This window comes from Pseudoliparis swirei, chromosome 12 (assembly GCF_029220125.1).
Source record: "Pseudoliparis swirei isolate HS2019 ecotype Mariana Trench chromosome 12, NWPU_hadal_v1, whole genome shotgun sequence".
Taxonomy (NCBI): Eukaryota; Metazoa; Chordata; class Actinopteri; order Perciformes; family Liparidae; genus Pseudoliparis; species Pseudoliparis swirei.
In genome coordinates, this window is record NC_079399.1 from 16,897,093 (window position 1) to 17,041,271 (window position 144,179).

General features: G+C 43.5%; 3 protein-coding genes, 1 long non-coding RNA gene and 1 other non-coding gene across 19 annotated transcripts; 3 read left to right on the forward strand and 2 right to left on the reverse strand.

Annotated features, from left to right (window-relative positions):
* Positions 1 to 504: 504 nt before the first annotated feature.
* On the forward strand, positions 505 to 83,661 carry afdna (afadin, adherens junction formation factor a). 15 transcript variants are annotated; one of them, XM_056428769.1, is made up of 40 exons: positions 506 to 766; positions 25,771 to 25,966; positions 26,092 to 26,204; positions 26,700 to 26,857; positions 27,089 to 27,249; positions 29,454 to 29,611; positions 30,841 to 30,925; positions 31,216 to 31,362; positions 33,339 to 33,383; positions 34,909 to 35,003; positions 35,298 to 35,345; positions 35,666 to 35,916; positions 38,757 to 38,826; positions 39,230 to 39,300; positions 39,402 to 39,469; positions 40,672 to 40,877; positions 43,247 to 43,267; positions 46,108 to 46,253; positions 46,969 to 47,063; positions 48,257 to 48,522; positions 49,431 to 49,574; positions 49,935 to 50,133; positions 50,849 to 50,955; positions 54,116 to 54,196; positions 62,849 to 62,914; positions 63,002 to 63,075; positions 63,551 to 63,669; positions 64,895 to 65,095; positions 65,997 to 66,088; positions 66,261 to 66,458; positions 66,859 to 67,009; positions 67,937 to 68,351; positions 68,592 to 68,842; positions 68,946 to 69,160; positions 69,258 to 69,437; positions 71,183 to 71,224; positions 72,800 to 72,925; positions 77,141 to 77,690; positions 81,741 to 81,825; positions 82,508 to 83,661. In XM_056428769.1, the coding sequence occupies exons 1-40, from the start codon at positions 665 to 667 to the stop codon at positions 82,659 to 82,661; spliced, it is 5,952 nt and encodes a 1,983-aa protein (XP_056284744.1). In that variant the 5' UTR covers positions 506 to 664; the 3' UTR covers positions 82,662 to 83,661. The 15 variants fall into 15 exon arrangements, with proteins under 15 accessions (XP_056284757.1, XP_056284744.1, XP_056284745.1 ...); XM_056428770.1 differs by having other exon boundaries at positions 71,186 to 71,224; XM_056428773.1 differs by having other exon boundaries at positions 27,098 to 27,249.
* A 7,437-nt stretch (positions 83,662 to 91,098) lies between these two features.
* trnal-cag (transfer RNA leucine (anticodon CAG)) lies at positions 91,099 to 91,181 on the forward strand. Its single transcript has one exon. It is a non-coding gene; the product is annotated as a tRNA-Leu (tRNA).
* A 2,499-nt stretch (positions 91,182 to 93,680) lies between these two features.
* On the reverse strand, positions 93,681 to 102,352 carry tdrd15 (tudor domain containing 15). Its single transcript, XM_056428932.1, is given in 2 exon segments — positions 93,681 to 99,309; positions 102,270 to 102,352. Coding segments are annotated over 2 exon segments (5,712 nt in total).
* A 3,200-nt stretch (positions 102,353 to 105,552) lies between these two features.
* rfx6 (regulatory factor X, 6) lies at positions 105,553 to 118,271 on the forward strand. Its single transcript, XM_056428786.1, has 20 exons — positions 105,553 to 105,709; positions 108,042 to 108,201; positions 109,238 to 109,361; positions 109,660 to 109,721; positions 109,852 to 109,929; positions 110,122 to 110,149; positions 110,971 to 111,078; positions 111,397 to 111,474; positions 111,586 to 111,699; positions 112,166 to 112,215; positions 112,610 to 112,769; positions 112,866 to 113,010; positions 113,148 to 113,257; positions 113,348 to 113,465; positions 114,203 to 114,325; positions 114,515 to 114,721; positions 114,954 to 115,260; positions 115,906 to 116,255; positions 117,694 to 117,894; positions 118,030 to 118,271. The coding sequence occupies exons 1-20, from the start codon at positions 105,553 to 105,555 to the stop codon at positions 118,212 to 118,214; spliced, it is 2,865 nt and encodes a 954-aa protein (XP_056284761.1). The 3' UTR covers positions 118,215 to 118,271.
* A 21,788-nt stretch (positions 118,272 to 140,059) lies between these two features.
* On the reverse strand, positions 140,060 to 143,310 carry LOC130203083 (uncharacterized). The gene is made up of 3 exons (XR_008833430.1): positions 143,193 to 143,310; positions 140,658 to 140,933; positions 140,060 to 140,359 (listed from the first exon to the last, which is right to left on the reverse strand). It is a non-coding gene; the product is annotated as an uncharacterized LOC130203083 (long non-coding RNA).
* Positions 143,311 to 144,179: the final 869 nt, after the last annotated feature.

Consider the following 144,179-nt stretch of genomic DNA (forward strand, 5'->3'; position numbering starts at 1 on the left):
TGTAATAACTCTTTTCAGCTTTTAAAATCCTTTATATATGCTTTTATCTGAATACCTGCTCAAGCTTGCATTGACCTTAAATTAATTTGATTAAATGTGTGTGTGTGTATATATATATATATGAAACTATATCATATATATATGTAATATATTTTCATATTAATTGTATTTTTCATATGCAAACAAATACATGCATCTAATATTTTTTTCATGTTTATTGAGCATTAATGTGGTAAAATTAGAAAAATAATTGGGTAGAAGCTTAAATAAAAAACGAGGCTCTTAATTAACACATATTGACGTAATCCTTCTTACTACACTAAGAACTTATAATTAACCCTGTACACCAGAGCTGCTTTAGTAAACTAGCGTCACGAATCAGGTTTACTGGGCTTCAAACAGTTAACAGCTTTTGCGCGTGCACGACCATGCATTCAGGGTGTATCGGGAGCGCGCAGAGGCGCACCGGGAACACGAAGCAGAAACAGACCAGGCAGCAGGTCGGTCGAGCGGAGAGGCGGATCACAGAGCACCGGGGTTGGAACGGCAGACCTGAGCGTTTCGGTTTCCGTGGCGGCGATTGCTTCTCCTGTGGACTAACGTTACGGGAAGTTGTATTTAACGGCTCAGACGGACGCAGAGGATCAGGAAAAAGCTGTCCACCATGTCGGGGAGCCGGGAGGAGGAGAGGAGGAAACTGGCCGACATCATCAACCACTGGAACGCCAACCGGCTCGACCTGTTCGAGATCAGCCGGCCCACAGAGGTAGGAGACCACCCCTGAAGTGGCAAGAGATACCGCGGACCCACGGGCCCTCTCCTGGGCCAACGGGAGACCGTGAGGCGTCCACTTGGCTTGAACGTGTCGAGAGCCGAGCTGTTGCGGGCAGCGTGGTTCACTTGGTTGGCTCGGTGGTCAGTCCGCCCCCCCCCGTACGTGCACGGAGAGAATGAATGCCAAACTCCATTGAAAAATCTGATGATTTACTATATCGGCATATGTACAGCACACGGCCTTTGACATTAAATACACATGTGAGCGTGTATGTCGATGAAACGGACGCAGTGGATATGTGTCTCCAGATCAGCGCCATGTTTGAGGTATAATGTCCTTCGAGAAACATTTCACACCAAAGTAACGCGAGCTAGCGACGAGCTACCGCCCACAGCTGTGTTTAGCTCGTAACTTAGCCACGGCAGGCTAACGATATAGAGTAGGAATAATTCTCAAAGTTGACAGTTAAGAGAAGTAGTTCGTGCTTTGTGCCTAATAAATACACCGAATTTGAAGTGAATTCCAGCGTTTCATTGAATATTTCCCGGTTTATTTTCGGATATGTGTACGAGTGCGATAATGGTGCCAACACTGAATTGCCACTGATTTTGAACGCAGTCTGGTGTGTTGTTATCTCCGGTAGAGGGAACGGCACATATATGGGGGCTAGTTAGTTAGCACATTACCTGTAGAGCAAACGTGAACATGGCTGGTGTGTCAAACGGAGGAAACACAGCAATGTCATTTTGTACATAGTATGTAAACGACGACCCAACACTTGTGACGTCTCGAGCTGTGCCAGTGTGCACGGGTCGTGAACGCGGGGGCTCAGCAGCGGCAGTGCCCGCAATGGCTGACGAGCCCAGTTAACACGGCGAGGTTTGTTTGATACGCAGGGCAAAAAAATATATAGAAGCTTAAAGTATTAGCAACTCGCCTCGCGCGTAAATGGCTGCACCCGCGCTTCGCGAGCCCTACCAGCTACTACGACACGCCGCAACACACGCGAGACCATCATGTCATGTTGCTCTGCATTGTCCTCACACTAGCTAGCTCGGTGCGAGCTGCTCGCTTGACCAGCCATGATTCGACCCTGCAACATATCGAGGGGACGGTGCTATAATTAAAAGGCCAGTCTAGACTCGGGGTTGATGGTTGTTTACATGTTAACATGCCGGGATGAGAAACTCCTCCCTGCAGGATTCGGATACGGCGAGCAAAAACCAGAGACACGGCAAAAGGGGCTTGGTGATGATTCTAGTCTTTAAGGAGTTAGTCAATAACGATCCATCCTTGCTCTTCCACTGGTGCATCTCATGCCTCGGTAGTTTTGATGTATAGCTGTGACTCTGAATGCATCAGCTGCAGTGTTTCTTTTAGGCGGGCAGCCCCCACACACACATCTCCTTGGACAAGGGTGGGGGGGGGGGCACAAGGTCCCCTCTCCTCTTCTTGAGCCGATTAATTTATCAGGGTTGAAGCTGGCCAGCCGTTGGCCAGGGTTGTGTGACACACACTCGCACACAGTCTCCATTCTTGCAGTCCAGGCCAGAAGTATTCCAAGCTGTAATTCTCGCTCACTGCTCCGGGTTGAGTCCAGCAGAACATGATTACATGTAAGCAGATGCACGGCGTTCCACGCCACACCCTCACCCATATGTCAGCCGGGGGAGCCCCCCAAGCTGCACAAGTGTCCTTCACACCGTCTAGACCACTTCAGAGGGAAGCTGGGCACAAACAACGTCGCATTTGGAATACTATTTTTCGTCTTCTGTGACGCACACTGATTTTGGATGTAAACTACCGCACACACAATCAGCGGTATCTGAATAATTTGAAGAAGTTTTATTTTCTGTACTTCAGACCAAACTGCCTCGAAGAGCGGTGAGATCATCCGTGTGATTAGTTTAGCACCGGATGGGTGATTTAGTCTGGAGCAAAGGTTCGCAAACTTTTTAATCTGGCAACCCAAACTGAATGCGTCCTGCTGTGGGATTTATGGCGGGGCTCGTTATAACATCACGGGTACCCGTGTCACATGGGGACTCGCCATCGGCAGAGGCATGGGGCTTATTGTTGCAGAATGAAATCAACACTCGGAATTCAGATGCAATCGCACCAACCGTTTGTTGTACTGGATAAAAAAAGATTGTGGGATTGTTGACTTTTCTGCAGTTCTGTATTTTGGTTGTCCGGGTCCACACTGCTTCAAAATAGGTTTCTGTTGTGTGTGTGTGTGTGTTGATGTTTTTCAGAATACAAACACATTATTAATAGTTGTCCTCATATGCTTTACTGCTGATGCAGCCGCTGATTTAATGCCTTCATCCAGGTCACACCGTAGCTATTCACACTATTGTTGCATTGAATAACTGCTTCGTGTACAGTTAATGTCTCCATACAGTCGTTTTTTGAAGAGATGCACTGTCACAAAAAATATATATATATAATTCTGAGCACATCTGGAGCAGTCCTCCTCCAAAAACAAAAGGATTCATTGCATTATAGTGTTGATGTTTCATGTGCTTGGAAAGCTGTTCATACGGGAAAACATGATGTCAAGGTTGTCCCGGATATGAACTGATATTGCCGTATCGATAAGCACGTTTCTGACTTGATACATTTGAAACAAGGACTTGAAAGCCAAACCCCACTTGTTTGTTTTAATTTACACGCTCTAATGCACTGGCAGCTTGAGCCTAAAGGAGCATTAAACCAGAGTGTTTGGGGCACGTATCTTAAACGGTGAGACTTCATACTCAATCAAATTGTCCAGGACAAGCAGCCTTTGTATACAGAGAGTAGATCCTTCATATCACCATGAGTACGTTCAGCATTCACTCGCTGTGCACTCAGGCGATTATGTAAATTAAGCAATACAATTGGGCATTTTGACGTGGCTGTGACAGTGTATAAGCAGGTAGAACTACATAAGCCCGATTTCACATGTGACATTGTTATTATCGGGCAGATCCGGCATATAGTATTATTTATTTTCCTTGACCGGGGCAGTTAAATGATGCTGCCTGGAAATAGTCTTTCTTCACCACCAAATCAACTTCACTGGCCTCGCTAAACCTCTCTAGGCTGCTACACATTATATGATATTACACTTTTAGTTATTCGCTTTGCCCACGTCGACACTGGCTTGGTTTCTTTTAGCATGTAGATCACAGATCAAGAGGATCTTGGAACAGGCATTGGATCTAAATGTACTGCTTTTAAACATATTAGCCTTAAATAGACTTTAAAAGAACTTTTAAGTTGTAGGAGAGCTGGGCATCTTGGTGAACATTACAGGGTTATGTATGACAGGTATTTTATCAAGTCCGCTCAGTTGAACGGATCCAAACATTTAAAAGTACACGGTCCTGATATAACTTCTTCGCCGTATGTTGCTGATTGATGGATATCATAACCTTCGATATGCTAACATATGCTTGTTTCTCCCGCTTGTCGAAATGGTCTTAAAATGCGAGCCTCCTCCAGTCTTAATTGTCTTGAATTTGTCTCTGAAAGCTGCAGATGACAAGGCTCTCCCAGTGAAAGCAGGCGTTGACACACACCTCACGTGATTATTGAAGTGTAGCAGCTCGTATAACCTCCTTGTACACGACTGGGCTGCACAACAGGCTGACGGGCGTGGAGCACGATCGTATTTTAATCTCGAGGAAAGAGTTGATTACAAAATATATATATAACAAAATGATTCATTCCTATTTTTCGGAAAATGTGCTTTGAAAAGCAGTCTTAAGCAGCAGAACCTTGTACGGTAGAAAACGTGCTACAAATACAAAATGCGTGTCTTAGTATGGCTCAATATATGCCTCCGCTGTGTGTAAGGATGTCAATGTGTTGTTGTTCTGTGAAGCATCTGTGGCTCAAGGAGGAAAGACTGAGAAACGGGACTGTTCTTTTCATTTGCCTACAGGGCTATATCGACCATAGGGTCCATGTTTACGGGAATAGTTACCAGACATCTGGTCAATGCAGTTTAATTGAAAGACTTGCCCAGTAGTGGATCAATACTGTATTGGACCATATGTGTGCTATGGGTTCCCTGTGTGCTTAAGTTGTCATGACATGCTGAACCACGAACCAAAGACAGTTACTTCTGACACAAAATACACATTTGAGTAAATGTTTTTTTCCGATCGTGCCGACCGGCTGGGTTTGAGTTGAAAGGCCTTCACAAGCGGCTCGGCTCGCGGTCCACCTTCTTTCCTTTTGGGATGTGAATGCGGCGTGTCGGCAGACTGGCCGTGACATCAGCGGCCACTCCCTCCGTTTTCCCCTGTTGCACAGGAAGCAGGAAGCCGGTGGGAAGTGTGTGGTGCGTGGAGATAGAGGGTTTCCTGTGGTCTGGTTGGAATGACTGGGGTGTTCTCACAGGGATGCAGGATTTTATTTTATCAGCCATTTCCAGACTTCAGGAATAACTCTTCAGACGGCTATGTTTTAGTGCAGCAGCGGACCTTGTGTTTCTATATGTTTATTGACATTACTGATCTATATATGTTTTTTTTGTTGACATTATCCATAGACTATTATAGGTTATTTCATCGGTGCGAAAGTAACATTAAAATCAAAAATGTATATAAAGGCAACCTGTGCATTGACTTGCAACATTGCCCGCAAGTGGATAGATAGTTCAATATAAACAGTAATGGCAAAGTCTTGAAGGGGAGGGCTGCAACTAACGAGAGTATATTAATGACTAAAGTTTCCTTGAGCTCAAGATGGCATCTTGAAACGTCTCGTTTGGCCTCTCCGATAGAACAAAATGACAATATTCAGTTTGCTTTAATGTATGACAAGGAAAAAGCAGTGAATCCACACATTGGACAAGCTGGAACCATCAATTAACCATTGTTTGGAATCTTTGCCTGAAAAATGTCTTTGCACGGGACCCTCGTCCGAGACGCGACTCATTACTGGCCCCGCAATTTGATTACGGTTCCCCTCTCAACGATTAAAATTATCTTTTTGATGCATCTAAATGTATCACATGCTCAAATTTCCATTATACTGGACAATTAAGAAAATCTGAACTTTTTTCAAGAGCATAATACGGTCTATAATACAAGAGGCTGCATCTTTTTAATGGTAGTATCTGTGTGGCCCACCAAGTCCTTCTGCAAGTGCCCTGTAATCTGTAAAAAATGTAGGGTTACAATAAGGTTTCCACACGGCGGCTCTAAGACGAGGCACTTCCTCAATGCTTCTGCCATTTACGCTGCATGAATTAGTCTTGAAGCTCGTGGAGCTTTCCATCCTGATAGCTCTTCTACTCTTGGTTTGTATTATTGGGGAAAAACTCCACGTAGATAGTAGCTGCATGTTTGGCAGCATCATAGTGGAGGCTCGGTTAGATTTGCTGGCCTCAGCCACAACTACAATACCGTACACACACACACACACACACAAAAGCTGGCCGCTCAGTGCATTTATCTCTCTTTGCATTGTCCCTCTGTGTTCATCGGCCGTGCCCTCCCTCCCTTTTTCTGTCTCTCTCATCATGTCATGTAGTCGCTAGCTTACTGTCACCACGGTAACGCAGTGGCTGTGACGAGCTCACCAAAAGAGGTCTTTCTCTCGAACAACCAAACATATTCTGTAGTTGACATGCTTGGAAAAAATAAGTGTGTGTGAGTTTTAATTCTGTTTTAAAGTATTCCTGATACAGCCCAGAGACCCTCATCGGTTAGCGGCATGGTTGACTTGACCAGACCTGGAGTGAACGCGAAGTCATCTGCTCATAATTTGCTGCTGTTCGAGGCGCATGTGTGTGGATTGACGGTGTGTGTGTGTGTGTGTGTGTGAGCCATAAGCTAAACTATGCGTCTTCCTCAAAGGTGCTGCCGTTCCTAGATTCTATCTGGAGGATCCCACTAGAGTGAAGGCCCCATTCACACGTGCCCCGTGTCCCGATTTCAAAAACTTCTGTTTGTACATCACAAATTAAAAATGACAATCCCTCTTGGTTTTCCTGGGCTGTGTACAAATTAGATCTCGACGCTGATTGGTTTACAGAGTCACGCACATTTCTTCGTCGCGCCATTCACGCTGTTCGCACACCGAAAGCATTTCGCCATAAACACACGGCTACTGTGAGCGAGTCTATAGACCGACTGTTTGGACGACGAGCGAGGCAAGAGTTTAAATCGTTCACAGGCTCTCGCCCACGCCGCTCTCGCACCACGCAGATCATTCAGCTTGAACTGAGCAGGGTTCAGATAAACGCTGCAGCAGCCGCTCTGCGCAAGGGCTGATTTCCGTGTAATTTCGGCGGGTGGTTATTACCACTGAACGCTCACTGATGTAGTTCCACTCGGGAGCAGTAATGAGTATGTGTGCGACTTGGAGACGTCTCGCAAGAACAAATCACCTCCCGAGATGCAACAAGTGCAAATGGCGTCTGACATGACCCCATTAAAAAAAATAAAGTTTCCTGGTTTGCCGGCAGAGTTTGTTCACAGGCAAGACGACAGAGGCTGGTCTTGGCAGTGAAATCCTCACTGGACCCTCTGCAGTTTGCTGACCAGCCTCTTGTGGGAGTGGACGACGCCTTCATCTACCTGCTGCGGAGAGCTCAGTCGCACCTGGACGGAACCGGTGGCTCTGTGAGAATCACTTTCTTTGACTTCTCCAGTGCATTCACCACCATCCACCCACTGCTGCTGAGCGAGAGGCTGCGGGTGGTGGGTGTCACCGCGCCCACCGCCTCCTGGATCACCGACTCCCTCACAGGCAGACCACAGTGTGTTCGACTGGGCCGGGTGCTGTCGGCGACGGCGGTCAGTAGGGATGCACCGATCTGATCGGCGCCGATATTCCCATTATCGGTTTTGATCGGCGTTCTCAAAACGGCAGATCAGATGACGTAACATCTGCGAGAACTATCAGACGTTCCAATCGCCGCGCACCGCAACGGAGACGATGCGCCCGGCGAGGGCCGCAGAGTGAGAGGTCCACGAGGGGATCCTCACCACCGAGCGGCGTCCCCGTCCCCCGAGTTGAATCTCTGGGTCAACTCAGCCGACACTCACATGTCTGAGCCCCTATAGACTGATGTTCACGGGAAACGCATTCGATCAGGAGCGAGCGAGGGTTTTGATAAAGTTAGCGGAAGGATTTAAGTGACAACATCCGGTTTTGCAAAGTTAGCGGAAAGAACCACGTGAAACAACATCCGTTTTTCAAAATAAGATGTCGACAAATCAAACACGAACATATAAAAGTAAACAATGAACTGATTTAGTATCTTTATAGATCATTTCTGAGATTTAGCTTAAATTATGCTAACATTAAAACTATTTTACTGTACCAAGGAAGAGTTTATAAAAATAAGTCAGACTTTTGTATGTTAAAAAAAGTCCTGTATTTAGATTTCCCCAAGAGTTCCAGGAAATGAATGATGCAGATGTGTTCCATACATATCTGAAATCCCCTACAATAGCAATCAAACAATTTTAATGTATCAATTAGGACATTTTTCAAAGTAAAAGTCCTAAATGTTTAAAGAAATCAGTAATTTCTTTAATGTTTGAGTTGCTTTATAGATGTATTTCCTCAGAGTCCTAGGCAATAATGCTCCACAATAAATAGAATGCTTCAATCGACACCGTGATCGGTATTATCGGATCGGCAGATACTGATTTCAGTGATCGGTGATCGGCACCAAAAACCTGATCGGTGCATCTCTAGTGGTCAGTGATGTTGGAGCCTCACAGTATTGTATATTTGTAAAAAAAATATGTCGACAATAACGTCAAGAAATGTGCTCCTGGGGCTGAATAAAGTAAAATCTAGTCTAAAATGTGGTCTGAAAAGGTGAACAAACAACTCGCCGTGTGAAGCAAGGGCTGAAGGCTTAGTCGGATGTGAATGGAACGCAGCCTGCACCCTTATCAGCTCTCTGGATGAATGTAAACAGTGGCTGGTGTGAACGCTCGCCTGTTCCCTGCTTCATTTAACCTTCCCCTCTTGTGTTGTTTTTACGTGTATGGACAATCCTTCACTGTTGTATTGCTTTGCTTTTCAAATCCAATCCACCACGACCTCCTAGATCATGTTCTGAAAAACTCTTTTCATAGGACCGGTGTTGAATAATTGTTTACGTAAATGTATTAAATGATGATTGGTTAATATAACGTCTAATATCTCTGAAGCTAAGTTTAGTAAGATCTGCGGCACTCATTTTCTTATGCAGGACCAACTAACTTCTAGATGGGATCGATCCATATTAGCATACAGAATAACATTTTGACGTGAACTGGTCTTGGTGAGTTCTTGTGTAATGACCCGTATTTAGCCTTCATCTGACCCTGTCGACCCCCGGAGGCGGTGGCCCCGGTGTTCTCCTCATCGTGGCCGCGGGTCCAGCCTCCATAACACTCTGTGGACTTCAGATAACCCGAGCACTGCTTTCCGTCCGAGAGTCCACGTCCACAGGCGTCCGCCTCATCGGTCCGACCAGCCGCAGCTTCAAACGTCACATTCCACGGCCAACCGGGGTGTTGGTAGTGCGCCTGTGAGAGCCATCGCTCCGCAGCGCTTCATTACGAAGCCGGGCAAAAGATCACGACCGCAAGTCTTATGGCCTGTCCAGCTGAGTTATGGCCCGTCTCTAGCTATCTCGCAGACGCACGCATGCACGGATGGAGGGACTGTCCTAATTGGACGAGTAACCTTGCGGCTCACTGCCATCAGCCAACTGCTGCTCATTACCATCGCATTGAAAATGCGGAAGGTTATGTTTTGATCGCCGTGTATTTATTTATTTGTATGCGTGTTCCTCGCATAATTAAAAAAGTATTGAACCGAATCGCATGAAATTTGGTGGGATGATTGGTTATTTTCCGGGGACCATTTGATTAGATTTTGGGATCGGTCGGGTCAAAGGTCAAGGTCATGAAAAGGTCAACATCTTCTTTTTACCATTGCGCAATTTCTATCCAATTGGCATGCAACTAATGCCAAAATGTTCATAATTCAATGCCCAATCTTGTGATGTGCAAAGGTATGCGCTCTACCGAGTTCGGTTCTGCAGAGTTTCACGCAGTTTGGGTGTTTGACGGTTTAAGTTGGTTGCAGGTCCTATCCGCCGCTGTAGAGCACTTCATTCTGACAGCATGGATGTCTTTATTCATACATTTTGCTCACCGTATTAGCTGTAATTAATGCAGCCGGCCACGGCCTATTGGTTGCTGCCCGTTAAAAAAAGAAGGATGGGTGTCACACGGGACAGCTAGGATATTTATCACCGCTGTTTATTTTCAGCATTTTTAGGAAGTCCACTTCAGCCCCCCCCCATGGAGTGGATTAAGCAGCGTGAGGGTCTCTATCGAGACGTGTTCGTGAAAATGTAACTTATTCAAAATGAGGAGAGTAAGAAATGATAAGAGACATTTATTATACCGCAGCCTTTGGTAAAGTGTCTGCAGACGAAGCTCTGCAGTCTGTGCTTCCAGGTTTAAAGACTCCTTTTAGATTCAAAGCTGTAGGAGGCAAATGTTCAACTAATTACGGGTCGTTTTCATTTTCCAGCACTTGCCATCAAGCCCAACTTTAGCTACCTCATTTACTTTGTGTTTAGAGAAAACAACTATGTACGATTTAGACGGCAGACTCAAAGAAATGGCGCCGTCCTCGTGTTGTGCAGAGTTTCCCATGAGAAGTCATCCCACTGTACCTTCCGGTGTTTTTATTGACGCATCTGTTTTGGTTGCGAAATACAGCAGATTATCAATTCTTACTTTTAATGAACAGCTTTAAGCCTTAATTTATACCTGGCAAAGCTTGCAGAAACCCCCGCTCGACTTTGGAGGCCATTAATTTCCCCTGATGGACTGCCGAACTCTGATCAATACATGTGAAGCGCTCCTTGAAGAGGCTTAACCCTCCTATTACCTTTGGGGTCAATGTGACCCCATTCAATGTTTAACGTCTCGAAATAAATGATTGACATAATTTTGTAAAATTCATATTTCATGACTTTTCCTAATTTATTGGGGACAACTGGGAAAACATAACATTTACATGATATGTTTTCACTGTCCTGGACACAACTTGTACCCATCGGTGTTCTTTGGGGTCAATTTGACCCCAGGCTGTTTTTCACTGTGTAAAACATATAAGAACTTAAACGGGCACTCGGTAGAGCGCATACCTTCGCAAATCACAAGATTGGGCATTGAATTATGAACATGTTGGCATTAGTTGCATGCCAATTGGATAGAAATTGACCGCGCTATGGTAAAAAGAAGATTTTGACCGTTTCATGACCTTGACCTTTGACCAGATCGATCCCAAAATCTAATCAAATAGTCCCCGGTTAATAACCAATCATCCCACCAAATTTCATGCGATTCGGTTTAATACTTTTTGAGTTATGCGAGTAACACGCATAAAAATAAATATATAAATAAATGGCAATCAAAACATTTTCAATGCGAAGGTAAAAATCAACTTTTGTATTTATTTAAAGGGCTATTTAGGTAGTCAACAAACAAACATAAAGTACCTGACACTTAAACTTAGGAAACATCATTAATTCTAATCATTTTCTGAAGGTTTTAATTGCTGAGGTTAAATTGGCCCCAATGGTAGACGATGTTAGTCAATTTGAAGGTAACAGGAGACGTCAGCAGCCCAGGACGACACATCAGCGTGGCCTCTGGATGAGAGGCGGAGGAGCGGAGTGGGGATCCAGATGGGTGATATGTCATCGTTTCAGGGATCCTGCTGGTCCTGGAATTCCCGGAATGCAAACGGCGTTCTTTGAGCGGCGAATTCCAGACGAGGAAGGTCGGGTAACAGGATCGACTCTCTGTGGACGCTGGAGAATGTGAGGGGGGGGGGGGATTTTATTTTACACCGAAATGTACGGCGCGGCTCGTTTCAGACATTCATTGCGGCGGACGGCCAGCAGTTTGAGTCTCACTCCTTAATAAACCGGAGAAGAAGGATTAATGGGAAAAGTCACGGAATTTACTTTCGGACCACTGAGGGAGTTTCTCTCCATGGAAGCACCTGTGGGTCCTGATCTCGCCCTCGCTGCCCTCCGTGAAACACACATTCCTTCGCTGTGATTTGGCCTCTCTCTTATCTATCGTTTCTCTCTTTCCTCTTGTTCTAAAACAAGCAGTGTATTGTTTGTGCTCAGCAGAGCAGCCCGCCCTAAAAGCTGTGTGCGTGTGTGTGTGTGTGTCCCAGCCAGCCTGTCAGACCGTGTTAATCCCCTCAGAGGCCTGGCTCACCTCCTTTCGCCTTACCCCCTTTTTCTTCTTCTTCTCTCCTCCGGGTCTCCGTTTGGTCCGTGCTGCCCTCTCAGCTGATATGCTCCCCCTACCTGTCAGTCAGAGGCCGTCTGCCTCCTTGTGGGCCAATCACATGGGAGCAAACCTCCCCCCCCCCCCCGGTTGACCTCACAGGATCGGAGAGCAATCGGGGCCCAATCACCGAGTGTTTTGCAGCGCCGCTCGCTGCCAGCTCCCATGGTGCTTTGCAGCAGATCAATGTCTAAGTCGTCGGCCGGAAGGAGGGAAAACGAGGAGCGGCCCGGTGGCACGGCTGGGAGGAAAACCTTTTGTTTGCTGCACGTTGGCAGCAGGACTGCAACAAAAATATAGAAATCAGCTGGTAAATAGAAATGCAAATTAAAAACACTGTTCATTTCTGGGTTAAATTAAGTATTTTTTACAGTTAATCAATCGTAATTTTTTAATTAAAAGATGTCAAGTGGTTAATCTTCTCAGTTTTGATGATTTGCTGCATTTCTTATGTATCTCATATGTGACCGTAAACTCGACTCGTGTCGGTTTTGGGGCAGAATGTGTTTTCAGCTGGTTCTGCTGTCCCCGAGTGACCACAGATAAATAACACCTAACGCTTCGTCAACTTGGAAAGCCCGTGTTAACTATCGTGGCATTTGTCCAAGCGAGCACTTACGGTCCAGGGTCTTATCAGATAATGGTGTGTTTCCATTTTTCATCGCATCCCCAATCTGAACATAAATCCTTCTGGTTTAAATGACAGCCCGGCTCGTATTCAGTCGAGCCGAGCGGGACAAATGCACGATGACTCGGCAAGTGTTGTCGATAGAATGTAACTTTTATTGACTGTTTGGCAGCCGACGAGGACGGCAAGGGATGAGCGGCCGGCCGAGACGGGCGGCCTGAAGTAACATACCGACTGCGTCCCTGATGTGTGGCTCTAATTCCACTCCTCATCTGCTGGTTGTTAGAAGCCCCCCCCGCCCCCCCTCATGGTGCTGCACCCTGTCCTCGCCCTGTCTCGGCACAGACCCGCCCGCCCACCCACCCGCCTGCCTGATGGAGAATTTGAACAGAAAAATACAATAATACCGCGTGGGTGACCTCAGTGTGCCGGGGACTTCCCTCCACGCTGCTCCACCCGCTCATATATTTGTTGTTCTTGGCCATCCACCCACTTTCTCAAACACACAGCAGTGCAGTAGGGCGGTGGGGATGCGTTCCTACGGCTGAAGCGGGCCCAGAGTGCGTGCGTGCGTGGGTTCTTGGATCTGTGTGTGTACCTGGGAGTTTAGGGCTGGGGTGTAAATCTCTCTCGGGGAAAAGAAAGAGAACAAAAATAATTTGTCTCTAACTTGCTTCCCAAAATGTGTTTTGTGTTCATATGCAAGTCTGTCTGGACGTTATTGTATGCGGCCTGAGTAAGTGTGTGTGTGTGTGTGTGTGTGTGGCTGCAGTCAAAGCTACTGTTCCTGGTCAGCTGTTTGTCGAAGGAGGCAGAGCCCATATTCAAATGCATTCCATCACCCATCAGCGCAGTGGCGGAGTTGATACCAGGCCTTTTATTGAACCAACCAGTGGAAAGTATGTGACACTTTTGTGCGACGTGCCTTCCAGACCGTCCTGCTGCACAACATCCTGCACATGTGGGGAGTTGTGCCCCAGACCAGGGCGTCTGCTGCTTTGAAACGGGTCTCTGGTGACAGACAGATGATGTCATCTACTCATTTTAATACTTGCGGCATCAGTTTCAGCATATCTGCAACTTTCATTGAGACATTCCTAGTGCCTTTTATGTTTCGGGTACATTGTAGACCCTGTGAACCAGTTTTATACAGATGATGATATATTTGCTGTGTTACGTGTGAGGTTGTTTGAACAGTTTATCGGTCTGGTGACGTGTGCGAATATAGTCATCGGTACAGGACTGCCCACACAAATAATGAGGCTAGTGCTGAAACGTTTAGTCTGTCATCAACTGCAAACTATTTTCAACAATCAAGTATTAAGAAAAACTGTCTGCTTATTACATGAAAGTTTTCTGCAGATTTTCTCTGTTTTATACCAATTAAAAATTGTTCTGTTTTGGTTTTGTGTTTGTAATTAGGGTTTTCACTATTTTGCAAATATCAACAGACTAATTAGTAAACCATCAAGTTCATGAACAATAATAGTTGGTTACAACCCGTTCCCCCAAGCACTACGAACAGTTGGTTCGCGTGAGGCGTCGCTCATGTCGGGGTTTCTTTGTGGCACGCCTGCGATCCTTCATATTTTCTGTAATTCTGAACGACAAATAAGGCACACGGGTAGACGCTCGCATTACTGATTGTGTCGGTGGAAATGGTTTGAAACCCATTAATGGAAAAAGTGCGGATCGAGATTTCGAGGTCCTCGTTCGGATGCCATTTTTATCATCAGGGCAGTGGGATTCAGGTCAGGAGGAGGAGGAGGGCGTACTATTTTACTTCTATCGCACTTTCTAGTATTAGCGGTGAGTTTCAGTCCTAAAATACAGAACTGAAATAATTCATGCTTGAAACAAGTCTGCTCTTTTGGTTTATCTTGTTCCACTTGGACCCATTTTTGATGCAGCAGCATCTTTGGCTGCCTCCTTTCTTTGTTTGTCCACATGTCACCTGATAACCGGGCACGGCCCGCCTCCCAGCGCCATGGCAACATGACACCCCAGCTGCGAGGTGGCTGCCAGAGCAGCGTTCGGTACCTTTGGTCAGTGTTGGGTTTCGTCGGTGGCCACAGGAGCGTCCGCCGTTTGTGGACATCAGAATAATTTCTAGACTCGCAAAGACTCTGACACCCTGTCGCATCGAAAGATTAACGCGGACACATGTTCTTGGTTTTCTGGGTCTCCTCGCTGGTCTTGAGGAGTAAAAGCAGATTTTTAAAGACAAAAAAATACCGGCCACTAATAATGGAACGGCCATCATCACACGCGCTCTCTCGACGTGGGCCCCCGCTGACGTAACGGGTGGCCTCTGATACATTGGCGTAAATGCACGGTACGCCAGGCAGACGCAGCAGACAACGTTGCCGCCAACGTTAAACTGATCGACGTGGCGGGGACCTCCGGAGAAAGCGGCCAACGCGAGTAACAGCGGAGCCGCTCCACGTCCCAGACGGGGGAACTCGGGGACGGCCGGTTTCGCGCAACTTCAGCCGACGATGGAGTTAACTTGTCTGTGCGTCGGTTATCGTTGCAGCGGGGGTCATAGCGCTCAACTGACGGGAGGGCAACACCCCGTTGTCATCGTGGTATCGGGTATGATCAGAATAGTTGTACGTGTAGGACGCGGTACTTTACCCGACGCCAGTATTGTTGCATCACAACTAAAACGTGATAAAAATAAGCATTAAACTCCGAGTCGGTTTTCTTCCAGGACAGTCAGCCAGTCTTCAGCAGTTTGCCTGTTTGTTATGCAACTTTCACTGTCAGCGGCTTCACTTATTGAGTTTGCTTTAATCAAAAGCTTCATAGACTAATGGAAAAATTTAAGTGGAGGAAAGAGATTTTGTCAACTGCAGAAGAGATTTACCGGTTTTAGATTGCACCTTCTCTGAGCAGCTAAATAGTTATATAGGATTTGGGGGGAAATGACCAATTTGACTGAGATTCTACTGAGATGCACTTTCACAAGGGACTGACATTACCAGATGACCTCCAAATATGATCGAATTTGCGGCATAATTTTTACTTTGCAGATTACCGACGCAGCAGATTCCCCCAGGAATAAGCGTGCAGATGACCTCTGGTTATGAAGAATGTTAAGAGGACTCCAGATAAAACGGGTCCTGTGAGAATAGGGCTTCAAAGGCACACAATGCAGTTAATTACTCTCCAGTTCATTGATACCCGGATGTCTACACGGCTGCTCTTTTACCCATTTCACCCAAAGTCACTCCAAGGATGTGAGAGGGATGTGGGCCGGTCTGCATTCTTCAACGCCTCATCCCAAGCGAGCGCGTGCATGTGTGCGTCTCTATTCTCTGCACGTTAGTTGGGACCTTGAAAAACGCCTGGTAAGGTCACAGTCGTGTTCACGTATGTGTGTGTGTGCGCGCACACGCATGTGTTGTCTGTAACTCCATAGCCCTGATCATAGGTGCTGTGTTTAACCAGTGGGTGGGGAGAGAGAGAGAGGGGGGGGGCTTCTCCTCACCCAACCCACCCCATCCCCGTAAACTACTGCAGACCGTCATTGATCTTTCTTGAACATACATACACACTCGGATGCACTCAAACACGCCCAGGAGCATGTGTGACCTTTCTGGTATCTATGTGCTCTCTCTCTCTCTCTCTCTCTCTCTCTCGCCCTCCCTCCCTCTCCTTTGTAGTTACTGAGAATGAAAGCGAAAATATCAGTAAATGGAGCAGAAGTGAATGCTTCCTCTCATTGTCCAGTTAGTTTCTGATTCAGTGCCAGAGAAGAATAAAAAAAATCAGTAACCAACTGAAAATATCTTATTCGATAAAGACCAAAACAACCAGTTAGTCAGTTAATCGACTGAGGGGTGGCAGCCCTATTCTTTCTTTAGGTTATTGCCCATTTACAGTAAGAAAGATGATAAAGCAGGATGTGCTTTGGGATGTGGCGACATTGCGATTTCCCGGTGGCTTCTCCTGCGTTGTCCATGGGAGGTTTTTTCTGTGTTTCATCTGAAAACTTTAACGCCTTTCACAGTGTGCTTTCAGGTAAAAGTTGATTTGAACATTTTGGTTGCCTAAACAATGTCTCGCTTGGTGTTCGGATGGCGAGAGTGAAACATGAAGATGGCGAAGACCAACACATCAAACTGGAGCCTCCGAAGCCAATGTCAATAAACCGATGGGCGGGGACTTCATCCATGTCTCCCACAGTCTGGGGGCATGGCTGGAAATCTAAAAAAGCTACATTAAAGTCCGTTGAAGGCACACGTACCTTCTGTGTTTCTGCACAATCCAACTTGTAATAGCAGGAGTCGACTCTTTTTCTTGAGGAAACTTGGATCCTTCCCTGTGTGCAGCAAGATGTTGGACCAGTGCTCTGAGATGTTCTCTGCACACGCAGAGACACACACACAGAGACGCACACGCAGAGATGCAGAGACGGCCATTGACACGGTGATTTCCGCCCATGCAGTGAGCTGCTCGCCGTGATCCCTGCGGTTGCTTCTGGAGGCGCTCAGGCAGCGAGCGGGTTCTGATTTGTGGCCAGGCGTCACATCTGGGGTCCAGGCGATTTATACCATGTCTTCCCACAATGCCTTGCTCTGTCAGGATGACAGGCTGAGCTGGATGGAAAGGGGGGGAGGTGGTTGGTGACTGGATGGCTCGATACCGGGGCAGAAACTCACCTGAAACAAAGAGGCTTTCTTTGAAGCCACTGAGGAAACGTGTGCATTTAGTCATTTGATTCAGGACAACGGGCGCCGCTGCCTCGCTATTGTTTCTGCTGGTGGCTCAGGTTGTTTTTGTTCCGGTAGTCAATGAAACAACAGATTGGCACCGTCACCGCGGTCTGACCTAACTTTTAAGACATTGTTAGAAGACACAAGTGGTTTATTGTAACGTTTTAAATATTTGGCCCCTTTCCTTGGTCAAAGCAAAAAAGAAAAGGAATTCTCTAGTATTCATGCTCAAAAATAAATATAAAATAGCGGAAAAAAATTTGTTTTTATTTGCACAGCTTGTTTGTTCTGAGGTGAAAGTAGAACAAAGTAACTCCACTAACACTAATATGGCATAATCATTTGTATCTTGTTGTAAAGTAGTTATCTTTTATGGTTTTTAGGGAAATTCTAAACCTGTCAAAAGACCGAACTTTGTTTCCACACTTTTCTATAGCTTTTATTTCCAGCCTTTTGTTTTACTAGAGGCCATGTCATCAACCATTTAAAAAATCTAAGACAGGAAGTGGACTACATCTGCAATCCTGCCACCAAGACATCCGATACTGTGGACAACGTGCCGTAAGCCTGGCATCCTTTGGCTGTTTGAAGCGAGAGCTAAAGTAATTCTCCCGCTTCATGCGATGGGATTCTTTGTCTCCGCCGGTCTCTTCCTCCTCCTCCTCTTTTAATTTGATCTCCATCTGTTTGTGTCTGATGTCTGTGAAACGCCTTCGCTTGGATCTGATGTGGGATAAGTTTCCCCTCCCAATATCGGAGTTCAGAACCTCGGTCCAGCTGACCTTGCACATGGGCTCAGGGAAGAAATCCCCCCGTGTTACTGCAGGTGGGGCTGCAACAATATTGACTCAGGAAATCGGTTCATTTTATTAGGTATGTGTGTGTGTGTGAGAGACGAAGATGACGCACAACAGCTGGAATCTATTCTCATTTTCAAACAGCCATCATCCAGAAAGCCCCTCTCCCTTCTCGTTAAGTTCATATTTTCAATGCAAAAAAAATAATTCAAGTATTCAGGTTCTCCATGGAAACTATGGTGTAACCTTTTTTTGGGGGTTTGCCAGTATTTGTCTTTAATGAAACTCGGGGCTGCAGTTCAGTGGCAATCCAACATCTGTACTGAAATAAACATCTCTTAACCCTCCTGTTACCTTAGGGTCAATTTGACCCCATTCAATGTTTAATGTCGGTGTTCTTTAGGGTCAATTTGACCCCAGGCTGTTTTTCACTGTCAAACATATAAGAAATATCAACTTTTTTATATATTTAAAGGGCTATTTAGGTAGTCAACAAACAAACATAAAGTACCTCACACTTAAACTTGGGAAACAATATTAATTCTAATAATTTTCTGGAGGTTTTAATCGCTGGGGTCAAATTGACCCCGAGGGTAAAATATGTTAGTAAATGTAAAGCTAACAGGAGGGTTAAATCTCTTGCTGAAGGAGTTAACACTGTTGAGAGTACTGCTGCAGATGTGTAACACGTGTGTCAACGATACTTATTGATCTGGTCACGTCGGCTACACACAATTTAAAGACACAACGGGATTAAACTTAAAGATATTTCTTCCACGCTTTCTTTTGCATTAACAACACTCGATCGACCGTTAATATAATTGATGCAAAAATGTCATTTAGATCCCAGAGTTCGTCTCCACACAACCGAGAAGACGGTTAGCCGGGCCGTCGAGTTACGGTCCGGCCGAGTTGTTTACGCCTCCGTTCCAAATACTGAACGGCGTCTTATTTTCGGAGCAGAAAGCACTCGGACGCGCGGCGATGCTCCGTCTCGGACGCAGAAGCGTCACACCAGACGCCGAAAGTGGTTCAAGCGCTAGGAAATTTAGCTCTGGTTAGTTTCCTGAAACGCCTGATAACCCCTCCCCCCCCTGACTTTCTGAGAGGTACACACACACACACACACACACACACAAACAGCAGACGTGGGAGTGTGGAGATGGTGACGGATAACTCTGAAGTGATAACTGTTTGTGATGAGGCGCTTTGGTCTGTCAAGTGGGCTCTCCTTCCAAGCAGGTTATCTTTGTTGTTTATTTTCACTGAGTAAATTACACCTCTGCTTTTTTTTGCAATTGCCATAAATACCAACCTGCACAAACGCCTCGCTCGAGAATTTTTTTTCTTCTTGAAGCTTCCGACGAGGACGCGTCAACAGAAGTGTGTCCGGAGCAAAAGGCAAACGTGAGGGATGAGAGGCGGACCGTGTGTTCCGAGCGTATTGCTCCCCGGACAGACTGTCCTCCACATCTGAAGCTTGAATAAATATTTTCCCTTTTTGCAAGGAAGCAGCTTCCTCATGTTGCTGCAGATGCTTTTGCTCACTGCACCTGTTTGACAAAGGTACCTGGACTTGACTTGAGCTGCATTGAAGTGATGCAACACTCAGTTTGTGTGGGTGATGTTATGTCATGTCGATAGACGTGCACATTTAAGCAATAGCTCACGACAGGCTGTGGTACGTTGTGATGTTGTTGTTCTCTTTCTTTGATAAACAACAATTCATTCTGGCAGTACGATAATTATAGAGACGTTCCAATTCAAATAGTTTTTGAAATGATAAATTCAAGCAAAGGATCAAAGGATTGCGGCGGGTGTTAAAGAACATACGCTGGCAGCGAGCATTCTTTACCTTTCCACCACAGGCTGGTGTTTTATTGATTTAATTATTTGCCGTTTGTTGTGCAGCCACTGACTTTAACAACTGCCAGGCTCTCCTAGTGGTTGGAGACGGGGTTGCAGGGCTCGGCTACACTGTTGCCCCTCTTTGGTTTGTGAATCCCCCCGGAGAGAAGTCCCACGTGTGTGGCCACTAACGACCATAATCTTCCTCATGCCACGACCCCGTTAGATGAAATAACCTCACTGAACTCTCTGTGTTTCTTTTCTGATCCAGTTGTTGAATTCCGAACAGATTAAGTTACTTAACACAACCTAACGCATCCATGGATATATCTGACAGCACGCACACACGCACGACCTCTCCTCTGGGTGACCTTTGACTCTCGGGTGTAAGTCGGAGAGCACGCTGGCTGGATTTAGATGTCGGGGTTATCTCGCCCGCGGTGCACGTTCTCTACACCGAGCCTTGCTCACATTCACTTCTACGGGTGAAATGGCGTGTGCTAGATCAAAGGGTTTTCTTTGACCATAAAAGGGAACGTGAGAAGTGTCTGCCATGGGTGATGCAATATGGGATGTTCACTACCAGTTATACCATATTATCTTATCTTTTAGATGAGATCATTTTTTCAAACTGTCACTTAAAGTATCGGTAGTAAGGGTATCAGACAAGGTATTGCGATACCTTCCTAGTATCGGTATACTGTGTAACACTAATTTATTGTACCATGTTGTCGTCATCGGTGTATACAGCAGCCTCATTAATGCCAACAGGAGGAGCTTTAGCTGTTGACAAAGACATGAACGCCTCATTTGCTTCCAGCTCTGTTGCAGTATGTTATAAACCACTTATTACACGGCTATATTGTGCTTATAAATGCCAAAATAGGGGGGACTTGGAGAAAAGTAAAGTGCCACAAAATTAAATAAAAACCCCACTGAAGCATTACTGGTTTTTTAGCATGTCAATATTGATATTTAAAACATCTATAAAGGTATATTTGCCAATATTACTTTTCGTGATGGAACCCTCATATTTGTATTTTTAAAGAGTTTTGAGACTGATTAAAAATGTATAATATGCTCTCAGATGGAAAAATGGAAACTAAAACCACCGTGAACATATCGTTTACATTTCCGTACTCCAATTACTTGGTGCTTATCATTATTTTACCATTTACGCAGATGTCATACAACTTTATTAAGCAAATAATAGCTGACATGTAGGCCCGGCTGGTTCACTGACTGGCCAGGAAGAAAACTCTTTCCATTGAGGGTTAAAATGAGTAAATTGCTGAACATTTTATCAGCGGAAATTGGTCGTCAATAAATGTATCTGCAAAGGGATAATTGGTGTGACAGAAACCCCCCCGGTCTCAATCGGGTTGGATCTGACACGATAACATCTGTCTACCCTGTGGCATTCTTACTGTGTGTCATAAACAGTCCTGTCTCGCATGTTTAGTCACGGGTATCACTCGCGTATCTTTCTCATTCTGTGCGTGTGTGTGCATACCAAGAAGGATTACGATACACACACACTACAATACCATATAGGTGTAATACACACAGTAATGACACATTACTTCATTAGCATTACATTTAGAGGTGTGTATGTGCACTGCCTATTTACCCATTATATAAACCCATTCCCACAGTGACAGAAATAGTTCAACATCAAATGCTTCCCTGCACCTCAGTGTTGTGTGTGTGTGACAGACTGTGTGTAGCTGGGTCTTATCCGGGCCGCCGTTGTGTTCGGTGGCGTACTGCTGCATTAGCGTTTCCTGTCAGCCTTTGTGCCGTTTGCGAAATAATAAAAGCTGTTGGGGATTATTAGAGTGAAAGCTGCAGAAAGGATCAACTGAACAGTTTGTTCTGGTTTTTGCCACATGACACATGAACATTTAGGTGAGACACTCAAATACGTTGAAAGAATGCTCTAAATGTGGCATCCGAGGTCAGGCTTGTGCCCCATGTTTTACCCTCTTTTTTTCCCCCCACTATGAAATATTAAGGATTTTCTCCGTTTTTTTAATTGTGAAATGAAGCCAACATCTATTTAAGAAAACCTCTATATAGTCATGTTTGTGCAGGCCCCAGCACCTTGTGTATCATCCAGTGAGCTTCTGTCTTTTTATAGCACAAGTCATACCTTTCATAATCAAATTTGCTGTTGGGTTTTGCATGTGTGGCATTCATCCAAATATGGCGTGGCGTCATCGTGTAAGTGGTGGTTGTTGTGAGCTTTTTCATTTATAATCTGTCCACTACACACTACTCCTACTAAAAGACTACAACTCCCACGATTCACCCAAGCAGCCTCGTCAGATGGCGTTATCATGGTGGCGTAGACTGAGAGGTTTACCTATTCATTGTAGTCCGAATGCATCCGACTGATCACCTTCGCATTGAAAATGCGGAAGGTTATGTTTTGATCGCCATTTATTTATTTATTTGTATGCGTGTTCCTCGCATAACTCAAAGTATTAAACCGAATCGCATGAAATTTGGTGGGATGATTGGTTATTATCGGGGGACCATTTGATTATATTTTGGGATCGATCGGGTCAAGGTCATGAAAAGGTCAACATCTTCTTTTTACCATAGCGCGGTCAATTTTTATCCAATTGGCATGCAGCTAATGCCAAAATGTTCATAATTCAATGCCCAATCTTCTGATATGCGAAGGTATGCGCTCTACCGAGTGCCCGTTCTAGTTGAAAATGTAATCAATAGCGATGTATTGTTTTTTTTGGAGCGTTAGCCACGCAAATAGGGACAGTTTGAAAGTGTGATATGCATCTTCTGGAACGCTGCAGTTTGACATTTCTTGGAAGTACGAGTCGACATGGCAGCTGTTTGGGACTTGAGCTCCAGCACATGAGTTTGCGTTTCCTTTTTACCCGGACAATTGCGTCGATGTCTTGAGGCATGAGAGTGTAGGATTGGACCATGACCTTGATTCATGGCGGTTTAGCCCTGGACTTTGGCCTCAGACATGCGGGAACGTTAGACCTGAACATTCTTCTGTAGGGATAGGATTCTACCATCGGGTTGAAGTTTGCAATCTCAGGAGGTGGTCTGCAAATGTGTGCGTGCAAAACTGCACCATGGACGTGAACATGGGGGTGTTGGTATAGACAATAACCTGGAGGCACTGGGGAGGGGGGGGGGGAGAAGGACCGCTTGCACTGGACTTAAACGCCATGTGGTTGCTCTTGTCCAATCCCAGTGGCCAAAAGGCCGCGCCTGTACCAGACCGTTTGTTAATTATCCACCGCTGGCTCCTCACTGGGTGTCTCCACAGTAACCGTTGCGCAAGCTCGACTACGGCAACCGTCAATGACCCACATTCCAGCAGTAAATCACAACACACTTTATTACACATTCCCAACGCCACCCCGTGCCTCTCGGAACTGGTCAGTGTGTCCGCTCTGCCTGACCGTGTCCCTATCAGACGTGGGAGAGAATACGATGTAACGGATGAGAGAGAGATGGAGGAGAGGGGAATGTTTTGAAGAAGAAACATTTTAATCAGCAATCGTCTTCTTTCAGTCCTCACATCCTCTAAGTGTTATTACTGGCTGTGTTACTGTCTGTCAGAGGGAGGCCGCAAACACATTTCAACACTGTAAAAATAATCTTTTTAAATTGTCTAAATCATTGCCTCGAGTCACACACACACTCACACTCACACTCACACTCACACTCACACTCACACACTCACACTCACACTCACACTCACACTCTCACACTCACACTCTCACTCACACACTCACTCTCACACTCACTCACTCTCACTCACACTCACTCTCACACTCACTCACACTCACTCACTCACACTCACCTCACACCTCACTCACACTCACTCACTCACACTCCTCACTCACACTCACACTCACACTCACACTCTCACTCACACTCACACTCACACTCACACTCACTCTCACACTCTCACACACTCTCACACTCACTCTCACACTCTCACTCACACTCACACTCACACTCCTCACACTCACACACTCACACACTCTCACACTCACTCACACACTCACACACTCTCACACTCACTCTCACACTCACACACACTCACACTCACACACAAACACACTCGTCCGGTCATTTGTCTGTTTTGCTGTGATCCTGAAAAAGGACTCTCTTCACAATTCAAAAACTGCTTGGTTGACATCCTGACAGGAAAGATACCTCCGTTGTAGAGGAACCACGGTCGGGGGGGATTTCCACAACATCCTCTTCTCGCATCATGAATTTGGATTTCATTAAGTTTAAAGAATTGTAATGGTTAAAGTGCATCCTTTCCTTTAGGAAAACACTCATTTAACGTCATAGTACACCTTTAAAATCCTTCAGGGTAATGCCATCTACATCATCCTACGTGATTATTTCACCGATTTGTATGCGTGTTGTGGTTGTCGTGTCTCCACTCGTATTTTAATTGCGTTTACGTTATTTCGCTCCCGGCTGCTACCCTATTACTGCGATGCTTTGACACCGAGTTCACTGGGATGCTACAGGGTCGTTTCCGTCCTGGTTTCAGTGTTTTATTCTCCTTTTCTTCTCGCTGAGAGACGGATCATAGCGCCTCCTAGTTTTGAGCACACGCTCGCTTCGTAATGTCCACAAGCTCCTTCGGAGATCCAAGGCTTTCTGAGGCGTTTTTTATTTTACAATGAAATATGAGGCCAGTTTGACGGCGGAACCTTGACGAACACACACGCGCTGTGTCGGTGCCGTGTTACACATGATTATATCAGGGCTGGGAGTGCTTGTATTTTTTTAAGACATTCTTGTGCCGAAGTGGAAGTCTGTGCGAAGTGAAACGTCAACATGTCGGCAATACATTTGCACCTACATGCTGGTACAGTGGCGATAGCCCAGGGTGTCCGTGTCGGCCTGCTGTTTCAAATGCAGCTCGGGCCCGAGCAGCGTGTGTTTGTGTGAGGGAGAGCGGATTCCTTCGGCCAGCACCGGGAGAGAAGTCTCCAACACAATAAGGGGTAGTGCGTTATTCATGAGCCAGGAAGTAGGGACGTTTCCTGGAAAGAACATATGTCTTTTGGGTCATTATTATAGGGGAAATTAGAACTTCCTCGAAAATCAGCTGCATTGAAAACCAATAAAAGGAAATATTTACCTGGAAGTTTATGAATCTAATATATTGCCGAGAATTAACACCGCACAGAGAGATCCTTCAACAAACGTGTTTAGGAAACGGTGTTGTTGAAGTCGGCAGCAGTGCTCCAAAAGGTGCGTGACGGTTCTTGTCGTCACACAACCTGCTGACACACTGCACTTGCTGGCTCTCAGCCAGTGTTGCTTCTGGTCTCCCGTGACAGTCAAGGCTGCGGAACGGTTTCCTTAGTGCACAGTTCTCGGTTGCTGATGATTGCTTTAAGTTTATTCCATTTTTTTTTTACAATCTAGGAATTTTACGATTATTCAGCGATCGCAAAGACACATTTTAATCCGTGGGCTCGACATGAAAACGCTGTCGTCTTTAATGCCAAACGTAGTCACAGTGAGCAAGTCTGCATTTAAACATTAACCCGCTGCAGAATATGTTCCTGCACTGCAACCACCCACCTCGAGTTCACAGTTTATGGACTCATCGTCTTTCTCTCTCTCTCTCTCTCTCGGTCTTCAACAGGACTTGGAATTCCACGGCGTGATGCGGTTCTACTTCCAGGACCGCGTTGCCGGCAACTTTGCCACCAAGTGCATCAGAGTGTCCAGCACGGCGACAACGCAGGACGTCATCGAGACTCTCGCCGAGAAGTTCAGACCCGACATGAGAATGCTGTCCTCGCCAAAATACTCCCTGTATGAGGTCCACGTCAGTGGCGGTGAGTCCCCTGGGCCGAGGATAAGACGGAGCTATCTTTAAAAAAAAATCTACGTTTCTATGTTGAAGTAATGATAATACATAGTTGATTCTGAGATGAACTTGTGTGTGATTGTGTGTGTTTAGAAGAGCGTCAGCTGGACCTGGACGAGAAGCCTCTCGTTGTTCAACTGAACTGGAACAAAGACGACAGAGAAGGGCGATTCGTCCTGAAGAACGAGAACGACGTCCTTCTTAAGGTCGGCTGCTCTCTGTTGTTGTTGTTGTTGTTGTTTCTGACGCCCGTTGGTATTTGGAGACATTTTTGTGTCCTTCATCAGGAAGGTTGGACGAAAAAACGCACACCATCATGTCGGGATGTGTCCTGCAATACAATAAAGTGGAATATTTGATTTGATTCAGATGACACCATTTTGCAATACAGTGAGAAATCCATTGCAGGAAGATATTTGACAAGATATATACATATATTTCTAAATTCATATTTTAATCTCTAGTCTGTAAAAAGACTTCTACGATCATGACAAACTGCATACAGATGTAAATAAGGTTTAAAACTAAACCAAAACGCTTCATTACACTTGACTTGATCAGATTCTGTGAGATGATTGAGGAGCACCCTTCTGGTCCTCCAGTTGGTTCCCTCGTTTAGACATTAAACGGGTACGTTATTACTAACTGGAGCTCGGAGTCGCCTGTCGCACCTCGTTGACTCTTCTTCCCTTCTCTACCAGAAGAGTCAGAGTAATGGTCCGGAGAAGGAGAAGGACGGCGTGATGCAGAACTTCAAGAGGACTTTATCCAAGAAGGAGAAGAAGAAGGAAAAGAAGAGGGAGAAGGAGTTTGCCCGAATCCCCGATGGAGACGAGCAGGCGCTCCCCCGTGAGGATGGGTAAGCCACGCCCTCATCCGTCTTTCTGTCTTGCCTTTATACATCCTCTCAGCCCTTGGCGAAAATATTTGTATTTTTTTTTTTTACAATGCCACGACAAGCACAAGAAGCTAAAAAAAAAAAAGAGGAAAGAATCAACTTTGACCTTTCTGCTCCTCCATCTATTTTCTCTTTTCCCCCCCCCCTCACCCCTCACTTATTCTGTCGCCTCCCCCTCGTTCTATGGTTAAGGGAAAACAGTCGTCTGGCGGCCGAGGTTTACAAGGACATGCCTGAGACCAGCTTCACCCGGACAATCTCCAACCCAGAGGTGGTCATGAAGAGGAGGCGCCAGCAGAAGCTGGAGAAACGCATGCAGGAGTTCATGAGCAGTGATGGGAGGCCCGACTCAGGTACTTGAGCCGCTTGTGGAGCTTCTTCTCAAGACCCCCTTTAAAAACGATACATACACGCGTATCCACATATATTCCTTCCAAACCCAGCTTGGGCTCAGCCACTCATACATGTCTGTCGGAGAAAGAAATCGAGGCAATGACATCACCGTAGCCCTCCGAGACAGAACCGTGTCGAGGAATAGATCCAGATAAGGGTATGAAGAAAGTTTCGCTGCAGCTTGATTGGATTCTTTATTATGAAATAGAGGGAGTTTTAAACCGCGTTTCCCTCCAGCTGGCCGTGTGCCCAGATGCAGCACCCGGGCACGTCGGGCCGTAGTCGGAGGAGTGATGAAGAGCTCCTTTCCTCCACAGCTTCTCTGCAAGAGATTGGTGAACCTGTTATAAGGAAAAAACAGCGCTGCAGCACCTCGAGTTAAAGATGTATATATATATAATGGCCTGCCGACACAAAAGAGCACTTAAGCATTCTGAGACAAATGGGAGTAAAATGATTCTGCTAAAAATGTGACTCTTTAGTCTGGTTACAGACCTTTTAAACCACCGGCCCACAGCTCAGATGACAGTTATGTTCAGGGGTTGGAGGAACAGCTGACCAGAGCAGGGATGTCATGAATGAAAGGTAGCAACGGAAAAATGCATACAAGCTTGGGTCAGATGGATGCTGTTTGAAGAAGATTAACTAAAATGAGTCTCTGTGCTGACGATGGAAAGAAACAAGTAGCACTCAGCGAATAACAGCCCTGCTATGTAGCACCGACGTGTGGTGGCACTGGGATGCCTCACAGCAGCAGGAGCTGAAAAGACCAGATCGGGATCTAGGGAACGACAAGTGGGGCTAAATCTAAAGACCTGCTCCCAGAGTGACTGACATCACGTCATTCAGAGTCGGTTTGGCTTCGGTCGACGAGTCCCGATGTCGACCGTGAACCTCGGGCAAAGCCTGCAGCGCGACTCGAACGCCACAGAGAGATCTGCCTGGAGGGCCTGAGAGAAGCCGCCGGTAGAGGTGATCTTTAGTTTTATTCGCCACCAGTACAACTCATGGGGCAGTTGGGTATTCACATTTCTTTACATTTTTCTTTTTTTTAAAGATTTATTTTTTATTAACATTTTTTTTTGTACAGGATATTTGTCGTGAAATAGCATTTACAGTTTGTTATGCTGAAAATATTATTTTACAAAAAGAAAATATACAAATGTATAACCTTGTAGAAATCACCACACAAAGGATGATGTTTTTTTTTTTTACATAAGATGAAAACAAGGAGAAAAAAAAAAATGTCTTTACATTTTTAATGGAATAGTCAGATGTACGTTTTGATCATTTATTTTACACCGGCTGGACCACAGAAGACCGACGGGTCATGTTGACCCACACCAATGCACACGTTCAGTGAATGAAAGCAACCCGCTGGCTGGTCCGGTGACTCACACACCACCCGATCATTCTGCCAGACAGACGGAAGTCAACCCGACTCTAAAAGCTGCTTAAACGGCCGTCCACACAGACACACGGTGGGACAGGGTGGCCTGTGGTTGGACGATGACGCTGTCTCAGCAGTAACTGCTATTTTAAACAAGCTTGTTTTATAAATTCTCGAAAACCCCGCTCTGCGTTGCCGAGTGGCTCCCGTGTGGGTTTTGCCAAGGCGATCATTTCTAGTTGACACATCACGGCCACACGTGTCTCCGGATGAAAGTGCGGTACGATAAACGTATTTCATGAGCGCTACAGTAACTCTCCCTCCGTCTGCACGTTCCATTTTTCTTAAAGGAAAATGCAATTCAACACTTAAAGCTTCCTGTTCTGTGTATCCACGTCGTGCGTTCAAGTCACGACGCCTGCACAGAGACATGGTGGTTTATATGTCCGGGGGGGGCGGGGATGGAGACGGATGTTTCCCTGAAGAACAGATCATTACGGTTATTGATTGGCGTGAATGGTGTTGGAGCTAAAGAAGACGTATTATTATCCGGCGCCGGTGTATTGCCTCGAGGCAGCAATGCACTCATATATAAGACACCTAAAAAAACAATCAATACCAGCTCAAGTGTGTGTTATATTTACAATGGTTTCACGGTTTTACGCTGCTCTCAGACAGCCTCCCCCCCCCAGGCATAGAGGGCTAAAGCAGCATGGGCATTTTATCAGAAGGGCGCAATTACTAACGACGTGTGTGTTTCGTTGTTTCCCGCAGGAGGCACTTTGAGGATATACGCCGACAGTCTGAAGCCCAACATCCCGTATAAGACCATCCTGCTGTCCACGAGAGACGCGGCCGACTTTGCCGTGGTGGAGGCGCTGGAGAAGTACGGGCTGGAGAAGGAGAACCCCGCGGACTACTGCATCGCCTGGGTACGACACGCTCTCGTCCACACCACCTTTTATCTTTGAGCAACACCTCATCCACCAGAGTACAAACCAAAACCATCACGTTTGTTCCGTTCCTGAGTTGAACTACTTTTTTAGGAAAACTTGGCTTTCGGAATATGCATGTTTTTTTAGGTATTCACAAGCTCAACAGATGTTGAGTCCCATTAAGTATGCCTATTTGATCACATCCCCTTATCCGTTATGATTTGACATGCAACAAATTCAAAAGGGAGTGTTCTGCCGTCCACTGCCCGCTTCTTAACACCTACACCGTCCTAGGCCTCCGCTAAACACAACCTCTATCTGCCTGTGTCATCAATAAACACATCTCCATCTTCCTTCTGGGAGCCTCTTTCCAGAGGACAGCCAAGGACACACACACACACACACACTGGCAGATTGAAACAGAATGTTGCTTGGCACTAAAACCTTTGGGAGGAATGCAATTGCTTTCAGACTGAGTGCTGTAGCAGCAGCAGATGCTCCATGTCTGCGTTTGTACGTCTGTCTTTTGGTGTGTGTGTGTGTGTGTGTGTACGCGTGGCCGTGACGGTGAACTTGGCTGCCCTCTCCACAGGCTGACAGCCTCTCTCATATCCATCCTCCCGGATGGACTCTGGCTCTGGCCAATCATATGAAATAACTGCTGCTCCCACAGCCAATACAGTGGAAGGCCCTCCTGGGACCACACACACACACACACACACATTCTCTCACACACACACTGTTGATAGTCAGTCGCAATGTGCTGAAGAGACTAAAGCACAGGTCCATTAGGTTAGTGAGCGCTAGTATGTCAGCGTGTTTGCGTGTGTGGTTTTGGGGGAGGGGGATGTGAACTGAGACGAGGCTGAAGGGATGGCGGCACTGAAATGCAGAACTGCAATATTTAAAGCATCATTTCATTAGGGAGGGAGAACCTACATCTCTGGTCTTTGTTCTCAAAACCTGTTCATACTGTTTGTGATGACTCATCATAACAACTTAACAATTTGAGTCATCTCCATTTATATCCAGTGTACTATATGTAGATTTCAGACAACCTTAAGTTTAGTCGCATTTAGTTTTCTAATCAAATCAGGACACATGAAATGAATCGTTAAGTAAGACTCTTTATCTTTAAATCATGGTATCTTTTAGACACTTTATTTAACTTCAGTGTTAGGTAGAATCGGGGGACTGATTTGTTTTCTTTGTTGTTTTCTTCGCAGCAAGATGATAAGTCGAGCAAGGAGGTGATTCTGGACGATTCTGAGTGTCCACTGCAGATCTTCAGGGACTGGCCTGCTGACAGAGGTGTCTCTCTCTCTCTCTCTCTCTCTCTCTCATATGTACAAACGCACACGCACACACACACACACTTCGAAACATGCTCTTTTCCACACACACAAACTTCGAAACCTTCTTTTTCTCACACACACCTCATACAAATTATTTTTAGTCTGCTTCTCTCTGACTTAGTTGCTCTTCTCTTGGCCTCTACCGCCCCCTCCAGCTGCCTTACAGCTATTACAGCTGTGCTCGTAGTTCTTCACCTCCTCAGTCTTGTCGGAGATTGCTAAAGCTTTTATTGTGTCGTGTATCAGGATCGCTGGTGTTCCAGCTGAAGAAGAGACCCCCCGACTACCAAGGAAGGAAGGGGAGAAAAGTGGACGACAAAGGCCTGCGAGGGAGCGGCAGCAGCAGCTCACTGCCGCCAGAGAAACTGCCTTACCTGGTGGAGCTGAGCCCAGGTAGGAACCCCACACACAACACCCTGGATGCAGTCCGCTGCTGCAGCTTTGACGTCTTAGCTCTAGTGTCCCGTCTGTCGCTACTCGGATGAGCACAGCTGCTGTGGCAGGTGGTGGCCAGCAGGCAGCAGGGCGGCTGCACTGACGACATTTAGGCTCACTCAAAGGTTACATGTGGTTTCTGTGGTTTCGGTTCCCTCCTGCATGGGATTTCCACTCGCTGTATACAAATGACAGCAGGGGGTTAAGACTTGCTGCAGCATATGTTGGAAGCAGCTCCTATAATTAACTCAATTAACCTGTAGATGATGCTACATCTGCTCAGAATAGCTGCAGCTACATTCTGAGTCCTAATGCTGCCAGTGCAGACGCTATTCCAACATTAAAAGCCACCAAAAAATTCAATATTTATTTTGTAAATTATACTTGTTCATGACAGCATCTTTAAACTCATGCACAACTAGTATTACATATAATCTACATATACAATTGTGAGCTTGTACCTCACCCAATTGTGAGGGGAATATGTATCCTCAATATTATATAATGTAACAACGGTGATATGGGTCAAATTCAATGCAGTCTTCATGTTCAGACGTGTAGATTTGTATTATCAATCTAATGCAGAATTCAACTCAATCTGAGTGCACAAAAAAAATCTGCATTACAAATCCTGCACCAGAAGTGTTGATGCAGTGACCCGATATGACAGAATCCTGGAGGTACAGTTGACATGTTTTATGAACACTCCCTGAATAAAACACTTAATATAAACGTCATGTGAACCCCAAGAAGGTTTGAGGTGTTAAAAAAAAAGTGGCAAATAAACTCCTGTCACATTTTGCTTACTTTTGCCTCATTTCTTTAACTTCTCTAGTTCAGCACCTCTATGGAAACGGTTCAAACATGGCTAGAACTAAAACATGTGTTTTTACTTATTTTTTATGCTTCATGGCATTATAACTAAGTTTATATTCATTGATCATTTATTATTAAAACAATTTAAGAATTCATTTGTGTACTCCCAGTTGCGACTGGACCATAGAATTGATTGATTAATAAATGTTCTACAGGATCTGGGTAATGTAAACCGATTTAATTTCTGCTGATTTTTTTAGTATCAGTGTTCTTAAAACAAATATTAGGCTTGTGCAAATTGTACGTCCCTGTGAGAAAAGGAGGGATATCGATTTGAATTAGAAATAGATGGTGTAGGTTGAGAGAACTGGAGTATAACAAGGTAAGTAGCAACAACAAAAGAATCGTGGAATGTGGTGAATAAATCTCAGAATGGAGACTTTACTGTGATGCTTACAGAGAGGGGGGTGGGAGGGGCATCTTGGGGCATCTTGCTCAACCTTGCTCAATGTGACCCTAACAGCTTGATTCTTGCTACTGATCCCTCTTTTTCTATCATGTGTCTCACGTCATTACGTATCTGGGCTGATGACGACCCAAACACACGACTAACACATCTACGGCCTTCCCTTTTGTTGATGGGTGGTGGGTCACATTCTGTGGAAAAGATGGAACATTGATTTGGTGGCTCTCCTAAATAATGGGTGCTGGGACTGTGTGTGTGAGTAAAGGAGTGTGTGTGTGGTCCTCCGTCCTTGATACGGGTGTGTGTGTGTATGAGGCTGTAAATGAATGATTGCCTGAAGCTGAAATGTAGGTCATCCTTTTAAAAATTAATTTAGGATAAGGGCATACTCGCTGTCTAAAAGTAGACAGTGAAAGGTACTCAGATACACTGTATGTGTGTGTGTGTGTGTGTGCTTGAATGCCTCCATCCAATTAATGGGTTAACAAGGTAATGCTGCATTTTCCTCCTTGCTGCATTTTCACCCTCTGCTATCTGTCTGTTTTCTTTCCCACTTATGGCATGGTGTGTTTGTTTGTATGTATGTGTGTGTGTGTGCATTTGGGGCCTTGTGCATGTGTCCTTCTACCTCCGCACCTGCCTGATTGCCTAGGGCGAGGGAATCACTATGCCTACTACGCCTATCGGCACCACGAAGGTAAAAACATCCACCACACCTCCTATGTGTCTTTTGCAATGGCTGATGGGATTGTTGCGCGGGGGTGCAGTGACTCCCCGACTCCCCATTTGGAAATTGGCATCGACCTGGTTCCCTTGACAACAAGCCAATGGGGGGGTTTTCCTTTTGATTTAAAAAATAAAAAACCTTCACAAGCATCATTTTTATTTTATCTTTTGAAGCGTGAATACAATCGGCAGAAATACAAAGCTAACGCTCAGTGATGAGTGACCTCCAGCGAGGTCACAGGACTTCATGTCACCAACGCTAAGATAATGGTGGACTTTTGTACTCTCAGAATCCCAAGAGGGGTATTTGCTCTTTACAAAAAGTCAATATATTTTAAGCTTGTTATTCACAGAGCTAACATCATGCATCTAACCAAAAATTTATTTCAGAAACACAATGACCTTGAGACGAGGGAATCCGGAGTGTCGGAAGGAAAATGTTGACTCCTTTCTGGGTTTTATGACTCATTCCTGCGGCACTCTGTTGGTACAGCTATTAGCATTATAGATTTAAGACTTTGGTTAATTTTGTTATGTCAGTTTAAAGTAATTCTTTAACATCTTTTAATAAATGTGCTTAGAGTTAGATGAGAGGATTCATAACACTCGACTAAGATGCATATGAAGCTGCTGCTGCCAATTAGCTTAGCCTAGCTTAGCAAAGAAACTGGAAACAGGGGAACTAGCCTGCCGATAATAAGTGAATTTCCCTAAATTGACAAATTATCCTTTTTTAAAAAAAATATATTTGCGACACGAGAAAAATCACCATTTTAGAATCTGTGCAACAGTTTTTTTCTTCATATGCATTTTTATAATCAAATTATCCTGAGATATAAAACATTTTCATAAGATTTCAGACCTTGCACTCGACTGTCTCTGCTAGTAATTACTCTGTAAAGTTAATTCCCAAATAAAGTCACGAGAAGAGGTGTAGAAAACTACAAACCAAGCAGTACTTCTGAAGTGGTACACTAAAGTGTGACCATGGAGCGTATTTTTATTGAACTGATGCATGGTAGCCATGATTTCCTAACAGAACAAAGTAGCCAGTTTCTCCTCAAACCTCATTACATCACTGGTCCTCGTAGCCTTGTTCGATTCGCTTATTTTCTGTATTAGTTTTAGAAGTGGGTTCTGAGGTTTTTTTCTGATACCTTTCATCCCCCCAGGATCTTTTTTTCCCCCCAGAGCAGCCAATGTTTCCCCTTTTTTCTTTGGTGAACTAATATGCCGCTTTTCTCTTTTACTAAACTCCTGTTTACTAATAATTAATAATTGCTCTGCAGCCCAAGCATCCACCCCCAGTTTATTTTGCCACATTAGCGGCGTACTCCACTCTGCTATGGCTCTTCCCTGTCAGCTGTGTGTGGACAGTTGATGCGAGTGTGTGTGTGTGTGTGTGTGTGAGGCTGATTGTGTAAACCACAGTTTTCTCGTGACGCGAGGATACGCCCAGTGCTAAATGTTTGGATGTGTTTTGTGCACGCGGCTAGACGGGTCCGACTCCCGGGACAAACCAAAGCTGTACCGGCTCCAGCAAAGCATCACCGAGGTCGGCTCTGACTGCACAGAGGACGGAGCCATCCAGGTAACCACGTCACCAAAAAACGCTTGTGAAGTCAACATGAGTGAATAAAGAGTGCAATTGCCTCGCTCTTTTTCGTGGGTGTCGAAAATCCAAACGCTGTGTTCAAATTTACAGTTCTTAATACTGGACGCTGGAGTGAGTCCAACAGCGAATCATCAGCGTTTACAGACATGTGTTACTACCCATGGATCGTATTGACATCAGTTTAAAACAAAGTATTGTTGGTAATCCAATATATTGTGTATTGTGACTTTCATAATCTCCCTGACATAGGGCTCTTATTTGCCCTTCCAGTCTTTGAACAAAACCCTCCTCCTTTCCCCCAGCCCAGATGGCACATGGGTAAGACCAACAAACGGCATACTTAACAATTGATAATGTTCGATCCCCGTAGAAAGCTCAAGTTAGTCCTCAATACGCTCGTCATTGTCTGTGCGACGCTAACCACCATTCGCGTAAGAAGTGTCACCGGAGAAGAAATAAACATTCATACACGAGTCAAAACAAACACAGAGGACATGTCATCAGATTTCTCAGCAAAAATAAACGTACAATTCCAGTTAGACTTTGAAGTGGAGCCCCTGATGTAGCTGCTGTTGACGCGAGAGCTTCTTCCCGGCGACGTAGCTGACACCGTCCGTTTTCCCCGTTTTTCTCTCTAGCTGCTCGGCCCGGGGATCCTGCCCCACCACTGCAACCTCATGCACAGCGAGGGCATGGTGACCGTGACGCCCCACGGCCCGGACGCCGACACCTTTGTCGACGGGCAACGCGTCAACGAGACCACGGTGCTGCGCTCGGGCTGCACCCTCCAGTTTGGCTCCGTGCACGTCTTCAAGTTCGTGGACCCCATGGTCGACCAGGGAGGGAAGAGAGAGCCAGCTGCCATGATGAGGAGCCGACAAAAGTCTGGGTGAGGAGGAGGAGAGGGAGGCGGTCTTCATCTCTAACGCACCGCCACGCTTGTCCCCCCCTCCCTTTAGTTTGCCTCTCATCCTTCCGACTCGCTGTATCCCTCAAGTTTGTCCACATGAAAGAAGAAGAGGGTGTTGTGGTAGATGAAGGGAGGAGACGTTTTGAGGTTGGTGGTGTTGGCGAGAGAGATGAAGGGAAGGAAAAGAGGGAGGAGGGAAGTGTTTGGGTTGGAGCGACTCAGGGAGAATGAAGAAACGAGAGGAGAGGAAGAGCGGAGGTTATGGCAGGCGGGCTGCCCTCTAATCTGATCAGCGTGGCGTTGGGTGTGGCCTCTCGCTCGCTGTCGTTTCACACACTTCACATGAGGAAGAAAGAGGGAGCGCACCAGATGAGCGGAGAAGAGACGACGTGAGCCGGCTGGGGATGAGTGAGAGGTTTTGAATTAGGAGTGAATGGACCAGTAATGACTCGATGGATGACTAACACCGCACGAGAGGCGTGTACTGTAAGTAGCCGACGCCGTCACTACCCGCTCTCGTGTATTTCCGCATGAGTTGGTTTCTTTTTCAAATGATCCGAAACGAAAAGTATTCTGGTTTCTTTTGTGTCGCCTGTGTCGTGTAGTTTTTCAGGCCCAGCGTAGAACCGTCTGAAGGGTTTCACGTGCATTTAAAGACGATGGCAGAGTGCACATTGTGTTTCTAGACGCTTTAGCGGAAAGCAACACACATTTGTAGTATTTTGAAAACAAAATAAGTGCAAAACATTAATTGTCTTGAATATTATAAGCCGTTGCATGAAGTGTGCTTGTTTGTGTGCTCAGTGGCAAATTGGATGCGCGTACAATGTGTTGCGTTCACATCGAGAGAGAGAGTGTTTGACTTGTCTTTGAACCACGCATTGAATAATGACAGCTGTGCAGTCTGTAATGGGGGGGGGGGGGGGTTTGCATTCCAGCCAAAGACTCTGTCAGGTGACTTTGATCAGCACCTTTAACCAGGAGGAAGACGTGACCGTCGGGAAGGAGGAACCTACATGGCTCCGCTTCCTGTGGACTTACTCTTTGTGTTTGTTACTTTACTCATATGTTTTATTCAGTCCATCAGTTTCAGGAACACCGTCATCGTTTTCTTCTTGTTTTGGCACGAGGGGCCGGTTTGGCCCTGGGTCTCCCTAAAGCTGTCTGTCTACTTAGAATGAGATCTGATAAGTTACTAATCCAATTAGATATTTAATAGTTTAAATAGCTAGCTCTTAACTGTATAGCTACGTGGCACGGCATATTACTGATGCCCATGTCTGTGAAGTGGCGATGAAGCCCCAGATGACTATCGCTCTCCGTACACTGCCTCGGCCCTGGGCAGCGTCCTTTGGCTCTTTTGTTTTGGTTTACGACCGACAGCCTTTCTGGTTTCGGTGCAAGTCTTTCAGCAGCCGAGACCAAACAGGAGGCTGAGCGCTGAGAAGGAGCCGGCAGCCGAAGAGTCGGATGTCGCCTCCAGGAGTCGGTGGAAAGCACAACTGGAGAATGACTATTGGTTTCTTGGATACTTGGATTCATCCGGTGGCCAGAAAGATAATAAATGCAGATGTTGCTGACATGTCTGCTGGATGTGTAAATAGTTGTGTTAATGGATCGATAACACAGCCATTAATTAAGTGATAATATGTCTACCTCATGGCTAAAATATGAACGTTTGTTGCATTTACATAAACAAGAAGTGGATTTGTCAATAATGTGAACTTGTGCTTTAATCGGACCAGCAAACTGTCCTCAAGTTCAAACGTACTTAGCAACTGAAGAGAGGAGCGTCTCTTCACCGTCGCAGACCTCTATGAGTTGAGGCATTTATGAGCTTTTTCTGACTCTTAAAGTAGGAGAGATTTGAACAATTCTCTATAAAAGTCTCTATAATATCTGGCGAGTAGCATTAAATCCGGCCCTGTGGTCGTCCGGGCTGCTTTCCAATGTTCTGCCGTGCAAATTTATCGGGATACCTATTGCACTTGAGCCCGAGACGCATCACGATGTTTGGGGCGATGAGAGCCACGGTTTGGCGCAAACGGCACATTTTTCTCTATTTTTTTTTTTCCTCTTCTGTGTAAGAACGGAGCGATTTGGCACCCGGTGCCGCTGGCAGGGGAACAGATGATCTTGCAGCATACGTCCGTTCCGAACTTTAATCTACCAGATGTCTGGAAAGAAACATAAGCTGCACCACCGCGTTTGTTTTGATTGGACGTTGCCAGCCGGCGTCTCTTTATCTGGGATGTTTTTTTAAGTGAAATATTTCCCAAACCTTCTAAAGTCTCCTCGATATTTGAAGAGATTTGGACGTTTTAAGTTGGACTTATTTTTTGGGAGAATGGGAAGAGGTGTCTGACTGTTCAGGTGTAGCTCCAGCTTTACATGACCGTCATATACAAGCTCTTCCCCCCTAAACTCGTGTGTGTGAGTGAGACAAAGAGTACAAATGTTTGTGTGTTGCTTTTTGTCACGTTTATCTAACATTCATGACCTCCTGCCAAGTGGGGCGTGAAAAGCCGAAGCCTGCCTGTCTTTTAAACCCGCCCGCTGTCACACTCGATTACTGTCACTTAAGCGCACACACTCGCCGTGCGAGCTCTGCTGCAAATAGTGCTCAATCAGGTCTGCCGACGTGGCCTCTCTACATTTAATTAGACTGTTATGTAAGTGCGTGTGCGTGTATTAGTCCTCCCAGACTGGGTGTGTGTGTGTGTGTCTGGATTAAGTCTGAGCTCTCGTCGTTGTCAGTAATGAAAAGTCAGATGTGGAGAGCTCATCTAAACCGCCGCATGTCTGTGTCTCTGCTGCAGCAGTGTGCCAGAAACCACCTTCGACCTTCACGGAGACGTCCACAGTGGAGCTGCACTGCCCACCAGCAAGGTAACACACACACACACACACTTTACACCGGATAACTGCTTCAAATTGGTATTGTACTGTACCATTAGTTGAAGGGTCAAAATCAAGAGAGAAAACTAAGGAAAGGAATCGAGCCCAGTAAAGTCACTTATTTACCATATTGACCAATCTGTTAATTTCTTTCCTGATTAATTAGTTGACTGTTTGTCGCCTCTATCGATGTTTTAAATGCTATTTAATGTATACTATTGTTGATTTTATAGAACAATAGAGATATTTGATCCATTGGACAAGCAGGAAACTGTAAACATGTTGTCCTTTGCATCTTGTTTAAGCTGCTTGTTCGAAGTTCTAAGAGTGTGACTGGAGCTTCTACATCTAATGTTTGGTGAAATTGCGTGTGTGTGTGTGTGTGTGTGTGCAGAGCTCAGGGAAGCTTGAGATGGAGCGCGGCATGGTCAAACCTACGATCAGAGGAGAGCAGCAGGACAGCACGTGAGACGCTCTCCTTCGCCCTCCATCGTTCGCCTCTCTCCAGGCCTCTTCTCCGCAGTCTGTGTTTATTCCCTTCTCATGGTGTTGTTGTGTCTCATCAGGTCTCAGGACATTTCAGTAGACAGGACCGAGATGACTCTGCCGGCCGGCATCGAGTTCAGAGACAACTGTAAGTATGAGTGTCTCTTTCTGTTCCGCTGTGTGAGTGAAACGGCCAATAGCTGGAAACTATCGAGCCCTCTTGACGACTGATTCCACTGACCTGACTGCAGTGGTATGCAATGCATGTGTCTCATGTATGGATACATACATATATGTGTATATATGTCTGTATGTACATCTGCATGTATGTATATGGTACAATTAAGACTATAGTAAATGTGGGTCACATTTCCAAATGCCCTTCCTCTGCACAGGAAGGCCTGATGACTTCAGGGAGACATTATTCATTTTGCTTGTCTCGATCTCTAGATTACATTTTTACGTTGTGTGTGTGTGCCAGTCGCATTTGGCAGGAAATCAGCAGGATCACTTTTAGCCTAAAGGCTTTTGTTTTCCTGCGATCGCACCAAGATAACAGCGAATGTGTTGATTCTCAAAGATGACACATTATGCACTTGGAGCGAGGGGGAAACCCGGGCTCAATGTGACAGTTGCTTGTTTTCAGAAGAGGTGTTGTGGGGGTGAAATAGATATTTCCTTTTCGTGGGCTGCAATTCACGCCAAACCCCGGTGTGTGGGAGTGCCACTGAAATGGCCTCGCCGCATGTGAGTATAGTGAGTCAGATTAAAAAAGACATTTACTTTTATTGAAGTATCTGTCGAAGGGGTTTACAACTGGTGCACGAGGCCAAATCGATGCAGTTACAAGTGCAACAAAGCGTGTACACTTTGTTGCGTTTCGGCCGTTCATGCGGCGCCCCTTCCTGGTGGAGATCTCCGGTTACCGGACTGGCTACCGCGGCCCGATTTTTATCCAAAAGTCGATTCTGTGAACATCATCTGTTGATGTTTGGGAAATGATGATATCCTGTGTTTTCCTTCAGCTGCTTTCACTTTCACGACTGTATTGACTTTATATTATTGCTATGCCTTTTCTACATGTGGGAACATATCGCTCCTTAGTATACAATAAAAATAATAATGATGATGATAATAAGGTTTATTTTATAACCCTTGACATTAAGTGCTTTACATTTAAAGAATAACATAGTACAAAATGAACACTTATTGTTGCAGAGGAAGCACGCCATTTGAAAGATTGACTCATAAAAAAATATATTTGAAGTTCATTTTAAAAACATCATGATGAAAGCACGCCATCTCTGTGCGACTGGTCTGACGGCCTGACCCTCCTGTGTTCCCGTCCAGCTGAAGACACCTTCCTGTCCGCCATCATCAACTACACCAACAGCTCCACGGTCCACTTCAAACTCTCGCCCACCTACGTCCTGTACATGGCGTGTCGCTACGTCCTGTCGCCCTCTTACCGGCCCGACATGTCGCCGTCCGAGAGGACGCACAAGGTCATCGCCATCGTCAACAAGATGGTGAGCATGATGGAGGGAGTCATCCAGGTCAGTACAACTTTCAATTTTTATTTTTGTGTGTGTGATATTTGGGTAATCTTGCGTATTTATTGTGTGTATTATCTCAGTGGGTTCTGCTCCTTAATTGTTATTTTTGTATTCCATCCTCTCTTTTGTTGAGATTGTCTGCACTTAATTCCCCCCAACTCACTGTTTTCTTACAAACCACTTAGAATTTACTAATTATCTGAGTAAAAAGTACAATATCGGCTTAAAAATGTTGAAAATGTCAAAAGAGCATTAAATGGAAAAGTACCTCAGAATTATACTTTAGTATAGTACTTGAGTAATGTAGTTAAATTCCATAACTGGAAATGAGGCCAAGCTTCTCTCAGCAGCTTTTCATACACAGTTTCAATCAATCAATCAATCAAACTTGTACAACAGACTCAGTGTCCAGATAGTACCAAACATTAAAATATAATAAAATACAAACAAAACAACCACAAGTAATAAACAAAGAACTGCACATGCTTTATAAATAATCTGTTTATCCACAGCTGGGACTGGTAGCGTGTAGTGCTGAATTTAATATTTTTAAATAGTTTATTTATTTCCATAAGAGTTGAAGCTTCAATAAACAGCCCCACTCAACATATGTTTGCTAAGAATGCATTAAGACCAGTTAGTATATCTGAGGATTGTTAAAAAAACATGTTCACACACCTTAAGTCTGAGGCTCAGTAAATACCAATTATTCTTGTATGACCGGTAGTATCACTCACTTCTATTTGTTTAGCTGGCAGCTTTTTATTTCTTGCCGATGGTCCGCAGCAAAGTCAGGAGAGTAAACGCGCTCGGAACGGACGCTGAGGCTTCATCTATTTCCGTCTGTTTGTTGCAGGATTTCAGTTTTAGAGTTTCTGGGAAATATTTGTCGCTTCTGAGAAATATGGGAACGTTCAACCTCCCCGCTTCAGGCTTTAAAACTGGGTGTTTCTTTTGAGAAGCCGGAGAACATGATCCTGAGTTACGTAATGACTGTGGCCAGCTTGAGTGTGCGATGAGATGGTCGCGTGTCCAGGGAAACGCCTTAACTTAATGGATTGCAACACGCCGTCTTTTTAACAGTGTGTGGTTCTCAAATTAAGTGTTTAACTGTGTATCGCCACGGGGAGAGAGGAACAACATTGTCTGCTCGTGTTGCTCCTCTTTATAGTGAAACCACATTTCCCCATAAAGTCCGACTGGAAGGTTGAGGCAGAATTTCCCCCGTAACTGTTTGTGCTGTGAAGCACTCCAACACATTAGTGCACAGCTTGAATTATTTATTTTTTTGGTCACACTTTCTGTTAATTATACGTCTCCAAAAATGTTCACTGTTGAAATGTTAATTAACTTTAATTAAGGATTCATTTTCCTTTTTCTCTCAGCCTGCACATTTATACACCTTCACACTCGTAACGTTCCTCTTGAGCTTGTTTACTTCCGGCCAACATACAGAACTGAAGCTCCAGTTCCTAAAAGCAATTTTAATTCCGTCTTAGTAAAAAGCATTGTCTGCTCTTACATACAGTTATATTTGAGGTGGTCAGTTAATTTTTCTAAGTGTAACGGGGCTTTACTCTGTTGCCCGTTTGGATGATGAATTTCATTCTGCAGGGATAGTTTGGATGTTTTGAAGTGGGATTGTGTGAGGTACTCGTCAACAGTCGAGTATTACTCACAGTAGATGACGGCGTGCACGCCCCCGGTTCATAACCGATCAGGAGTACCAGCGCCGGAGCAAAGCACCGGGCCCTCGAGACGTGTTTTAGACGTGCTCGCTATATTTAGAATGTTTTCACTACTTTCCAACGGGGCACCGAACCGCCGCCTCTATGCTCTCTTCAAAGCCACAAGACTCTGTCCTTGTTCCTTCCAGAGCACAGACTGTCATGTTGACACAAACAGCAGCACTAGCTGCCCCGTCAGTCAGTGCTGCTGTGTGATCCTGCTCTTTTTAAAGTGTTAGTTTGGATTCAGTCCGATGACGGCGAAGTAAAGCAGTGAAAACATCGTAAATATAGTTTACACTTTCCGGACGGGTACCTCACACGACCCCGCCTCGGGAACATCGGAACTGTCCCTTTAAGCAGACATTGGAGAGATCTCTCAAAGCTTCCAGCTGAATGTGAATGTGGAAGTTCTCTTGACCGATGTGGTTTTCAGCCGACCTCCTTCACTTATGTTTTTTAACTGAATCAAGATGTCTTCACATTGGAAACCATGTCTGTGTCAAAGTGTGTGTGTGTGTGTGTGTGTGTAGTATGTGTGTAACATGGCTGTGTCCATACTGTAGCTGTTGACATGTTTTCTCTCTGTCCTGTGGACGTGTCCTCCTCCTCTTCCTCCTCCTTCCTCTTCCTTCCATTCAGGAGATTCCTGAAGGGGATCAGGTAGGATAGCACACCATGATACGGCTCTCTCACTCTCTCTCTTACTCTCTCTCTCTCACTCTCTCTCTCTTGGTGTGGGCGACATAGATCAAATATCTCAAACTCTGTACTCAAGCTGGTAGATGTTGGAACTAAATGTCCTGCCTTTAAAGAAACTTGATTTAAAAATAATATATTTATTTATTTATTTAAAGACTTGTTGTTTTCCATAAAGTATCCCCACATGCAAATTGCTGAGGACAGTTATGAAATGGTGATTTGATCTTTTCCTCTTCTCGTGGCAGTGGAATGGATCAAACCATTCACCCACCTTAAAAAATAAAGGACTGAATTAATGTTCATAGAGTAAATTACGGTATGTATTTTAAAACGGATGAAAAACAAGTTTATCTTAGAAATATCTGTTACATACAGCGAGAGCTGAAAGAATTAATTGATTACTTAATTAACAGAACATTACAGAACACATTTTAATTCTCCTTCAAGCTTTGGGAAATTGTGATGCGTTGTTTTGTTATTTCTTTCTGACATTTTATGTAAAGAGTTAATTGATGAATCAAAACATTACTAGGACAATTAACTTATAATTAAAATACTTATCGATTGCTTAGAATGCAAATGTCACTTTAATGTAATCCACAGCAGTACGTTTAAAAGAAATCATGTATGGGATGATGCACTATATTTTATATTACATAATACAAGACAAATAACATAACATATGTTCAATACGTTATTTACATGTTTCTATTCTTTGTGTATTATATCCTTGAATACTTAAACATCGTGCACATTTTCAGCCGAACACTTTGCCCCCCCCACGGAGGTTTGTGGTCACAAGGAAATCGTCGGATCAATATCTGACGCTCCTTTGAAGGCAAACCCCGATTTAAAATGTAAAACCATGTCGCCCCACCTCACCAACCTCTTGGCTCATCTGAATCTCTGCCTCTCCTCAATCTGTTACCTTTCTCTCGACTTTTGTCTGCTTCTTTGTTTTTTGACCAGCCCTTCTTCTTCTTCTTCTTCTTGTTGCTGCTGCTGCTGCTTCTTTTTCTCCATTTTTGCCAGAAATGTAAAACACAGCCATAATAATGCGTCCTCCCACAGCTGGAGAACTAAGCAGCAACATCAACCCGACTAATTCCATTTAGCTTCCTGCTGGACCCGCCTGGTACTAAAAACAAAAACAAACAAATGGCAGAACCAAAGCAACCACTCTTTCCCACCGTTGCACTACCTCTTAATTCTGGCCTCCGTCTTGTGTGGCATCACGGCGTCTTGCTTCAGCCGCGTGGATGAGAGACGAGTCGCGTCCCTCTGACCTCCTCTGCTTCATTGTCTATTTGGAAGTTCATTTAACATGTTCAACCATCTGTCCGTGTTTTACGTGTTTCCTAAATGTTTTATTGTCTCGTTTTGGATGCACTTGCATTTTTCCTTGTTTTGTTTTATTTGCATTTTTTTCAAGGTGGGGATAGACAAGTGCCGAGGAGCGAGCCACGCACACTCCTCCCTCTCAGCGTGGCGGAGATATTAACCAATCAGCTCCTCACACACTGGGTTCTGTCCTCCCTGTCGATCTCTGGACCAGAAAACAAACCTTTAGACCGTAGGCTGGCACATGGAGCGACATTAAAGTCTGATGGCTTCCACTCGGTGTTGGCCGTATAGTATCCTGGTCTGCCGGGTTGCTGCAGCAAGCTACTGGGTTGAAGGCCCGCTTAACAACGCAAGATGCTCTGGTGGCATTGTTCTGCGGAGATATGCTTACACAGCATCACAAAAGACACGACATGTTTCTTCCATTGTTTTCATTTGATACGTTAACACAACATTTTAGGAAATACATTCATGAAGAATTAAATGGGACGTTTGTATCCGCTCATGTTCGTAGGATAAATATGCTGAGCCGGCTGAGCGAAGGGTGTTGGTTAGCATCACAACTGGAAACGGCTGATGTGGCTCTGCCCAAATGTTGCAAGAATCCTCACACATTTGCATATCTAATGTATTCTAGGAAGTTGAAACATGTTATTACCATTTAACAGTCAGGCTATCTCTCGCCCCGTTTCCTGTCTCTAAGCTAACCGACTGCTGCCTATATAATTGTGTTTAACAGACAGACATGAGAATGGCATCAATCTTCTCATATAAGTCTTGGCAAGTCGCAGTGTTGAATAGGTCATATACATTAGAATATATCATCAATATAGTTCCATAAATGTACCAGAAATTGGAACAATAGAACATTTAAAATAATCAAATTTAAATGGCTTGAATCAGACGATGGTTAATGAAGAATAGGTCTTTGTACGTCATTCTGATCTATAGGAAATTAATGGACTTGTCAACTTTGATCCTCTTGCTCTGATGTTTTCTTTAGTGTAAGTCTACGGTCTAAAGGTCTTTCGTTTTGTCAAACACAAACCTGTACAACCACCGGGTTAGTTGAGGAGGCTGGCGTCTGGTGTGTGGTGACCTGGTAAATGGAGTGTGTGTCTGAAGAGCAGTGGTCACTAATGTTCCTCAATATGGAAAATCATTTCGAGCTCTCATTCAAATGGGAAAGCAATCCAGAAATGAAGAGCATCGTCTTCTGAGCGACAGTGGTGACCACTCTTCCTCTGGGCGCCGGGTTGGCTTAGAGGGCAGGGTGGGCGGGGCATGAGTCTATCCCCGAGGTAACAACTGCTCCTTCTGGCTGCCGCTCAAACAGAAAGCCCTCTCCCACCTTCTGTTCTCACTCTCCAGTCTCTCACTGATCCTGCTGCTCTAACAGCGTCCTCCATATGTGTTTTTGTGTTTTCCCGTGTGTGGCCGCGGTCGGTACGTTACAGAAGCAGAAGAACATCGCCGGAGCGCTGGCCTTCTGGATGGCCAACGCCTCAGAGCTGCTCAACTTCATCAAGCAGGACCGGGACCTGAGTCGCGTCACGCTGGACGCCCAGGACGTCCTCGCCCATCTGGTCCAGATGGCATTCAAGTCAGTCTGTGTGTGTGTGTGTGTGTGCAGATGTGGGAATCGGGAATGTCGTTGGACGTTTCAGGGATGAGATCCAAACCAATATGAGTTTACTAATAAGTCACTCAATTGGAATGTGTTAAAATGTTATTTTAAAAACATGAATACCTGCACATGGGTGTCTTTTTCCTTGCTCTTCTTTATTCCGACATTGACAGCATTCGTTGGTAGTCTACCTCAGGTAGATGTGAGGATGTGAACACACCTGTATATTTACAGATCATCACATAGGACTCTGAGAAAAGAATGGAATGCGCGGTCGTCGAATATTAACCGTGTTTGTTTGATATGAACATTGCATAAAAAGCTCAAGACTATTAGCATAAACACACAATTTATATATATTCTCAGGGGGATATGCTATATTTCTGTTCAATTTTTTACAAATAAATTCACCGCAAAAACATTTTAAAATACTCCCAGAAGGAAACATTGGTGGCAGCGTTGTGCCCCCATGCATAATAAAAGAAGAACTGGGAACACGATAGCAGGGTGCAGCTGCTTTCTGTTAGACGGGGTTTTCACGACTCGTTTGAAAAAGTTATACATCAAGATGAAAAGATTCTGCTGAAGACAGACGATTGAAGGAGAGCTTCTTTGTGGTTTGGTGGGGAGCTCTTGATGTGTCTCACACGCTGTAATGTGTGTGTGTGTGTGTGTGTGTGTGTGTGCGCAGGTACTTGGTCCACTGTCTCCAGGCGGATCTGAACAACTACATGCCCGCCTTCCTGGACGACCCCGAGGAACATAATCCACAGAGACCCAAGATCGGTAAGACGAGCACACGCACTGTCTCCACAGCCATTTTGGTTTACCGCCCTGGTGAATGACGCACAGTCCACCTGCGACCCCTCTTCGGGTTGCTCCCGTCTCTTGAGCTCCGAGCTGAATTATATATTTTAGGGAAAAGTCTGAGGAAGATCTGTTGTTGTTGCCGTGGTGCGTCCCTCAGGGTGGGAAACTGTTCTAGAGACGCTTCACTTCCAGAGACTTCTTTGAGCCAACGCAAATATTTTGATGAAGAGAAGAAGAAAAAACATTCAGCCGTGCTGCGCTTGTGTAAATACAGCAGCGGTGGATGAGAGACTGCAAAGGGACGATTGAAGTAGACACTGAGTATTGGTTTTCTTTTTACTCGCAAATGTTTTATTGCAATAACAGTAATGAGTGTAGTTATCGAGTATTCTTCACTTCACCTGGTTCACTGTCTCCACTGTGTGTGTGTGTGTGTGTGTGTGTGTGTGTGTGTGTGTGTGTGTGTGTGTGTGTGTGTGTGTGTGTGTGTGTGTGTGTGTGTGTGTGTGTGTGTGTGTGTGTGTGTGTGTGTGTGTGTAAAGAAGATTTTGACCTTGACCTTTGACCGATTGATCCCAAAATCGAATCAATGGTCCCCGGATAAATAACCAATCATCATGTGTGTGTGTTTAAAACTGTGTTTGTGTGTGCGAGGAACACGCATACAAATAAATAAATAAATACACGCCGATCAAAACATTACCTTCTGCATTTTCAATGCGAAGGTAATAAATAAGCGGCAGTGATGTTTGTGCATACAATACTCTGTTTTTTTAATCATTTTGCACCGGGGCCTGTTAAATGCTGAGTTTCGGTAAACAACTCGACCATCAGATGATGTAAGAACGCGTGGGGCTCTCGCCATAGCCAGTGTTAAGTTTGTCCACTCTGGGCTGCTGTAGCAAGATGGCCGACGCCGTAGAAGATGTGTTGCTCCCCATGTAGATATAAATGTATCTAAGCTTACAACAATACAAAAACTCTTAGTTTCAGGTGACTGATTAAAACATAGTTATGCATATTGTATTCCATCCCTGCCACTTAATCCCCCTAAATGTTACGCACTGTTCCTTTAAGTCTCGTAATCACAGTATATCACTGTTATCCGTAAACTCCCAATGTGGCTGTAATGGTTGATCTTGTATATCTGGTGTCTCCTCTCCTTCCAGAGGACGTCCTGCACACACTGACGGGGGCGATGTCGTTGCTGCGGCGGTGTCGGGTCAACGCCGCCCTGACCATCCAGCTGTTCTCGCAGCTCTTCCACTTCATCAACATGTGGCTCTTCAACAAGCTGGTGACGGACACCGACTCGGGGCTGTGCTGCCACTACTGGGGGGCGATCCTCCGGCAGCAGCTCAGCCACATCGAGGCCTGGGCAGAGAAACAGGGTCTGGAGCTCGCCGCCGACTGCCACCTCAGTCGAATCGTTCAGGTAAGGGGGGGTGGACGGGGACACATGCTCAGACTGGGAGGGTCATGGAGTTTGTTTTAGTCACCAGTTTTGTTTGTCCTGTTGGTGCTTCTGCTCCTTTTTTCTTTGCTGTGCAAATCAATCAGTTTATTTTGTATAGCCTAATATCACACATTACAAATTTGCCTCAGAGGGCTTTACAAAATGTAACACATAAGACATCATTGACCTTTGACCTCGCATCGGATCAGGAACAACTCCCAACAAAAAGAAAAACCCTTTCACGGGGAACAAAGGGAAGAAACCTTCAGGAGAGCAACCGAGGAGGATCCCTCTCCAGGATGGACAGAAGCAATAGATGTCATGTGACCAGAAGGAATATGACAGAGCGTATGAATGGTGTGTAGTCGGCATGGACCACGATCCAGACCTCCATGATCCATCAGGCAGATGGAGGTAGAGAGGAGGAGTGGGCGGAGTCTCGACAGGGCCATGGCATCAGACCCAGCCAGGTCCTATGAGGCGTTAAGTCACAAGGACTCCGGGAAGGAAGCAGAGTTAATAATGTGTGATGGAGAGATGAAAATTCATCCATAAGTAGAGAGAGGAGAGAGGAGCTCAGTGTATCACCAGATCGTTCGTTCTTTCGTGGTCTTTGTCTCTCAGAGGGGCGGTTAAGCTCATGCTATGCTTGCCACTAGAACATTTACTTTTAAAAGCTTAAAAAGCAGAGATACATAAAGATGATTTACTCGTAAGGTGCAAGAATTGACAAAAGTGAAGTGCCGAAAGAGGCCGGTAGAGATAGTAAAGTGGCCAAACGGTAACGTGTTGGAGAAGCCTGGGAACATCCAGACCCCAAGAGTACGATATACAAGGGATGTGGCTCATTGACATGTTCTCTCTCTCTCTCTGTGTGTGTCCTCCAGGCCACCACCCTGCTGACCATGGACAAGTACTCCATGCAGGACGTGCAGAACATCCACAACACCTGCTTTAAACTCAACTCCCTGCAGCTCCACGCTCTCATGACCAACTACCATTGTGCTCCGGACGAGCCGTACATCCCGCCTGTAAGCCAGACGCACACCGGGGAGCATTTATGATGATGCACACAGAGTATTTATGATGATGCACACGGAGCATTTATGATGATGCACACGGAGCATTTATGATGATGCACACAGAGCATTTATGATGATGCACACAGAGCATTTATGATGATGCACACGGAGCATTTATGATGATGCACACGGAGCATTTATGATGATGCACACAGAATGTTCCATTGAGATAACGTCAGCTTAATGTAAATTACAGATGTTGAAAATAGCCGTTACTTGTAAGTGACATTTTCTGGAGCTTTTTAGATGTAATGAAGCGGCTCGTTGACCCGGTTGTGTGTGTGTGTGTGTGTGTCTATGTGCGTACAGGAGCTGATCGACCACGTGGTGGCTGTGGCAGAGAACACAGCAGATGAGCTCGCGAGGAGCGACGGCAGAGAGGTTCAGCTGGAGGAGGATCCGGACCTCCAGCTGCCCTTCCTCCTGCCGGAGGACGGCTACTCCTGCGACGTGGTGCGTAACCTCCCCAACGGCCTGCAGGACTTCCTGGAGCCGCTGCTGCAGAGAGGTAACGTCACTGGGGCCGATATTTAATACCGGCGAGAGAGATTCCGTTCTACATTACATTTCATGTAATGCGGCGACGTTCTCAGCGAGTTGGCGTGCCCGAGCTTTAGTGCAAGTCTGAGCAGCATCTTATGGCGGATGCATTTAAATAAACTCAGGGTCGAGTTCATTATGGGCGGCGATGATGTGATGCAAGTTGATGTTTGAAGTTCTTTTCCACTCAACATTTGTTTTGCTCATTGTTATGTAATGTGGATGTTTGACCTTCATTGAGTTACACACTAGTGAGGGAGAAGGATCAGATAAAAGGGGAACTTTGGATTTTTCATCCTGGTGTTTGTGTCCAGGTGACGAATTGAAAATTTTAGAATAAAAAAATAAAAAATGGGTCCAGTATTGAGCGAGAGTCCGCAGACAGCAGCTGCTAAACGGGGTGCAACTTGCACCTTGAGTGGCCATAGAGCTGATTCCGTTTAGTGGCTTCTGTCTGGACTTCCTTAATACTAGACTAACATCAAACACATGTTCAGTATATATTCACATGCTTTAAAACATGTCTGTAGGGGATCTTTAACAACACAGGTTTTGTAAAACAATTTTGTTTCTATCACGGTTATTAATGTTCTTTAAATGTTATTTTAAGATGCATTATTTCGATGTAGGACTCAGTTGAAATGTACACTTTACAGTGTGTGTGTGTGTGTTTCTTCTGACAGGTTTCTGTAGGTTAGTGCCCCACCCCCGATCGCCGGGTACCTGGACCGTCCACTTTGAAGGAGCCGACTGCGACAGCCACTTCTCTGCTGCTGACAGTTCTGAGATGGTAGGACATTAACACACACACACACACACACACACACACATTCTCAACTACTCAGTGTGTGTTTGTGTGTCGGGGCATTGGGGCCGCCCGGGTAAAGTGGGGCCACAGAGGACTTTGAGCTTTCCAGGGTCAGTCATGCTGACGCACAGAAGCTGTGGAGCTTAAGTGTGTCAGTAGATCTGACGGCTAAGACGGAGACTGAAAGTAACTTGAGGACGGCCACCTTCAAGTGGCCTCGTGTCATCCGTAATTTTTAAGTATCTCCATAGATCTTCAGGTCCAAAAGCATCACTGATGAGTTCTATTCATTACAGAAAATTGCTATGCCTTTTTTTTGGTGGCAATGATATATAATTCTAATATATAATTGAAGCTTCAGGCAGCGCTGTGCGGGCCCTCTCAACTCTATGGGGTGACGCTGGAAATTACGTTTTGCAAACTGTCCACCAATTCCTGTATCCACTGTGTGGCGCTAGGCAACATGCATCAACATGCATTACGCTGCTCTACAAGTGTAGACAACGTCATCTGCTCCTGCACTGTTATTGACATATTTAAAAGGAACTGGCATTGGGAATGAGACGTGGTTGATGTGTAGAAGATGTGTGTGTCAAACATAGCCTCCAGTATTCACTCATATGGATAACATCAACTGATGGCATGCGTCAACATTATACAAGCTGTCTTCAGGTGCTTTTGTTGACCTTTTCTGGCTAAGCTCATAGTTCCACAGCGTTGGATATTTCAGGTAAATTATACTGGATTTACTGGGTTTAAGGGAGATTGAACAGGAGATTCAGTCGGTAAACTGAGACTAAATGAACGTAGAACAGTTCCAGCTGAATTACTAAATAAGGTAAAAACCCTGAACAGAAACGGAGCGGGAGACGATCTGACGGCACAGCTCACATAGTCCGACTATTTTTAGAACATTTTAAAGCTGGAAGTTGCTTTGATTCGAGCCCAGAGTGTGTGTGTGTGCGTCTGTCTGTGTGTGTGTGTGTGTGTGTGTGTGTCTGTCAGTGTGTGTCTGTGTGTGGTCTCCCAGTTAGAAGGCATTGATTACAGTGACTTCAGAAGGGGCAATTAACTTTTCATAACAGCTTACACACACACACACACACACATACACATACACACACACACACACACATACACACACACAGCCACTTACTCTGTAATTGGTCTGTTTATCCCTGCTCTACTATTTCATGACTGTAGTCTCGACATGCATACATCTTTCACACACACACACACACACACACACTCGCGCTTTGAACACTGGTGTGAGTTCAAGCAAACAGGAGAGTGCGGGGCGTGGGTTCATGTGGTGATATGACGTAGCGTGTCTACATCATTTAGATGTGATCAGAGTTGCAAGCAGAACATTTAGAATATTAACTTATTATGTATTGAAATTATTCAATTGTGTTTCTGCCGGAATGAGTTTACACAGGATTATTGACGACTAAAGATACAAGCTAAAAGCAACAAAGGCAGATGCAAGGGAACCGCTGTCCTGAGGATATGAATAGTTTGGTCTTGATTGATAGAATTGTTGGTGAAATGTTGACAGAAAGCCAGTTTTATGAAGCGTGGAGAAAGAAAACTGCTGCTGGAGCTGAACAGGGCGAAGTTTGTGTCTTGAGGGCGCCGGATCTCCAGGAACACCTTCAGTCTGTACCAACAGCAGGAGCAGAGTGGGTCTCTGCTTTCATTGACTTTCTTTGATCCATTGATTGATTGGAGCAATAAAGTGCGCATTGGTTCACGACCATGGACGTCCTGAGTGAGAGCGTTGGGCCACTTGCTGGAAGTATGTTCATAAGGGATACCACTCCGATACCGTGTAGTTCCATATGGTTGGGATGGTTTGATCCAGCTCGCGTCCATCCGACCTGCTCACGAGGACGTCTCCTCTGCCTGCATGATGGGAGTCTGACCTGCTGATGTCCACGTCTTCATGTCGACCACCTCCCTTTACGCTGCACCTGTTTCACGGTAAACGCCTTACATAAGACGGCCCGGAGAAAGCTTTACGATGTCTCCAGAGGAACTGGAGAGAGAAGTTTGAATTATTCACATCGACATCATATTGTGAAGGGGTTTCGTTAGTACGGACAGCATGAACCAAATGGAGCAACCGATTTAAATGTTTTAAATGTTCATATGTTCATTTCAATGCTGTTTTAAGTTTCCTACTGGCCGACTTATGGAAGGTTTCTACTTAAAAGCAGCTACAGCTTTAGGCCTTCAGCAGAACCGTGTCAGACTTTTAACTCTTGGTCCACATAACGATCTGGATGCTTTTGGACCTTTGTTCTTGTTGCCACGCCTCAGGAGTGTGACCTAAATGCTGATGGACATGAGGGGTGATGTCTGATAGCAGCATCAAACGGTTTATAAACATCAATAATCTGGTCAAGTGATAAAATACACAGTTTGTACTCTGGGTGTCATGGTTACAGCTGCGCAGTCTCTGGAGTGTGTTTGTACTAACGGTGCGGTCTTGTTTTTATTGGAGTCCGTTTTGTCTTTTAGTGCCGATTGCATTGGTTTCGTAGCAGCAGCTGTTGTCGTTGGTGGGGGGGTGTTCATGACTGCTGCATTTATGCCATAGTGCTGGCCACACACACACACAGACACACACACACTCGCACGCTCTCAGAAACCAAAACCCTTTGCGATGCAGACATACTTTTGTATAAGTCTGACTTGATCTTATTTATTTTGGAGTTCCCTTTGGCAGAATATTTTCCTTCATGATGTGGGAAACTGCAGCTCCCTCCCTCTCTTTGTTTCTGCCTGTCTCCCCACCCAGCCCTGCTTCTCAAGTGTGTGTGTGTGTGTGTGTGTGTGTGTGTGTGTGTGTGTGTGTGTGTGAATGATGTGGTATTTATTCTCGACTTGAATCTAGCGACCACAGGTTCCTATGTGGTCTTTCCATTTCCCCCCTTTTATCCCTCTCCCTTGTTCCTTCCCTCCCTTTTCTTTTTACCCTCCTCTTTTTACTCCACATTGTGGCTCCAGTGGCAGATGCAGGGAACACTAGAGGACCGCCGCTGACCCCCTCACCCCCCGAGACTTTTACAGACAACAACTTAAGAGGTGTCATCATCCTCACTCAACCTTTGTCCTTCCTGTCGTTCTCTATTTTCAGCCAATGAAGAAAGACCCGGAGGTTGTCACGGTGACCCTGAAGAAGCACAACGGCATGGGCCTCAGCATCGTTGCTGCGAAGGTAGGAAACGCCACCTGGGAGCGAGCGAGTGAGAGTTTGTGTTAAGTTCTAACTCCGGCAGATCTGACATGTGTCTGAGCTTTTTCAAGAAACTTTTTTTTAGTTGAAGAACTTTTCTTTTTAAGGGCAAAAGTCAGATATTTTTCAAAAATCTTAAGAAGTGTGAAATATGTGTGTGTGTCTGAGCGACACAGAGCTGGCAGCAAAGGCTGCGGTTTTAAATGGACGGCTTTATTGTTGAGTCTGACAGCAGTGCAGAGACTAAACAGTGACATGGCAAAGAAAGTTCTGGATGAATCCCAGACCAGCTCGCCTGCTCTTGTATGGGAGTGGGCGTTGAGGGCGGGACAAACCCGCCGCTGTGTGTTCATGTGTCGACAAAACACGGGCAAATTATACAAAATCATCAACGTTCTTTTGATGTTAAAAGAAAGTGCCTCACCTCGACTGAAGTGAAGAAGATGAAGGTTTCACGCCACGCACCTCGGGGTCATTTACATTCCTGCAACGCATTTAAATCCAGAGTTGCAACGCGTTGAATGCAAACCAAATAATGATCATTAATATCTAAAAAGGCGACAGATGTTGCACATCTACTGGATAAAATCTGTATTTCTGGACACAGATCGCCGTGAAGTGTAAAGCCAGTTTTTTTTGTTGCAGTCCAACGAATGTTTTCATTTGTCAGTATGAACACGGGATATCAAGAAATCTAGACCAGTCCACATGGATACATGTTACGATAGACACAAGTTATTGTATTCATAGCTGCGACTAACGATGTGTGACACAAACGCTGAAAGCCAAACAATGTCGACCGGGTGAGACGATATGAGACCTGCATCCAGCTGTGATCGGGGTTAAAACAAACATCCCCGTCGTCACCCTCCAATTTTATTAGAACGCCCCGGGCGTCTGCCGACTCTTCTCCGCGTCACGGACGATGCGTTAATCACCATCGCCCTGCTTCTTGTATAACATCATTTTTTTCCTTTTTTCCCCTTTTATACTCTGCAATGCGGACCACCTGGTGTTTCTGTCGTGTTTGACATTTCCCGGGAGCGTTCTGTGTGGGGTCACGATGCTGCGGGGGGGACCGCAATGTTCCATATTGCTTGGATTTTAATAAAACATTTACAGAACGTCAGAGAAACATGCAGCACAGTCGGGGCTCCGCTTTGACCAACACATTTCCTGTGGGGGGAACCCTGCACTACAAGCTGGACGGTTGAAGGGACCCCGTGCTGAGGCCCAGTGAAGTGTCTTATTGGCACTTTTTGTGTCGTCTCAATGCCGTTGTTTTTCAGCTCGCGTGTGTTGTGCATTCATTGATTGATTTTTTATATTTCTATTGCAAAAGGCTCAAGGAGCAGATCTACTGCCTACTCTTGAAGACTCTGGTTTTTTATTTGTAATGATAATCGGATGGGATCACACTGCTCTTCTTATATCAAAAGAACAGAGAGATGTCGGCGTTTAAGCCGGCAGGAGTCTTGTTGTGGCGCATCCTGTTATTTTGGTGCTTTACCGATAAAGTGCACGAGGCAGACAGATAATATTAAACATACGGTCTCTCTGTCTTTCTTTAGAGTAGAGTGACATTCCTGCAGAAGGCGAGAGCTTTCCTGTGTGTGTGTGAGTGTGTGTGTGTGAGGATGTACTGAGGAAACCTCCTTGCTCTGTTTATTGTCAGAGCCGTGTGGGCGTACGAGGACGAGAGCAGGCAGCGAGGTGTGTGTGGGATGGGAACATCAGGTAGAGAGGAACAGCTGCTTAAATTCTCCAAACTGGGCTGAGCTCTGTCCTGTTACATAACTGAGTGAGTGAGTGAGTGAGTGAGTGAGTGTGTGTGTGTGTGTGTGTGTGTGTGTCTGTCTGCCGGGTGGAGCTGCAGCAGCGCTCCACCTCAGTCACCAGCCGGCGTCCCAGCCGACACGTCACCTCTGGATTGCCACCTGGATTCTCCGTCACTTGACAAATGCGCTGCAATTCGGAACTCAAAGAAGTTTTTTTTAATTGGTTTATTCTCACAATTAAAATATATATATTGTTTGACCGCTGAATTTTTTTTTTTTTAAAGAGAGAAAATGAGCTGCACTAAACTTCTTCGACTACTTTTTGCCTCTCTACTTTTGTTGTCCCACACTTCCAGCCGCGAGTCGTGATTTTAAACGTGGACCTTCAGCCGGATGGATTACTCCCAGCCGCTGTACTTGAGACTTTTTGAACTTGCCGGTGCACGTGAGCAAGCCGGAACAGAAGTCGGTGTGTGTGTGTGTGTGTGTGAGAGAGTTTGTGTCCCAGTCTGTGCGGTGAGCTGGTCTGGACGTCGCTGACGAGCAGCTGCAACATGTGGTTTTCTGTGGTGGGCAAGAGAGACCAGGTAACTCCAGTTTCCTTTTGGATCTCTTTCATATCGTTGTTCTCCTTCTCTTTTGTGGCTGTGGCTCAAGAACACTGCGACCTCGTAGTTGGAAGGCAGACCGTGAATAGCGCCGCGGCCGTTGTGGGTTTCGCGTGCGCCGCCCGCTGGGACGGCCTCCGGGTTCGTCACTTGTCTGTTTGCTTTCAGGGACGTTCTGATAATGTTTAAACTAAAGTACACACACAAGACACCGCTGGTGAAACCTCGCACACATTCTGGGCCACGTGCCCAGTGAGAGTTAAGCTATTTTATTACATATTATTTATATGTTAAAGATGGAAATCTGAGTACTCATTGTTTTTCAACTATTGTCTGCCGAGTTATTAACTACTAACAGGCTATTAACACACAGCAGCACCGTGACGCACAAAGCGCCCCCTCCTGTGTTGGTGTGTTAACTCATCCATCTACCACAGAATATTCACTTCACTCCCTACAGATGAACTCAGTAACATCCTCAGTGCTGCTCTAGTTTTAAAGCGGTACAAGAAGCTCTTAGTTAAGTAAAATTGCTTCTTTTTTTTGTTCGACTTTACTTCATCAAAATCACCTTGAAAAGAACCAAGTGCACAGTGTGATGTCATAGGTATTAAGATACGGTTATTAAACAATAATTGTTCTGCTTTCCTTTTATGTGTGCGTTTACAGACGATATAGTGTGAGGCTGCTGAAAGACGCAGACATTTGTTTGCTTTAAGGCTAAAACGAGAATCAAAGCTGGAGCCGGAGCACCGAGACATGAATGACTTCGAAAAGTTGGTGTTTATTTCCACAACGTGTTTGAAGTATTGTCTGTGTTAGTGTGTGTGTGTGTGTTTGTTAGCTAAATGAATTGTACTAGAAGTGGAACAACAGTGTGAGAGGGTTACCCCTGTGAGGGCTGAAACAAAGGGAGGATGTATCCATACACACACACACACACACACTTGCTTTCCTGTCAAGCTGCAGTCAGGAGGCGTTTACAATGTGTGGAGGAGAACATTCGTCCATATTGAACGCTCATTATGAAAGCCTGCTTTTGTCTCGTGGTCGGATCACAATTTGGCAGGATGGTCGGGGACACACGGCGACATGCTGTGTGGGAAAGTCGGCGTGCGCGTTGCTTACCAGCTGAACCACGTCCTGCCTCATGTTGAGCTCTTCTCTGGCCGTCACCGCTGCAATCTGAATGGCTGCCGAGGTTATGATGGACCGGCGTTTGACTTGCGCTCTTCTCGAGTCGTTTCCCACACAAAGCCGAGACTTAAATGTCGCTTTCTAAAGCCTCAGAGTGGAATTTCTTTAAGCTGATTACAATATCTAGGAGTGAAAAGATGTATCGGCCGTGGTGATCCTGATACAATTCCTTTATTTTGTCTTCTGATGATTTGCGACACACACAGACAGAGAGAGAGAGAGAGAGAGAGAGAGAGAGAGAGAGAGAGAGAGTGAGAGAGAGTGTGTGTGTGTGTGTGTGTGTGTGTGTGTGTGTGTGTGTGTGTGTGTGTGTGTGTGTGTGTGTGTGTGTGTGTGTGTGTGTGTGTGTGTGTGTAAACGAATCCCACATCGTCCCCTTTTTAAGAGAGCCATTTATCTGGCATTGAACCCACAGACATACACACATGCACAAACACAGGTGTTGTGTCAGGTGATGAGGCATCTTCTCAGGTTAAAGCTGGGTGTGGTCATTAAATTGTGTTTACTAAGTTTCATGAAGGTGCAACGAGACCAAAAGGGGAGAACTGAGGAGCTGTTGATCCACCGCAGCCGGTTCAGAAGCTGAGGAAGTCTTTGAACGTCTGTGAGGCTTTCAAGCGGCCTCTCTCTGGACGAGTGGACGTGTGTGAACGCCGTCATCTCGGTGCGTCGCCAGCGGTTTCTTGATGTTCTTCAGAGATCATTTGTCTCTCCGCGAGTCGGCCGCAGAGGAAAAGTGTCACATCACTCTGACTCCGCCGTGCAGACAGAAGCACTCCTGTTGTATAATTCATCCTTCTCCAAATGCCGCTTCATTTACTGACACGGGCCGTGTGTCTCAGACGACCGTGTCTTCTGACTTGTTGGAGATAACTTGCTAAATATTCGATTGAAAAACAAAAGCGGTGCAATTAGTTGTTTTGTTGGTCGGGAATTTACACTGCGACTTTTCTCAAGCTATCAATCAAAATCAGCTTTTTTTCCTGGATACGATTTGGGTTTTCGTTCATAGATTAGACAAAACAAGACGTCTACGGGCGTCACCGTGGATTTGGGGGGGAACTGTGATCACTATTTTCATAAACGGTACACCATTAATCGAGAAAATAATCGTCAGACTAATCATCAGTGAGAATAATCCACGAGTTGCAGCCCCCCTCACGTCAGGGAAAGTCGCACATGTGAAGATGTTTCCAGGAGACTGACGTCTTGTGTAAATCTGAAGTCATATTGAGTTATTTAAAAAAAAACTTATCTATTGTGGCCCTTATTTCTTATATAAACTGTATTTAAAGATGTCTTATCGGGGTCACTGGAATAATTGGTCCTTTTATGTTATTTGGACATCAGCATAGAGGGAATAACACGATTCTTCAAAGCCAGAGTCCTACTTGTTTTCCTCAGTTCAGCCTCAGTTCAGATATTTAGCTGTTTTCTGTCTGGCTTTGTGCAGCCGTTGATCTCTTTCCCTCTTTGTGCTCAGAGGGAGGTTTTGAGAGTGCAGCCAGCGAGGCTTACCTCAGGAAATTGGTACAATTGTGTCCACAGCAACGTTATATCCACATATAATTCAAGCGCAACCGCTCCAGGGTGCGAGCGAGATTTGACCAGAGAGCATAAAACAGAACGAGAGGAGATTTGTTTCTGAAGAGTCGAGGGCCGAGGACTCGTAGGGGGAGGGGGAGCTCGCTTTTCTTTCGGGCCTCCTCTTAATACGTACCTGTCCGCTTTAAGGCGCACTTGATTTGTTGTGTCGGGGCACTTTTGAAGAAGCGGAGCAGTCCAGTAAAACACAATAAATCAGAGAGTAAAGCGCCCACTCAGGTATTCCAGATGTTCTTATAGACTCCGAGCGCAGCTCCGAGTTTTAAAGCTTAATTATCGCGTCAAACCTGCTGCACACGTTTCCACATGCCCACACAGCCTTTACGTTCTGTGTTTACATGGCAGAACGGACTGGACACTGTCCAACACATGTCGAGAGTTGGCTGTAGCTTGTCATGATGAGGTCAAGCTGCATGTCCTATCAGGGCACGAAGAACACGCTAAATAGAGCCGGTACATACAGATCAGATTTTTGACTTTGGTATGTATACTATTGATTGCTGTATGATTTCCAGAGCTCCACACCCAGTTTTTTGGGCTTTAACTTTCACAGAACGGTTAAAGTCGCTGAGTCCTGATCCACAACTCATTGTTTCGCTCGACCTCTTACCTTGACCCCTGAATGTGGCGTCGCACCTGGAAGCAGTAAAGAGCAGTTGAGTTTCATTACGCCACGCGTAACTCAAACTCATGCATTATGCTAATGATGACACTTTGGACAGATGCAGCTGTAAACTGCAACAAAGCAGTATTTCTATTCACCTTTCTTTTCTTCAAAAGATTCTTTAAAACATACGTTTCTGCCTCATGCAGACGTCTCATCTCATAGGCAAGACATTGGCTTTAAATTGGCTTTATATAAATATTCATATATATATTTTGATTAAGTGTGAAGCGTTGTAAAACATCCAGCTACTGTACCTTAAGCCCTTCCACATGTCCGCTGAGGGCTACATGAGTTTTGAGCTTTACAAACTTAAATGAAGTCAAACTGAGGCAGCAGACGTGCTCATATGTGCACAGGGCCCCTCTGGGACCCCTTCAACGTGCTAAAAGCCTCTCTGAAAGTCCTCAGGGGATTCAGGAAATTCCCCAAAACTGTCTCTGGTGCCGGGTTTGGCGCCCCGATTCCCCATTCTGGATAAGTGCAGGAAGCTGTGGCTCCGTCTGAAACAAGGGGCTCTTTAACGTCTTCTGTAATGTACAACAGGCTTTAAACGGTCCGAATGATTCACTGCTCTTCTCTCATCTCAATGTCACTCGGAGGAATTTGGTGAATCCAGCCTCATTATTCCGTGCAGACGGAGCACTGTGGGTCATAGTTGTTGGCCTGGTGTCTCTGGCGTCTTTTTGTGCTGCTGAAACTAGGACTCTGTGGATGATGGAGGAGGGGACACATGCAGAATGCATCTATTCACTCGATTCACTCGTTAGGAATAAATGAGTGAGTACCCAGATTGGGAGAATATGTGAAAGAAACAAAAAGTTATCTTTGTGTCATTTGTCATCCGTCATGACTCATGACAGATCATTTTATGTCAGTTCAGAGCAGTTAATTTATGTATCGCAACGTCAATAAAAATGTGAGATCACCCCACTGAAAACGGGAAAGCAAAGATCCAAAGTTATCGTGCGAGCTTGAGCTCATCGTGCCAGTAATCTGCAGAGTAGATGATAATTGAAGGATTTTGAGAAAACACAGATTATTAAACCGTCTGGTGTTTGAGCTACAAGTTCACCTGGAAAAAGTCTTTAAAAACTCTTGAAGTTAAATTAAGTCATACATTATTAATATTATCACTACTATTATAATTGTTGTTTTATTACTGCTAGCCTCAGTAGCTGGGAAGCTCATACTTCTGAGAACATGGCATCTATATGACAATTTTGTGCCGCTTGTGTGGTATTACTTGATGAATTATTACTCGATACATTACGAGGAACTTTTCTGATATACATCTTAGAAAATACTGTAGAAATATGATATAATTGTATGCACATTCATGAACGAAATATTTATCGGCCTGAACCAGCAGCTATTGGTTCTTCTGCCATTCTGTGACCAGTGAGATCAGAGTGGGAACATGCATCGCTAGGTGAGGGTGAAAAAGATCTTTAAAAAAGTTGAGAATACAACCCTGAGAACTCTGCCGAAACCACAGCTGATAAAACAGTTAATATGTGACAAAATGTGGCCACCAACGCACACACACACACACACACACGCATGCACGCACGCACACACACACAGCCTTTTAGCCAGGTCTGACGAATGGCAGCAATTCAAAGTGTTTTTAACCCAATCCACAGTTTTATGAGCGAGTGTATAGACATGCTGTGCTTGGTGATGTCTCGGTTGTGTGTGTAGCACCTGGACCTGACCCCCTGGCGTTTACCCTGTAAACTATTACACCGTTGAACGCTGCTTTAAAATGAGAAACAAGTCGGAATCAAGTTTTTTTTTTTTTTGCCGGTTTCTGTTTTAGTCCAATCCAAGTCGTGTATTTTAAGTCTTGGAAGTGTTGGAGTGACACGACCGTTTCTTATTCAGCACGGCAGTGTTTTCATCAAGAAAACATCTTTCCTCTGGGTATGCTGTGTCACACACGACTGAGGATAAACATGTCAAGATGGCAGAGGAAGCGTGTGATTTGTCAGATAACATGCCAGCACTTTGCTGCACTGTAAACCACCTCCCCACATACACACACACACACACACACACACACCTTTTTATCTTGCTTGCTTCTTGCTGTAGAAAGGATTTGGTGTAGAGAAAATAAACAGATTCCTGTCTGGAGATTTTATTGTTTGAGTCCAGCTGATATAACCAGAATAGAACAAAGGAAACGTCAGAGAGGGAGGATGAGAGCAGTTCTCTTATCCGTCCGTGGTCTGGTCAGTGTCTGCAGTGAATGACTGAGTACAAGATGTGTTGTTTAAATTCCTGGTGGCGCTGGACTCCCTTCTGCTCCAGATTATTCAGTCAAACAATTAATAGTTTGAGATTAATTTGATATCCGACTATCAGTTTCTGAATCCTTGCAGCTCTAATGTGCAGAAATGATTGCCATTCACACACACACGCGCACACACACACACACACACACACTGCATTGTGCTGATTTCCGTTCCCACTGCTCTACATGTGTGGGTTCTATGTTTTTAGGTAGATGCATGGTATTTGTGTTCAATCCAGTTGTAGCGTGGTTTTCTCCTGCTCTAGGCTTCAGTGCCTTGCTCAAGGGCTTGTTCAACAAGCCCCCCTCAATGTTCTATTCTCATTATCTTGGGATTATGAACATTTTGTTCTTACTTATAACCTACAGTCTGTGGTCCACTGGTGTTTTCTTCAGATATGTTTGTGACATGTTTTTTTAAAGTCATTGATTAATCGCTTTGCGCGTCTCTCTCTCCTCCTGCCCCTCCCTCTTCCCTCCCTGTAGGGTGCTGGTCAGGAGAAGCTGGGCATCTACATCAAGTCCGTTGTCAAAGGAGGAGCGGCTGATGTGGTTAGTGTGCACACGGAAACTGGAACATCACAGAAAAGTTTGAGTAAAAACAACACTCATGGTGTGTGTGTGTGTGTGTTCATACAGGACGGCCGTTTGACTGCAGGTGACCAGCTGTTGAGCGTGGACGGACGCAGCCTGGTTGGCCTATCGCAAGAGAGGTAAGGAGCGCGGTCCAATAACCAGTGCTGATGTTTTCATGGGTTCTGTTTGTTGCCTTCAGACATCATGTCGACATTTTGTCGATATCCATTTGCACGATTGAAAATGGATAAAATCCCAGCTGACGTGCTTAAATTATCAAACCTTCATGACGTATCTCTCAAAAAAGAAAACGCACACCATGGAGATGGAGGAGGAGTTGGTGCACATGGCACATGCTCAACGACCTCCTGCAGCATATTGACATATTTATGGCTGAGTTGATGACAAGAATAGTTTTCTATTTTGAGAATTGAAAACATTTGAAAGAGTAAAATATTCTGTTCACTTGACGTCAGAAACCAAGCGCAGATTCCTGTAATCAGGCCATTTAACGTCAACTAAGAGTTCAAATGTCTCTCTCTCTCGCACTCTCTCTCTCTTGCGCTCTCTCCCTCTCTCTCTTTATGTGTGTGTGTGTGTGTGTGTGTTCAGGGCAGCAGAGCTGATGACGAGGACGGGCTCAGTCGTGACTCTGGAGGTCGCCAAGCAGGGAGCCATCTACCACGGACTGGCTACACTCCTCAACCAGCCCAGCCCCTTGATGCCAAGAGGTGAGCGCAGAACACACACACACACACACACACAAGATGTTTAGAGAGGCTTCTAAAAGACACATTATTATGCAACTCTAATAATAGAAACTTAGGGATTCCCTTGAGTCTAAAAATACATTAAATTGCTTCAATTTAGGAAACGATTTAGGAATTTAATTTGTCTTTTTGATGTCAGGATTTTTAAAGATCTTTCTGATCTATTTGAATGATAATTTGAAAAGCGTAACATTTTGAATTAATCAAATAACCCAAAGATCGAAAATTTACTTTGTTAATCAAGCAACCGTTTTCGTAATAATATTGTACTTCCACTTTTTTTTAAATGCAGTTATTTTTCCCATCGATGAAAACAATCAGCAACATTATAAAAGTCTCAAGTTAAAGCCTCTTGAAAAGAGCACAAGTCAAACGTTGAGTCGTTTAAATGAATGGACGACTGTCAGTCCGCCATCAGTTAATGGCATCGATCTGGATGGAAGGAGGAAGCAGACCGGTCCAGACACTGTGTCCTTGTTGTCTTCATGGCACTGTTAAAAAACAGCTTGTAGACTGAAGTATATAATGAGTGTTTGTGGCCGGAGCCAGCTATGTGTGAGGGTCTGAGACAAGCTGTATGTGTCCACACACACACACACAGCATATAGTTTTCTGGGTAGTCTGGCTGTGCGCTGGTCTTTGTCTCATGGAATGTGACCCGGGATTCATGAAGGAAGTCTTCTGGCTTGCGGTCCAGGATGACGCTAAATGGGTGTTTCTCCTCCCGAGTTCCCTCGACCACAGTGTGCTTTCCAGAGCAGTGAAATCTGACCGCAGCGCCGTGAAGGACGCTGGTCGTTCGCTAGTAAACTTAATGGTAGGAAACTGGACAAGGCAAAGTGTAGATTATCACAGACCCGGGGAAACAAAGCTAGATAGGCAGAAGGGAAACTTAAAGGAGAGATAGTCCAGATGTTTTGCACTGGGGTTGTTTGAGGATCTTATCCGTAGTCGGTGTGTTAGTGTTCGTCCAGCGGATCACAGCGGACAGACCGGAGGACCGGTATCTACTGCTGTGGACGAGGCGAGTAGCGAAATGTATTTTAGTCACCGAAAGAAATATATCAAAACAACCACAAGTTTCTCTGGATTAGTTTGTAATGGAAAAGCTACTGAAACAAAAAATAATTATTTTATTTATTCTAAACCCGTCAACCATCAATTCTCTCTCTCTCCATCTCTTCAGCATCAGACCGAGGCCGCGACAAGAACGGGAAACTGCGACCGAAGAGCGAAGGCTTCGAGTTGTACAACAACTCTGTGCAGAACGGCTCACCGGAGAGCCCGCAGGCCGGCTGGGATACGTACCCCGAACCAAAGAAGATGAGCGGGGACGAGCGACTTCTCAAGAACCGAGCCGACCACCGCTCCAGCCCCAACGTCGCCAGTAAGCCCCGCCTACTCACCGAGATCCTTTCTGCTCGCACGCGTGGAACTACTGACGCTGTCTTTCACTGCATACACTGAGCATGAAAGGGCTTTACATCCCACTTTAATTGTACCTAGTTAAGATAACCAGCTAATTGATATATGTTCCCTTAAGTCTGTTCCTCACAGTTTGAATGTCAAACTATCCAAACGATCTAGGATTCAGACGTATGTCTTTATGCTTTTACACCGGTTTAATGAATTGGACATTCATCACAAAGTTGTAGTTCGGACATAAGTGTGATAACACATCACATGTTACAGCCATTTTGGCAATAAATAAAGCTGCACATTTTAATGAAAATTACTTTATGTTTGGATATAAAAACAAGTATCCGTGGCAAAAAACAAGTTTTTTTTGCTGGTGTTTTTCTTAAAGTACTCCGCCCTGATACGGAAACACTGTTTGCAAAATTCATCAAAAAGCGACCTCAGAAACCACTTACAGTTACCGTTTTGGGTAATCGTGGATTTGTTGATGACTCCTTTCCACTTCTAGTTCGTTGCCTAATTTCAGTTGGGATGATAATCAAGAGTTGTTTTCCAAGTTAACCGACCCATCAATAACCGTTGAACCGTAACAGCAGATGGCTTGTCCTCTGTTATATTTTATATATATTTATATAAAGCAACATGTTGACGTGCTGTGGGATTAGTCTGGTGCGTGGAGTACGCTCTCAGATAGTGCAGAGGAACGGTCTGATAACCTCTTTTTTTATGACTTTTTTTTATTTAAACAAATATTAATATTTCTTTTAACTGAAATTAGTGATTGGTCTTTTAACGGTTAGTTTATTTTTTAACATGCAGTACCTACTTCTGACTGTACTAAAGAACTGTCTCTCCTGATCCATCAACAGATCAGAGCCAGAGTCCAGCAGGAAAAGCAGTCTACCCCGGAGGACCTGGCACGAAGATCACCTCCGTCTCCACCGGCAACCTGTGTGCAGACGTAAGTTAATATCGGAATGACGACGCCGGCATCTTTATGTTGAATCTGCCACCAGACGAGATGAGACTCGCGGTATCTCCCATAGAAATGAGGAATCATTTTCAATGTGTTGGGACGGTGTCCCAAATATCTTCTCTCCGAACTCTTAATTTGTTTCTTCGTGTGACATCAGGATGAGCCCTCCCCTCCCCATCAGGAGGCCTACCCCATCCCCACCCAGACCTACCCCAGGGAGTACTTCACCATCCCGGCCTCCAAGAGCCAGGATCGGGTGGTGGTTCCAGGCCAGGGGCCCTCACAGCACTGGCAGGACATGGAGGACAGAGAACGCCTCCCTGTGGTCAACAACGTTCACAACAGCAGCATGCAGGTGGAGCAGCAGCACACGCCCACTTCTTTATCAGAGAAGACGTAACACACCATCCTGAATGTTGAAGTTGATAAATAATTCAGGACCTTCACTGGGAGCATTTTATGAATGTACCGTCTGAAAGTAGCGGGCATATAGAACTGTTTGCTTCATTTGTTCTGCAAGTCAAAACATGTTTTTGTATTTCCTCTATAATTTAGACATCAAGTCTTAAAACATCACACAAACGCTCTCAGGGAATGTTTGAATTCTTCAACTAAACATGGCCGATGGGCCAGACGTCTTGTCCCTTTCTCTTTATTTCCAGCCCAAGTCTCCACCACGCTTTCCCTTCTCTTTCATCTTAAAGTCTGCCCCTTTTCTCTCTCGTCTCTTACTCCATGTCTTCATCTCTTCCCAGCGCATAAACCAATCCCAGGAGGAGCTGTACCCTCCACCAGGAGGTCCGAGGCCGAACGAGCGCATGCAGCAGCACTACCAGCAGGACTACCAGCACCGGGACATGGACAACCAACACAGAGATGTCGACTACCAGAGAGGTCCACCAGGAGGTAAGAAGAAAGACCTCGGATCAGTGAAGATGACAAAGGATGAGACTGTAGCACCCGATAGTGTTTCAACTGCAACATTATGGAGCAGCTTAGTGGTTTTCAGCACCTAAAATGTTCCTCTAAAATGAAATAAAATGTAATTTTGTAGGAGCGCAGGCATGAACGCAGTCGACCCTAACCCTTTATTTGTGGGGCCGTTTATTCTGATCTCAAAAACAATGCTCCCGTGACGCTGACATCCCTCACCTTCAACCCCTCAACGCCATTCCGTTGCATTGGTTACGATACCTGCTCTTAAAGGGACACTGTGCCTCTTATCGTGAGCCATCCCACTCGTCCTGTGAATTAGGTGCTCCAAGCAGAGTCCACCACAATACACTTGTTTACGTAGTACTCCCAGTAATTCATTCAGAATGACACAATAGTATATATATATATATATATATATATTGTGACATTTGAAAATAAATCTGTGAAATGAGAAATCCTGCATGCTGACAAGCCCCTTGTCGTCCGTTCATTTGGTTGTTGCAGTCAGTCGACCTTCATTAGTTCGGATTGACAGCCCATTAACGTGTCAGCCTCTGAGTAGCTAATGGGTTTAAATGAAACGCTTCGACCTTGAGTGCTGAGGTGAGACGGGTGAAAAAACAACAACAACACTTCAGCTCTGATGAGGAATCCGACCGCTTTTAAACCGCCGTGTCCCTCCATCGTGCACTGAAGTCCATGACCGCAGCACTCTGTGGGCCCTGCTGTGCAGCGCAGAGCTCGTAGTCTGGAATTACTGGATTTCAATGTTTGCTTCACGCAAATACTTTTTGTGAAGCAACTCCTTTCTCTGTAACCGGAACATCTCGTGACCAAATCCCAGATTGACGCCCAGTGCTGAGGGCGGCCGCTGACTGAGCTTGTGCGTGTCTCTAGGTGTCGGCGGTCCTGACCACTGGGCCCCACAGCCGCAGGTGTCCTCCTCGCTGGAGTCCTCCACGTCGAGCCAGGAGCACCTCAACTTTTCAGCCTCCTCCTCGTCGTCCAACAAGGCCCTGAACCAGAAGACCGGGCCGGGCCGGTGGAAGACGCCCAACGCTCCGCACGCCGCGCCGCCGCCGCCGCACCCGGCCCAGACGCCGTCCCGCTCTGACCTGCCCCCTCCTCCGCCCCCACCGCCGGCCCCTTACCCGGACGCCTTCGAGCCCTATGAGCCCCAACACGAGCTGCCGCTTCCGCCGCCTCCCGCCGCCATTAATCCCGCCGCGGCCCAGCAGGCTGCGGACCGCAAGAAACGCGAGGAGCAGCAACGCTGGTATGAGAAGGAGAAGGCTCGACTAGAGGAAGAGAGGTGGGAGTTCTTTCATTTATTTTTTATTTGTGTTTTATCAGATTTATCAAAACGATTGTCACACATCAAAGAACATTTGATTTAACTGTCGGCTGTAAGTGAAAGAAAGACGATTAAACGGGTGCAACAGAGAAACCAGCACATCCTAGTAGACGGCATACAACATACCGTTTTATGTTACATTGCATGAAAAATTGATGATGGTAATAACTAACAAAAAATATGATGATGATTCTCCAGGGAGAGGAAGAGGAGAGAGCAAGAGAGGAAGCTGGGTCAGATCCGGGCAAACCCCGTCATGCCCGTCCAACCTCACAACAACGGAGGATCAATGCCTCCCCCCCACCACCAGCCCCCTCTGCCCTCTGTGGCCCCGCCCCAGCCCTACATCCCCCCACAGCCCCAGCCTCCGCCTCCTCCATCCAGACCAGAGAAGCTGTCCAGCCTGCCGCGATCAGCTGTTCCTCCCCCTGCTAGCGCCTCCAACCCAGGTAACTCCTTTTATCTTATGTCTCATCTCTGTTTTGTTATTTGCAAACAAGAATCCTATTTAAATTATTACAACTAATAATAATATTAATACTGTACTTGTAGGCATGGACACGGTGATCCGGGAGCTGTTACCGCAGCAGCAGCCACGGACCATCGAGAGGCGAGACTTGCAGTACATCACCATCAGCAAGGAGGAGCTGGCGTCCAGCGACAGTCTCTCTCCAGACCCCTGGAAACGAGACGCCCGCGAGAAGGCCGAGAAGCAGCAGCAGCTTCACATCGTCGACCTTCTGGACAAAGAGATCCAGGAGCTGCAGGTAGACTCAATTTCTGCTCCCCTCAGGAAGGAAGGACGTATCCCACGCACACGTAGTGATGGATTGACAGATAACCGGTGCACACATTGTCTTCCAGTCGAAGCCGGAGCGAACGGCAGAGGAAAGCGACCGCCTGAGGAAGCTGATGCTGGAGTGGCAGTTCCAGAAACGACTGCAGGAGTCCAAGCGTAGCGACGAGGATGACGAGGATGAGGACGACGAGGACATGGACACCATGATGATCATGCAGAGGCTGGAAGCTGAAAAGAGAGCCAGGGTAAGATGAGGTTGGTGGGGTGTGGTGATGAGAGAGCTAAGAAAAGAAAATGCTGAATGAAGTGGAGGAGGCTTGAAGCTTAAGACCACGCGTGCAGCAGATGAGAGTAAAGGAGACATTTAAAAGGACAGAAAGTCTTATGCAATGGCGGTTTCTGCCAGAATGAATTACACTGATCAATCAGCTCACAGTTCAGAAAAGAAATGTGTAGCTCAGCTCTCAGGGAAGGGCGAGCCACAGGAAGTCTGATGCGGGGAGAAGAAGGGGCCAGCGTTCAGACGTGGAGGGTGGGGGGGGGGATTCCTCTGTGGCTCCCACTGAATGTTCTGCAAGTGTGCATCTGCAACATGCTTCTGTCATCGCTTTGCCATGCTGAGCTGCTTGAACCTGATTTGCTGCAGGGTGGACGGGGGCTTTGGGGAGGCAGGTGTGGGTGTTGTCAACGCGGCATTTACATCACGCGGATCTAACGGTGTGACTCAGTACGAGAGGTCTGAACATGTGGTGATTTACACTATCCTGTCGTTTCTGATTCCTTCGCACTTGCTTGGCGAGCGGTGGCCGTTGAGGATTTACAGCAAACGGCTGCATCCTGGTGTGAAGAGACACGACGACAATCGTGGCTGTCGTTCCGGCAGCCTTTACGCTCTCTGTTCCAGCACGAGGTGGCTGTCAAATTTCCCAAAACAGGCAAATTCCCTCTACTTCCAGAGATTGGTGTGAATACTTTTATTATATCTTTGCTCAGCACTATTTCCTTAATATTTCTGTGTGACTGAGGGTGATGGATGTCGTGGTGTGCTGCAGGATGCAGCTGCCCGTGTGGCTGAGTGTGTGATTGTATGGTGTGGTTGTGTCGGTCTAGGTCTTTTTAGCTAATAACGCACCTTAAACTGATTTTGGGGATTTGCGACCAAAAAATGAGCTTTTATAACGAGCATTTATAGGTGTTCTAAATCAGCCCAAACTTGTGTTTGTTTCTATAACTCAAATTCCCAACTCCCACAGCTGGGTTTCTACATCTGTACACCATACAGTCCTTCGTTTATATGATTGGATTAAATACAAATTTGGATCTTTTGATAATTTAGTTTATATTTATATTCAAATATGCTCAGATGAACCCTTTTTCTGAATATATTTGTGTTGATCAAATCCCAACAAACTGATCAAAATGAAGGTAACAAGGGGCCCACATGTTCCCCTGGGGCCCAAATGTTCCCCTGGGGCCTCAGGTCACTCCGGCCAAGACCCTTCATGATAAGATAAGATAACACTGTTGCAAAGAAAACAAGATTCAAACAATGAAGTTGATCAAGTAGCTTCGTCAAACCAAATGCAACGGCACTTGATTTGGGAAAACCTTAGTAGAAACTTCAGGAAGATTTAACGGTGAAGTCGTGGAAGAAAAGCTGCCCGAGTCCCTTCACGTAATTACATAAAATAGTGAGTTTTATTTAATTGGTTCTTAGGTGGTGCGGTGGTTATTTGGATGGTGGTGGATTCAGGATCTCTTGGAGAAAATTGGAGAAAAACAATGTTTTCACTTTACTGTATTTCCTCCCCCTCCCTTTTAATTCCTATTTTACTCCTCAGTTTCTCTTCCATCCTCCCCCTCCTCTTTTGTCCTCACTTAAGTTACATGATATCTCCACCTTCACTTTTCAGTATATGGTCTTTTCCCTCTTCCCCCCCTCCCTGCCTACATGTCCCCCGTTTCACACTTTTATTGTCTTCTTCTTCAGCAGCAGCGGAATGCTGTCCCAGCTATCTCTGTTCTAGACTTGGTATGTTCTTCCTGTTAATGACGAGTGTCCTCTCCCTGCCCTTACATCACTTCCTGTTTCCTGTCTGGGCTGCCCACCTGCCCTGTGATTCCTATCCGTTTCTCCCGAACCATCTGGAGTACTGTTGTTGTGTGGTTGGGGGTTGGAGGCAGGCCGTGTGCCACGGTTAGTCTGAGAGCCATCGGCCATGGAAAGGCCGTCTTGAGATGCTTGATGTTTGGCTGGGGGAAGCTGTCCATCTCTTTGTCCACTCAAAACAACTGCTGCGGTGGGAGGGGGGGGCAGCAAGTGAAGCTGCAGCTCATACATTATGAAATACGGATGTTTCCAAATCCATAAAACAAACCTGTACATGCTTCCCGAGTAGCAAAGCTGAGGCTGTTGCGGTTCTGTTGAGCAGTGACGTTTTGAGTGCATATGGAGGTGGTGCCTGCATGGCTGAATGCATCACTGGAGGTGCCGATGGGGATCCATGCATGATGGTCCTGTGAGCCTCCGTCATTGCATCATCATGGTGTCGTGTTGTCTTTGAATCCATCCGTTCATTCATCCGTCTGTGTGCCCAGCTGAGCCTCTTTATGTTCTCTTTTTAAAGCGTCTGTTCAACCAGAACATGAACAAGTTAAATAAACAATGGATACATTTAATAGAAAATAAATAAGAAAAAAAGTATTAGAAATTAAAATAAAAAAATTAAATGAATATGGATAAATTCAAAGAAAAATAAATTCTATATATAATATACACTTACATAAAAACAACCTCAAACTTACATTTTGAATAAAATATTAATTTGTCTTATTTATTTTTAAATAACATTATCAAATAAAGTAATAAACATAAAATATGATTTTTTTTAAATTTATTTTAAAATAATGAAAAATATAACATAAGACATTATCAAATAAAATAATATACATTAAAAAAACTGTCTTCTGGCTATGATTTGATCATATATATATATATATCCTATTCTCTCAGGGTATGTGGCAAAATATGTTGTTTTTTATCTTAGTTGAACTGACCTTCAGCCTCCATCCAGCCCTTGTATGGGTCTGTTTTATTTTGTGTGTCGCGTATCCCACTGGGATTGTGTTGGGATGGTTATCGTAACAATTCTGCAGCAGACAACTTAGCTTCCAGTTTCTTCAGGTACGCTTGATTTATCCTTCCTCTGCTCCTCAGAAGGGCCTTTTAACGTTTAATGATGAAACTAAATCAAACGCACCTCAAGTCGCTGAAAGAGAGTATTTTGCCTTTGGTGTGTGTTGTTGGTGTTTGTATATTCCTGTGTGTGTGCGTTCACCTGCGTCTACCTGCCTATGCTGTGTTTGCAGTGCACACTGCCCCTCCCCTTTGGAGCGGCCCTGTGAGACAGATCTAACCTCACATTACACACAACATGTCGCTGTACATTCGTGTCCCAGCTGTGACACGAGTCATCTGCTGTGTTCAGGCTCTCAGAGTTTGTGTTTGAATGACACGCGATTCATGTTGTGCTCATTAATTCCTTGTTTGCATGCGTGTCTTCCGGTGTGTGTGGTTGTTTGTATGTGTGTGTGTGTGTGTGATCAGTTGCAGGACGAAGAGAGACGGCGTAAGCAGCAGCTGGAGGAGATTCGCAAGCGGGAGGCAGAGGAGCGAGCAAATCAGGAGGAGAGGAGGTGGAGGGAGGAGAGCAAACGGGACGGCGGCGAGAAGGTCGGTTTGTCTATCTGCGAAACTTTAGGATTTAATGACGTCGCGTTCATTTGTCTGCAGGATGCTGGGCATGTTTCGTTCTGATACTGTGAGCCGGTCCATACAAGAGGACAGTCAGTTTATCAGGGTTGGACCACAGTGATGATTACAACGTTCAGCATCTTCTAAATGTCTTTAATTATTGTCCTTTTTGTCAGCAGAGAAAACCCTTTAGTCTCAGCCCATCATGGAACAATGCAGTACCTCTTAACCTTAGTCATTGCATCTAACCCAAGACATTCCTAAATCTCAGGACAGGATATCTGTGTGACGATGAAATAACCAAGAAATTACATTAAAATGAATAGTTCAATATTTTGTGAAATCCACATTTAGTGTTTTCTACAGATGAAACAAACTCAATATAACGTGTGTGTCACGTGGCTTTAGAGGTGCTGGGAGCCGTTTCCAGTCGTTGTGCTCAGCTAACGGGCGTCTTGCTCTTCACCGTCGAGACGAGAGCGGCGTCAATCTTCTCATCTGACTCTCAGAAAGCAAATAACCATATTTCACAAAGTGCTGTTACTCCATGAAAAGGAAATGGTTTTAATTACGTCCTTGTCAGGGAAATAATGTGCACATTTGGATAAAATCTGAAATTACAATTTCACATCCAATATATCGGAGGTACACTGAGCCAGATGTACCGGCTCAAATGGAATAAAGAACGTAACCATGGCAACATATCAGCCGAACGTACCGCGTCACCCCCTTTCACCTGGTGCACACTTTATTGTGTTCTAGATTTAATTAAAAAGGACTTAAATGTACCTTTTTGGCAATTCATTATTACACAACACCTTACGCAACAAAGCTCAATTTGTTTAATGTTGTAAAAAGTCCATCCTACACAGTAACGTGTGCAGCCACTCAAAACTCTGAGGCCCCTGTATGCTTTAAATATTTGTATTTGTTCACAGAGGGCACACATATTTAGATACGTTACATTTGACTTAATATTGTACTTTGGGTGTTTTTCAATGACCAGTTGTGTGATCTGTTGTCCGCCGCCCATCTTTGTGTGTTTTTTGTCATTGCGTCCCGTGAACCGCAGACACGGATCACACCACTGGTCTTCTAAAATCCTCACATTCAATTTCATAATTGACATTATTATTATTATGGAAAACATAACTGGCAGTCAAAAGTATCCCCGAGATATTTGTTTAATTATGAATTCAGTTTATTTGTTAATACATTTCAAACTAAGTTATTTGTTGTTATGATGTAATAACATGTTAATATGATGCTGTTTTATGATGTTAATCTGATGCTGTTTATTTATTGTAAAGATTTCCAACTGCATGTCCCCCCCCCCCCCCCCCACCCTATGTGATGTGTCTCATGTTACGTGCTCCCACCCACCTCAAGCATGGGACTCCCATCTCGTTGTGGTTGTTGTTGTTGTGGTTGTTGTCGTCGGTGTCTCAGGGAGTTCAGTTGTTTTGGGGGGAAGCCGTTATGATTTTGTTAGTTTTTATTTGATCTTTTTTTGTTTCCATTTGTCATTGCTTCAGAGAATATGTTCAGGGAATGCCGCCCACGCTCCCACTTTTCCCAAAAGAAACACATGCTTTATATCTAGTACACACACACACACACACACAGACATCCATACCCACCCATGTGCCTCATTCCCACCATCAGTCATCCACACTGTACACATTCAGAAACCCAGCCAGTCATTCAAACCCACACACCCACTAATCCCTCCCAGTTTCTTCAGATTCCCACTGGGCAGCCTCTACCACCAAAAGCAGCTCGGATTCACCCACAGCACTAGAGGTTTCGTTTGTGAAGCATTATACCATCTCAACGACATGAAACGGACCGAGAACCAAAAAACAGAAAGATTGCTCAGAAGCGTCCAGGTTGAGCTCATGTGGTCCGGCTCCAGACCCAGAGACCCAAACACATTCCTCCAGCTCTAGATGTGTAGCATCACCACAGTGAATCACAAAGACCCGCCCACAGCCCAACAACATACGTTGAGGACACACAGGCACATGTGGACACACACACACACACTGTGTTGATGTAAAGGGGAGGCAGGGTGGTCCGGGACGACGGCGTCCTGTCTGTCCAGGAACAGTTGCCAAATGTCAGAGTTTTTAGATGTTGTTAAAACGAGTTCTTCTTCCAGTCGTGTGTCAGATTGGTGGACTCAGAGTAACTGGTTGATTGCCAATGTATATATTTATATATATATAATAGACTTTGTCGAGGATGAAACGATGAAGGCCTGGAGCTTGTTAACGTCGCCGTCCGGGTGTTTACAGACGATGGAGTCGTGAGCGAGAGGACCAGATCGTCTCGGTGAGATCAGATCCAGTTCAGGGCCGACGGTTAAAGAAATGTCCTCTGATTAATCCGTAACACTCGACATGATTTCAAATAGCATCCTGAAGATGATTGTCGGTGGTATCAAATAGTGTTGGGAGGCTTAAAGCGGTTGTGATTTGTAGACACGTTGGAGACCAAGTTGATGGAAAAAAACAATGAATTTGTTTTTTAAATAAATGATGAACAGACTTTCAGTTCAGTGTTGCGTCCCTGGATGACATGTTCCAATATGGCCGACGCATCCCGCTTTATTCCACACGGGGTCTCGTCCGGTGTGTCGCTCGAATGGGAATTGAATTTGAGCATTAATTCCTCCAACCTGTAACTAATAATGTAAGTTTTATATATTGATTGAAGTTCTGTTTAAACAAAATGAGCCCAAAGGAGGTCAAAGCTCAACATGAACCAGCTCGACATGCTTAGTGTACGGAGTCGTTAATGTAACCGATACACAGGTCTTTGTCAAATATAAAATAATTTCCACCTCTAAATTCCATAATGAAGCTAATCGACTATGTTGATAGTTTAAAAACCGAGAATACTCGGCTGACGACGCTGAAATGCCAACATGTGCTTTAAACTGGAGATGCACCGATCAGGTTTTTGGTGCCGATCACTGAAATCAGTACCTGCCGATCTGATAATACCGATCACCGATCACGGTGTCGATTGAAGCATTCCATTTATTGTGTTGCATTATTGCCTAGGACTATGAGGAAATACATCTATAAAGCACCTCAAACATTAAAGAAATTACCGATTTCTTTAAACATTTAGGACTTTTACTTTGAAAAATGTCCTAATTGATACATTAAAATTGTTTGATTGCTATTGTAGTGGATTTCAGATATGTATGGAACACATCTGCATCATTCATTTCCTGGAACTCTTGGGGAAATCTATTTACAGGACTTTTTTTAACATACAAAAGTCTGATTTATTTTTTATAAACTCTTCCTTGGTCCAGTAAAAATGTTTTAATGTTAGCATAATTTAAGCTAAATCGCAGAAACGATCTATAAAGATACAAAATCAGTTCATTGTTTACTTTTATATGTTTGTGTATGATTTGTAGACATCTTATTTTGATAAACGGATGTTGTTTCACGTGGTTCTTTCCGCTAACTTTGCAAAACCGGATGTTGCCACTTAAATCCTTCCGCTAACTTTATCAAAACCCTCGCGCGCTCCTGATCGAATGTGTTTAGCGTGAGCATCTCTAGGGGCAGACATGTGAGAGTCGGCTGAGTCGACCCAGTGATTCAACTCGGGGGACGGGGACGCCGCTCGGTGGTGAGGATCCCCTCTGACCTCTCACTCTGCGGCCCTCGCCGGGCGCATCGTCTCCGTTGCGGTGCGCGGCGATTGAAACGTCTGATAGTCCTCGCAGATGTTACATCATCTGATCGGCCGTTTTGAGAACGCCGATCAAAACCGATAATGGGAATATCGGCCGATATGGATCGGCGCCGATCAGATCGGTGCATCCCTACTTTAAACTTAATATTTATTGCCATGAATTAATTTATTACGTTACGTCTCGGTTCATTTCTGCTGAAAGTCATTGGAATTTGATTGTTGGACCATTTTATAAATGATGTTGGACTGGTAGTCGGTGTCACCATGGTGACGCGGTGTACTTGGTGACGCGGTGTTGACTGCAGTCTGAACGGTCAGGACCAGGTCTGTAGCGATGGCCGCCCCGGTGGAGCAGCTGTAGATCTTTCCTCGTGGTGGAGTTTCCCCAGCTGTCGCTGGTCAGCGAGTAGGAGTCCTGCCCTGAGGCGAGAGCCAATGAGGGCGGAGCTTACTAACAGGTTGTCCCTCCCTTAGAGGAGGCAGGAGGAGGACTACTACACCCGCCTGGAGGCCGAGCGGCGGCGGCAGCACGACGAGGCCGAGAGAAAGCTGCTGACGCCCGACGAGCCGGCCGGTCTGTATCGGCCCCCGCTGCCCCGGGAATACCAGCCCCCCGCCCCCCACAACCCTACTAACACCCCCCCGCCCCCCCCACAGAGAAACACCTCCTACCTCAAAACCCAGATCGCCTCCCCTGACACGCTCTACACCGCCAAGTTTGTCTCCTACGCGGGCGACGAGGAGGACGAGGAGGAAGCCACCAAGGCAGGGAGTGGCGGCGGTGGCAGTCACTCAGGTCAGGTGAAGCTGTCGGCGACCAGGAAGTCGTACGGCGACCTGCCGGCCGCCGCCTCGACCAATCACAGCAGGCCTCAGCCGCCGCCCACTGCGCGCAAGCCCCGCCCTCTTTCTGACGGCATCTTCCTGTCTGGCTCGTTCCAGCCGCCATACAACAGCAACTCCAACAGTACAGGCCCCCCCCTTCCTGCCAAACCCAGCTCCGTGCCCCCGGGAGGCCTCAAAGGTAGACCCGGAGGGAGGAGGGAGGAGTCCGGCTCGCCGCCGCGCCCTCCTGCGGCTCCCACGCCGCCCTCTCACTCATCTCTTCATTTACTACCCACTCCTTCATAGTTTAGAGCTACTTTTGTCTTCGGTTTTTTTCCCCTTCAGTAGAGAGACGTTCTGCCTTTTTTCACTTCCACGTCTACTTTTTCCTTCTTTACGTGTTTGTCCAGATTATATTTTTTGTCGTCATCACTTTGTTCGTCGTATATAAATGTGGACGTTTCCCTCGCTCTCTTCGAACAAATCAGATTGTATCTAATTTTTTTTTAACGTTGATTTGTTTGAACACCTCCCGACCCCCCAGTAATTATTCCCCCTCCACATGCTCCTCTACACGACCCCCCCGGCCCCCTCCTCAATCAGTCCTAGCGAACAGAAAAAAGCCAATCGATAATCCCGCCGCCCCTTATTTGACGCCGATTGGGACCCATCGGCGCCAATCGCAGTACTGTTGGTGTTGTCGCTCGCCGTCTCCTTTGTGTCTGGTCTGTCGCTGCTTGGGGCCAGGGGGCGGGGCCAGCCGTCAGCCTGCCCGCCCCCTTCCTGCCCCGTGGCTCTGCTTCGCGGCGTAGGCTTTAAAGGGAAGGAGACGCACCATTTGGCTTCACACAACCCATCACTCACCCGAGGAGGACTCGGCTCTCCCTTCATTAAGACGGCGTCCCGCTTTGTCTGTGGCGGTTTGTACGAGTCTAAAACTTCCTGTCGTCAAACTCTGAGCGTCGGTGTAACTCAGACTGCAGCGCCGCCTAGTGGCGGTCTATTCATCGCAGCGGCTTATATTCAAGACTTTAAAGGTCACACTGGGGTCACGTGACAGAAACCAAATGTTCAACAACTATGTTTCTTTGTTTATCCTCATGTCCAGGTATCTATCGTCACTTTTCTTCAGAAGGCACATTGATGGAGAGCGATATCTAACCGTGGGATGACCTGCAGCCAGTTGTCTGAACTCTTTGCTCCCATGATTTTATCTGAGATCCAATTTCTGAGCGAACTGGATTTGTTATATTTAGTTTTGGCCCTTTTGGATTGAAAAGGATTGAAGTTTTATTTCAGTCCTCTGGACGAATGACTTAGTTATTAACATGTTGGTTAAATTAATGAATAATCATCAGCAAAAATATGTTTCTAATTCATAAAATTGGGCTTTTTTTAAGGCTCTTCTGTAATATTTTTTAATTCTTAAATTATTTGTCCTTTTTCGGGGTTGATACAATTTTTCTAGTGATGGATATTTTATTCTAAAAAGTTCCTCTTTAAAGCTCATCAGGCACCACGGTCAAAGTGACAGCTGGCGTCACACGCCATTCAGACTCCTGACTGAGGTTAATAATGTTTTTCATCTTTTCGGCAAAACCTTTTTGTTCAGCCCACATTTAACATTTGTTCAATTCGTTTAGTTTGTTTTGATAAAAGAAAATGTTTCCGACCGTCGGCGAGTGCAACGCTGCAGCGCCTGACTTCCATTCGCCCATGAGCAAACGCGACTGAAGCTCTCTGAGCGTCCACAGACAAACGGAGCGGCCGGTGCCGCGCCGCCTCGACGTTAACGCCACCCGGGGTCCAGGAAGCGACCTTCAAAATAAAGCTCCTCCCACCCTGCTGCTTATCGAACACGAAACACATCCGAGAGCTCGTGGAGAACTTTTTGTTGCATATTCACTCTAATCAGAAAGAAAAAAAACCATACTAATGTCCCACTACCCACCCGCCCCACCCACCGAACCCCCCTCAGAAATAAATTCTGCATGTCCCAACCCCCGACCATCACAACACACGCCACGCATCATCAACACACTGCACTGCTCTGGCCGCCAGCAGCTCCGCCCAGTGACCGGCTCGGCGTCCATTGCTTTATCTGCCTGTGCAAAGCTTCCACCAGGCGGCTGCTGCCTTTTATTTATTCTCTATTTGTGTGTTTGCGCTTCCTTCCCCCCACCTGTGTCGCTCTGTGTGGCCTCTCCCGTGTCCTGTCCCTGTCTCAGCTCTCTGCGCTGTCTAACGCTGCAGCGCTACTAAAACCTTACTACAACTCCCAAGGGGCATTGCGGCAGGTTCAGGTGACCCAACGGGCACCTGAGTCTCCGGCTTCCCCGACGTACGAGTCTCCGAAATGTATTGAAATGAGTGTGATTTGAGCTGGCAGCTCCCAACGCTCCGACTGGGACGACAAAATAAAACTCTTCTTGAAGAGCAGATGTTTGAGTAATCTGAACGACAAGAGAAAACAACGGGGCTGAGATTGGAGACGGCTGCGAGATCAAATCAAATTCAAATCATCAAAAACTGCAGACGGAAAGTGAGTTTAGTTTGACAGAAAAGCATTCAGGACCTTTTGAGAGTCTAACAGGAAGTAGAGATCTGGAGACGTTTCAAGTTTAATTTTCGCTGCCCGGTCGAGGGTCGTTCCTCTGTGGTCACTTTATTCTCCGCCAGCGAGCTTCAGATCTGTGAAACCCGAAGTAAAGCGCTGAGGAGCTGCCAGCTGGAGGAACACGTCGCTGTGTCTGCATCTGAAACACCCGCCCACTCTAAAGTCCCGGGTGGTTCCCGGCTCACTCGTCTGGTCGGATTCAACCAGCGCGTTGTAATGGTGGAGAAGATCTTTCATTAACTGGATCCAGAATGTCCTCCCAGTGTGACATTTATTGTATCCTTTATTCTTCTGCTCGTCAACAAACCCATGAAAAGACCAAACCCATTCCTCAGGACTGACTGACTCAATACATATCAAAGATTGACAAATATGTCATTTAACTTTTTTTTTACAGGTTCAGTCATTTTCCAAAGCAAGCTGTGCATCACTCAAACGAGATTAAATATGAGGTTTTGTCGGAGTGTTTTTAGCTGTGGATTAAAACACATTTGGTTGGACACTCAGCAACTAGTGGCCACCTGCGGTACTGCAGCATCAGGTGACAAACCGGCCCCAGCATAAACTCTTCTGGACACGAGGATGTTTCGCCTCATCCTCCTGAGTTCTGCTCCATGAAGCCCAAACTAAGACGCCTGGACCGGGTTTCTCCATGAATAGTCAAATAAATGGCGCTCCATTTTGGAAAACGGTGTATAAGTACGTTTAGCTTCATCGGAGGTTTGGTCTTTTCATGTTTTTGTAATTTTTTGGACGAGCGAGAATTATTATTATTAGAGAAGATTATTGAATTTGTTTGTAAGTTAAAGACCGCCGGGTCACGTCGTTGCTCCAGCTTTAAGACACGGGGACTCACGATGAGGCGACCGATCAATGTCTTCATTGGGGTCAAAGGTCGTGGGTCACCCTCATGTTAGTGCCTCCAGACTATCCGAGCACCTGTTATATATATAAATATATTTTTAAAAAAAAAGTTAATACAGGAGCTTTTTCTTAACCTAGATTGATTTAAATGTTAAAAAATCTACCTAAATGATATAAATCCTCTGGTAAGCGATCAATTTAATGGTTTTCATTCATTCCATATTGGGTCAAACAGCTATAGATAATAAATGTTGATGGGCTGAACTCGGGTGTTTTGGGATGATTCATGTGACACACGGGGGCGTGGCCTCAGATCCCATCGGCTCTACCACAGACCATCTCTGCTGCTTTGGAACGGCCCTTTAACAGCTCTCTGACTCTCTCCGCGGCTTGCTCTTCTTTCAATAACTTCTAATGGTTTCTACCTTTTTAATGCTCCTCCAGAAGCAGTCCCCTCCCTTTCCTCCTGCTGGTCTGTGGGACATGAAGTGATGACATCAGAAGAAGCTGCTGGTTGCTTCCGCTTGACGTTCAACTCTAGAAATGGGAAATCAATAAGTCGTCTTAACGCCGCTTTTCTGTGGCCATTTGAAACGTGCAAACGTCCGTTATGATGATGATGATGATGAAGGGAGTAAGAGGGCGACGAGCAGCAGAGATCTGCACAAGGAGCAGCCAGCAGCTTCCATCTCCTCAGACGTGCTCTTGCGATGATGTAACCCGACGACGTGACTCGTGTCTCACCGTCCGTCTCTTCCCCCCCAACAGGATTTAACTCGTACACTGGAAACTCGGCCGGAGTTGTAGGATCAGGAGAAGTCTACAACGACCCGCGGGACAAATGGCCCAAAAGGTGAGAAATCTTCCCTTCTTCTTCCTCGTCTTCTTCCTCCCGGTTTGCGGTTTGAAGGGCGAACGCCTCGAGATGAAAGTCGTAAACATTTTGACAGCAAAAGGTTTTCAGACGTCTCGATAACGCACGAGGAGTTTTTATTTCCGTCTTCGGAAAAATAACGGCACCTCTAGCTGATAAGTTGCCAGTTTATGATTATGTAATATTATAATTCAGCTCTGTGACTCTTTAATTAAAATATAGCGTTTGATGTCATACTGTAATGTATTACTTACTTAAATAAATGTATTGAGGTCAGTTGGATCTAAAAATCTTAAAGAAAAGCATCTTGATTACGTTGCATGTATTTTGTATCACTTTAATAACAACAACACATTCAAGGCAAAAGAAAAGTGATAGAAAGTCTTCATTATTATTTATGCAGAACAGAAAAGGAACTTCAAAAGTTCTGCCGTCCAGCTGTGACGGTCGCCGCGATGCCTCTGGGCTAAAATAATCAAACAATAATCTTGATGAACTGGAAAATGAGTCCAAACCAAGTAACGGCGCCATGTGGCGTGTGGGCGGAGCTGCTACTGAAGGATGACTCATCATAGATCGAACCCCTTTAAAAAAATAACAACATTGACTTATTTCAACAATCACATAATTTGCATACAAAATAAAAAATTGTCTCCCGCAGTCAGGAGCAGGAGAACTTGTTCCCCGGCGGCGCTCCCGAGAGTATGACCTTCAAGGACCGCCAGCGTCTCTTCTCTCAGGGGAAGGAGGTTTCCAACAAGGTCAAGGCCTCACGCAAACTCATGGAGCTGGAGAACGAGCTCAACACCAAGTAGCTCCGCCGCGACCTCGCCGCGGGCGCGACCACCTCCTCCCGTTTGTGCCCCCCCCCTTCACTTTTTTTCCGACGTAGCTACATCGTTGCAATAGGAGACATTCATGGCTTAACTTGTGTTCTTCCCCTTGTTGAGCTCTGTTGGAGAAATATGATGATAAAGCACTGTAAAAAAGTTTTAATTGTATGTAGTGAGAATTTGAGAATCACACGACAGAGGGTGATATATTTTTGTTTATAAAACGGTTCTTGGGGCGAGGGGATGGAGAAAGGTCTGTTCTCATTTTAATTCTCATCTTCTTTTTTTTAAATTCTTTTCTTTCATTTTTTAAATAGCTCACTGAAATATGAACAATTTTAAGGTGTTATGATCTTCCTTCTCTTTTTCTGCATCATGTTGTTTTCACACTTATAATTGCCAGCAGAAATGCCGGGTTGAGCTCCAGACCAATCTGTATTTGCTTCTTTTTTAAGTTTTCTTTTAATTTAAATTAAATTCTTAGTAAGTGGAAACACTGTTAATTCATTCCGTAGCAAGAAAGCATTGGGATTTTTTTTTAGTTTGTTTCTTCTGCGATGTTTTAGATAAAACTCCGGAGGACGATCTCTAAGTGCACAACATTACTGTAAATATTTTGGTCCACAACTGTCTCATCACTCTTTTACTACTGTAGAAACCTGCCCGGCGACTAAACACTGCAACACTAATGTGATTGAACAGCTGTGTGGTCACAGGAGAAATGTATCGGGACTGGACGGTCCCCGCGCTGCATCGTACGTCAGTGGAGTTGATGTTTTAAATGTTCCGCCCCAATCTGAGGTCACTCTAATTTTATTTTTAATCCAATAGACTTTTTTCTGTTTTTGTTTTTGTTTTTGTTTTGCAGAGTTGTGTGTGATTCATTTGATTGATTGTACCTGAAATTCAAGCCAGAAAAAAAGAATTTCTTCTACTCACAATGTGATTGTTGGTTTTCACAATAAAAAAACAAAGGAATTACTCTAAATCCTCGTTTGCTTTATTTGAAACGTTGTGGGGAAGAAATGAAGAAAAAAATGCACACAAACTTGTAGTAACTATGTATGTGGGGTACAGATCTCTCGTACTGTGGTGATTCGTGTTTTCTGCGTCTGTTTTTTTCTTACACCAGCTGCAGTTCAACGAGATCCAGATTATTATTATTAGTTTTAGTTTTTTTTAGGAGTCAGTGACAGAATTGTGATTGTACACAATCCTGCTAAAGTAAAAAAAGACCCTTCAGACCTGTTCTAAAATAAATATAGAAAAGTTATGTTTTTAAAAGTGTCTCTGCAGTTTGATCCTTTGTGGATTTATTAAAGTGTTTTCTCTATTTCCTCCAGTAAAAGGAAAAAGATTCTACATGAGATTAAAATAACGGACCTGTAAAACATTACAGACGACACGTTCTCCCCACACGAAACCTTCACCATGATTTGTCAATCCGTTTGTCTGTCAACATTTAGCGAAAAAAACAACCAATGAACACTCAGTAAATCACAAAGGACCTCCCACCACACAGGTCAGGCTCATTAGCAACCTGTCAGTCAGAGAACCAGAGAAAACGGCGCGAGGACAACTGTGCCTCAATATATTGAGAGCTGAGATTGTTCTGGAATGTTTGATGTATAACCAGTGGTCCCCAAACTACGGCCCGCTGGCCGGATCCGGCCCGCCTCCCCATTTGGACCGGCCCCCTGAACAATACCAGAGACACGTTCCGATTTATTTATTTTTTCACCTGGCCCGCTGCCGTTGAGATTGCAGTGAGACGCGGAGAAAATGTGGAGTGTTGCTCTTCGCAATAGAACATCTTTGATGGGACGTGTCGCTACTCGGCCAATCAGCGTTCAGATGTCCACAGCGTTTGGGAAGTTAGGTTAGCTTGGATGTTAGCCCACTGCATCTGCTGCCGTCACGCTGCACGGTGTAGTGATACTAACAAAGTACCCGTACGTTAAAAACGATGTGATTTAGCATATTTTTAGAATCGATACTTCATTAAAAGAGCGATCAGAGCGCACGCGCTGCTTCGCTCCGTTAAATGCTGTCTGCACGCGCATGCACTCACAGCGAGTGGCGCGCGCATCCAGGATTTTTCCTGGGTCAAAATGAGTCTTCGGTGCTCTCAAAAAAAAATGTTGCGCGCTGCGCGCGCACCGTCTGCTCGTGCAAGTCGGGCTGTTGAGTGAGTGATCAGCAGCTGGCCGCTCGGTCCATTCGCGCACCTCACAGTTGCGTATTGATCAGACAAGAAGACACGCTTATCAACTCCAGTGTTATCCCTACTATTATAACAGGGTGAAATCTCCACCCGCCACTCTGTAATTCCCCCCCCCCCCATATTTTTAGTATCGATACTACATTAAAAGAGCGATCAGAGCGCACGCGCTGCTCCGTTAAATGCTGTCTGCGCGCGCACCACTCAGCCGTGATGTGCGCGCACAGGTGAGCACACTCTCACTAGCACCCCCCTCCCCCCCGGCTGGCCCTCCATCAGACAAGGCAAACGTTTTATGGCCCTCACAGGAAAAAGTTTGGGGACCCCTGTGTATAACAGTCAGTCAGTTTATCAAGGCCACTTGTTCTGCTGTTGTGTTGTTCAATGTTAAAGATGACAGGACCAATGGTGTCTCAAATACACCTTGTTTTACGAATCTGGAATTTCAAAATGTGCGATTAATTAGTTCATTTTTTTTAATCGATTGACAGCCCTAATAAATATATATTTATTCATTTATCTTATTTAAAACACAAGTTTTTCTTTCTTTCTCCCAGTGAAGGGGTGACAGCGAGTAACAGTCACTCGTACTCGGTGTCACTTGGTGGGGGAAACCACCGCTGGCACGGGGAGACGTCTCTCCGTAGCCCTCCGGAGATCATCCGGGTCGATGCGCGGCCACGCCTCGAACCCCAATCTCCCGAGGGACTGCTCGGCCAGCGTTACCACTAGCGCACCGTGTCAGCCAGCAAGACCATGTTCTCACCCCCGAAGGTGTGCTGGAGAATGCTGGAGCCTAGTGGAAATCACTTCTAAATATACTCTGGTTCGGTGCTCCGTGACGTCACTAGAGACGTCACAGCACACAACCAAAGCTCAGACATACAGTACGTCAGTGACGCAATGGAATTCTCAGGCCAGGTTGACTAGCAACCGCTAGCTAAACATATATATATATATGTATACAGGCACGTGCACAGACATTTTGGGGGGCAGGTGCTCAAACCCAAAAAAAGGGCACCCAATGCCAAAAAAAAAATTCTGACAGTTGAAGCATTAGCAGCAATACACTGATGACGCTGTCCTCGACCTGCATTTCCTCTGGGCAGCATCAGACCGCTAGCTTACATTTTCCTTATGAATAAAGATGAATTATTATATAGCAACAACAGTACAAGCGTTCTGATTGGCTAATGGGTTGTCATGCCAGCCACGTATTGCCCTCCTCGCTGGTCTGATACGGATCCGTATTGCCCTCTTACGTCATTTTCAAAATGAGCGATATTGATAGACATCAACAGCCAAGAGCAGTGGTCCTCAAACTAAGGCCCGCGGGCCAGATACGGCCCGCCTCCACATTTGGCCTGGCCCTCTGAACAAGAGAGGCCGTATGATTTTTTTTTCAGTGTGGCCACGCAAATCCTAGACTAGCCCGTTAAATAGAACGGAATAAGAACTCTCTCTCTCTCTCCTCTCTCTATTCTCTAAACATAACTAACGTCAGTAAACAGCTGGACAAGGCTTTGAAATCACGGATTTCGTGAGTTTTTGTTTGTTTATTTTTTTAGGAAACGTCGGACCAGTTGTGACGTCATGTTTTCAGCAGCGCTAATGTTGTGGTTGATTTATCACAAAACAACGTCAGGGGACAAACACCGTCATGACCTGTTTGCATACCTGCAAACTTGTCACCTTTCGGTGAAATTCACCGTTTTTAACTCAAAATAGGTCATCCACGTGAATCGTGGAGATCCGAAGAGTTTTAGTTTCACCTGGCCCGCTGCCGTTGAGATTGCAGTGAGACGCGGAGAAAAGTGTGAAGTGGTGCTCTTTGCAATAAAACATCTTTGATGGGACGTGTCGCGTCTCGGCCAATCAGCGTTCAGATGTCGACATCGTTTGGGGGTTCAGGTTAGCTTGAATGTTAGCCCGCTACATCTGCTGCTGTCACGCTGCACGGTGCAGCGATGCTAACAAAGTACCCGTACGTTAAACACGATGTGATTTAGCATATTTTTAGTATCGATACTTCATTAAGAGAGCGATCAGAGCGCACGCGCTGCACCGTGTCGAGCTGTCTGCGCACACTGCGCTGCGCAGCTCACAGCGAGAGAAGAGGCGCAGCTTTAGAGACTTCGGCTTAAAAAATAAAAAGATGCCAGAAGTGAAATGTTTCAGTCTGTAAAGTTGTGTAACTCTCCAGCTGCTCATCCTGATGAACTGTGGATCATCTGGTCAGAGACTAACGGCCTCATAGTGTATCATCAATGCTATGATGGAACCATGTAGTTTCATTCATATCTGGCTGTATTAATACTCATATTACTGTCATTTGTTAAGTGTTGAAAAAGTTGGTAAAAAGTGAACCATACAGATGTTTTATTTATTACTATTATAGATAAATATACCAGTCTCGTATTTATGGTACCATATTGTTTTTATGGTTTTGTATTGAATTCTGGTATCGGGTATCATGATATTTATGGCAGGTATGTAATATGAATAGAAGTTATAATATGAGTATCGTGACAAACAGGGAGAGACAGAAGAGATTCAGGGAAAAGTCCATGAGGACTGTTCAGGCCAAAACAAAGGAAGTTGGTTCATGAATGACTTTAACCATATTATATATAATGACAATGTATATTTGTTATTACTATCATTATAGGGCTGAGTCAGAGCGGAGAACCTTTTGTTCTTAAACAGTTTATTATCATTATTTAGATTTGTGGTCAGAACAATAAAATTACTGTAGTTGTGGTTCTAAAAGCTTTGAGGCTTCAAACAACGTGGATGTGGTGTGGTGACAACAACAACAAAAAAGTCACCTGCACCCCCGTTGTCACCTTTTTCACCCCTCATGAGTTTGCAGGTATGTGTTTGCAGGGCTCTCAAGTGTCACGCATTGAGCGTGACAGTCACGCATTTCAGTCTTAAGTCACACACTCCTAGCTGCCACATATCGTATTTATCACGCTGAAAAAAACGCTAAAAGGAAAGAGTCATGAGCAATGTGTATTCAATCAATACTTCAACTATCATCTGTGTTATATAACTCTCACTCTTGCCTGTCTTCAAAACTTGAGAGCCCTGTGTTTGTCTGGTGCTGCGGGTCAGAGGAGAAGGAGGTGCACCCGTTTAGTGGCGCGAGGAGCACTGCGCGAAGGAGGAAGTGGAGGAGGAGGAGGGAGGGGCGCGGTGGGGGGAGGAGGAGGGGGGGCTCGTGAGCGTCGCGGAGCATGTCGGGGCGAAATTCTCACAATAACTCAAATAAATGCCCCGTCGGATATTAAAACACATTTGGGGGGACTTGATGACAGAGAGAATAACTTTTATTCTTAAATACTGAAGAATTAAAAATGTGTCTCCAGCAAAAAGGGCACTTTTCTCATCCAGGGCAAAGGGGCTGGTGCTTGAGCACCACTAGGGCTCTATCTGTGCACGTGCCTGTGTATATACAGGACTGTCTCAGAAAATTAGAATATTGTGATAAAGTTCTTTATTTTCTGTAATGCAATTAAAAAAACAAAAATGTCATGCATTCTGGATTCATTACAAATCAACTGAAATATTGCAAGCCTTTTATTCTTTTAATATTGCTGATTATGGCTTACAGCTTAAAAAAACTCAAATATCCTATCTCTAAATATTAGAATATCATGAAAAAGTATACTAGTAGGGTATTAAACAAATCACTTGAATCGTCTAATTAACTCGAAACACCTGCAAGGGTTTCCTGAGCCTTGAAAAACACTCAGCTTGGTTCAGTAAACTAAATCACAAGTATGGGGAAGACTGCTGATCTGACTGCTGTCCAGAGGACCATCATTGACACCCTCCATTAGGAGGGTAAGACACAAAAAGAGAGGCGCAAAATCCAAGTTGCTTGAAATCCAGTGTGAAGTTCCCAGTCAGTGATGGTTTGGGGAGCCATGTCAGCTGCTGGTGTTGGTCCACTGTGTTTCATCAAGTCCAGAGTAAATGCAGCTCTGTACCAAGAGATTTTAGAGCACTACATGCTTCCGTCTGCTGAAAAGCTCTATGGAGATGAGGATTTCATTTTCCAGCATGATCTGGCACCTGCCCACAGTGCCAAAACCACCAGTAACTGGTGTACTGACCATGGCATTACTGTCCTCGATTGGCCTGCCAATTCCCCTGACCTGAACCCCAGAGAATTTGTGGGGTATTATGAAGAAGAAGCTGAAAGACACCAGACCCAACAATGCAAATGAGCTAAAGGCCGCTATTGAAGCATCCTGGGCATCCATAAACCCTCAGCAATGCCACAGGCTGATTGCCTCCATGCCACGCCGCATTGATGCAGTAATCCGTGCAAAAGGATTCCCAACCAAGTACTGAGTGCATTAATGGACATTTTCAAATGTTTGATTTTGTTTTGCTGTTATAAATCTTTTTTTTTACTTGGTCTGAGGAAATATTCTAATTTTATGAGATAGGATTTTAGAGTTTTCTTAAGCTGTAAGCCATAATCAGCAATATGAAAAGAATAAAAGGCTTGCAATATTTCAGTTGATTTGTAATGAATCCAGAATGCATGACATTTTTGTTTTTTTAATTGCATTACAGAAAATAAAGAACTTTATCACAATATTCTAATTTTCTGAGACAGTCCTGTATATACACACATATACACATATACAGGCACGTGCACAGACATTTTGGGGGGCAGGTGCTCAAACCAAAAAAAAGGGCACCCAATGCAAAAAAAAAATTCTGACAGTTGAAGCATAAGCAGCAATACACTGATGATGCAATACATCCTCGACCTGCGTCTCCTCTGGGCAGCATCAGACCACTAGCTTACATTTTCTTTATGAATAAAGATGAATTATTATATAGCAACAACAGAACAAGCGTTCTGATTGGCTAATGGGTCGTCATGCCAGCCACGTATTGCCCTCCTGGTCTGATACAGATCCGTATTGCCCTCTGACGTCATTTTCAAAATGAGCGATATTGATAGACAACAGCCAAGAGCAGTGGTCCTCAAACTACGGCCCGCGGGCCGGATACGGCCCGCCTCCACATTTGACCCGGCCCTCTGAACAAGAGAGGCCGTATGATTTTTTTTTCAGTCTGGCCACGCAAATCCTAGACTAGCCCCTGTTAAATAGAACGGAATAAGAATTCTCTCTCTCTCTTTTCCTCTCTCTCCCTCTCTCTATTCTCTAAACATAACTAACGTCAGTAAACAGCTGGACGAGACTTTGAAATCACGGAGTTTAAAACAAATTTTTTTTTTAGGAAACGTCGAACCAGTTGTGACGTCATGTTTTCAGCAGCACTAAAGTTGTGGTTGATCACAAAACAACGTCAGGGGACAAACACGTCATGATCTGTGTGTCTGATGCTGCGGGTCAGAGGAGAAGGAGGTGCAGCCGTTTGGTGGCGCGAGGAGACCTGCGCGGAGGAGGAAGTGGAGGAGGAGGAGGGGGCGCGGCGCGGGGAGGGAGAGGAGGGGGGGCACGTGAGCGTCGCGGAGCATGTCAGGGCGAAATTCTCACAAGAACTCAAATAAATGCCCCGTCGGATATTAAAACACATTTGGGGGGACTTGATGACAGAGAGAGTAACTTTTATTCTTAAATACGGATGAATAAAAAAAATGTGTCTCCAGCAAAAAGGGCACTTTACTCACCCAGGGCAAAGGGGCTGGTGCTTGAGCACCACTAGGGCTCTATCTGTGCACGTGCCTGCACATATATATATATATATACACACATATACACATAAATGTATACAGTGTTCTGAGTCCTGGTTCTACGGTAGGATATTTCCACCGACGGAATGCGTTTGTCTTATTTATGAATGATTTGCCGTTATAATTATTATAAAAATAACATATTTCTTAATTATTATAAAAGTAACATCTTTCTAATAAATTAAGAAATTTATATGTGGTACTTTTGTTTTTCAGAACTACAGTGAACATATATTTGAACCGGAAAACAAATCTAATATATAATGTGAGTTCTATCTGCGGTCCGTACTGCAGCGTCCAATCAAATGACTGATAAACAATGAGGGGGCGTGTCGAGCAAGAACATTCCTGGAAGCCTGCGCTCGTGCCACCTCGCTCCCCACAGCAGAAACAACTTCCGGTTCAAGCGAGGATCGAGGAATTAACAATCAGGAGTAGTGGGATGTACCCGTAGATGCTATGTAAGGAATCGAGTCAGGATGGCCGAGCGGTCTAAGGCGCTGCGTTCAGGTCGCAGTCTCCCCTGGAGGCGTGGGTTCGAATCCCACTTCTGACATAATTTTTTTTCATGAACCCATTTTAAATTGACAAAGACCAATAGTAAAGATTAACTACCACAAATTCTGAATAAATAGTCGTAACTTTTAAACAAGCCCCGTAAGACATTTTGTATACACATCTCTATGGAAGCTATGTATCGAGAGGTACAGTGACCTTTCTCTATGTGCTGTCTTATTATAGTTGTGCTATTGTAGGCTTACATGTAAATACTTTACGTATATGTTGCATGGTAATATTTGTCTTTTAAATTAAACAATGTGTACAACCGAAGGGGTCAGGTAATTTACCCTTTTCCATAAATCAAAACTGTTTCAATAGATTTGGTGGTTTGGGTTAATCATTGCAGTACCTGTGATGTAAGTTTCCATTCACTAAAACGCTAACGTAAATAGACAGCACTTACGGACGCATTTCACAGCGTCCAACAGAAGTGCCAGATCCATGCCACGACTCAACAACGCCTCCTAGTGGTAAAACAAAAAGTGGATTTTTGTCTAGTGAAATATCAGGACTTTTCAGTGTTCCCACACAACTAAATGAACCGTACAACTAGTTAAGAGAACAAAGTAAACAATAGCAAAATAAGTACCGACTAAGGTTGCTCTTGCACCTGAAAGTATTTTTCCAAGTCAATATTAATTCAAACTTCTTCTTTTTTTATTAAACTGGAAAGAATATTTCTTGTTAAAGGTCCCTAAAACTCAAAATGAACAAAGACCAATATGAAAACGTTATATAGAAATATATATATATATAGTTATTAGAATTAATTACACTAAATGTCTGCTTGGCTACTTTACGGGTTGTCCAACTTGCCAAAAGCAACAATGCACTTCTTACTGTCAGACTTCTTTTTTAATTTTCGAATTAAATAAAAAAAAAATCCTCTGAACAGTTTGAAGTAGATACAAACCATGAACTCAACATACATCGCCATCATTAATGTGAAGGCCCTGCATGAGGGAACACCTAATTTAGATCTCAATAAAACTGTTCACTAATTCAAGATTTATTTTGCTTTTAAGGAACGGATAACTTGCAAATCTTTGAAGGAACAAAACAAAATAAACGTTCCACCATAAATAGGTTTACATAAATAAATAAAGTGCTGAGGCTTAACGTTTAGTCAACAAGTATTGTCTCACTAGAATGAATATTAAGTAAGACGTGAAGGCGCTGCTCATTTTAGTGACGACATCAACCAGACGGCCTTCACATCAGAAAACCTGTTGACAAGGAAACAAAACAAAGTTACTGTAAAGTTATTGTGCATAAACAAGCAATTTCCAGGACTCGCTAGAAATACACAAAGAATAAAAATAAAAAGCATCATACCAACAGCACACGTGTGATGGAAAAGTGTTGGTTTGATGTTATGGCTGCAGCTCTTTTAGTAATGGAGAATTACAGAATATATTTGCTTTGATAGAAAACAAAACAATGTTCTGAATCAACAGAGGTTTGTTTGCTAGTTTGTTTACAAGCCTCACAAATAAACGGGAAAAGGCAAATATGAAAATACAGATCTCCGATTTACATACAATTCAGTGTGGATTGGATGTCAAGAGTGAAGCGCACACAACTCAACTCAACTTTGACATTTAAGTCAGAGGCTAAATGTTTTCCTGGCAGTCTGCATTGCTCAACGTACGCTTTAACTTGATGGCAATTAACAACATGTATGTAAAATGTTCCCCTACATTGATGAGATTCAGACAGAGGCATCTTCCCCTCCTCTTCATCAGCTGTCTCAACAAAGAGACCCGTCTTCCCGTTGAAGCCTTCATCTTCTCTCCGCTCTTCCTCACTATCGGGGTCACAAGGCGCTGCTCTACAGGGCTGCCGTTCCTGGAACCTGAATGCATCAGAAATACCGTGAAGATTAATGTGTTAAGCTGAAAATAAATTTCAAGTTTCTGTTTTTCCTCTTTTGGCAGTAACTTTGTTGCTTTGATATTACAGATTCTTGGTGAAAATGCCAAGATTTTAATGATTTTAAACTAAATTCCAAAGCATTAACTTAATAATTTCCTGTTGCAAGAAGTCATTGATCAAGTTTACAGTCAATGGTGTTTTATGACATTGAAGATATGCTTTTGTAAAAAGAAAAAGAAAATATATGTTCAAGGAAATCTTATGTAAAGATGTACAAAAGTGTGGTTGTACCATCTTGTCATTCGAAAGTACCTTCATAATATCAAGTGTTAATTGTAAAGATGAATGTTATTTTGTAAAAATAGAGGGTCACATGCTAAAGGCCTAGAATTCATTATTCATTATTTATGCATCAGAACCAATTTGTAATTTGCAAGCCTACTTGTTTTATTAAAAATTGTTTACAGATTTCAAGACTAAACTAAATATTACTTTTATATTGCTTGGCTTGTCTTATAGTCATTGTAAAGAATTTAAATTAATTGTGAAAATGTTAAATACAGTAAAAAAATTAAAAAAAGTTCTTCAATTCCAACACATAATACAAAGTGATGAGAGCCTACCTCAGTCCTGGCATGACGTCTATAGAATCGGCATGCCCAGCATCCACCAGCTCCTGGGCAACATGGACGCCTTCTGCCAGAATGTCCACCTCCCAGTGTGTGTTGGAGACAAATTCCCTGAAGAAGATCTGGAGGTTCTTCTGGTACAAACACTGCTGAAAGAAGACTGCAGCTCCATCGGTCCAGGGTCCATCTGCTCCAACTGGCTTCACCCCTCTCAGAATGCAAGGGTATGTCACCTTTGGGAGGTTCCTCATCTCCTCGGGAAACCTCTTCAGCTTGGAGCAGTCTTCGTACGGGATGCCTTCGTAATGGCCGTAATCCACCAGGTTTAGGACCGCTGTGGTGTCGGCGTCTTCGATTTCGGCCCGGCACCACTTATTCTTCGTGTTTGACTGAAACAGGCAGCAGGTGCCAGGGACGAGGTGGGCTTCAGGAAGAGGAGCCATTTGCTCAGGGAGGTTGTCCAATATTAAGGACACTTTGTTCATGACAAGTAGTAAGTCCTCCAGAACGATGCAAAACTCGTAAGGAGTCGTCACTGCAGCAGCAAAGCAAGAATACGCTTTATCTATATCAATCGGAGCAAAGAGAAGCTGCTGAGGGTTGCTCGTGTCCAAGTTGAATTCCCCTTCAGCTTCCTCATTTCGTGTTTCGGCAGTTGATGGGACCACCTCTTCATTCTGCTGCAGTGAGGTTGTAATGTGACGAAGGACGACCAGTCCATCCTCGACTACTTCAACCGTCCATAGTTGTTCTGCTTCTGAATAACACACAAACACCAGTTTGACTTCTGTGTCAATCATTGGTTTGAGTGTTTCACGCCTCGATTCAGGGGAAGCCTCTCCCTCACCAAGGCAGTTCAGCTTGCACAAAACTGCAACGTGCGGCATTTTTGTTAGCTCGCTACACTGGCGTCGGGTTGATCTACTTGGGATTTCTACAGTTGTTCCATGATCCACGAGGAAGACCTGGCATGTTTCCACACCTACATCTAGAACAACCGCCCTGTGCCACCGCTTGTCCACCTGAACTAAGCACTCGAGGCCTTGTTTGACATCCTCATCTGCCACCATCTTGCACAGGTTATCAGCAATATGACTTTCCACTGCAGTAAGTAGTTCACTGGTCCTATGTAGTCTGGCATAAAACGTCCCGTTACTCAGGACCGACAGAACTGTACTAGCCTCTGTGTCTTTGACCTGAATAGAAGGAGGTATTAGTGCATCGGCACAATCCTTTTTTGCTGTGACTGAGGATTTTGTGATTGTTCTTGGATTCTCCTTAGACTCTTTGTTTGTGGGGAGCTCTTCTCTATTTTCTTCTAGCTTAGGTGACAGTGTGTCAGGTGTTGGCTTCAGTACGAGGTTATCATCATCAACAGTAGTTATTTCGTATTCTGCAGTCGTCTCCTCACTCACTTCTTTTGTAGGGACGTTCTGCTCACATGATCTCGCTTTCTCGTCTCTTTCAAATGCCGCAGTGGACTTCTCTCTCTTTTCACTTTCACCGGCTGCATCCAGTGCAGATGGAACACAACCGGAGCCATCAAGAATCTCAACTTTGACTTCCCAATGGTTTTTGTGACGGACAAAATCAACCAAGAGAGGCTTTTCCATCACCGCATCAGTGAAAGAGACATCACTTTCGTACATGCTTGTGTCCAACAGGGAGCATGCTATGCTGAATCTTGGCTGAGAGAGATACTCTTTTGGTATGGAGTAGATCTTCTCCTTGGCCATGACTGCAGAGTTTCCATAGTCAACAAACTCAACTTTGAAACGGGAACTTCCTTCAAAGTCAGTCACCGCAGAACGATACAGAGCACCGTCCTCCTCATACTCAGCCAGAACAAGGTCATTTTTTCTTAAAGATGTAGCAATCTTCAAGGAATCCCTGAAGATACTCGAGTTGAGCTTTTCTCCCATTTTCAAGATGGCAGTTTCATCCTCTGACAGTTGAAGAAAAAAACTGTCAACCGAGTTGATGTGGGAGACGAAACACATCGCCCTGAATCCAGAGCTCACTTTCATGTCTGGCAAACAAGAGAGCTGAGGGCTCTCCGTGTCCTCTTTATGTTGAGGTCGTCCAGCGGGAACACGTTTTTTTGTGGGGGGTTTCTTTTTGCGGAGTGCACTCTGAGTGCATCTGGAGGCGATCGATGTCGAGGACTTTGAAGGCCGTCGACTTTGATTCCTGCACTCTACTGAAGGCTTCGAGTGTCCTGTTGTAAAGAGAACTCTAGGTTTCGTCTTTGTACCGCTCGTGTTCAAACTCACAACCGTCTTTGGTTCTGGTGAAAACCTGAGATGGAGTTCCTTTACCTTCTCATTGATGTTTACGCCTCCATCAAATAGTTCAACATCAAATGAACCGTCTTCTCTCTTTCCAACTATGACGGCTTTCAATCGCTTGTTGAGGATTGCGCCATCAAGCCATTCTTTGAAGCCATCTGAACAGGGCTTTTCCTTGGACACTGAAGCAAGGTGGCATTTCACAGCTTGCATGGGTGTGTACAATAAATCAGCAGAGTCTCTGGGGATACACATGACATGGGTCTTCTCAGATATGTCTGTGTTTCCATAATCCACAAAAAACACATTAAGATGCAGAGGGGACTGAACAGGATGTGCCACGCCCCTGTACCATTTGCCATCAACGTATTTAGCCAGGGACAGCCTCCTCACAACTGCTGTCGTACTATCTTGCATCAGTTTCTCACTCTCAACTGAGATTTTGTTTTCGAGTTCTTCAATCAATTCAGTGTTTCGATCAAGGTGGCAGTAGATCTCCCACTGACTGCTGATGTGAGTGATGTAGACTTGTTCCTCATTTCCAGGACGAAGATCATGTGAAGAGTAGACAAAAGACTCAGGAATCACGGTTGACGGTTGCTTTGCTGAGATTGGCCCTTCTCTCGGCACGCCGTGCTCAAAAAGCAAATTTGTTAGGCTCTGTTGGGTTTTGGTGTTGTAGAGTTCCACGACATTGTAGAGCCCTTGGAATTTCACATTCAGCTGTGAGACAACTTCACATCTTAAACCACTGGCGCTGTTGACTAAATCTTTCAGCTCCTTACACACCGCCGGACTCCAATCCCCACTGTTCTCGGGGTCAGCAGGTTTGATCAGGTTGTTAAGGCTGCACCTGAAAGCTTGTGCTTCCAAATAAAGATATTCTGGCATTATTGCCTCAACATTGTGCTCCTTGACTCGGATGGTTAAGCCATAGTCAACCAACATCAGTCTGACATGAGTGTTCTGTATCTCTCTGATTAAAGCCCTGTACCATCTACCATCTTGAGGTGACTTGACGACACAACATGAATCCCCTGAATTGAGGGGAACGCTGTGAGTTGAGTAATATTGTTGGAGTTTATCCATCAATTCCTCCAAAGCTGGACGTTTATCTTGACGCTGGCACCAGATCTCTGATGGAGACTTGATGTAGGAGCAAATCACAGCCAAATTACACCCTGGCTTGATGTTCATGGTTTTGAAGCTAGCAGGTGCTTTGACCTCAGTTTGAATTGTGCACGTTGTCTCTACCTTCTCACAGTTTAATTGCTCTGTAGACCCATTGATGTCTGATTTCACGCCATATCTTGGGGACCTTGTTTTTTCTGTCAAATCCAGTTTGTTTGGCACTGTGGGCTTTATGGCAACGTTGATCCAGTATGCAGCTTTGTTGGAAGAGACCAGGAGATCAGTGATACTTTGATTCTCTTTACTTTCCATGTCATGGAGATGAACAACTAATTTGTTTTGATTCATTTGGACCACATTGACTAGCAGGCGTTTGTTTGACACAGCTTGCCGGAAAAAGTCAGAGGTGGTGCAGGTCCAGGTGTCATCCAATGGATAAACATTAACAAGAGTGCAACAGAAGGCATATGCTGATTGGTTTGCCAATGTCTCTGGCATCTTCTTTATCAACTTGTGTGGCACTTTCTCAAAGTTCCCAAAATCGATAAAAAGAACTTCAGATCCATGCTTAAGAGTGTCTGTCACTACACCTCTGTAGATATGCATGTCTTCCTCATACACTGCACAGCACAGTGTCCCAGGCTCAGGCTTCAACAGCACGTCTTCATCCAGCTTTACTTGACTGAAGTTATCTGCCATTTTCTTCGTCATTTCTTCAAACTCATCATTATGTTTTTCCGTTCTGATCCAGAAGTGGCTTGGATTCTGGACATGCACGACAAAGCCCACAAAGACAGAGTTAACATGGATCCCTTCTGCTTCCAGTGTTTTACACAACATGGCTTTGCCCATGATCGATTCATAGTATAAAGAGCGACACTGAGGTGACAAGTCTTCCTTTGAAACAGAGTCAATCATCATGCTAGGCAGCTCTTGAATGGGCTCTGGCTCCTTCACATCATTGTCTTCAACACCAATTACTGTGATAGAGTACAGGTGCTGTTCTTTGTCAAAACCTCGGATTTCCACATCCAACACTCTTCCAAGCAAGCCTGCCTTGAGAAAATTCAACTGCTCAGTTTTCACCGCCTCATCCTGATCACTCAGCGAGGAGAGCGAGCACGGGAACGCCATGATTGTTGGTGAAAAAAAGTCAGGTGGCAACCCATGGACATCCTCAACTTTGACAGATTCAAAGAATCCGTAGTCAATGAACAAAACTCGAAGTTGAGAGTTGACTGGGAGAAATTGCACATAGCCTCTGTACCATTTCCCATCTTTTCCTTTGACCGAGCACAGTAAACCCAGGTTTTCTGGAGTCTTCTGGTTGCGCTCTTTGATTCGGCATTCATTAACTGTAGCCAGCATCTTTGACATTTCCCAAAGATTTGTTTCCATACTGGTCTTCTGACAGTAAAACAGCCCAGGGTTAACAGCAGCAGTTACACGCACTTTAGCATGTGTCCCACAACTCAATCTTGGCCCACAGAGAGACAGAATGTCTTTGTATCCCTGCAAACAGGATGATTTGAAGCATAATTCTTGTCCCCATGGCTTTTCAATGAGTAAGTCAGGAGCTGGCTCCATGTTTTGTTTGAGCGGCACTTCTGTGAGCATCCCAACCAACAGGAGGAAAGTATCTGTGTCCACATGCCTCCCAAACCCATGTTTAACGAGGTCAATATTAATGTCAGGGGCTTCCAACAAGAACACTCTGTGGGGCAGGAGGGCTTGGATGTAACCTGTGACATGTCTTTTAATCAGGTTTGAGAAGTACTTATCCACTACAGAATGAGAACAACCGTGAAGCAGCAGAACATTTGCAAGAAAGCCACAAACTAGCTTGGGAGGCAGGATGAACAGGTCGTTTGAACAGGAAGATATGTGGTCGATGTCGACACTCAAAAGGTTACCGTGATCTATGAGGAAAACATCGAACAAGTCCTTTTTCCGGTTCTGAACTCTTCCTCGGTACCAGCGGCCTGAATCCACATCTTCCACAAGGCAAAACTCACCGATATCCACTGCAGCTTTAGTCTTTGGTACGTTCTGTATTTCCCCTTGCAAGATGTTATAGTCGAGATCACATATGGTAAGGTACTGTCCTTGGAAGTGTATCAAGGTTGCTTCAGGGTTCCAGTCCAAGTGAGTTAACTTGAGGTCGACTGGCCACAGGGCACATGATGCAGATGTACCAGATCTGCAAATTAAAGTGACATTTATTATTAAGCTTCAAAAAGTGTTAATCATTTCAGGGCTCCAGACTGCGACCAAATGGGCGCATTTTGCGCCTAAAATTAGACACAGTGCGAGTAAATTTGTCATCAACTCGCGCATGCGCGACCAGTAAATTAGCAGATTTTGTTGTTGTTGTTATGAAATATTTTTGTTGCTGACAAACTTGTTCTATACTTCAGCCCACTATAGTTAGCGGTAATGCCTGAATGACTGGTTTGCTAACCGACATTAACTCCAGAAGAAAGGAGACGAAAACAGAAGAAGGCTGGTCTGTGTGTGAGAGTGGGGGAAATGATTGACAGCGGGAAGGGGGGGGGGGGATGACCACAGTTATAGGCTAATGTATGAAAAGAGGCGGGTCTTGGGGGTTATCGCGCGAATCCAAAGATTTTACATAGCGGTGTCTTCTGTAAACAATGGACAATGGCGAAGCGGACTATCAGTTCGTACTTTCTCCCTAAACCTAATGATATATATATTTGGGGGCGGCTGTAGCTCAGTGGGGTAAGAGGGCCGTCCTGCAACCGCAAGGTTGTGGGTTCGATCCCCGCTCTCCCCATTAGTTGCAAGTCGAAGTGTCCTTGAGCAAGGCACTGAACCCCCAGTTGCTTCCCGGGCGCATCACTGCAGCCCACTGCTCCTTAATAACTAAGGATGGGTTAAATGCAGAGAACTAATTTCCCCTTGGGGATTAATAAAAGTGTATATATATATATTTTTATTTATATAGAGAAGACAAATCCCGAGAATGAGTCCGACTCAGATTGTGAGGAAACGGTCGTGGTGAAAAAAGGCAGGAAATTCAGCTTTCGCGATGAGTGGCTGCGCGAGTTCACCTGGCTGAGGTATTTCAGGGAGACCAAATCAATGAACTGTAAATTCTGCTGTCGATTCCCACAACATGCGGGGAACACGAAATTTGCTGGCACTACACAATTAAAACACGACACGCTGATCAAACACAACGCCAGTCTGAAACATAAAATGTGCCGCGACCTGTGCAATGAAAGTGCAGCTCCACTCCCAGTCGCATTTAGAAGACAAGAGGCTGCTAACCAGTGCGCCGAGGAGGCCGAATTGCTTTTGAAGTTTAACACGGCGTATTTCATTGCCAAAGAAGAACTGCCTATTACGAAATTTAAAGGCCAACTTGATCTACAAAGGAAGAATGGTGTAAAACTAAACGCAACATACAACTAGAATGGGCACTCGGTAGAGTGCATACCTTCGCATATCACAAGATTGGGCATTGAATTATGAACATTTTGGCATTAGTTGCATGCCAATTGGACAAAAATGTATCGTGCTATGGTAAAAAAATAGTTTGACCTTTCCATGACCTTGACCTTGACCTTTGACCCGATTGATCCCAAAATCTAATCAAATGGTCCCCGGATAATAACCAATCATCCCACCAAATTTCATGCGATTCAAGAACATTTTGACCTGTTCATGACCTTTGACCTTGACCTTTGACCCGATCGATCCCAAAATCTAATCAACTGGTCCCCGGATAATAAACAATCATCCCACCAAATTTCATGCGATTCGGTTCAATACTTTTTGAGTTTTGCGAATAACACGCATACAAATAAATAAATAAATAAATACACGGCGATCAAAACATAACCTTCCGGCATTTTCAATGCGAAGGTAATAACGACACAGCATGCGCAGTTTGTTGGCATCATCGCAGATACACTGAAACGGAAGACGTACGAGAAGATTAAGGACGCTCCTTATCTGTCAATCATGATTGATGGGGACACAGATACGTCAACAAAAGAGTGTGAAATCATATATGCCAGGATCCTGCAGCAAGGGAAACCAACACATGTTTTGATTGGCCACATCGAAGTGCAACATGCACATGCTCAAGGTATGTTTTCTCTCAAATTATGTTTAAACTCAATACAGTAACTTCTGAAGAGTTCTCTGTTGTGAATGGTTTGCAGTTCATGAAGGCAAACAGGCATAAGATTGTATATTGCCAAATTATTTATCAGTAATACAGTAAAAATGATGGGAAAACTTTGCAAGTCGATTTATAGTGTGCGCCCCTAAATTTTCTGCTTGCGCCCCTAAAATGTTAAGTTCGGGGCCACTGTGCTCCTAGTAAAAAAAAGTTAGTCTGGAGCCCTGCATTTGGTGAGTTTATGACTTCGTGCATTCATTGTGTTCAAAATTTGAAAACAAAAAAGGCAAATGTCCACGTTTGTGGAAAAAAAAGTTCATCATTATTTAAGCAAAAGGAGCAGCCTTTTGCATAACCTGGTGTGTGGAGCAAAATGAAGCCCATGTCTAACCCTACGAAACCATCCCCTTTATAAATAACACTCAACTCCATACAGCAGTAATGTGAGATTTTGGACCTATGAATCATGCATTACCACAGGTGTTGAGTAAGGCAGAAACTAACGATCATTTTAATAATCGATTAATCAGTTGATTATCTTTTCGATTTATCGGATTAAAAAAAACTAAAAAGCATTCATTTCCAACCCTTTATTCAAAAACAGAACTGACAGTGCAAATAGTCTTCAGAAAGTGCACAAACAGGTTACTCCTTGAACATCCCTGAGCTGTTAAGGTAATAATAAAATAATAAAATATATATTATTTTTTAAGAAATTGCACACAAATTTGTATATTTTTGTTTAAAGTGACCTGAGCTTGCAGAACAATAAATCATTTATAAAACATAAAGAAAAATAGAATTCAGAAAACTTCGAACTTCTTCTCTACACCATATTCACAGACACCCTCACAAGTTCACGAAGCTCATGAATTTTATCGATTAGTTGTTGCAGCCCGAGCACTGATATTGGACAGATACAGACTCAAATAGCTGGATTGGGTATCAGTGGCAATGGGCAGATCTGATATTATTTTACAGATAATTCAGTACACACACAAACTTACTTTTGATGTTTGGAGTCCAGCACTGACAGCATGGCTACAGAATGAGTTATGGTCACATCCTAAATAGAACCTGAAAGACACATTTTGACAATCATTGATAAACAGACAATTAAAAATAGCACTGATGTTAACCGTTACATACTATGCCTTTATCAAAGGCTTTTACACATTATTAATTGTTTTCCGTTTAAATAGGTGGTATCTTTGGAAAGCTGTTTCTTTCCAAATTGCGGGTCTATGTATGTGTTATGTATTGAAGAGATTATTTTGAGGCAAATTTGTGATTTTTGTCTCGATAAATAAAACCGAGTTGACTTTACACAGTGCCGAAATCTAGATGGAAGCCAAAAAAAAGTGTTTTCAGAGGACTCTTAATAAAAAATAAAAAAAGGTAAAATAGATTTGTACTTTTATCGCGCTTTTTACATTTTCTGACTACACACAGCACTTTACCACTTCATGTCAGCATGAACCCATTAACACACTGATGGTAGGGGATAACATGCAAAGAGCCACCTGACGAATAATTCATACCCACAACCCAAAGACATGGATAGGGGGTCGGGGATTGAACCGACGACGCTGCTCACCACTGACACTCTAAATCACTATAAATATACAAAATATTAACGGTGGTGATTGTCTTAAAAAATTCCAATACTTCATACTATAATGCGGTCAATCATTACCCAGAAAATATTTGGTGATGGATTACATTTGTGCTTTGTTTTTTATGTTATCTTCTCATATTCATACACTGTCACATTCATTGAATGTATTTTAACTCTAAATCTGTCCTTCTCTACACATTACATCTATTGTTCTGTCCATCCTGGAGAGGGATCCTCCTCTGTTGCTCTCCTGAAGCTTTCGTCCCTTTTTCCCCCTGAAGGGTTATTTGGGAGTTTTTCCTGATCCGATGTGAGGTTTGGGACAGGGATGTCTATGTGTACAGATTGTAAAGCACTCCGAGACAAATTTGTAATTTGTGAAATTGGGCTATACAAATAAACTGAATTGAATTGAATATTGACTACATTGATAGAATAATTCAGAAATGTTCCACCTTTTCTCTACCCATCCAAATTAGGTATGTAGTGTAAAAATCTCCTGCAGTTGTTACTGATGTTCTCTCCGTCTGGGGCACAGCGGCAACATGTTATTCTTGCTCATCCCAATGAAGCACTGAGGATAAGGAATAACTACAGACTGTCAGCTGTGGTGGCGGTGGGGCACAAAGTCCCTCAAAAATACCATGTTCTTTCCCCCGGGTTTCACATTTAAAAATATGCGAGTGCACAGGATGTTATGGCCGATGATTACAAGTGTAACCTTTGCATTTCACAGGGTAGATGTTACAGTGTTTCAGCTGCCTTGAATATCCAGCCGCACTCAGCCAGAGGGATGCCACTCGAGGCTGCTGCTGCATGGGGGAATACTTATATCAACCAATCCAGAACCAACACGGGCTGGGGTGAATTGTATTTTGTTTCTGTCCATTTTGACAGACGTGTGTTCTGCGATGAGTTACAACACACTCATTAAGCCCGTCTTTAGTTAGGTGAAAGGGACAAACTTGAATTCAGAGAGTGTGCAGTTGTATTTTTTTTCAGTTTAGGTTTAAAAACACTTCCTACATTTAAGTTTTGTGAGTTACCTTTGTTCATTTATCAACCGTAGCAACATCACCACGATAGCAACATATCCTGGACATACAGAGCAGGAACGATGACCACGGACATGTGCGGCTATGCATGTTTCGATTGGCTACGAGATTATTCAGTTTTTACTTTAACGTAATTAGCCCGATTCTAAAAATGTAGAAATGTGGCAAACTCCCTTTCGCTTAAATCCCGAGTACGTCCCGGGACCAACCATAAGTGACTCTTTAGAGTGTTTTCATGGCGCCGTGAATCGACATTCAGCAGGAGTTAGCCGCAAAAACTAGCAACGGACATATATTGCTATGCTAACGCTGCGTGCTAAGCTAAGCTGACTTCATGGTTTGGCCGAACGGTTCGTTTTACATCACGGTGGGTTTCATATCTCAGGTTACCGTCAGAGGCTGGAAACAACGACATCTCTCTGCTCAAAGTCACCTCGCTGGCACCCTCGCCTCCAGCCTCACGTGCGCCACCTGTCAGCTCGCGCTCCTCGCTGAGAACGCTGCACCACGTGTCTAACCTCACTTCCGGGTTGTCCTCGAACGTCAACGGTCAGAAAAGTATTTCAGTTTTCTATAACATCTTAATTAATAGCATATTTGCGTCCCATTATAGGTTACACGCGGCGGTGGAAAGGGACTAAACTGCATGAACAATTTTGAGGTACTTGTATTTAATTCGAATATTTCCATTTTCTGCTGTAGTTTTTGAGAAGAAGAAGAAGAGAGAAGAAGTTATTGATACTCTTTCCCGGACTGCATTTAGTTGACTCCTTTTGTTAGTTACTTTGCAGATTCAGATTAACAAAACCTATATTCAACAGATAGATGAGGATGTTTTGTTTTAGGTCAAGATATTATACACAGTTATTGATCTGTCATAAACTATACCCAGCACTAAAGTAGTTTACACATTGGCTGTGCATTTCCCAGATGAAACGTTATAATGATTAGACATTAATTCATCAATAATTCTCACCCAACTGTATGATATATGACATTCTGATAGCAAAAAATCAAAAAGGTATAATGAAAATAATTATCAGTGCAATAATTATGAGCTGCTTCCTTTATTTAAGTGGATAACATTATTTTAGAGCTATATCCTCCTGTAAGTATTTAAAACTTTTACAACAATAAAGTGAAAGCCAACTAAACAATTGCTTTTTAAGGAACTTTGTCTAAAGGGCCAGCTGAGTGTGCGGAGGCAGGATGGATGGATGGACAGATGGATGAGGTTTTCTCTGTTAATCATTAATAACCTGGATTAGCCCCAGTCCTCTGTAAATATGATGAATGCGTCCACGGGTTCATTAGCTCTGCCTTTCCACAGCACGGCTTTATTAGCCTGAGGTTGCTCCGTCAGGTTGTTTCCACTTTTCTTTAGCTTCAGAATCGTTGGTTGGACCCCCAAGAAATAATGCTGGACGTGGTGTTTTGTGATCATTGTTATCTTCTCCTGGATTTGAGTGAACTTGGGAAACAGTGCTTGAAGATTCATTTTTAAAGACAAATGAATTGCAGTGGACTGTTGTTGTTGTTTTGTTTTTTTACAACAAGTTTACTTTAGTTTTCTTTATCTTTGGTTAATTTGTTTTTTAACATTTATTTAATTTGACGATGCCGATGAAACGCAGCAGTGAGAGTTCAGCCAGAGATGGAGTGTTCCTCATTCGCTCTCTGACCAAGACGTTGTGCAGCTCACCAGAGGAAACACGCACAGACTTTAACGGACGGACACATTTTCATCAGGAGGATGATTCCGGGATTAAATCAGGTAATGAAACACACATTTTTGATTGCTTCTGGAAGTTCAGGTCAGTAAAGCTGAAGTGTTGTTGTTTTATACTAATATCCTTCTGAAGTCTTCATCATCATCTCCTGTTTTCTTGAATTAATCTACACTCAAATTCTTTCAATCTGAAAATGTTCTTAACATTTCAAACCAGCGCAGGTAAAAAATAATTAAAATACGTGACACAAACTGACCACATAGTGGTGCTACAACAAAAATATGTTTTTTATTTTTTCACAACCTTTTTGGGCCCCACACATGAGAATAAGGATGATGATGAAGACACACCAACAGGAGGGAAGATGTGAGTAGAACATGACTTCAGTGAGAGGAATCAGAGAGGGGAAATGAAATAAAGTCAGTCAAAATGGTGGTCTTGTTCTGATTCTGAAATGCAGCGTTACATTCAGACAAATACCATAATATAGTTCAATATAAATCCTCATCTCAACAGCTTTAGACCATTTTTATTTTCTGTAAATCTTAATATTTATCCTGAAAAATTACTTTTCCTCTGGTTTTCACAATTGTCAACTAAATATCTTGACATGCACAAAAAGGAATGTTATTTCACAATGTTATTGTTAGAGCTATTAAATATCAGGCACTAATCTAGGATTATCATAAAGAGATGCTTTTTCAACAAAAAAGGTTACAACCTTTCCACAATGTTTCATCAACGCCTCATTTTAATCTCTAACATATTCATGTGCTGATTATTATCATTGTCAGGATTAATTAAAGTAGTTCACGGTGCAATTTAAATGATTATTTTCAGTAGTTTCACCCTCCATACCCACAATAGTTTCTTTGATTTTAGTTCAGTTCAGCTGAGACATATTTGGAAAAATACCCCAAAATATTGTTGAGCTGCCAGGAGTCACATCCAATTTTGTATTTCTTTGGTAGTTTGAATGATAAGTTTACAAACTCTGTTTTCACTGACTGTCAGCTCCAATATTTTATATTCTCCTTGTGAATGGATTTGGGGTATATGAGCTCTTGAACACAACACAACACAACATGTTATCATATGCATAATGTAATACACATATATTAGTATTAGTACCGTTATACCTATTCATTTGGTCGTTTTAATAGTTCACCATTGCCTTGTTGTGATTCATAATTGCAGTCATTTTATCTTAGTTGTTGTCATCCTGACATGACATTAATAGTGTTCAGGTTTGTCTCTTTTCTCACCGTGGGGTTGCATAAAAAAGCAATTAAATCACTCCCTTTGAACTCAGGAACATTCAAAATGCAGTTAAAGCATTTCCTTGAATATCTGTTATATATATATATATACAGGACTGTCTCAGAAAATTAGAATATTGTGATAAAGTTCTTTATTTTCTGTAATGCAATTAAAAAAACAAAAATGTCATGCATTCTGGATTCATTACAAATCAACTGAAATATTGCAAGCCTTTTATTCTTTTAATATTGCTGATTATGGCTTACAGCTGAAGAAAACTCTAAAATCCTATCTCATAAAATTTTAATATTTCCTCAGACCAAGTAAAAAAAAAGATTTATAACAGCTGAGTGTTTGTCAAGGCTCAGGAAACCCTTGCAGGTGTTTCGAGTTAATTAGACAATTCAAGTGATTTGTTTAATACCCTACTAGTATACTTTTTCATGATATTCTAATATTTAGAGATAGGATATTTGAGTTTTCTTAAGCTGTAAGCCATAATCAGCAATAAATCAGAATAAAAGGCTTGCAATATTTCAGTTGATTTGTAATGAATCCAGAATGCATGACATTTTTGTTTTTTTAATTGCATTACAGAAAATAAAGAACTTCATCACAATATTCTAATTTTCTGAGACAGTCCTGTATATATACATATATATATAAATATATTTAAGATGGTATGTACCATATCCTCTTATTAATTATAGGTCTTTAAATTTACTGTGTGGGCAGACCAGTGAACAATCTAATGGATAAAAGAAAACTCACAAACTCCTCAAAGCAGATGTTTCGATGAAAAAATGAAGCTGCGGATCTCGACAATGCTCGAGGCACATGGTGGTTTTCTGGAGTCACTGGAAACACTGAAACAGAAATATACGACATCCAAGATGTCCCATTGGTACGGGTAAGGAAATATCAGTGCAGTGCAGAACAAATCCAAGAAGAAGATATTAGTTGAAATTACGGAGAAGAAGAAGCTGCCTCGCTCTCTTTGAGGCAGTGATATGGAAAGACCCGTATCTGTGTCAACCTGAAACTGAAAAGGTCAAGTTATTTTGAAAGTAAACCTTATGTGAGCTGTGTATTATATGTATCTGTTTGTTTTCTCAGAAGCAGAGGACAGTAACGAGACGCCGTCCTCTGAGGAAGATCAGGACCTGATGGACCTGAACTCGGACCTGACCATCAAACAGAGCATCTTGTCCTCCAGGAAGACCATCAGTCAGATCATCAAGGACAAGAAGAAACAGACACAACTCACTCTGCAGTGGTAAGAGCTCCAGAGATGTGCTGCGTACTGCACCAGTAGAGGGACAGTAATATACACATTGACAGTAATATCCATATTTATTGTAATATCCATATTAGCAGTAATTTCCACATTGACAGTAATATCCACATTGACAGTAATATCTATATTTACAGTAATTTCCATATTTACAGTAATATCCATATTCACAGTAATATCGACATTGACAGTAATATCCATATTTACAGTAATATCTACATTGACAGTAATATCCATATTTACAGTAATATTCACATTGACAGAAATATCCACATTGACAGTAATATCCATATTTACAGTAATATCTACATTGACAGTAATATCCATTTTGACAGGTGTGTGTGGGGTCACATTTAACATCTCCAGTCTTCCTTCCTCCAACTCACAAGATGCTAGAGGCTGAAAACATGAATAAGAGATATGTGAAAAGCGCTGTGTAAAATTTATGAAATAACTTTTGGATACATGGTGACAAACAGTTTATAAAAACCCTGCAGGTCACTTGTTAACACTTATATTTGACAAATATATTTCCAGATTCCAAAAACACTGATCTTTCTAGTCGCAACCAAAATGATTCTATGGTATGCAAAATAAAGTATATTTTTTAACTCTCTCCCCTAGTTACTGATTTTTAAACTAAGCAAAGATGGCAACCGGAAGTGACTTCTTCCTCCTTTATACCGAAAACGATTGTTGACGATTATTTTCGACTCCTTTCCAACGCTGTATTTCTGTCTTTTCAAAGGCTTCTTTTAAATATAAGTTTAAAATGTACTGTCACCGCTGCGCCTTCCCTGATTTCACTTTTTTTAGTTTTTATTCAGTAGAATAGGTGTTACTATTGTAATTTGTGAATTGCTCTTTTAGAACTTGTATTTTGTTATTGCGGAGCCCTTTTCTATTTTGTTTGTCTATCTTCCAAAATGTAAAAGTAAATCTGTCCATTAGCTTTATCTTTGACGTGGTTATTTTCCTTTCCTGTCTTCATTTTCTTGTCACTGACGTGTGTCAACAGGCTGGAGGAGAATTATATTGTGTGTGAAGGAGTGTGTCTGCCTCGATGCATCCTCTACGCCCACTACCTGGACTTCTGCAGGAAGGAGAAACTGGAGCCGGCCTGTGCTGCTACATTTGGAAAGGTGTGTGTGTGTGTGTGTGTGTGTGTGTGTTCTGTTCTTTAATCAAATGTGAAAAAGGTATCTATTTGCAGATTTGATTTACTTCTTCATATCCATTTAGTCCTCAACAGTTAAAAGTGCTTTATGAATTTGTTTATCAGGAAGTCTTTAAAAGTTTATACTTTATATTTTCTGTTTAAAACTCTAATCCATCACATATTGTTCCTTACGCAACTGTATATTCCCAAAAACTGATCCATTGGCAATGATATGATGACTGATTGATCACCCATAACTTAATAAAACCTTTTCTCATCAGACGATTCGACAGAAGTTTCCTCTCTTAACGACAAGACGACTGGGCACCAGAGGACACTCCAAGTAAATGCAACAACAAACACAATCCTACCCTCATTCTTCTATTTTGAATTTCTGCAAAGAAGTTGTCAGGTGACCTCAAGCTCCAAAATGTTGTCGTACTTATTAGATGTTAATATCTTTACACATACAGATATCATTACTATGGAATTGGCATCAAAGAGAGCAGCGCTTACTATCACTCTGTGTATTCTGGAAAAGGTTTGACAAGGTAAGGAAACATTTTACATGATTTATTCTAGCATATTACACGGTAACTCCTTGTTCACCTGCTAGTTTATCCGTATGCGGCATCGTTTGTGTTGTTCGTGTGGCCAGCATGAGCGTACACTTATATTGATCGGTTTTCTTCCTTGATGTATTTATATTTTAAAGTATCACGTCTGTTTCTCTTTGATCACAGGTTTTCAGGGAGCAAGCTGAAGAATGAGGTTAGTAAGAAAATACTTTGTGACCTTTAAACTTTAACCCAGTGGTGATGTCACGGAGTCCGATGGTACGCTTCTACATCACTTAGAGTTATAACACTGCGTCATGTAGTAACTAGACAAGACATTTTACTGAAAGGTGTGTGTGTGTGTTACATTATGTAACGGCAACATTTTAATAATAATCTGCCACATTTTGTAATAAACAGCATTAACGCAACGTGAAAAATACATTTAGCTGCTTTTTGTACAAAATTATTACTTATTATTATTATTACTTTTTTCATAAATTCTCTTTATAACACATGAATTCTTTAATAACCATCAAAATTGCTTTCTTCATTCATACATTTGCCATAACGTTTATTTTTTCATTCAAGCTTGAATCATACAGACTCAAAAGGAATATAAAGAAATACTAAAATATATATATATATATATATATATAGAAGTAGTTCACTAGATTAGTAGATTATCTTTCATTCACCATATCAAGTTGAAATCATCTATTCTGGTTATGACATAATATGATTTGAGTTTCATAAAAATTGCAACTCCTGCATTTTTTAGAATAATACATTTTTAGAATTTAGAATTCAATATTGCATTTAAGCTCCATAACATGCTGGTGTTATTACATCATATTGAGAAAAAGTATGGCATGTCATCGAGTTTATATCACACACATTATTAAACTGCAGTGAGGGCATTGGAGGTGAGCAACAACTACATTTTCAGATGGTCATAAATTCCTCTTTAAATTAAGTCAACAGAGTTAAGATCAACTCAAGGAAAAAGGGTTCTCACTCAGTTTTATTTTTCAGGGTGGTTTCACCAGGAAATATTCTTTGAGCTCTAAAACTGGGACATTGCTCCCAGACTTCCCCAACGCTCAGCATCTTCTGCTGCAGGGAAACATCTCCAGAGAAAAGGTGAGTGGAACACATTGATGAATTGATGAATCGATGCATTGATGAATTGAGAAGTCACTGCTCGGCTTGGCGGTGTGTATCGTTGTACAAAAGAGAACAGACCTTCTAATGGGAAATAAATGATCATTTTTAAACTCATATATATGAATAATATACATTTTGACATCCATACATTAAAATGCTAAATGGTACAGATGTATTACCTCTTAACAATATCACATTACCAGCAGTTACTGAATGTGCTGACTGGCTGTAAGCCGTGAATCATAGTTTGTTTGTGAGTTAAGTTAATGTCAGATCTTCACTCGCTCCTCGCAGGTCGACACGCTGATCATGATGTATAAAACACACTGCCAGTGCATCCTGGACAACGCCATCAACGTCAGCTTTGAGGAGGTGATTCTTACAAACCGAGAGCGTTTTATTGTTTTCATACGACTGAGGAGAGTAAAACCAGCACAACCGTCCATGCAAACTAGATTCAACTCTTCAAATGCTTTGTTTCAGATCCAGAATTTTCTCCTACATTTCTGGCAGGGAATGCCCGACCACCTGCTGCCACTGCTGGAGAACCCCATTGTAGTCGACATCTTCTGTGTCTGTGACTCCATCCTCTATAAGGTTGTTACCAAATACTTGATTTGTATTTCTACACCATGGCAGCAAGAGTGCGGAGGTCTAAAAGAGCCCCGACCTCACACCTCATATCGTGAATGACTCCAAATATTTGCACGAGCGCCTGTTAATGAAACAACTTTAAAGTCTTTCACTTTTTCAGTTCATCACATGGCATCTCTAAATTAAGTGTGATAATAATAGCAAATATTTTCATGCAGCGACATTCTTGTAAGTGTAAAGTCTATTTTAAGCCAGAAAAACATTTGTAACCTCAATTTAACTAGTTAAGAAAAGTATAACCCTGCACAATATAATTAAACTAATACACTGATGATGCACTGCTGCCTTGCAGCTTGTCTTTTAATATGGATACAAATAAATAAACCTGGCAATCCCTGTCCTCCCTCTGTGATTCCCCGATAAGATGACCATCTGGATTAACAGTGTGCACCTTTTCTTATTTTGCCAGGTTTTAACAGATGTTCTGATTCCTGCCACAATGCAGGAAATGCCTGAAAGGTTTGTCACTTTATCCTCATGCGTGATGTTCATGTGATACACAAACACAACTGTGAGACAATCTGAGGCTGTTTGTGACACCGGTGGTATCTATGTTGCTAAAAAGATAGAAGTATGTTTCCCATACAAATCTTGCAAAGTAGAAGAAATGTTCCTGAGTGGCAGAAAGCTTTAGTCCAGTTGGTGTTGCCTGGATCTCAATGATTGATCTTTGACCATCATTCCCATCAGATGTAGCACAAGTTGACTCTTTCTTTACTGTGGAGACGAGGATGCAGGTTTTAAACAAGTCTAGTGTAACTCAAACGCTATTATTTGGAACTACATTGACGTATTAAGATATTTAAAGCAAATCTTCATGCTGAATGATTTATTAATTTATTTTGTTCATCAGTCTTTTGGCAGATATCCGCAACTTTGCCAAACACTGGGTGTACTGGCTGGCCTCCTCCCTGGAGAACCTCCCAGAATGCCTTGCCGCCAAGAAGCTGCCCATAGCGCGCCACTTTGTTTCCTCCCTGAAGAGACAGACGTCGTTCTTACACCTGGCACAGGTGTGTTCACCGAAAAAGCAGATGACAGTAAACTCTAATGTCTCAAAAACAAACTCAGCAAGGATTTCTGAGTTCTTCTTTTTCTTCTTTTCTCAGATAGCCCGCCCGGCGCTGTTCGACCAGGCGGTGGTGAGCAGCATGGTGCTGGATATCGACGATGTGGATCTCGGCAGCATCAGCTCGCAGCCTCTGCTCAGCATCTGCTCGACCGGAGACCAGGACACGGACATCTACTCTGAGTGTAAGAGGAGGTCCTGCATTCAAAAAGTGTCCTCACGTAAAAGTACAAAAGTATTAGCATCTAAGTATACTTAAGTACCGCAATGAAAGGACGATGTTATACAGTATATATGAAATATATACTGTCTTTTTTTCCAGATGACTCCATCACGGTCTTTCAGGAGCTGAAGGAGCTGCTGAGGAAGAACGCCACGGTGGAGTCCTTCATCGAGTGGCTGGACTCTGTTGTGGAGCATAAAGTCATCAAGGTAACAGCTGTTGCACCTGGTGCCGTGTGGACTCGTATTTGTCCTGCAAAGTTTCCTGAGCAAGTCTTTTTTCTTTCCGTCTCTGATCAGCCCGGGAAGCAGAGCGGTCGGTCGGTGAAGAAGCGAGCTCAGGATTTCCTCCTCAGGTGGAGTTTCTTCGGGGCCAGAGTGATGCACAACCTCACGCTCAACAACGCCTCCAGCTTTGGTAAGAACAGATTTTTTTTTTTTTATGATATTTCATTGAGAGAGATGCCCTCTCTCTCACAGGGACACCATGAGGTCAGATTCAGTGTGCTAATGTCGAACAGAAAAAAAGGTGTCTTTTTTCTTCTTTCAGAACAAATAGAGCTACAACTGATATATCAGTTATGGGACATGTGGTTTCACTGGTGCTAACAAAGCTGTCAGCAACATTAAAAAATCATGAATAAAAGCTACGTATATGGACATAATGACAACATGGTGATTACTGTTTGCGAAATTAATAACTGTCACAGCTAATTAATTGTTCTGTTCCTTTTTTCTCCATCATTTAGTCAACACACACACACACGCACGAGCGCGTGTGTGTGTGTGGCTAACACAGTACAAGCCAGCTTAGAGCAGATTGCTACAATAGCGTTATAAATTGTAATGGCCAGGCTCGCCTTGATTAAACAAAGTCTTATCTGCGGGTCGCGTGCTCTCTGTTCAAACACATGCACACACACGGCGTACGTGGACGTGAATAAACACCAACCATTTGGTCTGAAGAGTCCCAGTGGAGCTCAAACACACACAGAAGGCTTTAAAGCTGCGAGCCAGCAGGTCAAACAAAGAGCAGCTTGATCCTAAAGGTCAAACTGTGGATGAAGAAGAAAATACCAAATCGAATGTCTCTGGAAATATATGCGGAAAAACCTCAGTCTCTCTTTTTTTCATTTACATTTTGTGCCTTGACAGGTTCCTTCCATCTGATCAGGATGCTGTTAGACGAATACATCCTGCTGGCCCTGGAGACTCAGTTCAACAACGACAAGGAGCAGGAGCTGCAGAACCTGCTGGACAAATACATGAAAAATGCAGGTATCAAGCATCAGACCAGACACTGAGGTTCAGCTGCTGACATCCATGAACTCAAATCTGATTTATACCCAGTCAACACAATGGATGCTACAATAATGATTAATAGGCTTTAACTTAACTGTTCTAACGGTCACTGGTTTAGTGAGTTTCACCAGATGTTGTTGTTGATGACGTTATGTTGTGTTTCAGATGCGAGTAAAGCGGCGTTCATGGTCTCTCCGAGTTCCTGCTTCCTGGCAAATCGCATCAAAGCCACCGCTCCCATCGACCAATCAGTGAAGAATGAGTCTCTGAGAGAACACGCCTACATGTCGCTGTCCACCAATCAGCAGCCGAGTCTGGATACAAGCGCCGTCATCTACAAGGGGACGGAGTCTGCCGGGTTTACAGTGTCAGGTAAAACAAGCTAAAAACAAAACACCGACATATTATCACCATATAAATACGAAGAAACCGATGAATGTGAGGTGCTGGAAATGGGCCAGAAACAGTTCATTTGAGGGCCTTACAATTGAAACTTTGAGCAGAAAGACGCTAAAACGCTCCACAGAGCTGCAGAGAATATAGATTTTGGCACGTTTAAATGAGCCGTCCCGTCATGGGATCTCTGTGTTCTCCCTCTTCACAGGTGGTCAGATGCACTACTCGCAGGTCAGCGGCCCCCTCATGACGCCCCCTATCTCTCCAGCAGCGTTAGTGCACAGAGGCTCCGTCATCAACCAAGGGCCCATGACGGGGAGACCCCTGACTACCTCTTCTTCCTCCACCTGCTCCTCCTCCACTTCCTCCTGCCTGTCTTCTCTCAGCAACATGACGCAACCCAGTCCCTGCTCTTCATACCCGGAGACCCTGTACCACTGCTTACCTCAGACCAGCTCCAGTTACTTCCCCCAAACTGGCAACTCCTCGGCCTCAAGTTACCAGCCTGTCCCCAGGTCAGCTTCACGTAGTGCTGTGAATCTACAGTATGTCTTATGACCCTGAACTCACCATTGATTTCATTATTATTGTATTGTTGGGTAATAGCTAACTCTCACTCGGATATTATTCTGCGTCTAAGTATATAAAAACACTGATGTTTCTTTTTTCTGCTCTTTCTTGTTATCTTCCTTGATTCAGATTTTCACATTTTTGCAAGATGGTGATTTATATTTTGGCATGAATTTAGTAACATATGGTAATTAAATCTGGACCGTGGTAGTATTAAAAATGAGTTATTCTTCTGAATTTGTCACAAGAAAACTAAAATCTTAGTTTGCATAATATTAAAAAACAATTAATGCAGGAGAGAAATATAGTGTGTAGTTGTAATGTTTTATAGGCTTTTCTTCACTGTACGACATTTCTGAAAAAATAAACAAATGTAATGTTTTTCATTTGAGAATATTGCTTATTATTCTCTCTGGGTAAGAGCTTCCTTGAGCTTTTATTTTTGAGGCTATTCAAAAATCAAACAGTGGTTGTTTTATTCTGGCAAACTGAGCCTTCAGGTTCTCGTCCCTCATTGAATTTGACTGTCATTTAAAAGTTGCTTTTGTTGTCATTATTAAGTCAGAAGATTTGTTTAATCTGTGTTTCAGGCCTCAGAGCCAGTGTCTGGCTTCGGTCCAGTCTCAGGCTTCATCCCTGGCCTACCATCTCTCTCGGTATCCCTCCTTCAACGACCAACACCTGACCAAAGACGTCCTCTACGGCCTCCATCACCCGTCTAACAGCACCGACTGCTCCCTGACGCCGTACGGGTCCGGGGTCCGACCCGCATCCAACTACGCTTCGGGATCGAATCCAGTTCAGACTGAACAGGGCCTGGATGCTCAGACAGCTGCTCATATTCTGGACTCGGGGGAGGGGTTCGGCTTCGTGGGCTCTGAACTCAACTCTGCGGGCGACGGGTGTCAGGGACAGACGTACGCTGCTGCAGGACACAGCGGTAAGGACGAATCCCACTCCGGTACTAACTCGTGTCATCTGGTGGATCTCGCTGAACTTTATTTTCAATACAGGAAAATAAATGTGAAATTTGAGACAGCTCGAATATTTCTATTTGATGTTAAAGGTAAATATTTGACTCGGTGTCGGTCTTATTTGGCCTCATTGAAGAGTCTGAAGAAGCATATAAAGAATATTTACTTTATGGGATGTTGTTCTACAAGTTGTTAAAAAACAAAACAACATTGTGACATTTTACACACGCTTTAGCTGTAAATATCTGCATATAGTCAACTTATTTTTTAAATCAAATTGACACATTAGACTTATAGTCCGGGAAAAGGAAAATAATGTGAAAAGACAGCGAACTAAAACATATTTCAGGATATTTGACCTGAAGTCACGGCTCGATGGCCCCTCCCCCTTCCTCGACATAGACATCAGTGGTTCTGCTGCTCAGTTGCCGGCGACAACCACAGCCTCCAGTTTACCAGCTGACTGGTGAACTGGACTCCTGGCTCACCGGCACAAATCCACCTGGGCCACCGTACCCGTAGGTCGGTGAGCCGTCATATCATTCATAAAGTTATTTATGATACGTGGGATCTGGACCGTTTCATACAAGTATTTTACTGATAATAGCACTATTAAATGGGTTAAAGAAAGAAGGACAATTCCTTTTTAAATGCTTTAAAAACCGGAGCTCGGAGTCAACACTTTAAAGGCTAATCAACCTTTGTATTTGTTATGGTGCATTTATTACCTCCTTATTCACAGGTAAAGGCATACCAGTACACCATCAATATGAGATATGTACACTTAATTCATTAATCTGGCTGTGTAATTAAAACAAAGTTTCTAAGAAGACATATTTATATTTTCTTTACATGGACTTTAAACGTTTACAATTGTAAAATGATATTAATTGTAATCTTATTTATCACACACGTAACTTTGTGTGACCTTTTCAGACCGGAGGAGGTCTTTAGAACAGCACATTTACAATGTTCATGATGAACAACTCACTATTATTGCAAAATACAAATGTAATCGTACAAAAGTAAACTATGTTTGTGCAATATTTCTATCCAAAGGAAAGCCACACTTTCACTGCGGAGGCGGATAGTGTTCCCAACCTTTTGACACAGAATTCTTCGAGTATAAAAGATACAAATAAAGAAGGAAAGTAAGACCTCTTTTGGCTTGTGACCCCTTGAAATGAATGTCAAGGAGATTCTTTCCTCCGACTGTCTCACTTGAGAGCTTTTAAAGATGTACAGAGGTGAAAGAATTTCGATTCCGATTTTGAGCTTCACGATTTTTTTTTCGTGACCCTTTCTCGTAAGAGGGATCCGGACCGTTGTCCTGTGCTCCAGACAAATTGTGAGCACGGTTCGTTGAAAACTGGAACCCGATGCCAGATTTTCGTCCTGTGGCAGGTTACTACGGCAACGGCACTTACCTGGACAGCCAGCGCATGGCGTCGCTGGTCGACCAGCACGTGTCCGTCATCAGCACCATCAGCAGCCTGCGCCCGTTCCCGTCAACGTACTCCGAAGTCCACGACCCGCTCAACATCCTGGACGAACCGGGAAGGAAAGCAACGGGCACATATTTCACCGAGGCCGACACCGGAGCAGGTCGGGTTCAAATTGATCTTACACATTAATAACGCCACACGTAAGAAAGATGACGAGAGGACCAGAGATGATGTATCCGTCTTGAATTGTTGAAAAGCAATTACATTTCACACATTTCTGTTGATTCTTCAACAGATCATTCTCACCCCTCGTCAGGGTCTGCCCCCTGCATGTTTGGAGTTGCCTCTCCGTTCTCCTCCCAGGATGCATTGCTCGCTCAGCAGCAGCAGCGCGTGCCGTCGTCATCAGAGGTGCGGGACTTGGTGTCTTCGCTTCCGCCCATCAACACCGTCTTCATGGGAGCAGGAGGAGTACAATGACGGCAACAACAGCGTCCTGGTGTCCAGTCCCCGCCGTAGCAGCCCAGGTCCAGGAAGTACACGTGCGCATATGCTATGAATACCCAAGAATATCCAAACGGTCAGGTGCAGTATGAACATGGAGCAGGGCAGTCCTCCATAAAGAGACTTGCACAGAAAGACTGAGAAAGACCTCCGTGTTCTGTGCTTGTATCCCCGACTGCATTATGAACCAGTTAGAGGAGCAAAGGAAAGATATTTATTTGTTTAGAAATATTGATTATACTTTTAAAAAATCAAATAAAACTAATATAACAGTGACTCTGATACAGATATTTATCCACAACTGTATTTTTCAATCAGTATTTCTTTCCAGTTTGGAGATAATACATAAATACAAACAAATTATTGGAAGTTTTTTTTCAATATAAATGATGCTTGAGGGCTTCAACTTCCTCTGTGTGCAAATTGTTGGAAATAAATATTTGTTAGTCCAAATGGTGTTTGATATTTTTGGCAAGACAACAAGTGAAAAGCAGCCTAACAGCACATGTTGTGAGACGATGTGCAGTTTGTCCATTCAGAGTGTTTAATGATCACAATCCAGCCTTTTCAGGGTTAACGCTCCGCTCTGCTCGTGTTAGGTGATGACACTATTTATTTTTTAGGGCGTTGAGAAACACCATCTTAAATTTGGATTAAAAGTTAAACAAATATTTGCGACGCAAGTTGGTAAAACGGCTATGCTCTAAAAATTCATTCGTAGAATTAGTTTATTAAGACCAATATTTACATTTATCGTCAGGCTGTGATCTCTCTAGAGGCCGTTGTATTTATAACTGGAGCAGGACGTCAGGTGAGTAAAGTTAATGTAGGTCGGGGTCACACAATCATAGCACTTTGACATAAGACTTTATTTAACTTTAGTTATTATAATTATTTTTCCACAGGCCGTTCAGCACCGAACTCTTTTCCACCCGGTGAGGAGGTGCACACTTGAAATGCTGTGCTTACAAACATCTGATCCACCCTATATACTCTGGGCCTTTCAAATTAGCTCCAGGTGGTTGTGCTCAATGACAAATTCAAAGGGCGACCACAGTTATTGCAATTCATCCGGAGGGGTTGTCATGAACGTCTCACACACACATCAGGGTCACTCATCCAAGACGTTTCACTTTCAGGGAACCGCGTCGACCTCATAGTGGGAAAAGTCAGAGGATCGCCAAAGTCAGTTGGCCCCATCAGCCGGGAGTCATTTCGCATTTAGACGACACATTCACCCGTGAGATGTTTCAGTTTGGACTCCGTTGTGACGCCACTAAAAACTAAATTAACAGCTGCAGCTCCACTGACCGGATGAAATATTATCTTCTGGTCGCATGTTTGTCCGTTTATCTATGGAGGTGCCGAGCAGAACAGTTTGTGTTCTTGCTTTGTCTGCTCCTGCAGCAGATTGACTTGCAGTCAATAATAGACCCCAATAGAGTTCTTATCTCCTCTGCTTCAAAGCCCGTCTGTCAGAGCTCCGAACGCACGACTCTTTAATGGCCGAGCGCCGAGATTACAGGACGGCATCACGATTGAAGACCGTGGATCAAAGTTGGAAGCTTTTTTTTATTCGTAATCGTTTGCTTTCTCTGCGGCACAATGGAGGCGAGATAAGGGCGAGATAAAAGTGTTTACCAAAATGTTACGAGAACCAACAGAGAGCGGGAGGAAAGGGAGGGCGAGGGGACGAGAGCGAAGCTGTTAATGTCACACCATGGTGACCTCAGGAGAACACGGAAACATGTCTCCTCTTGAGTTCGTCTGTACGCTGGAGCAGATGGGACGTCGTAAAAACCGAGAGATCAAAGGGGGCGGCCTCGGTGACGGTTGTTTCCTCCGACAAACACACTTCAGTAGAGAAAGAGAGAAACTCGGCATTCACCGGAAATACCTTTTGAAGTCATGAAATGAAGATGGAAATTTACTGAACTCACCTGCATTTAAATAATTGGTGATTTTCAGGCGAACACAATTTCTTAAAATGTTTATTTATTATCTTGAAATTCCCATTATGTATTAATGGAATTATAGTGGTAGTTGACCAGAGGATACAGGCGTTGTATGTAATCAATACGTTTCTCCTAATGTACAGTTAGACAACCACCTCTGGATACATCTGAAAACCCTCTGTGGTAACACTTTACTTTATGGGGTAAGACATTTCCTAATAATTTCCAAATTTCCCTGAAAAGAACAAAGTATTATAGTACTAATTATAATGAAATTATTGATCTCCTCAAAAGACAATTTAATACAATTAATGTATTGACCATTTATTATTGGAAATTTTTACTCTCTAAACATGTTGCATTGCATGCTTGACTCTTTGTTCACTATATTGTTATTTTAATTAAATGTAACATTACATAACATGTTCTGTGTATAGCAATGAAACTGATAGAAAGAGTTAAAAGCACTTTTTTTTAGGTTCTCCTTTATATCAAGACCTCAAAAACAAGGTTATTTAATCAAATTAATAGGGATGGTTGTTACTTTTAGATGAAACATTTCTTTGCATTTTATTTAGAGACGTTCCATACAATTAATTTCTTCTTTTTAATTGTAATTTTATTTTGTTCACGTGTGAAAACGTGTTTTAATTTCTTACACAATGGCTTGTCTTTCAATTGAAAGTAAATAATAACAAATGAAGGATCACTGTTGACTGTCTAATTAAAACTCGATGAATAAGCCCCAGTCGAGGCGGCCTGTGTGAGGTGAATGGCGGTGACGTGGCCACGCTCCCTCCTCCCTTCTTGATTGGCTTTTATATGTTATCTACTCAGGAGGAAAAATCCATTTCAGGTCCTCATGCAGCGTCGCAGGGACAGATGGTGGCATATGTAATGATTACAGAATCCCCACGTTAAAATACTTTAATTACTAAGTCAATAATGGCTGTAACAATTGCTGGACCTTTAGTGTAAAAACAACAGAAGGCCGAAGACAAACTTTGGGCCAATGTTTAACCAGAACTTTGCATTAGAGCCGATCCAGACGGCCTCTATATCTCACACAGGCTATCGTGCAGGGGGAACCTGGTGTATCTGCAATGAGGAACACCATTATTCACAGTTGTATAACAGTTTCAACCCTAACAATTCCAAATAAATAAAAGGAGATTAATGTTTAAAAATAATTTGTTTTTATTTTACTGCTTTGAGAGACTCAGTCTTCATGTTACATTTAATTCTCACTTTTTGGTTAGATTTAATTTGTTACATTTTTATCAGCCTACAAAAGGAAAAGTCTGCTTTGAAATATATAATATATAATAAATGCTAATAAAATGTAAAGCTGAAGATAAATCAATTGTTGGATGGAAAAATAGATTCTAATATAATACACAATCAGAAATGGAACACATGAAGAAAGAAATGAGTAAAAGCATTTTGCTATTTTTTAATTAAATTTAACAAAAGAAAAAATATGAAGGAACTAGATGAAGTGTGGATTGACAGATTTGATTAAATGTTCATATTTCATCGACATTTTCTAGTTTTTATGTTTTTAATGTATTACATTATTAAATAATTCATTTAAAAAAATTACACAGGTCTCAATGATCTGCACTGTTTAGGCTTTTTACATTTTAAATGATTTTCTATTGATACAGGCGAAGGACAATGAAAAGATATAATATATATGTAACATGTACAATAAACCCTATCTGTATAAAGTATAAACTATTTACTGTGTGGAGGTAATAGGTGGTACAGTTATTTATAATTGTATATGCTACTTTATCTGACCGGATAATGTTAAATATAGGATAAGCATGTATAGTGACACACATTGAAAGGAAAATGACAACAAATGCAGGTAATTTACGGTAAAGAGGTTCAGGGAACTTCTCTCGCTCTCTAGTTTCGTGTTCTCCGTGTAGTTCTTCAAGATTCCACTAGAGGGCCACAAACTCACATGTTTAACTGTTTTTGGGGCGCCAGTGCTCAAGCCGTCTGTGTTTGCTCAGGAGAGAAAGAGGGAGCAGCAGATTGTCGTGACTCCACTGTCGCCTCACAGCAAGAGGGCCCTTTCAATGCATGTTCTGCCCGATGACAGCGTGGGTCCCCCCCGGCTTCACCACACAGTCCTAAAACACTCAGTTTAGGGTAAATGAGAACTCTACATTGTTGATGTGAGCATGAATGGTTGTCTGTCTCCATGTGTTCACCCAGCGATAATCTGGCGACAATGGCTGCTGGCAAATAGAGGGCCACGGGGCCACAAGGCCTGGCCCCACCCACCTTGAGTCACAAAAAAAAGAAAAAGTATACAAATATTATTATAATAATATTAATTATATTGATATATAATATAATTCTACAAATTGTCCATATTAGTTTTTTAGAGATATGGAATATACCCAGTAATATTTGTAAAATAGGTTATCATCGCAAAATATATTCTTTCCCTGCACTTCCTCTCTGTCTGTCTGCATGTCTCAGACACACTTTAACCCGAACAAGGATCATAGGTCCATCTTAACATATAAACATGTTCTATTAGATGTTATATATATATATATATGAATATATATATATGTGTGATTTATATTATACAATATATATATATTTTATTATAATATATTTATGATATTTATATTGTACACTTATATTAGAAGTTATTTATATATCATATTATACTGAATATTATTATATGATATATGTATTATATATATATATATATATAGTATACTGAATTGTATGAATAAGATGTCCTTATTATGTCAGTGTTGGAATAAACATAATAATAATACAAAGTAGAAATGCGTGTTTGATACTTTTTTTATATTGAATCATACTGGGATGTTTGCTGAAATTGATTGGATGGCCCTGGCGGCCTGTCCAGGGTGTCCCCTGCCTTCGCCCTATGTCAGCTGGGATCGGCTCCAGCGCCCCCGCGACCCTAATGAGGATAAGCGGTATTGATAATGGATGGATGGCCCTACCTAAAACAAATTCCACCAGCCGCCACTGTCTGTTGTCCATTGTGGAACCCATCTTTGCCCAATGTCATGTGGGATCAGTTCCAGCACCCTCGCAACCCTGAAACGGATAAGCTGTTACACTATTTCATTTTCAGTGTATCTGGTTTGCTGAGATTTACATTGTCAAGGCTTCCTGCAAGGATATGTCTCATGAACCTGACACTAATTTACTAATTACATTAAAAAATAATTTAAAACAATTAACTAATAATAATAATAATAAGAGCCCAAATAATCCTCAAAATTATTTAAGTATTACCTACTCTGTAAGTATAATATTACTATCGACTTTTACTAATTTGTTCTAAAAATATAATTTGTTTAATACAATTATTGGATTTAGTTAAAGTTCAAGGTCTAGTATTGATATATACATTAAAAGTATATATCTGCACCCCCTACAACTATATCATAAGAATAAATAAAAGAAAACAACATTAGTGATGAAAATCCTACAATATGAAATTACTGTGAGTTATTTAGAGTGCTTGCAGTTCAGTAATCTGAGGGTAAACACCGAGTACGGCCTGGTCATGGATGATCACTGAAATCTCTTCGACCTAACATCACATTCAACTTAAGGAAATGAAAATAATGCTGAGGATATTTTTAGATAAGAAATTCAGGAAAGCTCAGAATACATTGATTTTCACTTTGGATTTGAATCATAGATATGTGTGTTCTGTAACATGATTGTTTCTGTCTTTTCTTTAAATAATTGAGGGATAAGACAAAAAAGACATTAAGGCAATATAAAAAGACACATATAAGCTTAACTTAATTAAAAAAGATAATGTTTCAGAAACCCATTCCCTCATCTTTAATACACTATTTACATAAATTCCTGCTGTGCAAGTGAGCTGATGAAGCTGTACCTCTATGGTACAATATTAGGCTTGATAGAGTTACACATTACATTTAAATAATTCCTTACAAATGTCTATCAAAATGTATTTTATAAAGATGATTTGTGTGCAAAAATAAGAGAGGTGAGATTTATAGTTTGTATACACTACCAGTCAAAAGTTTGGGGTCACCCAGAATATGTTGTGTTTTCCATGAAAACTCACACTTTTATTTATCAAATTAATTGCAAAATGTATAGAAAATATATTCAAGACATTGACAAGGTTAAGATAATGATCTTTATTTTAAATAGACATTTTGTTCTTCAAACTTGTAGCTCAAAGGAAGGCCGGTTGTCTCACCAGCATAACTGTTTTCAGCTGTGCTAACATAAAAAGGGTTTTCAAGGGTTTTCTAATAATCCATTAGTCTTCTAAGGCGATAACACAATGTAACATTAGAACACTGGAGTGATGGAAATGGGCCTCTATACACCGATGTAGATATTTCATTAAATACTACGTTTCCACCTAGAATAGTCATTTACCACATTAACAATGTATAGAGTGTATTTCTGATTAATTTAATGTTATCTTCATTGAAAACAACAGTGCTTTTCTTGGAGAAATTAAGACATTTCTAAGTGACCCCAAATATTTGAACGGTAGTGTAGCTGTTTAGATAATTGTAATGAAGTAAATGTACTGTGCATTAATACTTCAAAATTGTAATTATGGGCAGTGCTTGAGTAATTCTTACTTTATTACCAGAATCAAAACTAAATTCCCCCGTCCTGCCTAAGTCAGCTTTCTCTTCTCTGTACACTGCTGTAATTTCAGCTGCAGCTTTGTTTGCTTTGTTTACGTTAACCAACGATATTAATGCTCCACTTGATGGGATAAAAACAGGGAGCTTCCATTATTTGACTCCACAATCAGGCAGACATTTCAACTGGAATTTTAGGCCAAAGATCAACGTCTTCATTCAATAAAGCTTTTAATAAAAACTAAGTTTTTTTTACTAAAGCTTGTTGTTGAGACAGTCTGCAATGATTTTGCATAGTACAAAAATCTCCCAGACCAGAGCATATGATTAAGGATAGTTAGACACACTGCAGCTTGTATTTTTAAGTGCAGTTCTTGTTCGTGTTATTGTCCTGTACAGTAGGTCAGTGCTAGCAAGCATGAATGAATCGTAGTTTGAGAGGCTCTCAGAAGATGGTACATTGCTACATAACAAAGTCCTCAGTTATTAAAACACGACCCTTCATCCATTGCTGAAATCCTTTATCCATTTCATATAACAAAACACAGCGTTGAATTTTCCCAGATGAATTAGAAACAGACATTGAAGTGAGGTCAGAAAGTATTACAGGTTAACATATTGTCGGATTTGGTCTTTTCATTAGATTTTTGACAATAAGAAAAAATATAGTTTCACACAATTTTTATAATTTACTGATCCATTCAACATAACTGGTTTGTTAGACTGTCCCAGTGCTTCACTTTGTGAAGGAGGACTATAGTCTTACACATATTTCTCAACTGTGTGTGTGTGTGTGTGTATTAACCCCACACTGGCCAGTGCTGCAGGTATTTCTCTCCCTTGTGGTGAATATCTTGGAGGACTATGCACACACTCAATACACGACGCAAGCAGCAGGAGCCATGAGGAAACTGTGGGTATGTGGGGACATACATCTGATTACACAGGGACGTTGTGGGGACCTACATCTGATTACACAGGGACGTTGTGGGGACCTACATCTGATTACACAGGGACGTTGTGGGGACCTACATCTGATTACACAGTTATGTTGTGGGGACCTACATCTGATTACACAGGGACGTTGTGGGGACCTACATCTGATTACACAGGGATGTTGTGGGGACCTACATCTGATTACACAGGGATGTTGTGGGGACCTACATCTGATTACACAGGGACGTTGTGGGGACCTACATCTGATTACACAGTGATGTTGTGGGGACTCACTTTTCTTTTGGGGACTAAATGTGAGTCCCCATAAAGTAAATCATTACATTTGAGGTTGAGGACTTGGTTTAAGCTCAGGGTAAGATTAGGTTTAGATTTAGTTAAGGATAAGGGTTAAGATTTAAAAAGTAGCAGTTAAGGTTAGGGTTAAGGGAAGTCTCCAGGAAGTTAATGTAAGTCAATGTAATGTCCTCACGACTGTGTGTGTTTACAGGAGAGTATATACATGCATTTGCAGGGCCACATCTGATAAACCTTTATCCATTGAATCATTTTTATTCTAAAAACAGATGAGCTTTTTACTCATAGTTTTATACAATATAAGCCACTTGAAACTACAATCTTGTATTTCATTGCAAAATAGGTAATTAGTTAGTTTATGGTCAAAAACTAAATACAATATTTAAAGAGTTGGTCATTTAAAAGTTGAGTTATGTTAGATACTGTAGGATTAAAACCTTTTTTCTTTTTCCTTTTTAAATATGATGTCAAATTTAAATGTAAAAGTGGTTGTAACCAATATATTTATGACAACGATATTTATCGATTGATGATGTAAAAACAATGTGGAAGGGATCGGTCAAAGTGATGCCTTTAATCATCACCCAACTCCCCTCGGCTTTATGGAGCTTTATAGTGAGTCTTCTCTGACTGTAACTTTACAGTGTTGGTTCAGTCTCTCTGATCTCTTAGTATCATATTCAGAGAAAAAGCTTTTAAAACCCACGATACGCAATGTGCTCAGCATGAAACAGCAGACACAGTTAAGCCGGTGAACATCGTGGGGCATTGAGCAGCCAGAGAGACAGATATTTCCCTCAGGATAGCGACCAAAATCATAGCTAAAATATTGACTTCCATTCATGGGTTTTACATGAACAGGACCCAAGATGAATGATCCATAACTGATGTATATGTGAATGAGTGAAAATTAGATGTTTGCTACATTCATTTATGAAATCATAATTTGTCAATGTTTTGTTTACAACTTGCTAATTTGTTTTGTTGCTTTTCATTGGTTGTGTTGTTGAGCCGGTGGGAAGGAAGGAAGGAAGGAAGGAAGAGGAGAACCAGGGCCAGGCGGAGCAGACGATCAGACACTGCTTCAGTGAAATTAATTATTCAAAAGGGAATCTGGTGACATCAAACAGTACCACTTTTGTCCACAGGGAACGCCAAAGACACAAAACAAAAGTTACTTAAAGTAGTTTTAGTGTCACTCAGAAAAAGATTTATGTTTTTGAAGAATTACTATTTGAGTAAGGAGAAGACATGTTATCAAGTTTCCTATGAAACCTATGTTTGTTCAAAGGATGATGTTTGTCTTCCATTCTTGATTGTTACTTGATAGTTGTTTTGTTATGTTTGTGTGTATGTGACTGTGTTGTGTATAAGTGTGTTTGACTGCATGTGTGTGGACCCCAGGAGGAATAGCCGATGGTTGTGTGAGTGCTAATGGGGATCCTAACAAAGAAATAATATAGATGGTGGTATTATTTCTTATTAAGAAAAAGGACATAAAAAACATTGTGTTCAAAATATTTATGTGTGTTTATGGTAATAAAGGACATTGTGAACTAGAGGCCCTTTCATGTGTATTTAATAGTTTTTGGACAAGAGTATGTCATGAACATTTTGCCAGACTTACACTTGAAATGCAAAATGACTTACAAATTAAAGTGATTTACAAATGTTAACCTCCAGGTCGACGACTGCTTTTATACTGTCTTTTTTTATTCACACAACATAAAAGACTTTTGTGGCTCATATAAGACTCTTCTTGTGTTGTAATGTTTACGATATCAGTCTTTTGTTATACCACTAGGTGGAGCTCTAGTATAAATTAACACCAGTTTAGCACTTCCGGAAGTTCTGTATGCACAGTAAAGTACCTGAGTATACCCTGTATTGCAACCTCTGCTATTTCATATAAAGCTTCAACTCGATATAGCATTCTTCGTGGTCCGTGTCTTTGGCTAGGTTACCACATCTTGTCTCACCTTGGCAAGACCACCAAGACATCATCACATTAAAGTTGAATTTAATTTAATAGTTTAAATTGAGAAACTTGGATTTCCAATTAAACTTTTTAATGCTTTTTTTTTTAGACTTATAGCTGCAATAGATACAACTTATAAATAATAATAACACATTTTATTTGTACTGCACTTTTAATTCAAAAATAGTCTCAGTGCTGCAGAGCCAGTAGATAGTTTGAAAAAAACTATAATAAAAAGGAAAATAGCTCGCAGTGATTTAACACAAAGTTAAAAATACCTTCCTGAATAAATAGGTTTTTAGACCAGTCTTAAAAACTGTGCATATTCTAACTCAATAGGACATACATTACTGAATTGAAGAGAAGTGTTCTTGTAAACTTGAAACAGTGAAGACATCATTTCAGGCGGACACACTTCAGCCAGCAGAAAGAATATAATGGGGCAACAGCTCGCACTTCATTTAATGCAGTTTCTTAAGTGAATGTATTTCTTTCTTCATTCTCTCACATGGCACATAACAGAAAGAACATGAATACCACCTTGAAGTAAAATAAAGTTTCTCTGAGACAGTGAGAGGTAAAAGTTACGGAAAGAAATGAAAGGAATTATTCTTTGTGTATTCGGCCCTCAAAACATCCAAGGTAAAAGCTCTGGCATTTCTTTGTGGACATAATACTTCTTTTCTTCAGTCGTCTGAATGAAGCTGGGAAGTCTTTGTTCCACCAATGTAGTCATGGGTCAGTAAGTGTCAAGCCGCAAAGCTATTTATCTAAAACACTGCAAAAACTACTGGCTGAAAGTAGGACTTCTCCTATACAATCTGATATGCTACACTATTACATGGTGGCCCTGAGAGCTCAGTTTCCTTAAATATAAACATTTATTGTCTTAGTAACAACCAAATCACTGCTTGAATATGGTTACTATAACGGATCTATAACATCAATATATTGGAGATATTCACTGAGATTATTTGTCATCATATGCAATCGTATTGGATTCTACAAACAAAAGAATAGATGACATGTTGAAAGATTTACAAGACCTCAAAACAAATATTCCAGACAAACAGATGGAAACGGATGACCTGAAATCAGCTGGTTGTCTGCAAGAGAAGTCAGCAGATCATTTATGATGAGGGAAAGCATCCAGGCCATCAACAAAAAAAGCCTATTTAGTGGGCCAGCCTCGAAGGAATAACCTGCTTATTGATGGAACGGTGAAAACCGGACACAGAGGATGAGAAGGGGTGGGGGAAAAAGTGCTGCGATTGTTGCCAAAGGAACTATAGCGCGGGAGAAGCCCGGCGAAACAATGCCAACGGAGGTGGACACGGACAGAACGTGAATAGTCAACGTTTGGAGTAAAAGAGCGAGAAATGTGAAGTGGATGGGTGGAACAAACACAGGACTCCCTCAAACACGAGACCAGTGCTTCCCAAATCGTTATTGAGTTATTGGGGCTACGTTCGTGAGTTTTTCCTTCAACTAACTAAGTCGTTTAGCGGCCTCAACGTAATTTTACTTACTTAATTCAAGTCCAACCATGATGTTTTTTTACTAAATGTTTAGCTATTGATAAATTGTGTCCGTGGTGTCGACGAAAAGTCTTTGGTTATTTCACGTATTTATTCAGTCCTGGTGTGCTAGACACCTGAAAGGAACTCACATCTTCATCAGATAGGACTACACTGAGGCTGTCCGCCAAAAGAAAAGGGATCTCACGCCAGCCACAAGGGTAGAACATGTGAACGGGTAAATTGTCGATGTCAGGCATCCCAGACTGATAACACATCCTCCCACAAAACAACAAGGCAGTGAGAACACCACGAGTCCTGCAGGTGCGTTAGATCACAAAGCCTTACTCCTGGCTGTATACTTGCAATACCTGAAATACTAGGCCCCTCATTTGAGAATACAGAATTCGCCATTGATGGATAGACATGAGTGATGCGCATAGCTGGGACGCAGTCGTCGCTGTCATGGCTTCTGGATCATGAAGTTATTGAAGTCGACTAACCGTCATTTTGATTGAATGATTCAGATATTACCATCTTCGTATTATTATTACCATCTTCGTATGATTATTACCATCTTTGTATTATTATTACAATTAAACTGTGGCTGAGGAGGCATCCAGATCCTTTACTTAAAGAGGGAGTGTATAACTGTGTGATTAATTGGCTGAAATGGAATATGATATGCGTAACTATTTTCATTTGTGTATAATAACCTAAAACTAAGTATTGTTGTCTTATTGTAAGGTCAGAATAAGTTATTTTCATCTTCATAGAGTCCTCTTCCGAGTATTCTGCTATTTTGCACTGTCAAGTTTCTACAACAACCGAAACCCCAGTGTTCAATTATTAAAGATTGACGTATTGATAACCGTCGACATTACTAGTGCTTTTTATTAGTAATTTTTAATGTGTTAGTATAATTTATTATCATGCAGAGAGTGAGAGAGAGAGAGTGAGAGAGAGACCTTTCACTGGCGAAAAAGCAATTCTTTAGTTATGAAGAAAAAAAAACGAGTAGTGATAAGAGTAGCTCTTAGTCATAGTCGTATTTCTTGTTGCAGAAATATAATTCCTATGAGACACGACTGAACAGACTTCTACAGGCATAAACAACAACAACAAATACACTTGAACACAAAGTTTACACTTAGTGAACACCTCTACTCATTTTCTCAGTTGCTTGATACTGGGACTGATAGTAAGACTGATATCCTAAAATGTTTTCAAATAGAAATGAAATCAAACCCATTTGAGACCTCTTTATAATCCTCTTGACTTTGGGGGGGGTCTATAGGTCAACTAGGCCAGACTATACAAAATTCAAAGTGATTTTTTAAAGATGATCCACCACAAAAGCTAAACGTAACTGAAGGATGAACGTGACACTTCCACTATTCAGCATTATTGTTGTGCACCGACAGATATGCTAGAGAGGTTCATGTCATTTATGTTCGCTTTCTCTCATTCCAGGCTTCCTGATTGTTTTCACCTGTCATCACACCTGTCTCCTATGCTCATCAGTGTCAGCCCCGCCCCTGATTGGTCCCACCTGTGTCTTGTTACCATGTGCTTAAATTCCCCTGTCTCCCAGTGTTCCTTGTCAGTTCGTCTGGTCTTTTGCCATGATCAGGTCGGGTTATGTTATGCTCTTGAAAAGTTTTGATCCTCACTACGTGAGCGCTTTCATTTTGTTCACTGCAGAACCGAAAAATAAAGTACTTACAAATACTTTATCTCTGTCTCCCGGTCGTGCAATTGGGTCCTACTTCCTAAGTGTCTGAGGTCGTAACAGAACGAACTGACCACATTATGGACCCTCACGCCGCTCTGTCGGTACAGGGCGTGACGATTTTCATCACGAGGAAAAACTGGACAAAGTCAGCCGGAAATACAAGAGCTGAGAGGACGGGGACGCCGTTCAGGAAGAATTATCTACACAGATGCAACAACTGGTTGCCCAAATGAATAATTTTTCACTCATCAACAGACTGCTCCTCCGGTGACGTCATCCACAGCTGAGAATTTGCCTGTCAATACTCCAGCTGACGACCCAGGTCAGGCTGTTTCCTCCCATTACGGCTGGCTCTTCCGGAGAGATTTTCCGGAGACTCTTGGTGCAGAGCCTTTCTGGTACAGTGTGATCTGCATTTTCAACACAACCCAGCAGACTTTTTATCTGAGCATGGTAAAGTGGCGTTTATTGTGTCTCATTTAACGGGAAGAGCTGCAGCCTGGGCTACTGCAGAATGGTCTAGAGACACCGAACTATGTTACTCATTGGCCGATTTCATAGAGACTATGAGGCGCATTTTTGACCACTCATCGCCTGCTACGGAGGCCAGCAGAAGACTGTTTCAAATCGTCAGCTCAACCGTCAGGTGGTTGATTATGCCATCGAGTTTCGTACAGCAGCATCGGACAGCGGATGGAATGTTCGACTCTTTACGCCTTCATGACAGGACTTTGAACCGATAAAGGACCAGCTGGCTCCACTGGAGACACCCGGATCTGGAATCCTCATCGCTGTAGCCATCCGGATCGATAACCGTCTTCGAAAGAGAGGGAGCGTCGGCAAGGGAGGCCGACGCCGAGATGTTATTCCCAGCATCCAGAATTAGCCTCGGGGGTCGCCGCAGCGGAGGATTTCCAGCTCATGTTACCGGACCATCAGAGGACTACACTTCCGAATGACTCCGGTGAACCCATGCAGCTTGGAAGAACCAGGCTTTCTCTGGAGGAGAGGCAGCGCCGTCTGGGAGGTTGCTGTTTCTACTGCGGCCAGCGGTCATCAACTCGCCTCGTGCCCGGAAAGATCGTGCTCACCAGTCAAAGGAGGCGCTGGTGAGCAAGTTTCCGCAACTTCCTCCTCGACCTGTTACTCAGGTAGACATTTGTATTAACAATCAGACCATTGACCAGGGTGTGTTAATAGACTCAGGGCTGACGAAAGCCTTATAGACTGGGGCCTAGTCAAACAGCTAAAGATAAAACTGTCCCGCTATCTCATCCTGTTAGTGCCAGTGCCTTAGACGGCCGCTTGTTGTTCACAGTTACCCATTGCACTGAGCCCATACGGATTACTATAAATAAGGACCATACCGAGCATGCAATTTCATATTTTAGAGTCGAATCAGTACCCGATTCATTTGGGGATTCCTAGGCTGAAGAAGCACAATCCTCACATAGACTGGCCTTCAGGAAAGTTAAGGAATGGGGAGAGGATTGTAAGGGCAGGTGTAAACTTTCGCAACCTGTTAATGCACCAACAGACTCTAGTAGGATCATTATAGATCACCCTGACTATCCTGATCTACAGAAGGTACCTTCCTGTTACCATGATTTAAAGAAGCTTTAACAAGTCTAAAGCCTTGTCGCTACCTCCTCACCGAGATTTTGACTGTCCCATTGATCTCGTGGGGGCGTGCCCCATTCCCAAGGGAGACTTTACTCGATTTCGAGACCTGAGAGAACAGCAATGGATGAATACATCTCCTCTTCACTCAAATCAGGGATTATCCGTCCTTCATCGTCTCCAGCGGGAGCGGTTCTTTGTGGAAAAGAAAGACGGGTCTCTGAGACCTTGCATAGACTACAGTCCACTAAATGACATTACGGTGAAGAACCGCTATCCTCTGCCACTCATGTCATCTGCTTTTGAACTGCTTCAACGGCCAAGATATTCACCAAGTTGGATTTAAGAAATGCATATCACTTGGTTAGAATAAAACAAGGGGATGAGTGGAAGACTGGATTCAACACTCAGAATGGTCACTATGAGTACTTGGTAATACCTTTTGGACTGTGCAATGCACCGGCTGTTTTTCAAGCTTTTGTGAATGAGGTTTTGGCAATTCTTGAATATTTCAGTGTTTGTGTATCTGGATGACATACTGATTTTCTCCCCAGACGCTAAATCTCACGTTAACCATGTCCGCCAAGTTTTGCAGAAACTACTGGATAATCAGCTATATGTCAAGGCAGAGAAGTGCGAGTTCCACACAGAAGAGGTGTCTTTCTTAGGATACATAGTCTCACCTAATCATATCCAAATGGATCCTGCGAAAGTCAGTGCAGTATCCCAGTGGCCCACACCAGACTCCAGGAAAAAGGTTCAGCAGTTCCTAGGATTTGCTAACTTCTATAGGAAGTTTATTAGGAATTTCAGTTCTGTTGCTGCTCCTCTGCATGTTCTGACTTCTTCTAAGGTTCCTTCAAGTGGACCCCAGGCGGATCTTGCTTTCAAACTTCTCAGAGATAGATTCACATCAGCTCCCATACTCACCATTCCAGATCCCCAGCGCCAGTTTATGGTCGAGGTGGATGCTTCCAATGAGGGAATTGGAGGAGTACTGTCTCAACGTTCTGCAGAAGACAACAAGATGCATCCATGTGCTTACCTGTCGCGGAAGTTGACAACGGCAGAGCGGAATTATGACGGAGGAAACAAGGAATTGATAGCTGTAAAAGCTGCCCTCGAGGAATGGAGACACTGGCTGGGTGCAGAGCAACCGTTTTAGTCTGGACAGATCACAAGAATCTAGAATATATAAGAAAGGCTAAGCGTCTCAACTCCCGTCAGGCCAGGTGGACACTTTTCTTTAGTAGATTCAACTTCACACTCTCTTTTCGTCCCGGTCTCAGAATCAAAACCCGATGCTTTGTCTCGTCTTACGATCCCGAACCACTTGCGGTAGAGCCAGACCATCCTTCCACTTAACCGGGTGATCGGAGCCTTTTCCTGGCAAGTGGAGTCAGGCGTTAAAGAGGCAAATGTCATGAATCAGCGCCTAGCGAGTGTCCCAACAATCTGCTGTTTGTTCCTGAGGCTCTTCACTCCAAGGTCATCCACTGGGCTCACTCATCTGTGCTTCGTGCCATCCGGGAGTAGCAAGAACAATGTTCAGGATTCAACAACGTTTCTGGTGGCCATCCATGAAGAAAAATGTGGCCGAGTATGTAGCGGCTTGTCCGGTGTGTGCGTGTAATAAGACCTCATCTCAAGTTAAGATGGGCTTGCTCCAGCCGCTGCCGATTCCCCATCGTCCTTGGTCACACATTTCGATGGATTTTGTGACAGGATTTCCCTCATCCAGAGGCAAGACTACGGTTCTAACAGTGGTTGATCGATTTTCAAAGATGGCTCACTTCATCCCATTGACCAAGCTTCCTCTGCCAAAGTCACCGCAGAGGTCATGATGAATCACGTGTTCAGGATCCATGGATTCCCTAATGACATTGTTTCCGACAGGGGTCCACAATTCATTTCCGCCTTCTGGAAAGAGTTTTGTCGACTCATAGGTGCCACCGTCAGCCTGTCATCAGGATATCACCCTCAGTCAAATGGACAGTCGGAGCGTCTGAACCAAGAACTAGAGACTACGCTACGTTGTCTCGTCTCCCGAACCAGACCACCTGGAGTGACCACCTCACATGGGTCGAGGTTGCCCACAATACCCTTCCTACGGCGGCACCAGGTCTCTCTCCATTCCATTGTGTCAATGGTTTCCAGCCTCCACTTTTCCCTAACAACGAGGAAGAGGTGAGGGTTCCATCGGCACATGCCATGATCAGACGTTGTCGCAGAGTTTGGGCTGGTGCTCGCCAGTCTCTTCTCCAGTTCAGCTCGGATGAAGGCTGTTGCGGACGTTCATCGCAGGGTCGCTCCCTCCTACAGTCCAGGCCAAAGGTTTGGCTCTCTACCAAAGACTTACCACTCCATGTCGCCTCAAAGAAACTGGCTCCGAGATTTGTGGGTCCGTTTCCAGTGTCCAGAGTCATCAACCCGGCGTGGGTACGCTTGCAACTCCCAGGACCTTGAGAGTGCACCCAACGTTTCACGTTAGTAAGATCAAGCCGGTGTGTGAGAGCACACTTGTTCCCGCCTCCAAGCCCCCTCCACCGCCCCAGTTCTTTGAAGGGTGTGTCGTTGACAAGGTCCGTACGCTACTGGAGGTCCGTAATAGGGAGGGCAAGCAATTCTGTAGACTGGAAGGGTTACGGTCCTGAGGCTAGAAGCTGGATAGCTGCTTCATTTATCGTACACAAGACTCTTATCCACGACTTTTACAATCAGCCTGGGCCATCAGGAGTTGGCCCTAGAGGGTACTGTTGTGCACCGACAGATATGCTAGAGCGGTTCATGTCATTTATGTTCGCTTTCTCTCATTCCAGGCTTCCTGATTGTTTTCACCTGTCATCACACCTGTCTCCTATGCTCATCAGTGTCAGCCCGCCCTGATTGGTCCCACCTGTGTCTTGTTACCATGTGCTTAAATTCCCCTGTCTCCCAGTGTTCCTTGTCAGTTCGTCTGGTCTTTTGCCATGATCAGGTCGGGTTATGTTATGCTCTTGAAAAGTTTTTGATCCCTCACTACGTGAGCGCTTTCATTTTGTTCACTGCAGAACCGAAAAAATAAAGTACTTACAAATACTTTATCTCTGTCTCCCGGGTCGTGCAATTGGGTCCTACTTCCTAAGTGTCTGAGGTCGTAACAATTATGATATGAATGCAATAATGAAAAATGAAAGCAAATTCACTTTAGAGAATATTCAGTCCAAGGGCACAGAGTCATGTTGTTTACGGGGCTTTTACATGAATGGCAGACAATCATTTTTATGAAACCTTGTCCTTTGAACCTTCTGCAAATTGTTTTCAATTCTGAATGCCACCAAATGCATCAGAAATACATCTCAGCTTTGCCCTGCTAATGGACATTTAACCAGCCGAGAAAATTAGAAAAATGCAACTTTTTAAAAAGCCCATAACCCATAGAAAGGATTCCCTTTGACTACAACTCAGTCCCAGAGGGGGAAGTATGCTTTCCAATAAATGTCCTTGAGTGAACAGCCACGGTTTCCTCACATGTGAGAGGAATAGGGCACTTAAAGGGAGAATTATTGTTTCTGAGTTTCAATAAATAAAGATCTGAAAATAACTGAACTAAGGACTTTCTACAGCGGTGACTATACCAGTATTCTAAATTCAACATTTTTTATTTGAAAGAAGCTGATGAAAACCATCAAATATGGTCCAGTCAGCTGCAAATCTTCACAAGTGAAACTGCAACGATGAAGTGCTTTGAATAATCAATTGCATCATTTTGTTCTACTTGTATAAACTGTTGAGAAGTTTAATTTGTAACATGTATTTTATTATATTTTAATATGTTGTACTATCTGGATCTTGAGTCTGTAATAAAAGTGTGATTGATTGATTGATTGACAAAACATCCTTTTTTATAAGCTGTCCATATGTCATCCGGGCAAGCATCTTAGAATTAGAAAAAGCAATTGAAACACAATATTTCCTCTTGAAATGGAGTGGGAGTAGATGGAACAAGTGACAGAAAAAGACTCAGAGAGAGAACCTCAAATTCATACTTAAACGGGACGTATCATGTGAAGTCAGCATCTTGCAGCTAACAGTGCTACTAACAGCACAAACAAAGTAAACAGCGCTGACGGAGCGAATAGGTTTTTACCTGAGAGGTGTACAGAAGGTGGATGCCTCGCTTCTACAATTCAATTCAGTTTATTTTGTATAGCGCATTCTCACAAATTACAAATTTTCCTCAGAGTGCTTTATAATCTGTACATGTAGACATCCCTGTCCCAGAACTTCACATCGGATCAGGAAAAACTCCCAAAAAAACCTTTAACAGGGGAAAAAAGGGAAGAAACCTTCAGGAGAGCAACAGAGGAGGATCCCTCTCCAAGATGGACAGGTGCAATAGATGTCATGTGTACAGAAGGAATCATTACAGAGTTACAACACATTCAATTAATATGACAGAGTGTATGATCCATCAGGCAGATGGAGGTAGAGAGGAGTGGGCGGAGCATCAACTGGGCCATGGCATAGTTGGTAGTAGGCATATTCCACGATCCAGACCTCCGTGATCCATCAGGCAGATGGAGGTAGAGAGGAGTGGGCGGGGCATCAGCCTCCCGGACTGAAGGTGGAAGCTGGTTCTATAAAAGAGGAGCTTGATAACTAAAGGCTCTGGCTCCCATCCTATGTTTTAAGACTCTAGGAACCACGTGGAGCCTGTGCAGAGTGCCGGTCATGGGCTTGGGAACAAACTCCCCACTGACATCAGGACAGCAGGAAGACTCTACGTCTTCCCTCGGGAACTAAAAACACATCTTTTCTGTCTATATCTTGAATAAAAACAGATTATTTCTTCAGTGGCACTTGAATGGCACTTTTTTATGGTATTACTAATTGGATTCAATCAATTGTCATTGCACAGAGTACAGTACAGGTACACAGGCAACACAATGTATTCTCTGCATTTAACCCATCCTTAGTTATTAAGGAGCAGTGGGCTGCAGTGATGCCTTGCTCAAGGACACTTCAACTTGCAACAAATGGGGAGAGCGGGGATCGAACCGACGACCTTGGGTTTGCAGGACGACCCCCTTACCCCACTGAGCTACAGCCGTATGGTATTACTCATGGTATTACTCATGGTATTACTTGTGGTATCTTTGTAGTTTGGATTTCTTAAAGAAATGTTACTTTCTTGATTCTTGTTGTTCTGAGTTTGTACTCACGACTGAATGTACTTATTGTAAGTCGCTTTGGATACAATCGTCTGCTAAATGACATGTAATGACATGTAATGTAATGTAAAATAGAGGAAGAGTGACTTAATTTTCTTCCCATAGACATTACTCCGCTATATCTTTACATTGCTAATAGTTTTTTGCTGCTTTATTCTTATTCATCTCTTATAAAGCACCTTTAAGTACAGCACTTGGGTAAATGTATGTGGTGACTTTCCCCCACTGCACTACACTTACGATTTGATTCTAAAGATTCATATTTTTTTTTATAACTGTGTTTGGTGGTTCCTTTATCTTCATAATTACACACCTTTGCACTCCTTGGCTAAGGTCCTTGATAATATGTGTGTCTTTTTGATGAATGTCCTTTTTGAATTTGCCCTTCTTTGGGAAAATAAGATTCAAGGCTCACCACGGTGCCGAGACTCCAGCTGGTTAAAGCTGCTGTAGTCAGCCTCCTGCTGTTAAATGTGACGCCTTGTCCTCAATTTATTAAGCAGTGTGAAATCCACACTTGTTTTGAATCAATCAGAGACTGACGCTTGGCTCAATCAGTGCGTTTACATGATGGTATAATTCGAATCTTGCTTTAGTCGGACGATGCTATCTTTTGGGGGAATCTGCTATTTTCCCAATATACATGGCAGTGAGTAATTCGAATCATTGGCCGAAAGCATGTCATATCCGATATGAAGATCAACCGGATCGGATCGAGTTATCCAGGGGTGTTAGTCGGATCGTAGTCGGACCGCACATAGTCGAACAAACGTGTTAACATGAAACGGATAATTCGATTTCAGTCCGACTAAGCCAGTTATTCGAATGCATGTAAACACGGTCATTGACTCTTATTCAAATTATACTTTTCTGATAGTAAACAACATGTTTGGGCAACACTCAGGAAGCTCAGGGACTCGGTTAAATGCAGCGGACCGTGAGAGCAACAGAGCCCGCGGTGTCAGAGTCCATCGTTGGTTTTGCTCAGTTCAGGGGGATTTGTTTTTAGATACACCTATAAAAAGTAACTTATTAAATTCGATGTAATTTCAGTGGCATATACAAAACAATAAAAGGTGGGATGCTTCATTGATATAACAGATACTGTGAAAAGAACACCGTATATATGTTGCATACTTGCCTAAAAAATTATGTTTGTTACTTTTACTGTGGTTGACAGTATTATTTCTCGTTTCCCATTTTAGAGTCAACCATCTGTAGATCATTACTGGAAGTATCAATAGTCACCGATGGGCACAGGAAAAAAACCAATTACTAATTCTGGATGTGAATTTCATCTTAGAGATATTTAATTCGACTTTCTGGACTAACACACACACTTGGAGTATGTGTGTGTGTGTGTTTGTTGTGCCTACCTGTCCGTCTGTGGAGGGATAAAGGAGTATTCTGTATTTCCGTACATCTCCCTCCCCTTCTTCTTCTTCTTCTCTGACCTTCTATTGTGAGTTGCTTGGAGACTGACAGAAAAGAAGCGCTGTCCGACCCTTTATATACTTTCCCTCCCCCCTCCATACACCCATCATCCATCCCCCCCAATTTACCTCCATTTCTCAGACCCTCCACCCCCCTCGTGTCTGTCCGTCTTTGTTTCTGTCTCTCCCTTCAGATATCAGACATGCTCTCACTGTCCTCCAGTATTCACAGCACCGAGTCGTCCTCCCATACAATGTTGTTGGTGTCTGGGTAATAGGGTGTGCACGCAAACACACACACACACACTCTTTATTCACAGCTTTTCATTGTCCCCATTCTCTCATTCACACGGTGAGAGACGTCGGCCTTGGGATGGATGCGTGTTAGGCCCTCTTTGCCCTGTAAAACATTTGATTTCTACCGTCTCTGTCTACGTGTGTTTATGCACATGCGACAGTCACTTGAATTGAGTCTATACAACTACAAATTTAATTGATCAACCTCCCAGCTGAGTGTCCGTCAGCGTTTTATAAACCAATACAAGCACCAACTATAGCGCATCTTGATTGATTCCCATTTGTCTGTTGTCTGTTGTGCACCTGTGTTGCTGGGAGTGAATGGGAGGAATATGCCACATAGTGATCTTTCTCCTCTTAACAAGCCAATTTATCAGGTGGCTCCTAGGTCCTTGGTGACGGAGGTCTTTTCATTACCCAGCCTCTCCCTCTTCTCGTCTCCTCTCTTTATCTGCCAATTCAAAGAAAACCTTCAACAGAAAGAAAAAAGAACCTTATCATAAAGAAAAAGGGAGTAAATGACAAGAAAGGCAACGCTGCTTTTCTTCAAAGCTGGACAATGAAAATAGCGTGAAGATGATTCTTCTTAATTAAGGAGCCATGAAGATATAGCTAACAATGCGGTTCTAATTAAAAGCATCTTGCAAGGTGATCCTGAGAAGCGGGACTCTGGAGAAACAACAACACAAATGTCAGTTAAGCATACCAGACAAAGCTGACATGTGAGAAATGTTTATCAAATGCTTTGCTTTTGCTTTGCATAATTACCAGTTTTGTGCCGTTTGAATGGTCTGGATGACTTCTTAGCGCCGGCTGCCACAGCACGACTCCCGGGTGATGGCATATATTCCCCCTGACAAGTGTTGAGCCCCAGAGCCTGACACCTAGTAACAAGAATGTAGCTTCTGCCCCTTCTGCCTTTATCCTCGGGATCCATTCAGCTAATCAACGACAGGTAGACGGGGATGAAAGCGAAAAAAAGACACTGGCAGGCTGAGGAGATGTAGAGCAGGAGGAATACTTAACATTCATGTCATCAGGAATCTACAAAAAGAGAGAGAGAAAAACAAGAGCATCCTGATTAGCCTAATTAGTTTGGTTAATGTATTCACAGTGTCTTTTTCCCATCTTGCTGTAACAGGTTATAGTTATATAGATGTATTCACTGTAAAAAAGGCAATATGACAATATCAGCTTATGCTGTGGGCATTTTTTTCCGGCATTTCCCCCGATTAGTATTAGGCTAAGTTTAGGGAAAGGTCGTGGCCAGGGTAAGTTAAAAAAAATGCATCTTTGGACATGAACTCTCATCCCCTATGAATGAAAGGCAAGACACACCATCCTGACCTCAACACCTTCGCACAGTTTTGTATGCACAGGTATTGACTGTGGACGTCGGATGTAAATTGTGGAGGTGCAAACTGATCCAATATTAATTTAATTCACACAGCTTATCTCAGTTTAAAAGTCAGTATTTTTGACCACTTCGTTCCTTTCAAAGTCCAATGTGATGGAACACAGAGCCGGAAAAATGAAAAAGATGAATCCCTAATCTATACTCCGTACATGTGCGCTTCGCACATTAGCTGTTAATTTCTTCCCATCCACCGTCTCACAAAAAAGAAAACGTAAAAAGAAATTGTGAACGATACAAATCAGCGAATGCACGTATGAGAAAGTCAGAGCGGTCTCATTCAAAGCAATAACACTGCAACAAATAGCACTTGTGAAGGGACACGCACATAAAACAGAACATTTCCTCAGGGGCGCCATGTTCGGCGGAATTCCTGCTGCCGCCTTAACACAAGAGCGGTCAGTTGGAATTTCATTTATGCTGCTAAAATTTGTGAAAACAATGAGATCAAACTATTTTTATTCGAGCTACAATATAGAGTTGAATAAAATAAAAGACTTTGGATTTACCGCAGCATTCTTCATTATCTCTGCCGAGCAGAGGTTACCTGTATTGGTCGTATCCTGCTGCAGGAAAGCGCAGTGTAATTGTTTATGTGTTTTATAAGGAGTATATTAACTATATTGACTGCCTGTTTACTCCTCACTCGTCACTTTTAAGCGGCCCTCGACACATATTGGGGCCTCTAGTGATACCACAGCTGGGGGCATTCTTGTTTTGGACGCTGTGTTTGGCTAACAGCTAACAGCCCAACACGTACACACACTGCTGTGTGCCTCTCTGACGCTGTTCAGGGGCTCACTTTTATTTTGGTGCTTGGCTAACACCGCTTACAGCTAATTGAACTACCAGTGCACAGACTGCTCTACCTGCGGCTTGGTTTGTGTTTTTAATCGAGTGGATGAAGTCTACGAAAGGACAACATTGAGCCGACGTTACAGCTGCACTTGTTTTTCTGTTTGAATGAAGTCTGTCTCAAACCATAGCCTCCAGCAGTGGTTGTTGCAGACGCACTCGGCAGGGATCAGCTCTCTGCACCTTTCTAGTTGTTTAACATTTCAGCCGATAATTTTAGTAATTTTTGGCCACCAAGATGTAGTAAAGCTGAACTTCACTTTCACTATCGTTCTATTTTCGGTAGTGACTTCATATGAGTCAACCAGTGATCTCCACTGTCAACCTTCAAATGACCTCAGCCCCCCCCCCCCTCTCTCTCTCTCACGCACACTCGCGCCCTACTAAGGTTTCAATCCTGCTTCTGACTTAGTGCTCCTCTCTCTCTCTCTCTCTCTCACACACACACACACACACACACACAGAGACACACACACATGCACAGAGGGCAGGAACATTTAGAACTTGGCTAGATGAGATGAGGGCAACCACATGACTTGTGATTCATGAGGACGCTCATAGAGCTGTCACACTGGAGGCAGGTGTCTCTCTCTCTCTCTCTCACACACACACACACACACACACACACAGACACCACACCACACACATGCACACAATAGAGAAAAGGGGAGTCTGACCTCATCCCTAAACGTTGCAAGATGGTGGTTGAATGGCTGGCAGAAGAGTCACAGGACCCTAACTTTGCACGCACGCATGCGCACGCACACGCACACACACACACACACACACACACACAGATATACTGTAGAAGGTCTTTCAATATCATATTCAAAGTTATGACTCCCTGTTGAGAGATGCCTCGTCTGTTTCCTCTGTTACCACCATTTACTCACTGGCACCCATCAGCACCCATAGGTGCTGCAACTTACCACAACAGCTTCCACTGCTACAGACATCGAAGGAAAGAAACAGATTCAGTCAATTGCCAGGTGGTAGAAGAAAAACCCAAACAGCTGCGATCTGACCAAACTTACATGACTGACAACTCTTCCATTTGTTGTTCTCGACGTCTTAAGAGCAACAACAACAACAAAGCCTCAGGAGCAGCGGTGGACGAGCCCGAGCCTGGAGACACACACACAACTGAATGAGAAATAGTAATACAGAAATAAATGTTGTGCTTTGATTTTGCAAGCCAGATCGTGTCTCCTTGTTTCGTGAAAAGGTTTAATGCGGTTGAGGAGATTATTTATAAAGTGTTGGTCTTGAAGAGCTGGAGGCGGGTCTACGCAAAGGAACGAGGCTTTTGGTACAACAGAGGAATGAAGATCTGGCAGAGACCCCCCAAAGACAAGACGGCTCCTGAATGATTGTATACTAGTTAATAGCTTCAACTTTAATTTATTTATTCATATATTTTTATTGTGTCTTCAATGTATTTTGTGGTTTAAATAACGTCCATGTTTGAACTTCAACTTCAAATGTATTTGACTCAATTTAACCTCTTTAAACATAGCTCAAACAAATGTAACTCATCTTATTTTAAATTAACTAACACATCTAATTCAACTTTTCTTAATTTACTCAATATAACCTCATTAAACTTAACTGAAATAAACTTAACTATAGCAAATGTAAATAACAGCCCTATAAATTAATTATAATTAAATAATTTGTATCAGCAATTGTAAATCTGTCTGCTGCAGCACTAAAATAAGACTGAATGAAATAAAATACAGTACTAATTAAATGTTTAAAATTAAATACAATTTATTTTTGGAGTGAAGTTCTCCAAATGTTCTCAGCTGTGAGATTTCATGAACATTATGGTATGTGAGGCAATGTTTGGCCCTGAATGCATCTCCGAGGGGGGACAGTTCCTCGGCATTGCTGCGTCTCTCCACACACGATCAAACTGATCTGGAACCAGTGAGCGTGGAATATTCAGCGTCTCGTCTTCTCGTGCAGAAATGAAATGTGACAAGCCGTGAATTCCTCCCGCTCGCCGCAAACACCAGAAT

What these genes read in the sequence shown, in the direction of transcription:
- rfx6 (XM_056428786.1), top strand. Translation starts at nt 105,553, where the DNA reads ATGCCGATGAAACGCAGCAGTGAGAGTTCAGCCAGAGATGGAGTGTTC. An exon ending in CAAATACATGAAAAATGCAG is followed by an intron (nt 114,326 to 114,514) that starts GTATCAAGCATC and finishes GTTGTGTTTCAG; the next exon opens with ATGCGAGTAAAGCGGCGTTC. An exon ending in TGCCGGGTTTACAGTGTCAG is followed by an intron (nt 114,722 to 114,953) that starts GTAAAACAAGCT and finishes CCCTCTTCACAG; the next exon opens with GTGGTCAGATGCACTACTCG.
- afdna (XM_056428769.1), top strand. Translation starts at nt 665, where the DNA reads ATGTCGGGGAGCCGGGAGGAGGAGAGGAGGAAACTGGCCGACATCATC. An exon ending in CGCCTATCGGCACCACGAAG is followed by an intron (nt 33,384 to 34,908) that starts GTAAAAACATCC and finishes GCACGCGGCTAG; the next exon opens with ACGGGTCCGACTCCCGGGAC. An exon ending in AAGCTGAAAAGAGAGCCAGG is followed by an intron (nt 69,438 to 71,182) that starts GTAAGATGAGGT and finishes CTTCTTCTTCAG; the next exon opens with CAGCAGCGGAATGCTGTCCC.